We start from the raw sequence: 140,548 nt of genomic DNA, 5'->3' as shown, positions 1-140,548 counted from the left end.
TTTGGGGTGCTGTGTCTGTGCACAAGTCCCCTGGCTCCTTTGAGATTTCAGCCCCAAAAGTTGCATGTCCTGGTTTTCCTCTGGGCTGGGCTGGAGGGTATTCACTTTCAACGCCATTGCTACATTGCTTCCTGGTATAGCCAGTTCCCTACATTAACAAAGGATGTGCTAGCTGTGTGGGGTACATTCTTAGTTTGTGTGGGTGTCTTCATCACATCCTTCCCTACCTATAACTAGGCCCCCATGTTGTATAAGCAGATACCTTTGTGGAGCTGAAGAAGAAGGTAAGACACTCCCTCTATCCCCAAACGCCTGGTACCTTTGATAGAAATCCTTCCTATATTTGTCTAAATAAAACAAGGGAGTCACTGGGGGCAAATGAATTGCATAGATTTCTCATGTGCATGATGAATAAATGGTCGTTTCTTCTCAGTTGCCGTGTTTCTTTATTTTACAGCTCTGGAATAAAACAATCTGAATGCAATGAAAGAGAAAAACTCCACTGTAATCATCAATGAGTTTGTATTTGTAGGGTTAACAAACAATCTCACACTACAGATTGTCCTCTTCCTAGTCTTCCTTGCTATTTATATTGCTACTTTGGTGGGAAATCTAGGACTGTTTGTGTTAATAAGAGCCTGTCCCAAGCTCCACACTCCAATGTACTTCTTTCTCAGCAACCTCTCTCTCCTCGATGCATGCTTCTCCTCTGTGGTTGCCCCTAAGACTTTTCTGAATCTCTTAGCAGATAAAAAGACCATTTCCCTCACTGGGTGTGCATTGCAAATGTACTTTGTGATAGGCCTGGGGAGTACAGAGTGCTTTCTCCTGGCTGCAATGGCATATGATCGCTATGTGGCTATCTGCAAACCCTTGATGTACCCAGTCCTCATGTCTCCTAGAATCTGTACACTTCTGGTGGTGGGGTCCTATGCCCTTGGGCTTCTGCACTCTCTTCTCCACACAGTCTTCACCTTCAGGCTGTCGTTCTGTCGATCTAACGAAATCAACCATGTATATTGTGACATCACTGCACTTTTATCGCTTTCCTGTTCGGATACTTACATCAACGAACGGCTGATTTTCTTTGAGGCTGGGCTTGTAGAAGGAACCACCATCGTGAGTGTCATCGTCTCTTATGTGTACATTCTCATCAACATTGTGAGGATCAGCTCAAGGGCAGGTAGACTCAAGGCGTTCTCCACTTGCACCTCGCACCTCACTGCAGTTACCATCTTCCACGGGGCAATTCTTATCTTGCATTTCCGACCAAACTCTGGCAGAGGATCGTTTCTTCAAGATGTCACGGACAAAACCCTTGCTGTGTTCTACACAATTGTCATCCCCTTACTGAATCCCTTGATATACAGCCTGAGAAACAAGGACGTTAAGGATGCCTTAGGAGGCATTCAGAGGAAGGTATGTAACCAAATGAATAGCTAGCAACAATTTCTGCAAGGTAATGGACTATTGCTAGTCCATTATCTTGCATGTCCGATATTAAAATCACAAAAATGTAGCCTCCCTGCCTATACGATGATCTTAAGGATCAATATAAGTTCAGCAAATAATATAAGCTGAAAGTGCTCATTGTAGCTTAGGGTTGCCATATATTAAGAAGCAACAACCAGGACACCTCAAAAGTTGTTGAGATTTTTTTAGGAAACCCCAAAAATTGCTGAGCCTTTTTTTTAAAATAAAAGAGGGTAAAATGCCCTATTCTTAAATTGCTTATTTATGATTACCTCATACAATAAATATGTAGAAGATATCACAAATCATGTGTGGTTGCAACGAGAGAGGGCTGTGGAGGTGAACATGAGATCTTAAGATTGTGAGGAAACACAAAAGCAGAGTGGTCTCATGGGGAGATCTTGAGCCGATCACTACTACTTAGTATATAGAATATTCTACTTAGAATATAGAATATAGAATATTCTACTACTTAGAATATAGAATATTCTACTACTTAGAATATAAAATATAGAATATATGCTACTATATACCTCATAGAATTGCTGTGAGGATAAAAAGGTAATAAGGAGACCATGTTTACTCTACACACCCAGAGAACCTTAATTACTGGGCAGTAAATAAACACTGCAAATAAATTAATAAGCTACCCTCTGCTTGGAGAAAGGGTCAGGATTATTTTTTTAAGCAGCAACATATAAGCAGTGTGCAAGAGTCCCATGATAGATGTTGAGAAATTCCTCATAATAAGTGCAAGGTGTAAAAAATAGGAAATATACTTTATTTCCTTGACATCTAATGGGAGGGCATTCCACAGGGTAGACGCGACTACTAAGAAGGCCCTTTGAGCTCTCCACAGCCATCAACACAGCTCTCTCAGCTTTTTCATTTCTCTTCACCTGCCTTGTTTCCCTCTAGAGTCTGCCATCCCAGTCTGCACTTGACAATGAGTCCTTCATACACAAACCAAACTACATGCCCTTGGGGTACACTTGACTTTTTCAAATGTGAATATTCCCATAAAGCTGATTGCTCGGAGGAAATGTGTTGCTCTGTAATACCATTTCATAAAAGGTTCCGGTCCATCTCAGCAATAATTCATTGTTTCATCATGAATAAAGGGTTAAATTAGAGGTGGAGAACCTGTGTCCCTTCAGATGCTGCTGGACTCCCAACTTCCATCAGTTCCAGCCAATATGGGCAATGATCAGGGGAGGTGATAGTTCAGGAGCATCTGGAGGGCTGTAGGTTAGCCATTCCTGAGTTAAATTAATCAGCTTCTGGGTATGTGTCAAATACCTACCCTGGAAGGTGACTTTGGGCAAGAAGAGTCAGGTTAATGCAAACCATGCTATCCTCAAAATACTGAGGAAGAACTTGAAGAAAAGAGAGTCCTCCTTGGAATGTAGCTGGCAAAATGAACATTTCAAGACCATGAAAAATGTTAGTACCGGTACTAGAAGTACTGCTTGTTGATTTCCTTGTGAGTTTTATTTTCAATACCAATAGGGTAAAATACAATTAAGACACTTTTCAAAATGAAGTTTGGCATCACCAATAGACCCCAATGCCAAACTGTTTTAGTTATGTGAGGTCTCATTGCTGTTATAGGTAAACCTCTCTAAGGTGCAAGTCGAAAATCCTTCTCCAAATCATGGGGAAATGGCAATTGATCTTCTCATACTGGACAGCTGGCAGGAAGCAAAAGTGGAGAGAGTGAGAACAGGAAGCTGGACCATAGCTGCCAAGTCTCCCATATTCCCTGGGAAATCCCCGTTTTTCCAGCTGCCCCAAGCTGAAAAAATGATTTTTTTTGTTTCCCCCCCGGTTTATTCTGGTGCGGCAGCCATTTTGGAACTGGGTGGAGCATGCTCAGAAGCGACTTTTGATGCTGCTCTGCCCAGTTCCAAAATGGCTGCAGTGCGACTTCTGGCGCGGTGGCCATTTTGGAAATGGGCAAAGCAGCATCAAAAGTCACTTCTGAGCATGCTCCGCCCAGTTCCAAAATGGCGGCAGCGCTACTTCCGGTCTGCTATTTCTGGCCCGGTCCCTTATTTCTCTGACAGCAACTTGGCAGGTATGAGCTGGACTAGATGGGCCTTTGGTATGATGCAGTGGTCTTATGTTCGTTTCTTTTCTCTAGTATTTTTTTAATATTAAAAAATGCCTTGCCAGTTTTTCAAGCTGCATCTTAGATGTTCTCAGCTGCTGCCAAGCCATAGCCCAAGAGGCAGATTGCTTCCCACCAACTGTAGTCCTTTAGGATCCAATCATATTTTGCATATTTATTTTAATATATTCAAGATAACTTGCACCTGTTTTATTTGTGGTATTTTTGCAACTCATCCTGGGACAACTGGGTAAAGAATAGGGTCTAAGTAATAAATAAATAAATAAATATTAGAGTTCACAAAAAATCTCTTTCCTTTATGGTTACAGATGGCACTAACAGAGAATCCAGCAATTCTTTCATTAGGCAGTGCCCCACGGGAGATTGTACTAACAAATCTCTGTATGCTAGAACTGCCACAGGAGTTTTGTTGTTGTTGTTAAAGTACAGTGTGGAGAAAATTACTTTTTTGTCTTGCAAAATCCTGGCACTCCACCAACAAAGAAAGGACAGTATAATAAAGCTACTTTTTGTAACAGTTTGTGGAAGTTTATATTCCCTTCCAATGAGGTCTGTCAAGCGTGAACCACCCATAACCATTTCATCCATAATATCTTTCCACTGCGTATTATTTAGAGATTCCTCCATATCAAACCAAAAACATTTTGGCAAAGTCGCAAGGTAAACAAAGAATTATTAACAGAGCAGCTTGACTTACTACTCCAGAGGTCCATCAGGTGTAAGTATCCCAATGGGTTTACCCAAACCCAGATCTTCAAGATAAAATAACTACATCTTCATTTGGGAAGCTGATGACTAAGAGAAGACATACACTTCAGGTGCAGAATAATAATTAAGACACCAACTTCAAAATTCCCCCTTTCCATTGCTGCTATAATTGTTGTCTGAAACTGTGGTGAGTACAGATCTCTCCCTTTCTCCAATGTGGCATACAAGTTGACGTTGTCCTCAGATTCTCAGAGAATTCACAATGAATTTAAAGCATTTATGGCTAAAAAGGAGATAACTATTCTACCTAAATTTATCAGTGAGAGACATCTACCCTGATGTAAAGAAAATGATTTGCTTCTTTCCCAGATGATTTGTCATCTTATATTTCTTAACCTGGTGCCCATGTCCAAATATAGAGAACATTCCATCTGTGGAATTTTGCTTCCATATGTGGAACTCCTTTATTGGCTTGGCGAGTAACATCAGTATGTTACATTAATGAAAACTTTAAAAGAGCTCTGACCAAAGACCTGTCTTATTCAGCATCCTGACCTAAGCAACCAGATCCTTATGGGGAGCTCATAAACAGGATATGAACAAAACAGTGCTACCATCAATTGTTATTCCCAACACTTGAGGAAATGATATTGAGTTTAAATGAAGTCAACTGGGTGTAGCTTAAGTCCAAATAACTCGTCATTGCTGGAGTTCTTAACCAGGGTCATAAATACATCAGAAGATTAGACTTATTAATGGTTATCTGATTAGTATGTGAACTCTTAGGACCCCATAGGCAAATCCTCCTGGAACTCTTATTGGGAAAAGTGGCCTACAATCTCCTTTTTCTCCCATTTTATTCTTCTTCTTGTTTTTATATATTATTAATAGGTAAATCTATCCTGCTGTTCTAGTGCCTCTGCACTGCCCAGTATCCTTAATTTTCTCACAATATATAAATATATTTAGGGGGGGTCTTTTTAAAAAGGAGAAAGAACAGTAACTGAAACAACACCTGTGTATTTTCAGTTAAATGATCAAAATGGAGATTGCTCAGACAAGTTCCTCCTTTTTTATATATAAAAATGATGATATTTCCTAAGAGATTTTGAATGTTAAATAATCTTGTCTTTATCATAACCAGCAGCCTTTCAAAATCTAATTTACAACCTACGACACTGAAATTTATTATTTTCCTCCTTTCAAATAACAGTGTGTTTGCAAGTGCACATGGATGGGGACAACTGCACTATAGTGAACGAGTTCATTCTTGTGGGACTCACAGATCGAGCTGAACTGCAGATCACCCTCTTCATAGTCTTCTTGCTGATCTACATTATCACAGTATTGGGGAATGCTGGGATCATTGTAATCGTGAGGACTTGCTCTCAGCTTCAGACGCCAATGTATTTCTTCCTTAGCAACTTATCCTTCCTGGACCTGTGCTATTCCTGTGTCGTAACACCCAAGATGCTAGTGAGCCTCATATCACGTAGAAAAACCATCTCCTATTCTAGCTGTTTCACTCAGTTGTATTTTTATATTGCTTTGGCAACAGCAGAATGTTACCTCTTGGCAGCCATGGCATACGATCGCTACGTGGCCATCTGTAACCCACTGCTGTACACAGTCATCATGTCTCAAAGACTATGTGTTTTGCTGGTGTTTGCTTCTTTTGTGGCTGGCTTCCTAAATGCAACAGTACAGGTAGGTTTTTCCTTAACAGTGTCCTTTGGTGATTCTAAGGTCATTAACCATTTCTTTTGCGATGGGCCACCATTGATGAAGTTGGCCTGCTCTGATACCACTCTCAACCAAATCCTTGTTTTTACTGTTGTTGGATTCAATGAAGTTACCACCACGTCCATAGTTCTCATCTCTTATACCTGCATCTTCACTACCATCCTCAGACTACGCTCCAATGACAGCAAGCACAAAGCCTTCTCCACTTGTACTTCTCATCTAACCGCCGTCAGTTTGTTCTATGGGACCCTCCTTTTTATGTACTTGAGACCCAGTTCCAGCTACTCTTTGGAACAGGATAAAATAATTGCTGTGGTCTACACAGTGTTGATCCCATTCGTGAATCCCCTGATCTATAGCCTCAGGAACAAAGATGTGAAGGATGCCTTGGTTAAAGGAATGGAGAGACTCGGGATTTCAAGATAAATGTAGTAGTCGCATACTGGAAAGAATACAGCAAAGGGTATTCTCCCTGGGGAGGGGAGAGAATTTTAAAACAAAAGAAAAAATAGGAATAAAAACTAATGCTCATTATCTATATATATCCAGAGTTATACAGGATGATATTCAATATTAGTTATACCCATTGTGCTAGGCTGGCACAATGAAACCGCTGAACTTTCGTAATGTACATTCATTGATTATAATAGGTCTAAGCTCTGAATATGACAGTTGGATATCATCCATACTGTATATCATTATTTCAAATAGAGAGTTTCACTAGCCTTCATAAAGTAACCAAAAGGAAGAAAAATAATATATTTGTATGTACAGTATCTACAATAAATAAAAACAAGAACATAGTGATAGTGGTAGTTGTAGTACTATGAGTAGATTTCTAGAAGGTTCTTAATGCTTAGAAGGGATAGATATGGAGATTGTATTGATTGCTATTTCCGTGCGAAACCAGACAAATAAACAAGTAGAAGGCACAAATATAGATATGTTGGAATTTAGATTTTCAGATAACACTGGTTGCACATTGGCTTGAAATTGATTGTTCCAGTGATTTATTGATATGGGCCATCTCTCAGTGAGCTTGTCTTCTGTCTTTTGCTTAGCCCTATGTTTCTCTTGGCTTAGAAGTATGTAAATTTTATTAACGTATGCAACTAACTACCATTTCAAAAGTAGCTTTGTGAATATAAGAAAGGGTTTCTTGAAAATGAGAAAGGTGATTCATGATTTGCATATTAATTATTTATGAATAAATAAGAAAAAAAATTATGCTTATTATCCAAAAATTATTATGGAACTTTACAATCTCTCTCCCCCCCCCCCCCCGGCCAATCCAACTTGGTGCTGGTGCTTAGGTGGTTCAGAGATGATTTGGCGTTGGGGTGTACTGTGAGGTGGCCAAGCTTGCTAAACAAACCAGATTATTTGGGATGATGAAAACAAAAAAAGGATTGCAAAGATCTTCAGATATCTATAACTGGCAAATGTAATTCAATGTAAGAGATTAATATGGGGTAAAAATAATAATCCTAATTTCATATATATGCTAACAGGGACTCAACTGGTGGTGATTGATCAGGAAGATAGTTAAATATCTATATCTCTGCATATATTAGTCTGTTACTTAGAGTGAGGAAAAAAATGTTGGATTGTTTAAGTGAGAGAGTGGTTTCTATAGGCACAATCCTATCTATACTCTCAAGCAGTTCTTTCAAAAAGTTAAGGCATTACAAACATTTTAAATATCCCCATTATAGTGAATGGGGAGACTTGAAGCTTCGTTGCTCCAAAACAAGATTCTGATTTGGGTCTGAACAAAGCAAGTAGCCTCCGAAGTGGTCCAGGCCAAAGCACACCACTTTCTGAATCAACTGGTCGAGGTCCAAACCAAATCTTGTGTTCTGTGCACACCTCTAATATCTATGGTCAGTACTAAAAGTTGTGACGTGTTCTACAAAAGACATTTCCTTTTTCTCCTTAAGGGAAATAAGCCTTTCTGGTATTACTCTGTTTATTTATAAGTATTTTTAGGAAGGTTGCAATAGCCTTTTCATAGTTAAGGTGGAATTTAATTATATCATATATGGTATAAAAATGCAGTTTTTAAGCAGCTCCTTTTTTTTGAAGGGGCTACTTGTTAAAGGGGTTTTAAGTTTATTTTTATTAGTTTTCAAATTGCTATAGAACCCCGAGGACAGTGAAGGAACCACCAGAAGGCCTTCGGAGCTGGACCTCAGTGTCTGGGCTGAACAGGGCTGGCCCTACGGCCAGGCTGGGTGGCGCAGGGCACCACGGCGCCGGCCCACCAGGGGGGCGCCACGAGTTGCGCCCGCCCGCTGGCCGGGCAGTCCGCCGGTCTGCTGCGCAGCTACGCCCACAGCACCCGCGCTGTGCCTGCCTGCCCGCCGTGCAGCAGCGCCTGTGGCAGCCGCGCTGCGCCCGCCCGCCTGCCGCGCTGGAAAACGGGGCAGGGGGGCGCCGGAGGGATCCGTCGCACCACGGCGCCAGGGGCGCTTAAGACGGCCCTGGGGCTGAACGATGGGGGTGGAGATGCTCCTTCTGACCTTCATAGGGGGTTAAGAGCAGTAATAGTTGAGCAGTGGGGGAAGAAGCACCAAGTTATCCTCTTCCTGTTGCAGGTGTGAACGGGAACGGAATAGATTGAAACGGATGATCAGTTCCTTGAGGCATGTTTGAGGCAAACTGTGATGCCAGAGTATTTTACGCTTTGTGACGTCATGGCAAAGGGTATGGCTCACTGTTGAGCTTAACCTGTGTCACACATTTTGGGTTTTGCAAGCTTAATGGGCCATGAATCAGGAAGACGAAGAAGTCCCTCCTCACCTTTAAGGGCGTGGCATGACAGGTACATGTCCACCTGCAAACCTATTCCACAGCTATCATAAGCAGAAGTGTATGCAGTTGGGTGATGAGGGTATCATGGCTGGGCGCATATCACATTCAGTGGTACAGACTCTCCTCACTATGCTGTAATGGAGAAAGGTTGTAAGGGAGAAAGGTTGTTTTCTGCTGCTCCAGGGAAGCGGACACGGAGCAATGGATTCAAACTACAAGAAAGAAGATTCCACCTAAACATTAGGAAGAACTTCCTGACAGTAAGAGCTGTTCAGCAGTGGAATTTGCTACCAAGGAGTGTGGCGGAGTCTCCTTCTTTGGAGGTCTTTAAGCAGAGGCTTGACAGACATATGTCAAGAATGCTTTGATGGGGGTTGGACTGGATGGCCCTTGTGGTCTCTTCCAACTCTATGATCCTGCTTGGCAGGGGGTTGGACTGGATGGCCCTTGTGGTCTCTTCCAACTCTATGATTCTATGATTCTATACATCTCTCCTCCTGTGGGTAAAATGAAATTGACCGTTATTCCTGTGGTGTCCACCCTTTATTGAAATTTGCAAAATTAAATTAAGTTACACCCCCTAAAATGGCATGGGGAAAGGGTGTGGCAAGGGGAGTTGGAAATTAAGGCCAGCTTGACTACAGCTTGTAGGCTTACCCAATTAACAGACTTAGGAGCCTGATAGAATTTGAAGATGCTTCTGTACATGGTTGTTATTTATAAAATTGAGTATGTTCTTCTTATATTTAATAAAACCATCCTCATTCTACACCATACTTGGTGTTCTGCCTCATTATTTCTGGTTTCCTAACATAAAAGCACACTTTCTTCTTTTGGGAGTAGGGAATGGTTTTGAACAAAAAATGATTCCCTAGCTCCAATATTGTTTTCTCTACTATCAAGGGAAAAGAACTCAAGCCAACCGATTTTGTGCTCAAGGGACTAAAGCTCTTGACATCAGGCAACCTAGTATAAATGTACCAACACTTTCAGACCATTGTATCTTTCTGAAATGAGAAAAGGGCATTATTTAGAGACATAAATTTAGGGTAAGTATTAACTAGCAAGATGAGAGAGTTGAATTTCACTCTGTTGGAAAGGTTGACAAAAGGGTTGTGACTGAGTAGAAGACTAGGAAACAAAGATGTTTCCCGATGCCATTGCAGCATTTGCTAAAGTTGCAGTTGCAATAATAAAACTTTAATGGGTCTAGCTGTAATCTAAAGCTTTCAGCTGTAATCTGGTGCCCACTGATCCCATTAAATTCAGTGAGATTTACTTTTGAGTATACGTGTACAGGATTGCTTTCTCAGTGAGGCACAGAGCTAAAGAGCTCACTCAATTAATTTGTTTTAACCTGTTTGGGTTGTGGTGCATTACTGTGAAAAAAATCAGTATGAAAGAATCAGTATGAATGATGACTTCTCCTAACAATTGGCCACAGATTTCAATTGAAGAAAAAAACAACCCAGTTAGGTTATATTTGTTTCAATATGATTAAAAAACATGATGTCAAGAGGGTTATTAAAAAGTCAGTCAAATGCTTTAAATTCAGAATGCTGATAAAGCAAATTGTTTAATCAGTTGACAGCTGTAATAATTGGAGAGCTTCTGGTTGTGCTGTGGCCTGCCAAACTACATCTAGTGGTAACCTAGGCTAAGCCAGGCCTTTTTCTGTTGCAGAATCCAGTCTCTGGGATCTCTCTCTGGGAAATAAAGGTTGGTAGCAGCTCTGCTGAGTTTTTGGTGCCTCCAGAACATGCATTTATTAACCCATTTTGTTGGTTACTGACACCAAACTTTGAGACATTATCTGGAAACTGCTGTCTCTAGTGCCTTCACTGCCCAGCATTTTCATTTTCTTACAATAGTTAAGATTCTTTGGAGGGGAATTTTGAAAGATAAGAGGAGGAAGAAAAATAAGGAAGAGGAGAAGGAGCATTACATGAGCCAACCATAACATGACCTTCATTCTCTCATTTGAACTATCATAATGGAGATTGCTGGGGAAAGATCCACATTTTCCCAAAAAACTTATGAGATTTCGGCTTTAAAATTATAATTAAATCATATTTTTCTCATGAACAGTAACTACATACCTTTTAAAATTCAAATCCCTGGGGAAACCCAGCCAGGTGGACAGGGTATAAATAATAAAATTATTAAGAAATATTGTGAATGATGTACACCAGGCACTGAAATATTATTTCCACCCTCTCAAATAACAGAATATATACACATAGCTATACATATAGACAGACAGCTATATCAAGTGCTTGCAAGTGCACATGGATGGGGACAATTGCACTATGGTGGACGAGTTCATTCTTGCAGGATTCACAGATCGATCCAAGCTGCAGATCACCCTCTTCATAGTCTTCTTGCTGATCTACATTATCACTGTGATGGGGAATATTGGGATCATTGTAATCGTGAAGACTTGCTCTCAGCTTCAGACGCCAATGTATTTCTTCCTTAGCAACTTATCCTTCCTGGACCTGTGCTATTCGTCTGTTGTAACACCCAAGATGCTAGTGAGTCTTTTATCTCATAGAAAAGCCATCTCCTACTCTGGCTGTTTCACCCAGTTGTTTTTTTATATTATTGGTGCAACAACAGAATGTTACCTCTTGGCTGCCATGGCATACAATCGCTATGTCGCCATCTGTAACCCACTGCTCTACACAGTCATTATGTCTCAAAGGCTATGCATTTTGTTGGTTTTTGCTTCTTATGTAGCTGGGTTTATAAATGCACTAGTAAATACAGGATTTACCTTGACAGTGTCCTTTGGTGACTCTAATGTCATCAACCATTTCTTCTGTGATTGGCCACCATTGATTCAGTTGGCCTGCTCTGATACCAGTCTCAACCAAATCCTTGTTTTTGCTATTGCTGGATTTAATGAGGTTACCACCACATTGGTAGTTCTCATCTCTTACACCTGCATCTTCTCTACCATCCTCAGAATACGCTCCAATGACAGTAAGCGCAAAGCTTTCTCCACCTGTACATCTCATCTGACCACTGTCAGTCTGTTTTACGGGACCCTCCTCTTTATGTACTTGCGACCCAGCTCCAGCTACTCTATGGGACAGGATAAAATAATTGCTGCAGTCTACACAGTGTTGATCCCTTTGGTGAATCCCCTGATCTATAGTCTCAGGAACAAGGATGTGAAAGAAGCTTTCATGAAAGGAATGGGGAAGCTGAGGATTACTTTAGCAATCATCTGCTAGGTAGAATCCGAAGAATAGGGAGCAGAGAATATTTTTAAAATGCAAGAAAAGTTATGAGTAAAAAATAATCACACTGAATAAGCCCAATGAATTTAAGAGATTTAAATAATGTACATCCTGTGACTTCAATAGTTCTATTCTCTGAGTATGACAGCTGGAGGTCATCCATTTTTCATTATTTCAAAAAAGAGAATCATACAAGCTTTCAGAATGTGATGAAATGAACAATAAAAATGTAAATACAATATATACAGTAAAGAAAAAATATAAGAACATTGCAATAGTAGCAGTACATATTTAGAAAGTTCTTAGTTATTAGAGTGGACCTGGAGATTGTCCATGAGACTAATCCAGACAAAGACACAGATATGAGGAACAAACTCATGAGAATACAGATATTCAAAACAAAGAAAAAAGAAGAAATGGGTGCACATTGGCTTCAAATCTGTGACTCCAATAATTTATTAATAAAGACCAACTCTGTAAACTTGTCATCTTTTGTCTTTCACTTAGTTTGATGTTTCATTTAGCCCTGGAGAATATGTGTGTTTTGTTGACATACAAAACTCCCTTTTCAAATGTACTTTTTTCTGTGATGCTCATTTTAAAGGATAAATTTTGAATAAATAAATAAATTTGAGTCATTAAATACAACAAATTCTGGTTGCTGTTGTTCAATAATAATTTATAATAATAATTTATTATTTATACCCCGCCCATCTGGCTGGGTTTCCCCAACCACTCTGGGTGGCTTCCAACAAAATTTTAAAATACATTGGTCTGTTAAACATTATAAGCTTCCCTAAACAGGGCTGCCTTCAATAATAATAATAATAAAATATTATGTAACACTATTGTTTTTTCACAATGGAAGGATGTGAGGGGGAACACACACACACACACACAGAGAGAGAGAGAGAGAGAGGGAGAGGGAGAGGGAGAGAGAGAGAGAGAGAGAGAGAGAGAGAGAGAGAGAGAGAGAGAGAGAGAGAGAGAGAGAGAGAGAACCCTTTTGAGTAATAAAAAGAAAAGTGAATAAGGAGGTCCATAACAGGGGAATTCATGGTCATCTAATAAAACTACATCTTGGGAGACAAAAAAATGTACTTCCTCACACACTTCATGGAATTCACTAACACAAATATACTGAAAAAATTCCTTCAGTAGCACCTTAAAGACCAACTAAGTTTTTATTTTGGTATGAGCTTTCGTGTGCATGCACACTTCTTCAGATACCACCACAAATATACTGGTGGTCACCAACAAGGACAACTTTCAAAGGGGATTAGAGACATAAAGAAGGATCAGGCAAATTCATGGAGGATAAGTTGCTCAGTGGCTACTAGTTATTGTAGCTATAAGTCACCTCCCGTATCAAAGGCCACATTTTTCTGAAACCATGTTCCTGGGTTCCAGCTCAAAGGTATAGCATAGCCTATGTGCATTCAGCAGGCTCCCCCTCTACAGACATGCCCCCAACATGTGGAGAGCAGAGGATGGGGCCAGCAGAGGATTTGACTGTAGGAGTGGAGCTAGAGTGCATGGCTCTGCTTTCCCCCCACATAATGCAGAAAATAACCCTGGAGGGGAAAACACACAGCAATGTACATAAAGCTGTACACAGTACTTTAATTTCTTTTTATTTTTATTATTTGTATACTAGGGTTGACATATTCCCAAAAGTGAAAATCTGGACAGAGTTGTTGAGCACAAATCCGCCCGGACGCCATTTATCAGAGCGGTTCCCAGACGTATGGCAGCCATATTGTCAGTGCAGCATTTATGTATGAGTTAAAGTAGCCTCTCTTGCCCCCCCCCCAAAAAAAATTAAAGGGGGGAAAACTTGATGTACATTTCAAAAATAAAAGATAAAAAACAAATAAAATAAAACCTACATACAGCAACAGTGTTTTGTGTTGTGTAGGCTCCTATGATGTAAGTAATAGGCCCCACCTGCTAGCCTGCACTGCTTTGCTCATTTCTATATATAGGGTTCTTCTTGGGTTCCATGATGACTGCAGATGGTGACATCAATCACAAAATTAAAAGGCTCCTGCTTCTTGGGAGAAAAGCAATGACAAACCTAGACAGCATCTTAAAAAGCAGAGACATCACCTTGCCGACAAAGGTCCGTATAGTTAAAGCTATGGTTTCCCCAGTAGTGATGTATGGAAGTGAGAGCTGGACCATAAAGAAGGCTGATCACCAAAGAATTGATGCTTTTGAATTATGGTGCTGGAGGAGACTCTTGAGAGTCCCATGGACTGCATGAAGATCAAACCTATCCATTCTTAAGGAAATCAGCCCTGAGTGCTCACTGGAAGGACAGATCGTGAAGCTGAGGCTCCAATACTTTGGCCACCTCATGAGGAGAGAAGACTCCCTGGAAAAGACCCTGATGTTGGGAAAGATTGAGGGCACTAGGAGAAGGGGACAACAGAGGACGAGATGGTTGGGCAGTGTTCTCGAAGCTACGAACATGAGTCTGACCAAACTGTGGGTGGCAGTGGAAGACAGGCGTGCTCTGGTCCATGGGGTCACGAAGAGTCGGACACGACTAAACGACTAAACAACAACAAAGATTCTGTTTAGCAGCTTCAGCTTTTGTAGCTGGAGTCAGTCTGGGATGCACCCTCCCAGGCCAGGTGGGAAGAGGTCTGCAAGGCAGGGAGCATGTTTTCCAGGACTCATGACCAAGAAGGTCTCCAGCAGCCTCAGCAGCCTCAGCTTTTGCAGCTGGAGGCAGTGGAAGACAGAAGTGCCTGGCGTGCTCTGGTCCATGGGATCACGAAGAGCCAGACACGACTAAACAACAACAACAAAAATAGGTTGCCTACCAGTACATTCTGCATGGACTGGCTGCATGGCAACATGTGCAAATGGCTTTAGATACCTCTTAGGTCCATGAATTACCATATAGTATATATTCAAAAACACATACAAAAAAAAAACAGTGACAATTTGTTGTTGACAAAGGACAGCAGGACATATAAAGGGCCCCATTGCTTTCAGTAGCTTAGGGCCTCATCAAACCTAAATCCGGCCCTGCATATTGTATACCACCTTTTACCAAAGGGCAGTCCACAACATACAAAATGAGAAGACAAAATACATAAAAAAACAAGAACAAACCAATAACACACAGACACCCCCACCCCCCAAAAACCCCACACATTTAAAAGGCCAAATGCTGGGTCACAGAGGAAAATTTTCACCTGGCACCTAAAGATATGTAATGAAGGTGCTGGGCAAGCCTTGAAGTGTGTTTGAGAGGATGAAATGTTTTCTAAGGGTGGGTAACAAATGCATAAACTTTTAGTATGAACACACACTGCAACAGCAAGCTCATGGTAGAATGTGAGCAGAGATATGTGTGGAGCCAACCCCCTGGTGTCGGCCTTGCTGTTGCTTTCCTACATGGAGCTAAGGCATTAGCCATGAGGTTGAGGCGACATGGTGACTCACTCTTTTGTTTTGTTTTGTTGCTTTATTCTGGTAACTTTCTTTATTGCCCACTTTAAAATAAAGGAATAATTGGGCTTTTAGCTAATACCCAGTATGCCTTATTAAAAACTGCTTGTTGCATGTATAGGGAAATCACCCCATTTTTCTGTAGAGAGAGAGAACAGGATAACAATATTTATAGTTTGTGTAATGACAGCTAACAGCGCTCGGTGAGCTGGACTTCTGCCCTGCCAGAGACATGCTCGTGAATTTGAATAAAAGCATTTATTTGACCAGCATTTTACACATGGCAAAAATTAATGTGCCCTGGTATGTTTGGGTGGTAGTGGGGACCATTCCATAGATAATTGTGGCTAGACCTGCATAGAAATGGCCACCTGGGTCAGGAAAATAAATGCTGCATAATATGTCCCTGGGAGAATCAACCTAACAAGCTCATTTGAGAGGGAAATAAGATGTGAGTGTCTAACTAAATTCCTTGCTATAGCTGCTTATTTTTCTCCATAGATGTGTGTGTATTTATTTGTCTGCAACAATTAAAACTATAGGCATGCAAGCAATGTCAAGGGAATACTGAATCTTTAGGGATATGATTCTGTCTTTCTATTATTTAGAACCTCATTCAAGGACAATAGAACAATAAAAACCAAGAAATAATAATAATAATAATAATAATAATAATAATAATAATAATAATAATAATAATTTATTATTTATACCCCGCACATCTGGCTGGGTTTCCCCAGCCACTCTGGGCGGCTTACAACAGAAAAATGAAATAAAATAATCTATTAAACATTAAAAAGCTCCCTAAACTGGGCTGCCTTCAGATGTCTTCTAAAGATCTGGTAGCTGTTTTTCTCTTTGACATCAGATGGGAGGGCATTCCACAGGGCGGGCGCCACCACCGAGAAGGCCCTCTGCCTGGTTCCCTGCAACTTGGCTTCTCGCAACGAGGCTTTCTATTGGGAATAATACCAGGGAATTTAAAAGAAGCCGATAAAGTATTGTATTTATATACAATGGTGGCTGCAAGGCTCTTTAGCAAAAAATTGGAAGAGTGCCCTGATAACAAATAAAACGGAATGGTTAGCCAAATTAATAGACTATTACAATCTGGTCCGTGACCCAGGTGGCGCTGTGGTTAAACCACTGAGCCTAGGGCTTGCTGATCAGAAGGTCGGCGGTTCGAATCCCTGTGACGGGGTGAGCTCCCGTTGCTTGGTCCCAGCTCCTGCCAACCTAGCAGTTCGAAAGCACGTCAAAAATGCAAGTAGATAAATAGGTACCGCTACAGTGGGAAGGTAAATGGCGTTTCCGTGCGCTGCTCTGGTTCACCAGAAGTGGCTTTGTCATGCTGGCCACATGACCTGGAAGCTGTACGCCGGCTCCCTTGGCCAATAATGCGAGATGAGCGCGCAACCCCAGAGACGGTCACGACTGGACCTAATGGTCAGGGGTCCCTTTACCTTTTACAATCTGGTCAGGTTAATGAGGAATATTGGAAGGGTCCCAAAAGAAGAAATAGAGAAAGATTGGAGGCTATTTAAGGAATATCTAAAAAATTATTGTCTTTGTCCATGGAGTTTTCTTGGCAGGGATACTGGAGTGGCTTGCCAGTTCCTTCTCCAGGTGGATCACGTTTAGTCAAAACCCTCCACTATGACCTGTCCATCTTGGGTGGCCCTGCATGGCATAGCTCATAGCTTCTCTGAGTTATTCAAGCCCCTTCGCCACGACAAGGCATTGATGTGCAAGACAGGAGTGCCTGGCGTGCTATGGTCCATGGGGTCACGAAGAGTCGGACACGACTAAACAACTAAACAACAACAACAACAACAAAATTATAGTGAAAGGCCAGAACTTAGATTAAGGTAGAAACCGTGGGTAGTATAAAGAGACAATGGAAAAAAATGAAAGAGGATATGTTCATGTTATTAAACTTGTATAATTATTAAAGTAATGAAAAATAATGGGATTAAGAATGTATAGATATAACTATATGCAAAGGAGATTAAAGGTGATGAGAATACGCTACAAGTTATGTGATTGGAAGTCAATCACATGGGTGGTAGGGGAAGGTGGAGGGTGGTGTATGTATTGGGTATATTGTGAGTATTGTATTGTAATGTATTTGTTGAATTTCTAATAATTTTTTAAAAAAGAAGTTGTTACAGTGTCACACTTTTTAACAACAACAAAAAGAGATGCCAGTACTGCATCCCTTTGAGTACCCCCTGAAAAAACCACTGTATCAATTGTATTGTATTAATATCAGTACTTTTTTCTTTAAAAAATGTATAGGAGTACTCTCATTTTCCTACTCATATTGAAATACTGCCCCTCAATGAAGCCAAACTTAGATTCACAAAAGGTTTAGGAGTGTGCGTACCCCTGCATCATAGCTGCCAAGTTTTCCCTTTCCTCGCGAGGAAGCCTATTCAGCATAAGGGAAAATCCCTTTAAAAAAGGGATAACTTGGCAGCTATGCCCTGCATCCCCCCCAGAAAAAAGCACTGATTATTCAGCCTCACAATATAAAGTTGATCATCAAAATCTACCATATTTTTTAATGTGGAACAATGGCTCCTAAATAAATATTGTTCCCATTCTAAGTTTGATTCATATTTCTGGTTTTATTTTGCAATGTTCTCAAATGAATACATACATACATCAATATATCCAGCTGTCCTTGGAAAATATGTTCTAGATCTCAATATTTGTTGCATGCGTGCATCTTTTAGACCCTCTTCCAGAAATGGATTACCCCATTTCTTACAAAGAACACTTTATATGAACATATGACCATAAGGAATAACTTTGTCTACGTTGCAACTGCAGCTGCTCACCAAAACAGCAAACAAGAAGGAATCCTAGAATTTAGCACTTTCCTAGTCTTGGGTCACTAGATGCTGTTCAACTACAACTCCCAGCATCCATGACCCTTGGCCATGCTAGCCACTGTTGTTCAGCAACATCGGGGACCTAAGGTGGCAGGGCTACTCTACCCTCGATCCACATGCTACCTGAGGGACATCAGTCTTTTGAAGGCACCTTTGACTTCCTTGTTCCTCAGGCTGTAAATCAGGGGATTCAGCATGGGGATCACTATTGTGTAGAATACAGAAGCAATTCTGTCTCTTTCAAAGGAATGACTAGCATTTGGCTGGCAATATATGAGGAGAATGGTACCATGAAATATAGTGATGGCTGTGAAGTGAGAGGCACAAGTGGAGAAGGATTGGTATTTTCCTTCATTGGAACGAATCCTGGATACAGATATAATAATGAAAATGTAGGACAGGAGAATGATCACTATGGTGCTAGTCTCCACAAAGGTAGCAAAAATGAAAAGTAACATCTTATTGATGCTGTTGTCAGAACAGGATAGGGCTAACACTGGGGAAATGTCACAATAGAAGTGATGGATGACATTTGGCCCACAGAAAATTAGCCTAAAAGCAGAACAAGTGTGAACTAGGGCACAAACCATACCCCACATGTAAGAAACAGCTACCATTTGGGTGCAGAGCTTTCTAGACATGGCCACTGTGTACAGCAAGGGATTACAAATGGCCACATAGCGATCATATGCCATCACAGCCAAGAGGTAAGACTCAGCCACCACCAAATTGACAAAGAGGTACATCTGTACTGCACAAGCAGAGAAAGAAATTCTGTTGTCCTCAGAGATGATGTCAATGAGCAATTTGGGTGTGATGGATGAAGAATAACAAATGTCAATAAAGGACAGGTGACTGAGGAAGAAGTACATGGGAGTGTGGAGTCGCACTTCAAGCCGGATTATGAGGATGATGCCAAAATTCCCCATCAAGGTGACAACATAGATTGCGAGAAACACCACAAAGAGGAGGATTTGCAGCTCTGGCTGGTCTGTGAAGCCCAGGAGGATGAACTCTGATACCAAAGTGTAATTTCCTCTCTCCATTCCTTTCAGATCATGCTTTATCACTAAGAATTGGGGAATATAGTGGCGGATACAAAATTGTTGACTCAAAGATCAGCTTTGAACAAGATTATCCGTTGACATTATTTTGTGAATGAAGGCTTCATTCTGTGCATGGTCTGGGTAGAGTCTTGTGGCTTGGATAGAGAGATCTGGATAACTTAAATGATCCTGTAATTGGTTTGAAAGAGAACCAGATTAATCAAAGGTTGATCACTATGAAATATTCTATATTCATACTGGATATGTTTTTCTTGTTTTCTCATTTCTTATTTGCTGTCCTGTGTTCCTGTGTGAGGAAGGATGGCATATAAATTTAATTAACAAATAAAATGCAAGAAGCATATTAAATTCAAAGTCCACTCACTACATTTTTTATTTATTTTTACTTCAAAGGATGCTTTTGTTTCTCAGGTTGTTATCATGTGATTTAAAAAACCATTCTAGAAAAAATCTCAGCTGGAAAAAAAACTGTGTGCAAAAAATTTTATGAAACAGGTCAATTTAATATCAGTATTAAAAACTATTAGAATGTTGTCCTAGTGCAAAGGTGCATTTTTCACATATCTTACTAGACAACCAAGGGATGGACCTATTGATGTCTTTACAACATCTATTTGCTGATCAAATTCGAAATGTGTACATGAAACTGCTTGCAGGATACATTGCTAGTGTTATAATCACCACAGAATGTGAAAGGAGAAGGAAAATCTCCCTCCGGTTATCTAAATCTGGGGTAAAGTTTATGAAAAGCTACGTGGCTATTAAAAAATTCCTTCAGTAGCACCTTAAAGACCAACAAAGTTTTTATTTTAGTATGAGCTTTCGTGTGCATGCGCACATCTGACGAAGTGTGCATGCACACGAAAGCTCATACCAAAATAAAAACTTTGTTGGTCTTTAAGGTGCTACTGAAGGAATTTTTTTATGTGGCTATTGTAAGAGTTAATGCTGAAGGGAAGGTCTTTGCCTCTGAAGGATCTTGGGAGGAAAGAGAGGATTCCAGCCCTTCTTACCTGTCTGATCCTTATCATGGGAAGCCGTGAAGGAGGAGAGAAGATGCTCTGCCTTGAATTCAAAAGCAAATGCTACTTGAATGTGCAGGAGCTGTTTTTCATTCACTTTTATGACCTTTGGGGTTTAATCTCTGGAGCAATTTGAGAATTCCCCATCTTGGGGAAAAGAAACATTATGACAAAACTTTAGTTGCAATGCTTTTTTTCTTTAAAAAAAGAAAAGAAAAGGGTGCCGATACTCACCATGAAGTTGTTACAGTAAGTGCCATACTTTTTAACAACAACAAAAAGAGGTGCGACTACTGCATCCCTTTGAGTACCCCCTGGAAAAAGCCTGTATCAGTTGTATTTATCAGTGCTTTTTTTCTTAAAAAAATGTTTAGGGGTACTCTCATTTTCCTACGCATGTTGAAATACTACCCCTTAATGAAGCCAAACTTAGATTGACAAAATGTTTAGGAGTATGCATACCCCCAGAAAAAAGCCCTGATTATTATAATGCACAGTTATCTTTAAAGGATCAAATAACACTGCTACCATTCCTTGCTCCACCAGCCGCAGGCTACACTCTTTACTTCCAAACTTACCCCCTGACTTACAGGACCAGAGCGTTGGGCGATCTATTTTCTAATGAAACCTAGAGATCCTTTGAACATGGGTTCTCAGTACAGTGATACCTCAGAAGTCGAACAGAATCCGTTCCAGAAGTCCGTTCGACTTCCAAAACGTTCGGAAACTGATTGGCTGCATGAAACTCCTGCGGCCAATCAGAAGCTGCAGAAGCCCCATCGGACATTTGGGTTCCAAAGAACGTTCGCAGACTGGAACACTCACTTCCGGGTTTGCAGTGCTCAGGAGCCAAAACGTTCAACTCACAAGGCGTCTGGGATCCAAGGTACGACTGTAAAGTGAAGTACAGCCATACCTAGTTTTGCAGCCCCAGTTTCTAGCTGAAAAGGACGCAGGGCAAAGCACCGTGTCTGCGCATGCACGCGGAACGGTTTGCGCCTTTGTGCATGCGCGAAGAGCGATTTAGCACTTCTGCGCATGCACGAGCAGCAAACCTGGAAGTAATCTGTTCCGGTACTTCTGGGTTTGCCGTGGACATTTGCTGGAATGGACTCTAGACAAGGCGGACATTCGCGGAGGTATTACTGTACAGCATAGGCAAGCTGCAGCTCATGTGAATAAATGTCAGAACTGAATTAAACTTTGGCTGCCTTCAGTGTGAGAGAGTGAAAGCTGGGAAATAACAGGCTGTGACTTGAGCCACGTTGTTGGGCTTGTATAGCTCTATTTAGGCATTCCACTGCACACAGCTGTAATTGTGTGGAAAGCCAGAGTGGTGCTATACCTGGTTATCTGCCCCCAGCCCTACGAAGTGGCATGCAGGGAGGGCAAAATCTCCACTCCTCTCTTAAACCATGCTGCAGCTGCATTTAAATGGAGGGCAAAGTGCTTCACAGAGCACTTTAGCAAACAAATTAGGATGGCTTAAGGACTCCAATTGGTGTGAAGATGGTTTGAGAAACAAGGCATCAAATAGTAGTATTGTATAAGAAAGTACTAGATACATGTGTATTTTGGGTTATGTCGTGTGAACATGTCCAGCACTGGAAATGCAGTTGAGTACACAGTAAATGGGAGTCTGAACACAGCCTAAGTTGCAGTCTTAAGGAGCTCCTCATACCAATGGATGAAAAGTTAAGCTCATAAAAATAATTAATTAAACTTGTTTATGTGGCAGCTCATCCTCAAGGACACCTTATTCTTCCATGTAGGACATAGATAGGAATAATATGTGGCACCACAGCAGTCTTGTGTATGACATGCTACACCAATGACCTAATACCAGGACCTGAGTGCAAAGATGCAGGGCTGTAATATGAACTAATGAATTAAGTTCTGGATAGTTTCAAGGAGATTTTCCCCTAAGACAAAAATCCTCCTGTGCTTCCATCTCCCAATCTACCACAGAAAAACAAAGCCCGAGTGCAGAAACAACTTGAAAAAGAAACAAACAAATTCAGAATCATTGTGCCCTTGGGGTGAGGCCATGGTATAGGCACTCTTGGGGAGAGAAACAAGTCTTTCCAGTGACTCGTAGTTTCATACATGCAATGAAACAACGTTGAGAGCTTGCAGAGGAGCCATTTTGATGCCTCTTAACCATTAAAAGTTAAAATTCTGATCTTATTTCCTTCCTTAGAAATAACTTGTTCCAAATGTTTTATATGTATATGATGATATATTGGTTGATGGTGATATTTGTGCATTTGGATATGAATGGTGAGAAGGCTCAAGTGTAGCAATTAAAAACATGTAGCATAAAATAGCAGTGAAGATATTTAAAGAGATGGAAATAGAATGCAAATCAGAAACATTCTAAATTGATGTGGTTTTTTTCTGCCAAAAGTTTAATGTATATATTAACCAGTAAATATATGTTTTAATACTCAAACTAAGGGGTGTCAAAGACATGGCTAAAGGTTTTGCCAGGAGATGTAGAGAAAAGGTAGGATTTGAAATATTGAAAAGAATGGCAGGATTTGGAAATGGCTTAGATATAGGAGAAGGAAGAAGATGAGTTGGAGATGATTACAAGCTTGGACACAAAGGAGTTGACCAATATCCTTGTAGACTTTTACAGCATTAGCAGCCAACTAAAATAAAATATATTTTTTTCTTTCAGCTCCAATGCCATCAAGTGTCAGAGACAGACAAAGACTGGCATCCGAGAGCAGCATTGAAGGAATGTATGAGGGAAATGGCTCCTCGGGAACAGACTTCATCCTTTTAGGATTTACAGATCAGCATGAGCTCCAGGTTTTGTGCTTTGTGCTCTTCTTTGCCATTTATATTTTCACTGTGGCTGGGAATCTTGGCATGATTGTGTTAATCAGGATGGACCACCGGCTCCACACACCCATGTACTTTTTCCTTAGCCATCTTTCCTTCTTAGATGTGTGCTATTCTACTACAATTGTCCCCAAGACCTTGATGAATTCTTTAGCAGACAGCAAATCCATTTCTTTCTCCGGATGCACCATTCAGCTCTTCTTCTTTGCAGCTTGTGCTACCACTGAGTGCTACCTGCTGGCTGCCATGGCCTATGACCGTTACGTTGCCGTTTGTAACCCTCTGCTATATGCGGTTGTGATGTCTCATAAGCTTTGCACAGGGCTAGTGGCTGGGGCGTACGCTGCTGGAGTGATTAGCTCAGCCACACACACCATTTCCATCTTTCGCCTGCCATTCTGCCGTTCTCGTAAGATCAACCATTTTTTCTGTGATGGGCCTCCACTCCTAACTCTGGCCTGCTCAGACACACATTTCAATGAGATGCTGCTTTTTGCGGTTGTTGGCTTCAACATCATAGTCACCACTCTTATCATTCTAGCATCGTACTTGTCTGTCCTCACCACTATCCTGAGGATCCAGACAACGGGAGGGAGGCACAAAGCCTTCTCCACCTGTGCCTCCCATTTGGCCTCTGTTACTTTGTACTATGGGAGTTCCCTCTTCATGTATTCACGGCCCAGCTCAAGCTATTCCCTAGATCGGGACAAGGTGGTTTCTGTTCTATACTCAGTTACAATCCCCATGTTGAACCCTCTCATCTACAGCATGAGGAACAAGGAGGTGAAAGATGCCCTCAGAAAAGTGAGAGGCAGATTCCTTTCTTGGTGACTAAAACTGCACAGTAAGATAGAGGGGGGACCATAGCTGCCAAGTTATCCCTTTTTTACAGGGATTTTCCCTTATGCTGAATAGGCTTCCTCACGAGAAAAGGGAAAACTTGGCAGCTATGGGGGGGACGTACATTTTTTTCTGATGCAAGAGCCAGGCAGCGTGGCTAACCAAATGTCTGGTAGTCTCAGGGCAGAGGTGGGGAAGCTGTGAGCCTCCAAATGTTGCTGGACTCCAGCTCCCATTGTCTTTGACCATGAACCATATTGGCTAGGGCTAATGGGAGTTGGAGTCCAGCAACATCTATAGAGCCTCAGGTGGTCCACAAGTGGGGAATGCCCACAGGAGATCTGCCATCATGTAATATGCTGGGAATGCTGCTCTCTTTAAGAAATACGTTCCTGCCCTGTTCTTGACTTGGTACAGGAATCTCTGCGATTTTTGTTGGCTTGCATTGTACAGAACCATCTATTCCACTTGCATGATATGCAATACATTGGTGTTTTATACTTTTTGATAAAGTTAGATGTCTCCTCTGTGCAAAGAGGAAGCAGAAGGGGGGAAATCCACATTTGAGTGGACATTTGAACCACATGCCCAACTCTGCTCTGTTTCTTTTGAGAGTCTGCTGCTGATGTCACAAACTGAAAGGACAAATATGAGCTGTGTAAGGCCTTTGGTATGATGGGGAGAGCAGTCTGCTTCTTTTTTCTGATAGTGTGTTTCACATACCGGTAAGTGAGTTTGACCTTTACTGCCTTTTCTACAATTAAGGTTCCCAGAGTAATTGCACTGGAATGCTTTTACTGTAGTCCTGTACAATTTACTTCAACAGATTAAAATGGATTAAATCACACCAGTCAGGCTTCACAGTGCTATGTGAAGCAGGCAATTAATGAGCTGTTGCTCCTTCCCATCTTTAGGCTATTGTGTAGTTAATGATAACCTCTGCCTTTCGGGATGAGCATCAAAGTTGTAAGGAGCCCACCTTCAGTATTAAGTCTCATACTCAGGTTAACCTTAAGGACAAACGCCAGTATAACAAAAGAAAATTGCATATACAGAGCATGTTATATAAATGAAGGACATGTTCAATGCACTTTTTATGTGTTGCTTTGCTGTAATCAGAAGGTTTTTTGCCAATCAGAAGGTTGGGGGTTCAAATTCCCACGACGGGGTGAGCTCCCGTTGTTCGGTCCCAGCTCCTGCCAACCTAGCAGTTCAAAAGCATGCCAAAAGTGCAAGTAGATAAATAGGTACTGCTCTGGCGGGAACGTAAACGGCGTTTCCGTGTGCTGCTCTGGTTTGCCAGAAGCACCTTAGTCATGCTGGCCACATGACCCGGAAGCTGTCTGCGGACAAACGCCAGCTCCCTCGGTCAGTAAAGCGAGATGAACTCTGCAACCCCAGAGTCGTTTGCGACTGGACCTAATGGTCAGGGGTACCTTTACCTTTATACAAAATCCCAGTAAGGTAAATTGGTATTATTAACCCACATTGTGGACTGAGGGAGAGCAGCTTGCATAAGTCTACCTAGTCAGCTGAAAATCAGACCTTCCATGGCTTTGTTTACAGCAGTAAGTCCTGACAGTCACCTAGTTGTCCTGACACTGTGTGATTGACACATGGACACCACCTTCCTGTCAAGCTTGGCCCATGGGGGATGGGGGAGATGAGAATGAAGCCCACTGGGCAGCTCCAGTTCCTCACCCCAGACCTAGTGAGATGATGGTAGAAATGTATTCCTGAAGGGGAGTTCCTGATTTCTAACCCAGTCACTCAGCCACTATGCTATGTCAGCATTCAGTAAGCTAATTTATCAACATGAAGCTCTGGGTAGTACTTTTAGGTAAATAGGTCCACTAGCTGAGGATGAATTCTTTCTTCTGCCTCTCAGTTAGATTGCACCATATATTTCATTCAAGTGCTCAAGCCTTGTTATGTAAAGTACTTAAGCATGTTCTTCATTTAAACATATCAGTAATCTAACAGAAGTATCCATGCTTCCAATCATATTATGTATAATTTTAGAGATCATATGAATTGTTTTTATTTTTGGAGAAGACTCTGGACTGTTCCCCTCAAGACAATGAGCATAATATGGTTCTGAGAAAAAACATTTCATGTAATTGAAGTTCTTCCTGGAATATATGTTCCCCCAAAATGGTGCTGGGGAGCTGTGGCTTTAAACTGTGTCCCTTGACAAGGAAGCACTGAAGGTTTCCATCCCGTCTCTCATCTAATGTGGGGAAGCTGCGGAGCTCAGTTATCTGTATGGAGCCTACTAACCCTGAAAGTGATACCATCCTTGGTCCTGGCACTTATCCTGATATAATGTTGAATGATTGATCCCTGCCTTGGAAATATGGTCTGTGTTGCTTGTAAACCTGATCAATAAAGTTGTGGCTATTGATAAGGAGTTGCCTCATGGTCTATCTTCTAGCTGGTTCAGTAATATGGAAATGACAACTCCTGCATCTCTGGGTCTTTCTTACTCCTCTGAGATCAAGTCCCTCGAATTAGTAAACAGAATATCTTTCCAATTAGTATAACAGTGTTTGTTCCCATATGAATACATGCAAAAGGAATTTAAAGCCAAAAGGAATTTAAGGCACAGTGGAAGAAAGATATAGCTCTTTTGCCAACCTCAGCTGACTGGCCGTCTGTCCTCAGTGAGATCAGCAGCACACTCTATAGTTGCTGTGATAATTTTACTTTCTCGAGGACTTATTTACATTACGATAAAATCAACAAACAGCAGACAGCGAGGCGCTTCCACTGTCAAGGAACTTTCTTCACAGTCATTAAGGTAGGTAGGTAGCACATGGTCACAACAGATCAGATGAGTTGTCTCCTTACTTAGGTTTTGTAATTTTGGATTATGCGGAATGCTTTATCTAAGTGGATGTAGCAACCGAGTAATTTCGTTGTTCCCGCAAGGGGACAATGACAATAAAGATATCTTATCTTACTGCCCTTGGACAGTGCGTATGACTGGGGATAGGAATGGTGGCTGAGTGTATTTGTGGGGGTCTGTGTGTATACCGTGTTTCTCCGAAAATAAGACACTGTCTTATATTTATTTTTCCTCAAAAAACACACTATGGCTTATTTTCAGGGGGTGTCTTATTAAACACAAAGGAAATTCAAATGCAATGGCAAGTTTTTTGGGGAGGGGGGGGTAATTTAGTTCCAATCCCAATAGTTTAACCTACAAGGATAGGATCCCCCTGGAGCCTGGTGAACAGCCTAGCAAGTCCCCTGTCCAAAGTGTTGTGTCAAAGTGGTGAAAGAATATAAAATACAGAAATTAAAAACCGTTTAGCCATGGGGGGGGGGTGAGATACCCACTTCACTACTGGTACTGATAATAGGTGAAGAAACCAGCTGCTGCTGTTGGTCCTGCTGGCTCGGGGCTCCGCATGGCGTGGTGCTGCTGCTGCTTCTGGGTCCCGCTGGCTCGCCGTGGAGCTGCTGGGCACTTTGTTGGCGCTGCAGCAGCAGCCGGTTCCGGGCGCCAAGCCGGCAGGCCTCCTCCTCTTCCTCCTGCTGCAGCCGGCGTTGCTGCTGCACGTATCACTATGTCTTATTTTCGGGGTATGGCTTATTATTCCTTGCATGCTTAAAAATCCTGCTATGGCTTATTTTATGGCTACGTCTAATTTTCGGAGAAACGGGGTATATGTATATGAAAGGATGTGTACATGAGAGAATGGTGTTTGTGTTTAGGGGGAGATGAATACTTGTGAATGGGGTATCAGAAGCATAAAAGGAGCAGACCCTGACCTCTCCCATGGCACCTTCCCCTCAAACTTGCTGGATCTTAACTCAGTGAGACTGGCAGAATTTCATGCCTGCTTAGGACATCCTGGACCAGCGTGAGAATCATAGTATAAAACACTAAAATATATAGCTGTGTAATTCTTAAAACATTGACTTAAATCAGGCATCCCCAAATTGCGGCCCTCCAGATGTTTTGGCCTACAACTCCCATGATCCCTAGCTAACAGGACCAGTGTTCAGGGATGATGGGAATTGTAGTCCAAAACATCTGGAGGGCCGAAGTTTGGGGGTGCCTGACTTAAATCCATACCACAATCTGATGCCTGTTTACCCTGAAGCAACACCCACTGAATGCATTGGGGCTTACTTCAAAGAAATAAGGCATAGGATTGTAGCTTCAAAGCATTTTTAAAAGAGAATAGTTGCATATTAAATGATCTAATATGAAAATGATTTTTAAAAAGATGCATATCCACAAAGCTAGATATTAGTGCAAATGAAGAAAAAATTTCCCCCCTAAAATTTATTTGGAATTTATTTAGCTAATGAACTATGGGAAGTAACATTAGCTGCTTCAGGTCGTGTCGGATGTGCTCCTGGAGACACCTAGCTTGGTTGTCTTAGGGGATTTTAACATCCATGCCGACACGACCTTACAAGGAGCCGCTCGGGACTTCGTGGAAAGCATGGCCACCATGGGGCTGTCCCTGAATAAGTCTGGCCCAACTCATAGCCGCGGACATGCCTTGGACTTGGTGTTTACCTCTATGGATGTTGGTGATCTGACATTAAGTAAAAGCGAAACAAAAGAAGTGCCATGGTCAGATCACTTTCTGGTGCAACTGGACTTCTCCGCAACCCTTCCCCTCTGCAGGGAGGTGGGACCGATTCGGATGGTCCGCCCCCGCTACTTAATGGATCCAATTGGCTTCCAGAGAGTGGTAGGGGATGCTTTATCCCATGTCGATGGCCTTTCAGCTGATTCCCTGGTGGCCCGCTGGAATGCGGAGTTAACCAGCGCTATTGACTGTCTGGCTCCGAAGCGCCCTCTCAGATTGCATGGAGCCCGGACAGCCCCGTGGTTTTCCCCGGCGCTGAGGGTGATGAAACAGTCATTGAGACGGCTAGAGCGCCGGTGGCGGAAAACTCATTTTGAATCAGACCGGACACGGGCTAGAGCTCAACTTCGAGCCTACCAAGTGGCAATGGCGACGGCGAAGAGGACCTTCTTCACCGTCTCCATCGCATCTGCAGAAAACAGCAGCAGGAGACTCTTCCAGGTGGTTCGCAATTTAGCGGAACCACCTGCTCCATCCGGGCCCAGTATGGGCCACATGATCTCCTGCAATGATTTTGCAAAGTTTTTTGCAGATAAAGTCGCTCAGATTCGGGAAGAGGTAGACTCCACCGTGGGAGCAGGGCCGGGGCGGGGGAGTGCTAGAGTCCTGTCTAGTCAAGTTTTGTGGGATCAATTTCAATCTGTTACCTCCGAGGATGTGGACAGGCTGCTTGGACGAGTGAAACCAACCACCTGTCTCCTTGATCCTTGCCCATCCTGGCTTATAAAAGCTAGCCGGGAAGGGCTGGGCGATGGGCTTCGCGGGCTGGTAAATGCTTCTCTCCATGAGGGAGCCTTCCCAGACCTGCTGAAAGAGGCGGTTATTAAACCGCTTCTTAAAAAACCATCTTTAGATCCGGCCAATATGGCCAACTATCGCCCAGTCTCAAATCTTCCATTCTTGGGCAAGGTGATTGAGCGAGTGGTTGCTGAACAACTCCAGGCACGCCTGGAAGAAGCGGACCATTTGGATCCCTTCCAGTCAGGATTCAGGCCTCATCATGGGACTGAAACTGCCTTGGTCGCACTGGTCGATGATCTCCGGCGGGCTAGGGACAAAGGTAAGAGCTGTTTCCTTGTTCTGCTGGATCTCTCAGCGGCCTTTGACACCATCGACCATAACATCCTTCTGGACCGTCTAGAGGGCTTGGGAGCTGGGGGCACTGTCATGCAGTGGTTCCGCTCCTTCCTCCTGGGCTGTGTTCAGAAAGTGGTGGTGGGGGATGAGTGTTCAGACCCCTGGGCTCTCACTTGTGGGGTGCCTCAGGGTTCTGTCCTCTCCCCCATGCTTTTTAACATCTATATGCAGCCGCTGGGAGAGATCATCAGGGGGTTTGGGCTGGGTGTCCATCAGTATGCTGATGATACCCAGCTCTACCTCTCTTTTAAATCAGAACCAGTGAAGGCGGTGAAGGTCCTGTGTGAGTGCTTGGAGGCGGTTGGAGGATGGATGGCGGCTAACAGATTGAGATTGAATCCTGACAAGACAGAAGTACTGTTTGTGGGGGACAGGAGGCGGGCGGGTGTGGAGGACTCCCTGGTCCTGAATGGGGTAACTGTGCCCCTGAAAGACCAGGTGCGCAGCCTGGGAGTCATTTTAGACTCACAGCTGTCCATGGAGGCACAGGTCAACTCGGTGTCCAAGGCAGCTGTTTATCAGCTCCATCTGGTACGCAGGCTGAGTCCCTACCTGCCCACTGACTGTCTCTCCAGAGTGGTGCATGCTCTAGTTATCTCCCGCTTGGACTACTGCAATGCGCTCTACGTGGGGCTACCTTTGAAGGTGACCCGGAAACTACAACTAATCCAGAATGCGGCAGCTAGACTGGTGACTGGGAGCGGCCGCCGAGACCACATAACACCGGTCCTGAAAGACCTACATTGGCTCCCAGTACGTTTCCGAGCACAATTCAAAGTGTTGGTGTTGACCTTTAAAGCCCTAAACGGCCTCGGTCCGGTATACCTGAAGGAGCGTCTCCACCCCCATCGTTCTGCCCGGACACTGAGGTCCAGCTCCGAGGGCCTTCTGGCAGTTCCCTCACTACGAGAAGCCAAGTTACAGGGAACCAGGCAGAGGGCCTTCTCGGTAGTGGCACCCACCCTGTGGAATGCCCTCCCACTAGAGGTCAAAGAGAACAACAACTACCAGACCTTTAGAAGGCATCTCAAGGCAGCCCTATTTAGGGAAGCTTTTAATGTTTGATGGATTTCAGTATTTTAGAATTTCTGTTTTGTTGGAAGCCGCCCAGAGTGGCTGGGGGAACCCGGCCAGATGGGCGGGGTATAAATAATAAATTATTATTATTATTATTATTGTTAAATTATATAACTATTCTTCGTAATATAAACTGCGGGAGGCAGTGGAAGACAGGACTGCCTGGCGTGCTCTGGTCCATGGGGGTCACCAAGAGTCGGACACGACTAAACGACTAAACAACAACATTCTTTGTAATATCCCTAGGCATTATGATAATGTGTTTTTTTATATATATATTTGCAGATTGAGGATAAAGAAGAAATTCATGCTCTACAAACTGCGGCACACAAGCAGTCTGTACGAATTGGTAATCACAGAAATACTCATTACTAAGTACAGTGATACGTGCTGACATTTTGGGTTATGACTTCTGAAGGTATATCTGTGCACTCTATCTCTAACTGCCTCTGTCCCCTTAGTATCTGGCAAGGGGGTGGAGAAGTCAAATGACCTCTTCACAGAACAAGATACCAAAATAGGCAGCACACTACTCTGCAGACTTCACTTCCTTCCCCAACTGAAATCATATGAAGATTGCTGTTCATTCAAAATAAAAATAGCAGGAATAAATCAGCTACAAAAATGTCTACTGAAAATACCAGTGTTGTGTCAGAATTTATCTTTGTGGGATTTGCAGATGTACCAGAACTGAAGATTCCCATCTTCACATTGTTGCTGCTAATCTATGTTATCACTGTGGTGGGCAACCTAGGGATGATTTTGCTGATCAGAATGGACTCTCAGCTTCACACCCCCATGTACTTTTTCCTCAGTAATCTGGCTTTCTTAGATTTTTGCTATTCCTCCAACATCACCCCCAAAGCCTTAAGAACTTTGCTATCAGAGAGGAGAACTATTTCTTTCCTGGGTTGCCTCATCCAACTGTATTTCTTTGTTGCTCTGGTAAGTACAGAAATCATGCTTTTTGGGCTGATGGCTTATGACCGCTACGTGGCCATCTGCAACCCTTTGTTGTACACATCAATCATGTCACACACCCGATGCGTCAAGATGGCTGGCGGAGCCTTCACAGCTGGCTTCTTAAACTCAATCATTCATACCTCTTTGGTAGGTACTTTGTCTTTTTGCGAGTCTAATGAAATCAACCATTTCTTCTGTGAAATCCCCCCACTACTCAAGCTCTCATGTTCTGATACATCCATAGCTGAAGCACTAGTTTTCATTTGTGCTGGAATCAATATGTTAGGCTCCCTCTTGATAATCCTGAGTTCTTACCTGTACATACTTTTCACGGTGCTGCAGATGAAGTCAGCCAAGGGCCGCAAGAAAGCCTTTTCCACCTGCATCTCCCACCTGATTGCTGTGATCATATTCTATGGAACTACTACATATGTTTACTTACAACCTAGTTCCAACTATTCAGAGGATCAGAATAAAGTCGTGTCAATGTTCTATTCCTTTGTCATCCCAATGCTCAACCCCTTAATTTACAGTCTGAGGAACAAGGAGGTGAAGGAGGCATTGAAGAGAGTGATGGAGAAGAATGCATTTTCACATTTACTATGAAATATTATATCTACAGACTGTCAAATTAATTAGATTGCACCCTAGATTTTATTCAAGTGCTCTAGCCTTGTAATGTAAAGTACTTAAGCATGTTCTTCATTTTAGTGTGGTGTAGTGGTTAAGAGCGGCAGACTCGTAATCTGGGGAACCAGGTTTGCGTCTCTGCTCCTCCACATGCAGCTGCTGGGTGACCTTGGGCTACTCACACTTCTCTGAAGTTTCTCAGCTCCACTCACCTCACAGGGTGTCTGTTGTGGGGGAGGAAGGGAAAGGAGATTGTTAGCCACTTTGAGACTCCTTCGGGTAGTGATAAAGCGGGATAGCAAATCCAAACTCTTCTTCAAACTCTTCTTAACATATCTGTAATCCAACAGAACTGTTGAGGTTCTTTGCCATATTTTTGAACATTTTAGAGAACATATGGATCCCCAATGTATTTGGAGTTGAGAGTCAAGTATTCACCCTGATACAATGAGCATTGAGCTAGTAGAAAACACTCCCAAAAAGAGGCCCTCAACATTTGCAAGAAAGGAGCAATGCAAAAATGGTGGTAGAGCTGAATGCATGTGTTCCCAAATTAGCCTAAAATGGGTGGGAAACCTGGGGTCCTCCAGATTCCTTTGGACTCTGATTTCCTTCATCCACACCAGGCATAAATCCTTCTGGACCATAAGGGGAAGGAACAAAGAACATTGTTCTGTGTGGTTCAGCTACTTCCTGAAATACAAGGTGGTGCTGGGTACGGTCTCCCTAAAATGTGACCTTTGACAGGTAGGCACTGAATGGTTGTATCCTGTCGCCCATGCTTTTGACATCCACCTGAAGACGTCACCTGTAGTTTGGTGGTGGAATGTCATCACAATGCTGATGACACCCAGCTCTTACTTATTGCTTCCACACTTCAATCCTGGGGAGGCACTGCAAATTCTAAACTTTTTCTACTTTTGGAATAAAATCAATTGAAATGTAATCAAGGTAGGACAGAAGCGATCTTGGTTGGCCATTTTAATGATCTTGGAGGAAGTACACAGACTTTTCTCAACTGGGTATGCAGAAGTGCTCTTATATTCAGAAAGTTAGAATATACATTTCTAAAAGAATCTGAAGAACTAGGGTGGTTGGTTTCATACCTCACGTGGTAGTACAAGCATTTATCTGCAGGGCTAGAGGGATATGGAAGGAGTTTATACTACTGTATGTGAAGAAGCAGCTGGGCTGAGTTTATCCTTGCCTTGGAAATGTGGTCTGTGTTGCTTGCAAGCTCAATCAATAAAGATTTGTCAGTTAATGGTCTACCTGTTAGCTGGTCCAATAAAATGGAAATGAAAACTTCTGAGTCTCTGGATCTTTCTTATTCCTTGGAGATTAAGTTCCCTGAGAAAAAAAATGTATGCTCCAATTAGTATAAAAGTGTTTGTTCCCATATGAATACTTGCAAAAGGAATTTAAGACATAGTGGCAGAATGATATCGTTCTTTTGCTTACCTCAGCTGATGGGGTAGGCCTGACCCTGAATGAATTCAGTCACACACTCTTTGCTTACTAGGACGATAACTTTATTGAGGACTTAAATGTACATTGTTGCTGAATCAGTGAGTCACAGAAAGAAAACACTTCTGAAGGTTGGGGGGGGCACTTCCACTGTCAAGTGACTTTCTTCGTAGTCATACAGGTAGGTAGTTTCTGATCCCATCAAGTTACAGGTGTTCTCTCATTATAGCCCCTTTACAGTGCTTATGACTGGGGATATGAATGGTGGCTTTGTGTGTATGTGTGTGTATATACTTTCTCTGTGTGTGGCACACACACACATATATATGAAAGAGTGTGTGCATGAGAGAACGGGATGTGTGTTTTTAGGGATGGATGAGTACTGCTTGATGTGTGAATGGAGTATTTGAGTAGTTAGAATGTTAGATGTGGGGGGAGGATAGTGAATAGTGTATATATGTGAAATGGGAGCCCTACAGTGAAGGTATCAGATGGAATCATCCTCCAAAGAATTCTTAATACTCTTCCATGTCACCCCAATCTCCAAGTGGTGGGAGATTTTAGGGAATCCAGCACTTTTTCAGGGTATGTTTTCTTGGAATGAAGCTGAGCGAAGACTGTGTTGCATTTAAGATATCTAGTTTCATTTAGACACACACAGTATATATATATACAACCTGAGCATAGGATGGAGTGGCTCACAGCATAAACACCCCAACAGATCTTGTTTCTCTATTAGTCCCAGCTTTGGATATAGCACAGTTCAAGCATGTCTCTGTTTCTCCAGCTTCCAGCCTGCTTCCAGCTCAGTTCACACCCATCCACCAGGCTATTGTTTTCCTATCTAGCAGCTAGACGTGTGCAAGCGGATGAAAGGCCCACTTATTAGTCTGGAAGGCACCACCACCTATTGGAAGCCTAACTCATTCTTTTTGGATGCCAAAGAGAACATTTAAGGGGTCAGCTAAAGTTATTGAAATGCAAAGAAACTTCTCTGACTAGTTCAGCTATCTCCTCTGTTAGATTCCAACCCTCACTGGGTACAGGACCCCAATAACTGGAAGGGTCTAAGGGCCTTATCCAGGCAGGACCCCCAAAATCCAGAACGTCACTGATAACTGCAGTCCCTCAGCCATCGACATATACTGGTGTCATGCACAGACTCATTATCTTATTCAGACCTGCCCCCTATCTCTCTATTTAATTTACACCACCAGGTGCCATAGAAAAGCACTAGATATATCAAGAGATCCAACGCACCCTGGTCACCATTTCTTTCAGCTCCTGCCATCGGGATGGAGATATAGAACTATGCAGGCAAGAACGAGCCGTCTCAGGAACAGTTTCTTCTCTAGAGCAATTTTGGCCTTAAATGGAAAGCCCGGACTTTGAAGTCATCTTATTTTACTTGTTATTTTGTAGTATATTTACTGTTTTTAATTAGCTTTTTGTAATTTTGGATTATGCGGAATGCTTTATGACCATATCATTCAGAGAGTTAGGGAAATTAATCATCTTATAGTGTAGTAGCACAGCACTCACATTAAAAAATGTTTAACTAATTACATATAATTTGCTGAGGGGTTTTCCCTCAAACCCACAACCAATGCTGAGAATCTCCATTTCTAATCAGCCAATGAACAGGGAATTTCTGCATCTGTGCCCGTGTACAGTGGAGCTCTGTGACATAGGGTTGCCATTTTTCAAACAGTGAAAATCCAGACAGAAAAGGCTTGTTTTATTTTGTATTTGCAGATTGAGAAGAAAAGAAAAATCATGCTCTATAACCTAAGGCACACAAGCAATCTGTAGATATTGACAACTCAAGAAATGCCCATTACATAGTACAGCCAGACTTTTTTGGTTATGACTACTGAAGGTATATTAGCACTCTTCCCAGCTGAATCCATTCTCTCCTCCAACTGAAATCATATGAAGATTGCTGTTCATTCAAAATAAAAATAGCAGGAATAAATCAGCTACAAAAATGTCCACTGAAAATACCAGTGTTGTGTCTGAATTTATCTTTGTGGGATTTGCAGATGTACCAGAACTGAAGATTCCCATCTTCACATTGTTGCTGCTAATCTATGTTATCACTGTGGTGGGCAACCTAGGGATGATTTTGCTCATCAGAATGGACTCTCAGCTTCACACCCCCATGTACTTTTTCCTCAGTAATCTGGCTTTCTTAGATTTTTGCTATTCCTCCAACATCACACCCAAAGCCTTAAGAACTTTGCTATCAGAGAGGAGAACCATTTCTTTCCTGGGTTGCCTCATCCAAGTGTATTTCTTTGTTGCTCTGGTAAGTACCGAATGCATTCTTTTTGGGCTGATGGCTTATGACCGCTACGTGGCCATCTGCAACCCTTTGTTGTACATATCAATCATGTCACACACCCGATGCGTCAAGATGGCTGGCGGAGCCTTCACAGCCGGCTTCTTGAACTCAATCATTCATACCACTTTGGTAGGTACTTTGTCTTTTTGCCAGTCTAATGAAATCAACCATTTCTTCTGTGATATCCCCCCACTATTCAAGCTCTCATGTTCTGATACATCCATAGCTGAAGCACTAGTCTCCATTTGTGCTGGAATCAATATGTTATGCTCTCTCTTGATAATCCTGAGTTCTTACCTGTACATCCTTTTCACGGTGCTCCAGATGAAGTCAGCCAAGGGCCGCAAGAAAGCCCTTTCCACCTGCATCTCCCACCTGATTGCTGTGATCATATTCTATGGAACTACTGCATATGTTTACTTACAACCTAGTTCCAACTATTCAGAGGATCAGAATAAAGTTGTGTCATTGTTCTATTCCTTTGTCATCCCAATGCTCAACCCCTTAATTTACAGTCTGAGGAACAAGGAGGTAAAGGAGGCATTGAAGAGAGTGATGGAGAAGAATGCATTTTCACATTTACTATGAAATATTATATCTACAGACTGTCAAATTAATTAGATTGCACCCTAGATTTTATTCAAGTACTCTAGCCTGGTTATGTAAAGTACTTAAGCATGTTCTTCATTTAAACAGATCTGTAATCCAACAGAACTGTCTAGGTTCTTTGCCATATTTTTGAACATTTTAGAGAACATATGGATCCCCATTGTATTTGGAGTTGAGAGTCAAGTATTCACCCTGATACAATGAGCACTGAGCTATTAGAAAACACTCCCAAAAAGAGGCCCTCAACATTTGCAAGAAAGGAGCAATGCAAAAATGGTGGTAGAGCTGAATGCATGTGTTCCCAAATTAGCCTAAAATGGGTGGGAAACCTGGGGTCCTCCAGATTCCTTTGGACTCTGATTTCCTTCATCCACACCAGGCATAAATCCTTCTGGACCATAAGGGGAAGGAACAAAGAACATTGTTCTGTGTGGTTCAGCTACTTCCTGAAATACAAGGTGGTGCTGGGTACGGTCTCCCTAAAATGTGACCTTTGACAGGTAGGCACTGAATGGTTGTATCCTGTCGCCCATGCTTTTGACATCCACCTGAAGACGTCACCTGTAGTTTGGTGGTGGAATGTCATCACAATGCCCAGCTCTTACTTATTGCTTCCACACTTCAATCCTGGGGAGGCACTGCAAATTCTAAACTTTTTCTACTTTTGGAATAAAATCAATTGAAATGTAATCAAGGTAGGACAGAAGCGATCTTGGTTGGCCATTTTAATGATCTTGGAGGAAGTACACAGACTTTTCTCAACTGGGTATGCAGAAGTGCTCTTATATTCAGAAAGTTAGAATATACATTTCTAAAAGAATCTGAAGAACTAGGGTGGTTGGTTTCATACCTCACGTGGTAGTACAAGCATTTATCTGCAGGGCTAGAGGGATATGGAAGGAGTTTATACTACTGTATGTGAAGAAGCAGCTGGGCTGAGTTTATCCTTGCCTTGGAAATGTGGTCTGTGTTGCTTGCAAGCTCAATCAATAAAGATTTGTCAGTTAATGGTCTACCTGTTAGCTGGTCCAATAAAATGGAAATGAAAACTTCTGAGTCTCTGGATCTTTCTTATTCCTTGGAGATTAAGTTCCCTGATAAAAAAAAAATGTATGCTCCAATTAGTATAAAAGTGTTTGTTCCCATATGAATACTTGCAAAAGGAATTTAAGACATAGTGGCAGAAAGGTATAGTTCTTTTGCTAACCTCAGCAGATGGGGTAGGCCTGACCCTGAATGAATTCAGTCACACACTCTTTGCTTACTAGGACGATAACTTTATTGAGGACTTAAATGTAGATTGTTGCTGAATCAGTGAGTCACAGAAAGAAAACACTTCTGAAGGTTGGTGGGGGGCACTTCCACTGTCAAGTGACTTTCTTCGTAGTCATACAGGTAGGTAGTTTCTGATCCCATCAAGTTACAGGTGTTCTCTCATTATAGCCCCTTTACAGTGCTTATGACTGGGGATATGAATGGTGGCTTTGTGTGTATGTGTGTGTCTATACTTTCTCTGTGTGTGACACACACACATATATATGGAAGAGTGTGTGCATGAGAGAATGGGTTGTGTATTTTTAGGGATGGGTGAGTACTGCTTGATGTGTGAATGTGGTATTTGAGTAGTTAGAATGTGAGATGTGGGGGGAGGGGGAGGAGAGTGAATAGTGTATATATGTGAAATGGGAGCCCTACAGTGAAGGTATCAGATGGAATCATCCTCCAAAGAATTCTTAATACTCTTCCATGTCACCCCAATCTCCAAGTGGTGGGAGATTTTAGGGGTTCCAGCCCTTTTACAGGTTATGTTTTCTTGGAATGAAGCTGAGCGAAGACTGTGTTGCATTTAAGATATCTAGTTTCATTCAGACACACACAGTATATATACAACCTGAGCATAGGATGGAGTGGCTCACAGCATAAACACCCCAACAGATCTTGTTTCTCTATTAGTCCGAGCTTTGGATATAGCACAGTTCAAGCATGTCTCTGTTTCTCCAGCTTCCAGCCTGCTTCCAGCTCAGTTCACACCCATCCACCAGGCTATTGTTTTCCCATCTAGCAGCTAGACGAGTGCAAGTGGATGAAAGGCCCACTTATTAGTCTGGAAGGCACCACCTATTGGAAGCCTAACTCATTCTTTTTGGATGCCAAAGAGAACATTTAAGGGGTCAGCTAAAGTTATTGAAATGCAAAGAAACTTCTCTGACTAGTTCAGCTATCTCCTCTGTTAGATTTCAACCCTCGCTGGGTACAGGACCACAATAACTGGAAGGGTCTAAAGGCCTTATCCAGATAGGACCTCCAAAATCCACAATGTCGCTGATAACTGCAGTCCCTCAGCAATTGACACATACTTGTGTCATGCACAGACTCATTATCTTATTCAGACCTGCCCCCTATCTCTCTATTTAACATTAGGGACGCAGGTAAAGGCCAATGACAAAACCCTCATCCCCCATAGTAACCATTGTTCATCCATGAGTGATGGACGTATTGCCCATCATTCATGGATCTACAACTACTTTCCTCAAGGCCATATCATTCAGAGAGTTAGGGAAATGAATCATCTTATAGTGTAGTAGCACAGCACTCATGTAAAAAATGTTTAACTAATTACATATAATTTGCTGAGGGGTTTTCCCTCAAACCCACAACAAATGCTGAGAATCTCCATTTCTAATCAGCCAATGAACAGGGAATTTCTGCATCTGTGCCCGTGTACAGTGGAGCTCTGTGACATAGGGTTGCCATTTTTCAAACAGTGAAAATCCAGACAGAAAAGGCTTGTTTTATTTTGTATTTGCAGATTGAGAAGAAAAGGAAAATCATGCTCTATAACCTAAGGCACACAAGCAATCTGTAGATATTGACAACTCAAGAAATGCCCATTACTTAGTACAGCCAGACTTTTTTGGTTATGACTACTGAAGGTATATCAGCACTCTTCCCAGCTGAATCCATTCTCTCCTCCAACTGAAATCACATGAAGATCCATGTTCATTCAAAATAAAAATAGCAGGAATAAATCAGCTACAAAAATGTCTACAGAAAATACCAGTGTTGTATCAGAATTTATCTTTGTGGGAATTGTAGATGTACCAGAACTGAAGATTCCCATCTTCACATTGTTGCTGCTGATCTATGTTATCACTGTGGTGGGCAACCTAGGGATGATTTTGCTGATCAGAATGGACTCTCAGCTTCACACCCCCATGTACTTTTTCCTCAGTAATCTGGCTTTCTTAGATTTTTGCTATTCCTCCAACATCACCCCCAAAGCCTTAAGAAATTTCCTGTCAGAGAGGAGAACCATTTCTTTCCTGGGATGCTTCATCCAACTGTATTTCTTTGTTGCTCTGGCAAGTACAGAGTTCATGCTTTTTGGGCTGATGGCTTATGACCGCTATGTGGCCATCTGCAACCCTTTGTTGTACACATCAATCATGTCACACACACGATGCGTCAAGATGGCTGGCGGAGCCTTCACAGCCGGCTTCTTAAACTCAATCATTCATACAACTTTGGTAGGTACTTTGTCTTTTTGCCAGTCTAATGAAATCAACCATTTCTTCTGTGAAATCCCCCCACTACTCAAGCTCTCATGTTCTGATACATCCATAGCTGAAGCACTAGTTTTCATTTGTGCTGGAATCAATATGTTAGGCTCTCTCTTGATAATCCTGAGTTCTTACCTGTACATCCTTTTCACGGTGCTGCAGATGAAGTCAGCCAAGGGCCGCAAGAAAGCCTTTTCCACCTGCATCTCCCACCTGATTGCTGTGATCATATTCTATGGAACTACTATATATGTTTACTTACAACCTAGTTCCAACTATTCAGAGGATCAGAATAAAGTTGTGTCAATGTTCTATTCCTTTGTCATCCCAATGCTCAACCCCTTAATTTACAGTCTGAGGAACAAGGAGGTGAAGGAGGCAATGAAGAGAGTGATGGAGAAGAATGCATTTTCACATTTACTATAAAATATTATATCAACAGACTGTCAAATTAATTAGATTGCACCCTAGATTTTATTCAAGTACTCTTGCCTGGTTATGTAAAGTACTTAAGCATGTTCTTCATTTAAACAGATCTGTAATCCAACAGAACTGTCGAGGTTCTTTGCCATATTTTTTGAACATTTTAGAGAACATATGGATCCCCAATGTATTTGGAGTTGATACTCAAGTATTCACCCTGATACAATGAGCATTGAGCTAGTAGAAAACACTTCCAAAAAGAGGCCCTCAACATTTGCAAGAAAGGAGCAATGCAAAAATGGTGGTAGAGCTTAATGCATGTGTTCCCAAATTAGCCTAAAATGGGTGGGAAACCTGGGGTCCTCCAGATTCCTTTGGACTCTGATTTCCTTCATCCACACCCAGCATAAATCCTTCTGGACCATAAGGGGGAGAAAGAAAAAACATTGTTCTGTGTGGTTCAGCTACTTCCTGAAATACAAGGTGGTGCTGGGTACTGTCTCCCTAAAATGTGACCTTTGACAGGTAGGCACTGAATGGTTGTATCCTGTCACCCATGCTTTTGGCATCCACCTGAAGACGTCACCTGTAGTTTGGTGGTGGAATGTCATCACAATGCTGATGACACCCAGCTCTTACTTATTGCTTCCACACTTCAATCCTGGGGAGGCACTGCAAATTCTAAACTTTTTATACTTTCGGAATAACATCAATTGAAATGTAATCAAGGTAGGACAGAAGCGATCTTGGTTGCCCATTTTAATGATGTTGGAGGAAGTACACAGACTTTTCTCAACTGGGTATGCAGAGGTGCCCTTATATTTAGAAAGATAGAATATACATTTCTGAAAGAATCTGAAGAACTAGGGTGGTTGGTTTCATACCTCACGTGGTAGTACAAGCATTTATCTGCAGGGCTAGAGTGATATGGAAGGAGTTTATACTACTGTATGTGAAGATGCAGCTGAGCTGAGTTTATCCTTGCCTTATAATAATCATAATAATAATTTATTATTTTTACCCCGCCCATCTGGCTGGGTTTCCCCAGCCACTCTGGGCGGCTTACAACAGAAAAATGAAATAAAATAATTAAACATTAAAAGCCTCCCTAAACAGGGCTGCCTTCAGATGTCTTCTAAAAATCTGGTAGCTGTTTTACTCTTTGACATCTGATGGGAGGGCGTTCCACAGGGTAGGCACCGCCACCGAGAAGGCCCTCTGCCTGGTTCCCTGCAACTTGGCTTCTCGCAACGAGGGAACCGGCAGAAGGCCCTCGGTACTGGACTTCAGTGTACGGGCAGAATGATGGGGGTGGAGACGCTCCTTCAGGTATACTGCACCGAGGCCATTTAGGGCTTTAAAGGTCAGCACCAACACTTTGAATTGTGCTTGGAAACGTACTGGGAGCCAATGTAGATCTTTCAAGACCGGTGTTATGTCGTCTCGGCGGCCGCTCCCAGTCACCAGTCTAGCTGCCACATTCTGGATTTGTTGTAGTTTCTCGGTCACCTTCAAAGGTAGTCCCATGTAGAGCGCATTGCAGTAGTCCAAGCGGGAGATAACCAGAGCATGCACCACTCTGGCGAGACAGTCTGCAGGCAGGTAGGGTCTCAGCCTGCGTACCAGATGGAGCTGATAGACAGCTGCCCTGGACACAGAATTGACCTGTGCCTCCATGGACAGCTGTGAGTCCAGAATGACTCCCAGGCTGCACACCCGGTCCTTCAGGGGCACAGTTACCTCATTCAGGACCAAGGAGTCCTCCACACCTGCCCGCCCCTGTCCCCCACCAACAGTACTTCTGTCTTGTCAGGATTCAACCTCAATCTGTTAGCTGCCATCCATCCTCCAACCGCCTCCAGGCACTCACACAGGACCTTCACCGCCTTCACTGGATCTGATTTGAAAGACAGGTAGAGCTGGGTATCATCCGCATACTGATGAACACCCAGCCCAAACCCCCTGATGATCTCTCCCAGCAGCTGCATGTAGATGTTAAAGAGCATGGGGGAGATGACAGAGCCCTGAGGCACCCCACAAGTGAGAGCCCAGGGGTCTGAACACTCATCCCCCACCACCACTTTCTGAACGCGGCCCAGGAAATGCCTTGGAAATGTGGTCTGTGTTGCTTGCAAGCTCAATCAATAAAGTTTTGTCAGTTAATGGTCTACCTGTTAGCTGGTCCAATAAAATGGAAATGAAAACTTCTGAGTCTCTGGATCTTTCTTATTCCTTGGAGATTAAGTTCCCTGATAAAAAAAAAATGTATGTGCCAATTAGTATAAAAGTGTTTGTTCCCATATGAATACTTGCAAAAGGAATTTAAGACATAGTGGCAGAATGATATCGTTCTTTTGCTTACCTCAGCAGATGGGGTAGACCTGACCCTGAATGAATTCAGTCACACACTCTTTGCTTACTAGGACGATAACTTTATTGAGGACTTAAATGTACATTGTTGCTGAATCAGTGAGTCACAGAAAGAAAACACTTCTGAAGGTTGGGGGGGGGGCACTTCCACTGTCAAGTGACTTTCTTCGTAGTCATACAGGTAGGTAGTTTCTCATCCCATCAAGTTACAGGTGTTCTCTCATTATAGCCCCTTTACAGTGCTTCTGACTGGGGATATGAATGGTGGCTTTGTGTGTATGTGTGTGTATATACTTTCTCTGTGTGTGGCACACACACGCATATATATGAAAGAGAGAGAATGGGTTGTGTATTTTTAGGGATGGGTGAGTACTGCTTGATGTGTGAATGGGGTATTTGAGTAGTTAGAATGTGAGATGTGGGGGGAGGGGGAGGAGAGTGAATAGTGTATATATGGGAAATGGGAGCCCTACAGTGAAGGTATCAGATGGAATCATCCTCCAAAGAATTGTTAATACTCTTCCATGTCACCCCAGTCTCCAAGTGGTGGGAGATTTTAGGGGTTCCAGCACTTTTTCAGGGTATGTTTTCTTGGAATGAGGCTGAGCGAAGACTGTGTTGCATTTAAGATATCTAGTTTCATTTAGACACACACAGTATATATATATACAACCTGAGCATAGGATGGAGTGGCTCACAGCATAAACACCCCAACAGATCTTGTTTCTCTATTAGTCCGAGCTTTGGATATAGCACAGTTCAAGCATGTCTCTGTTTCTCCAGCTTCCAGCCTGCTTCCAGCTCAGTTCACACCCATCCACCAGGCTATTGTTTTCCTATCTAGCAGCTAGACGAGTGCAAGTGGATGAAAGGCCCACTTATTAGTCTGGAAGGCACCACCACCTATTGGAACCCTAGCTCATTCTTTTTGGATGCCAAAGAGAACATTTAAGGGGTCAGCTAAAGTTATTGCAATGCAAAGAAACTTCTCTGACTAGTTCAGCTATCTCCTCTGTTAGATTCCAACCCTCACTGGGTACAGGACCCCAATAACTGGAAGGGTCTAAAGGCCTTATCCAGGCAGGACCTCCAAAATCCACAACGTCACTGATAACTGCAGTCCCTCAGCAATTGACACATACTTGTGTCATGCACAGACTCATTATCTTATTAAGACCTGACCCCTATCTCTCTATTTAACATTAGGGATGCAGGTAAAGGCCAATGACAAATCCCTCATCCCCCATAGTTCAACCATGAGTGATGGACGTATTGCTCATCATTCATGGATGGATAACTACTTTCCTCAGGGCCATATCATTCAGAGAGTTAGGGAAATGAATCATCTTATGGTGAAGTACCCCAGCACTCACATAAAAAAAGTGTAACTATTTACATATAATTTGCTGAGGGTTTTTCTTTAAAAAAAAACCAATCCTGAGACTCTCCATTTCTAATCACTGAATGAACAGGGAAGTTGGGAATTTCTGGATCTGTGCCCGTGTGCAGTGGAGCTGCCATTTTTCAAACAGTGAAAATCCAGACAGAAAAGGCTTATTTTATTTTTTTATTTGCAGATTGAGAAGAAAAGAAACATCATGGTCTGCAACCTAAGGCACACAAGCAGTCTGTACATATTGACAACCCAAGAAATGCAGCCAGACTTTTTTGGTTATGACTACTGAAGGTATATCAGCACTCTTCCCAGCTGAATCCATTCTCTCCTCCAACTGAAATCACATGAAGATCCATGTTCATTCAAAATAAAAATAGCAGGAATAAATCAGCTACAAAAATGTCTACTGAAAATACCAGTGTTGTATCAGAATTTATCTTTGTGGGATTTGCAGATGAACCAGAACTGAAGATTCCCATCTTCACATTGTTGCTGCTGATCTATGGTATCACTGTGGTGGGCAACCTAGGGATGATTTTGCTGATCAGAATGGACTCTCGGCTTCACACCCCCATGTACTTTTTCCTCAGTAATCTGGCTTTCTTAGATTTTTGCTATTCCTCCAACATCACCCCCAAAGCCTTAAGAACTTTGCTATCAGAGAGGAGAACTATTTCTTTCCTGGGTTGCCTCATCCAACTGTATTTCTTTGTTGCTCTGGTAAGTACAGAATGCATTCTTTTTGGGCTGATGGCTTATGACCGCTACGTGGCCATCTGCAACCCTTTGTTGTACACATCAATCATGTCACACACCCGATGCATCAAGATGGCTGGTGGAGCCTTCACAGCCGGCTTCTTAAACTCAATCATTCATACCACTTTGGTTGGTACTTTGTCTTTTTGCCAGTCTAATGAAATCAACCACTTCTTCTGTGAAATCCCCCCACTACTCAAGCTCTCATGTTCTGATACATCCATAGCTGAAGCACTAGTCTTCATTTGTGCTGGAATCAGTATATTGGGCTCTCTTCTGATAATACTGAGCTCCTACATGTACATCCTTTTCACAGTGCTCCAGATGAAATCAGTCAAGGGCCGCAAGAATGCCTTTTCCACCTGCTTCTCCCACCTGATTGCTGTGATTATATTCTATGGAACTGGCCTATTTATATATTTACAGCCCAGTTCCAACTATTCTGAGGATCAGAATAAAATGGTCTCTCTATTTTATTCCTTTGTCATCCCAATGCTTAACCCCTTAATCTACAGTCTGAGGAACAAGGAGGTGAAGGAGGCAATGAAGAGAGTAACAGGTAAAAGCGCATCTTCTCACTTACTATAGCTTGCTGCTTTAAAAGGTTTTCAAGCCATATGGATTACCTTTTTTGTATGTAATTTTTATTATATTTTCTGTTTTACAATTTAAAATACTCATTTTTACATACTTAAAATATCAATGACTTTCCTTCTTCTCTTTCCCTGATTCAATACATATCATAAATCCCTGCATATTTTAAAAAATACTATACCATTCAGTATTCCATTATTGCTTCCATCACAACTATTTACACTGTTGAATTTATCTTAATGCTGTCAACGTTTTCAGCTGTACACAATTATTTCCCATATATTCAATAAACGTTTTCCAATTTTCTCTAAACATGTGTTCTTCTTGTTCTCTTATTCTATTTTGGGGCTAACAAAACACGGGCAGCAGTAGTAGCATACATAAATAACCTTTTTTGACACCTGGGTATTTCAATCTGAATTATCCCCAACCGAAAGGACTCTGTTTTTTGGGGGGGCGGGTACTTTTAGACATTTTTCTCAATTCATTATGGATCATTTCCCAATACTATTTTACCCTTTTACAAATCCCTCCATCTCCTTGCATCTCCAGCACTTATCTGATTCAGTCTTATACATTTTAGCAACCCTACTTGGAGTTAGATACTATCTGTAAATCATTTTCAAGTAATTATCCTTCACAGAATAACATGCTGTAAACTTCAAATCACTTTTTCCTAGTTTTTCCCAGAGGTTAAAATCATTTTTGTCCTATATCTATTGCCCAGTGTGTCATAGAGGCTTTAACATGCATGTCTTTTGTTTCCCAGTTTAATAACATATTATATAATTTGTACAAAAGTTTCTCTTTGTTTTGTAGAAGATCTTTTTCAGATTGTGAGCTTTGGTCCGAAAAACATTTTTTTTCTATCTAATTTAAACATTTCATGTAACTGATGGTATTGTAACCAATCCGTAACATGGCTCCTTACATTTTCCACTGATTTCAGTTTGGGTCTCACCCCACCCCACCCAACCCCCTGTAAACTAAAGCAATTCCCTGTAAGTTACCCACCAATATGGATTACCTTTTAGATATTTTCAAGTATTCAAGTGACATGGGGTACTTAAGTACTTAACTTCCATTTAAGTGAATCTGTAATCTTCTAGAAGTATTTGCTATGTCCTCAAGGCTAGATACACACACACACACACACACACACACACACACACAGCATACTTGCTCTTTTAGGGGGAGTGCAACCCTACCAAGGTCAGGCATTCTTAGACTGGGAACTACTCACCCACAGCACCTCCATCTCCCAAGTGGCCAGCATTCATCTCACCACTGTATTCAGGCACCGTTCCAGGGTTTGCCTGGCCTCTGCTTATTAAGAAGTTAAGAAGAAATTGAGCCTGATGTCATCAGCACACTGATCTGACCTTGCCCCAAATCTCCTAATGATGGGTCCCAGTGTCATCATATAGATATCAAATAGCACTGGGTATACAACAGTGCCCCAGCAGCACTCCAAAGCACAATTGCCAGGGTGCTGAAAAGCACTTCCCCAATGTTACTGGACTTGACCATGTAGGTAGAACAAGAACTGCTGGGACACAGTGCCTTCAATTCCCATCCCACAGACCAGCCCAAGGTGGAAGAATCCAAGGTCATAGAAAGACAGAGATGCAGGAGAAAGCTTGAACTTCCCATGTCCCACTCTTGGTAAAGGTCATCCATCAGAGCAACCAAGACTAGCTCCATCTCGTGGCCAGGTCTGGACCCAGATTAGAATGATCTAGATCAGGCATGTCAAACCCGCGGCCCTCCAGATGTTTTGGCCTACAACTCCCATGATCCCTAGCTTGCAGGACCAGTGGTTGGGGAAGATGGGAATTGTAGTCCAAAACATCTGGAGGGCCGCAGGTTTGACATGCCTGATCTAGATAATGCATGACATTCAAAATGTCTGCACTTCCTCTCTTGACCACTTGCCCAAGGAAGGAGGTAGGTTGCCTTCTGTCCCTTTCTTGCTGTCTTCCAGGACTACAAAGGGCTTGAAGAAGCAGGCACAGCAGCAACTTCTGTGTAGGAGAAGTCGCAGGTTACTTGTGTGTGCGTCATCAGATGACGGGAACATAAGTTTGAGAGAGGCATGGCCGTGCTGTTGCTCCAACAGTCCAGCTTGGAGCACAAATCTGAGGAGAGGATGGAAGCTACTTAGGCACCGGAAGCGGGTGTGTTTAGTGCACCTTAGGAGCTACCGTGTGTGCTTTGTCAAGAAAGAATTAAACTACCATCCATTTGTCATCTTGAGGCTGGGTGTGCTCAGGTCACCTGCCACATGGGAGGCATGCTTCTGTGTACTAACCAGTGTTGGGTTGACTTCAAAATAAGAATTGCACCATTTGTGCTCTAGTCTTCATCTGGCTTGTTTCATAGCCTGCAGCTCACCAGAATACCCCGGAGTCACTTGGGTTCCACAATGCTGGAGTGGACATTTAGCAGTGACTCTATCAACCACCCGTCTCATCTTGCCATTCCACAGCGAGACCATGATCGACAACTTTCTCCACTGGAAAGCCTGACAGAGCATTCAGGAATCCAACAGGTTCCATCAGTCTCTGGGGGTGAGCTACCCAATGAGTTCCACCACCCTTGCAGCGAGGAACATCTGCCACCACTCCAATCTAGGCCAGAAGCAAACTTCACTTGGAGAATGCTGGACAGTGGGGCCAAGATGCCTGCGTCACATTCACATATCTGAAGTCCACATTTATTTATTTATTACCCACCCTTCACCCTAAGCTTCCAGGGTGGGTTACCACATTAAAGCACAACATCATTTTTAAAAAATTAGAATCATAAATATAAGGTGGGTCCTGAAAACATACACCTCGAGTTTCAAAGGCCAGGGTAAAGAAGTACGACATCAGCATTCTCCAGAAGTTGTAAAATGAAGGTGCCAGACACACCTCTGTGTGTCTCCCTCTGTGAGGAGGGAGTTCCACAAATTAAGAGGCTGCCACAGAGAATGCCACCACCGCCTGAGCTTCTGAGAGCAGAGGAACTACCAAGAGGGCTTCCTCTGCTGATCTCAGCACTTGAGAGGGTCTTTAGGGAAGGAGACGGTTTTTCAGGTATTTGGCACCTGAGCCATTTAGGGCCGTTTTCCTGTAGTGGAAACAAGGGAGAGCATTTCAAAAGCTTTTCTGAGCACTGGTTAATATGAGCACTGGTGTTTCCATCCTAAAATCTTAGGACACCAACCTTCATTGATTCATATTTTACCCCTGCAGTATCGTGATATACCTGTAACTCTTTGGTTTGGACATGCAACAGTTCCTTTCCCCCTGGGCCCTTCCCCAGCTTCCATCAAGTTCTCCAGGGACTTGGTCTCAACAGCATGATGATTAACGCAAACCTTCAAAAGCAACAGTTCCTGCAATGAGACAATGAATAATCCATTACGTGCTTCACAGGTAAGTTGCCACAAATGAGAACCATTTAAGGAGAATTTGACCTGAATATGGTAATTTTTGCTATCTTAGGAGCTGCAAATTGCTGTCTTCCTTGATACAGACACTATTCTGCATAAAGGCTTCACAAAGGCACCTTACTGTATTTTCTTATACATGGTTTTCTGAGCTCAAATTGCGTTAATTCATCAAATTATTGCTTTCCTTAAAAAATGTCAGGAAAGCACAACCTCCAAAAGTAAGAAAACTTGTTTTATTATAATCTGCATAGGATGAAAAGAAACTATACAATATTATAAGTGATCTGCTCTTTCCAATAATGTTATGAAGGCACTTAGGTGTTCTGTTTGTACTGCTTTTGCATTTTACTGCTTTTGCATATACTACTTCGGGTATTTTTTAAAAAATAAGCCAGTGGTTATTCCATAAATAGACATCTATTGGCAGCAAGTTGTTCTGAGCAGTCAGTAAACACACACAGGGACAACTTATTTCTAAGCATGTTGACTGTTATGCAGTGATATTTTTGGTTTAATTTCAGTTAGGGTTCATGAGGTTGAAACCCTGTAAAATATTTTAATGCCAAGGCTCAACTCTGAGAATAAAGAAGATACGGTAGCTCTGAGCACATGCAAAGTGTCATTTATCATCAAAGAGAGAAGGCAAATTTAGGTGTGGCCCCCAGATCAGCACGTGAGGTTTCTAATTACACTTGAGCCATAGCATTTACAAATTAACCATTAAGGGTACTTTTACACACCCTAGCCATAGTTTACACCACAATCAGAGTTCTGTAGATCCCCTTTGTGAAATGCGCAATAAAGCTGTGGCCCCAGTTACTAAACTAATAGTGGCTCCCCTTTGCACTTGCACAGCATTAACCTCCTCATTGCCTCCCAGGGGTCAGCAAACATTTTCAGCAGGGGGCCGCTCCACTGTCCCTCATATCATGTGGGGGGCCGGACTATATTTTGAAAAAATATATATGAATGAATTCCTATGCCCCACAAATAACCCAGAGATGCATTTTAAATAAAAGGACACATTCTACTCATGTAAAAACATGCTGATTCCCAGACCGTCCACAGGCCGGATTTAGAAGGCGATTGGGCCGCATCCGGCCCCCGAGCCTTAGTTTGGGAACCCCTGCCTGACTCCTAGTAAGCAGCAGCTCTGCTGATAGGAGGCCAGGAGCATGGGCACTGCCCCTCCTCACCAGACACTATTGGTTAGGCAGCCTCAGGAACCATCATGTGAGCCATTTCTGGCTGAGAACCAGATAGCCCTTCAAAGAGAGGGCATCTTAAAAAAAAAAATATTCTCTGCAAAGTTCTCTGCAAAGGGCCCTCCCACACTGCTCCTTTAAGCAACTGCAACCACATCCAAAATGTTCTCACAAGGGTAATATTTATCGTTGTTTGTTGTTTTTGTTTATTTAATTTTGCCATTAATCACACACTTCCCTATAAAATATACAAGGCAGCTTTTGAGAATATTTACTCTCCTTCTTCTAGTATCAAGAGAGAGGCAGAGGAAACCACTGTCTAAAACCATTTCATTTTCATTGTCCCCATAGCTCATTCTTCTTCTTGATTCACCTACCATAGATCTAAATGCAATGAAACAAAAACGGGAGGAAATGGCCAAGGGGAATTTCACTGCAGTGACTGAGTTCATTCTCCTTGGTTTCACAGATCGTCAGGGGATCAAGGCCATCCTCTTTGTGCTCTTCCTGGCCATCTATCTGGTCACCTTGGTGGGGAACTTTGGCATCATCACATTAATCTGGACCAGTCCCTCTCTGCACAGTCCCATGTACTTTTTCCTGAACAACCTGGCTTTCCTGGACCTCAGTTATTCCTCTGCCATTACTCCCAAGATGCTGGCCAACTTCGTAGCAGAGAGGAAGAGCATTTCATTTGCAGGATGCATTGTGCAAATGTATCTGTTTGCTGCCTTTGCCGATGCAGAATGCCTCCTGTTGGCTGCCATGGCGTACGACCGCTACATGGCCATTTGTAACCCGCTGCTTTATCCAGTTCTCATGTCACGCAAGGTTTGTGTCTGGCTGGTAGCTGGCTCCTATCTCGCAGGCAGCATGACCTCACTGGTGCACACTTGTCTTACCTTCCGACTCTCCTTCTGCGGTTCCAACGTCATCAACCATTTCTTCTGCGATATCCCTCCTCTGTTGGCCCTCTCCTGCTCCAACACCCACTTCAATGAAATCCTACTCTTTGCCCTGTGTGGATCCATCCAAATGACCACTTTTGTGCTCATCATCATCTCTTATGCCTGCATCCTTTGCACCATCTTGAGGATCCCCTCAACCGATAGCCGCCACAAAGCCTTTTCCACATGCACCTCCCATTTGACAGCTGTTGCCCTTTTCTATGGCACCCTCTTATTCATGTATCTACGCCCTAGTTCCAGCTATGCCATGGACACAGACAAAATAATCTCAGTGTTTTACACGGTGGTGTTTCCCATGGTGAACCCCTTGATCTACTGCCTGAGGAACAAAGAGGTGAAGGACGCCTTGAAGAGAACGTTGGAGAGACATGCGTGCTGCTGTTAGTGATGAAATGCAGAGAAAAGGGGACACAAGCTCTTCTTAGTCCATTGTGTATAGATATACTTGTAAAGGGGTGGTCCAGAAGAATATATAAACCTGGTCAGAGCCACCTGAGTATGAAGAAGCCACACTTCTACATGGTTTGGTTCTAATATACTATGTTATTTTGATGTGGCTCAGTGGTAGAGTATCTGCATGCAGAAGATCCCAGGCTCCATCTCCAGGTGGGGCTGGGAGAGATCCCCATCTGAAATACTGGAGAGCAGCTGCCAGTCAGAGTAAAAAATACTGTGCTAGATGGACCAGTTGTCTGACTCAGGATATATAGTATCTTTCCATGATTCCTATTCTGAATGGGTGAATGTCATTTTCTCAGTGATGTATTTGTTCATCTGACACTGCAGGGGGAGGGGTTCTGAACAGGGAGAAGGAAGCACCCCCAACCTGAAACCACATTACATAAATGTGGAAACATTTTAAAACATATTCATTGATAATTGGTGTTTTCCTTTACCATTTCCCTGCACATAGGGAAAGATTTACTTGACTCTTCCTCCCATCCTCCATTATTCATTTCATCTTCCTTCTTTCTTGTCTTTTTGGCATGAAATTTGATTTGTGTTTGTTAAAGGGCTGATGTAATGTGACAAAGAAGTGGAATCTGAGGGTCCCCTAATACAGAATACAGTGGTACCTCTGGTTAAGAACTTAATTCGTTCCGGAGGTCCGTTCTTAACCTGAAACTGTTCTTAACCTGAGGTACCACTTTAGCTAATGGGCCCTCCTGCTGTCGCCAAATGATTTCTGTTCTCATCCTGAGGTAAAGTTCTTAACCCGAGGTACTACTTCCAGGTTAGCAGAGTCTATAACCTGAAGCATTTGTAACCCGAGGTACCACTGTAGTACTGACTCAATAAAAAAAGGAGTGTTTCTTCATTGCTTATTGGTGCCATCTTTCACTCTCTCTTCCCAATGAGTAAGTTGAAGCATGAGATAGAAATTGGCAGGAAACCAAGTGGCAGAAATGAGCCAATTCAACCAGTGAGCCTGAACATCAACAACAACAAAAAAAAACCAGCTTTGCTTCACTGGGAGAACAATCCTATACATGTTTCCTCATGGGTCAGCCCCACAGTTTACAACTGAGCTTACACCCATGTGATGATGGGCAAATTTGCCGATTTCAGTTTCTCATTTCTCCACACTTACAAATTGATGTAGAAGGTATAGCTGCCAAGTTTTCCCTTTTCTCGCGAGGAAGCCTATTCAGCATAAGGGAAAATCCCTTTAAAAAAGGGATAACTTGGCAGCTATGGTAGAAGGTTGTGGTTTTTTTTAATGTGAATTAGTTTTTAAAGTCCTCATGAAAATTCATCAGCATTTTAGTGTGGATTTATTCGAATATACACATAGTTGCAAAGCGATTTCCCTTAATATAATGCACATTTGTAAAAGCATTTCACCAATATATGCGATTCATGCATACCTCACCATACACACACACACACACACACACACACACACACAAACAGTGAGAGAGAGAGATTACTTGCCTGGGGAACTGCATTGCAAAATTTGCAGAAGTGTAAATTCTGAAGGATGTCTGTGTTTTGATCCTTGTGTTGTTTCAGAAAGTGCAGGTTAGTTAGATTCCCCTTTAAAGCAGATCCCCTTTAAAGGAGAACTGAATCAAATTTCTCCCCCTTCCCTACTCCTTGTGCACAGGAATACAACATGAAAGGGCCAATTCATGCTTTTAGTTGCAGAACAGATATGCTGGCAAACTCATACAATGTCAAGTAAATGAAGATTAGTGATGACCAGGCTCAGTCACTGAAACACAAATGAAATGAATTGGACTTCTTGTCCTTTTTTGTGAGCTCTCACAACCACCCTTCAAATAATTTATTATCTAAGGCTGGGTTATAACGGGGGTGTATGTGGTTTCCTCCCCTGGCAAAAATCCCACTCACCATTTGTGATTAGGGCCCCTTTTCTCCTGAGGCCATTACAGAGAGAAGTCCCAACAATTTAGGCAGGCTCCACTCATTGAGGAGGCAGTCCTTAGCTCCCTGCTCCCCATTACAGAGGCAACACTATAACTGGTGGCTACTGCTACTGAAAATGGCTGCAGCTTTACTGTGGCTCTTTTCATCAAATTGCCCGTCTCCCACCAGTAACAGTGGCAATGCCACTCTGATCTGGCTATGTGACGATGTCACCAAAAGCAAAGCAAACTAATTCAGACCTTTACTTGCTCTCCATCAGTTGTGCTTGCCCTCAGTGGGCAGCAACATCACCATTGCTAGGATGGCAAAGGGCAATTTTAAAGGGGAACAAAAATAATGGCCAAGTAACACCTGTTGGGGAGGGACACAGGTGGCGCTGTGGGTTAAACCACTGAGCCTAGGGCTTGCCGATCAGAAGGTCGGTGGTTCGAATCCCCGTGACGGGGTGAGCTCCCGTTGCTCGGTCCCGGCTCCTGCAAACCTAGCAGTTCAAAAGCACGTCAAAGTGCAAGTAGATAAATACAGCGGGAAGGTAAACGGTGTTTCCGTGTGCTGCTCTGGTTTTTGTCATGCTGGCCACATGATCTGGAAGCTGTACGCCGGCTCCCTCGGCCAATAACACGGGATGAGCGCCGCAACCCCAGAGTTGGTCACGACTGGACCTAATTGTCAGGGGGACTCCTTACAGGGACCCTCCCCCAGTCATCCTGACCAGCACTTCGCCCAGTGACAGCGCTAGCAGCAGGTCAGGAGAAGGGAATGAGGAATGGAGCGGAGTGGAGAGGGGGCTCCAAGACATGTCAGAGCCTCGGCACCGACCCAGCTGGCCAGAGGAGGAAGGACAGCGCAGCAAGGTGTCGGAGCCTCAGGAACACTCCAGCCAAAGGACGGGAGAAGGAACGCAGCCCCTTCCGGCGCCCGAATTGAGGCGCGCGCCCACACGCAGGGCTAGGGGGCGGCGCTTTGGGGTGCCCAGGCTTTTATGCTGGTCCAAGGCGCGACGGAAGCCATTGCTGGGTTCTGAATCAGACTAGGCAGTCATGTTTTCTGATCTCTCTGCACTGTAAATATTATGCCCAATAAAGCTCTTGAGGACAGAGCAGGCTGGAGCGTCTTTACTCGAGAGTAGCCGCAACAATCCCCTGACACTAATGGTCAGGGGTCCCTTTATCTTTACCTTTAACAGTAAAGTCCAGCTTAAAGAACCACAAGGAGGGAGAGGGTCAGGAAGCCTTGAAACCGCTCATCAACAACACCTGAACCACAACAGATTGAGCAGGCACACAGGTCACATTCCTTCTCACTATGGTGAGACACCTTTCTATTTAAATTATAGCAAACTGTAGTAATTATTTCTGTGTGCATTATTTTTGCCTGCCTCTTTGATGATGCATATGGACCTACCCTAAATATAGTCATAGGGGGATCTCTCAACCCCCTGAAACACCCCCTTTTACACCAAATTGTCCACTGGGAAACATTAGGCCCATTCCTAACTGTGTGTGACATATATTCATGATGCACTCATGGCAATTCAGAAAATGATTAGAAATGTGTCTCCAGGTCCAGAAGGTGATCACTGGCAGTACAAACCACAGGTCCATCTATTCCAGCATTGTGTTTCCAGTAAGATGCTTCTGAGCATGAAGAGAGCAATTTCTGAACAAAGCTTCAGTGAAAATACTATTTTATACTGTCCCAATAAATTGTTTATAGGAACTCTTATCCAGAGCACTTACATTGTTTTCATGATCACTGAGAGAAACTTTATGACCGTGATCCACAAATCATATGACTCACAGTGTATCTATTTGAAAATGTCTTCATCACCTCTTCCAAAAGATGTAATGTTGTCCAACTTTTCCATTAGAGAGCTGCTATGTCCCACTAAACATCTAAATATCACTGGTTAAGCAAATGGTTTTAAATGAAGTAATGATCACCTGCAAGTGAATTGAAGCAATATAATTAGGGTCACCATATTTCAAATGGTGAAAATCCAGCCAGAAAAGCTGCTGCTTCTCCCTTTGCCAAAGTTGTTTAACTTGTTTGAGTTTTGGCCAAATTTGTTGGGCAAACTTTTTGAAGTTATGAGCTATTTTTAAGGGAAATCGCCAAAAACAATATTGCCGACACGGGTTGCCATACGTCTGGATTTTCCCAAATATTTTTGCGATTCCTACCAAGACACTTCTTCCAAATGCAGTATTCCAGGACATGTGGCAACCTTAAATATAATACAACCACAAGTACTGTAAGGGTGTAGCATTCTGTTGTTGTGGATCCATAGATTCAAATCTGTATGGCAAGTGGTGGTGTTTATGCCGCCAATAATAAATGGAAATCTTGCTATCGACCTCTGAGTACCATCACTTTCCTTTGCAATATTTTGCCGAGGGTATCCTTCACCTCTTCATTTCTCAAGCTGTAGATCAATGGGTTCAACATGGGGAAAATCACAGTATAAAACACTGAGATTATTTTGTCTGTGTCCAGAGCATAGCTGGAGCTTGGGCGCAAGTATGTGAAGAGAAGAGTACCATAGTACAAAGTGACAGCCGTCAAGTGGGACGTGCAGGTGGAAAAGGCTTTGTGGCGGCCTTCTGCTGAGTGGATCCCTAGGATGGTGCAAAGGATGTAGGCATAAGAGATAAGGATGAACACAAAAGTGCTTGTTTGGATGAATCCACAAAGGGCAAAGAGCAGGATTTCATTGAAGTGGGTGCTGGAGCAGGAAAGGGCCAACAGAGGAGGGATGTCACAGAAGAAATGATTGATGACATTGGAATTGCAGAAGGAGAGACGGAATGTAAAGTAAGTGTGCAAAAATGAGCTCATGCTGCCTGTGAGATAGGAGCCAGCAACCAGACAGACACAAACCTTGCGTGACATGAGAACTGGATAAAGCAGCGGGTTACAAATGGCCATGTAGCGGTCGTACGCCATGGCAGCCAGCAGGAGGCATTCCGCATCTGCAAAGGAAGCAAACAGATACATTTGCGCAATGCATCCTGCAAGCGAAATAGTTTTCCTTCCTGTTAAGAAACTGGCCAGCATCTTGGGAGTAATGGCAGAGGAATAACTGAGGTCTAGGAAGGCCAGATTGTTGAGGAAAAAGTACATCGGACTGTGCAGAGAGGGACTGATCCAGATTAATGTGATGATGCCGATGTTCCCCACCAGGGTAGCCACATAGATGGCCAGGAAGAGCACAAAGAGGACTACCTGTGTCTCTTGGTGATCTGTGAAACCAAGGAGAATGAACTCAGTCACTGTTGTCTGATTCCCCTTGACCATTGCTTCTGTTTTCATATTCATATATATGGAAGCAGCACTTGCCGATCTGAGTCGGGAGATGGCAGAGAAGTTGCTCTAAGAGCAGGTCTCCCCTCAGATTTCGTCTGTTCCCTGTATCTGAAAGAGAAGGTGAATGTGCTTAACAGCCCATCCATTCTGAAACACTGCTTTGTATAATCACCGTTTATCCAACTGAAAACCTTCACAAGCGTTGTCATAAGGGTAATAAAAATGATTGGCTCTATTTGGCATAATATGAATATATTCAAGTTGTGCCTATAGCAGGCACCCTCAAACTGCAGCCCTCCAGGTGTTTTGGCCCACAACTCCCATGATCACTAGCTAACAGGACCAGTGGTCAGGGAAGATGGGAACTGTAGTCCAAAACATCTAGAGGGCTGAAGTTTGGGGATGCCTGGCATATAGTGTCTGGAGATGTGAATAAATTGAGAATCAGGAGCTTTACAAATCCTGAAAAACCTGCTTGCCGAAGGCCAGGCCCGTCTTAACTACATCCAGCGCCGTGGTGCAAAGATCCCTCTGGCACCCCCTCCCTTCCCAAAACTTAGCCTGGAGCGGAGGGCACCATTAGGGCCGCTGCCGACGCTCTTGCTGCTGCCCAGAGGCCGCGAGGAGCTGGGTTGGCCAGCGAGTCGCTTAGGAGAGGCACGCGACGATGGGCGAGGGAAGTGGCTCCGCGGGGCAAGCGTGGCCCCCTTTGGCCCCGGCCAAGCAAGAGCAACAGCGCCTGCCACAACAGGTCGTCACTGCCTGCTGGCTTTGTGCAGCCGCCGCCGCCTGCAGCAGGAAGGGATGTGGTGCGGTGCAGCGGCTGACGGGGACCCCGCTAGGGGTGGCGAGCCCACCGCTGCCTGCCTGCCGGGCTCCCCGGGCGGGCGTCGGCTGGCGGTGCGGCTGGGGGAGCTCTGTCCACGCAGTAGCGCCAGCAAGGGGCCGGTAGGAGGCGGAGTCCTGCTCGCCTCCCCCGGAGCGAAGGCGCACCATGCTGCGGTTCCTGCGCAGGACCTTCGGCCGGCAGTCGATGCAGCACTACAGGAGAGCAGCCGGCAAAGGAGACGAGCGCGGTGGGGCGCTCCAGTGGCATTGGTGGGAGTTTTGCTGGCCGCGCCCGGCGCCCCGGCGCCTCCACACATCCCCTACCGAGCCATGGCCCCCAGGCCTCTTCCCTGGCACCCTCCAGCGCCCTCCAGTGCCCGGCGCCGTGGTTCCCTGCGCCACTAGCCTCTATGGCTAAGACGGGCCTGCCGAAGGCAAAAGGGAGATGAGTCTCCATGTGCCACATGTAACAGCAAGGTCTGCCATTAATGTCCTATGATACACACATGCACAACATTTCTGGATTACTTGCACTCAATAAATATAACACAACAATACAGTGCTCCATTATGCAATGTGTCAGTTTTAAAACTTGTATTAAATCAGAAAAAAACTTTCAACATTAAGAACACCATTCAGTAGAACAGAGTTGGGAACGTTGTGGCCCTCCACAACTACAACTCCCATCATGTACTACAACTCCCATCATGCCTGACAACTGACCAACTGGGGCTGATGAGCATTGGGAGGCCAGCAACTTATGGGCCCCCAAGTTATCCACTTCTGCATTAAACTTGTTAATTTCAAAAAGGAACTGCGAGATGAGAGGAGCAATAAAGCCAAATGGCGGGAGGGAGGGAAGTTGCAAGCTCGGCAGAGCGAAAGGATTGAGAAGGGTGAATTTAAGATGTAATGTAATTTGTTTTGTTTATTTGGAAAATGTAATGAAAATTGTTTTTTTAAAAAAAAACTATAAACCAGCAGGAAGGTATTTATTTACACAGTCACAGCTTTAAAACAATAAAACAGTAGCTTATACAAATTTTAATCAGTGAAAAACTAATGGGGACAGAGGGTGTGTGTGTGTGTGTGCATTTAAAGTATTTTTTAATACTATGGTTCTTCCCTACTCCTTACTTTGCTCTATCTTTCTCTGAGTATAAAAGCACGATTATGCACATATAATACTTTATTTTTTATATATAAAACTCAGAGCAAAGAGAGCTTTACAGCACAATCTTAACCACGTATATTTAACAGGAAGTCCAAAGTAAGCAGGGTTAGTATTGCAGGTTGAGCTATCTTCTGCTTTCTTAAATAATCCCTCCCTGCCCCCAAAAAGCTGCTAACAAATCAGGATGATAAAACAAATCATGATGATATGTGCAGTACTTACTTTCACGAGATGATGACTATCACTAGAAAAATGGAAGGAGGAGTGACAAATTTGGGGGGTATCTGCAAGAAAGAGAAAGTTTTAGCGTTTTGTGCACATAACAGTCCACATAACAAGTTCACCTTTTTTTAAAAAAAAATCCAGGTTAACCAATCGAAAGAGCTGTTTCTGTTTCTTGATTCCCTGTTCACTTGGTCCACCGTAGCTACAGAGACTGCTTCATAAGGGAGGGCACCCATATCCAGCCACTGTGTAAGAACTTGAAGGTAAATCAGCTTCGCCGTGAGGAGTTTCTGTGAGGAGTTCATTGTGAAGAGTTTCACTAACTTAGCTGAGGGGTACATAGGGAAAATATGTCGTTTTGCTTTGGGGTTGTATTTTGGCACTGTGCTGATTTTAGGTGAGCTGCCTTGTGTACTTCAGTAGAAAGAGGGTATAAAATCTTATTTATTTATTTATTTATTTAAAAACATTTCTGAGCTGCCTATTATTTCAAAATACAATAAAACAGTGAATACATAAAAAACAAAGCTACAGCATAAAACCAGTAAAAGGAAATTATAAAAACCAGGAAATCAGTAATAATGGGCTCCGAACATATGGGTTTGTTTGTTTGTTTGTTTGTTTGTTTAAAAGCCTGAGCAAAATGTTTTAGCACTTCAGCATCTGAAGAAACGGGGATATTGCTTCAAGTATTATCAGAGAAAATAATATGACTCTGGCCTTTTCTATAATAATAATAATAATAATAATAATAATAATAATAATAATAATAATAATAATATATTTTTTATACCCCACCCATCTGGCCGGGTCGCCCCAGCCACTCTGGGCAGCTTCCAACAGAAGAATAAAACACAATAATCTATTAAACATTAAAAGCCTCCCTGAACAGGGCTGCCTTCAGATGTCTTCTAAAAGTCTGGTAGTTGTTTTCCTTTTTGACATCTGTTGGGAGGGCGTTCCACAGGGCAGGCGCCACCACCAAGAAGGCCCTCTGCCTAATTCCCTGCAACTTGGCTTCTTGCAACGAGGGAACCACCAGAAGGCCCTCGTTGCTGGACCTCAGTGTCCAGGCAGAATGTTTCTGCCCTGTGACAGGCTTTTGCTTCCATTGCCATCTGCACTTTGAGGAACATGAATGCTGTAGCAGAAGGAATATATCCTTCAGTGTCTACTAAGAATGCAGATACCATTCTTACTTCACATCGAAGCTTACACATCGAAGCTGCAGGGTCTAGGGATAACTAATCTATGCAATGCTCTCATAAGAATTCACACCAAACTTGTTGGATCGGGTTGGAACTATGGCCTGGAGAACTTGCATCATAGCATCATAGAATTGTAGAGTTGGAAGGGACCATGAGGGTCATCTGGTCCAACCCCTTGCAATGCAGGAATCTTTTGCCCAATGTGCCCTGAGATTAAGAGACTCGTGCTCCATCTTTGGCACTGGAAAACATACTGCCTCTGAAAAGTAGGAGCAGTAATCTAGTCCATAAAGTGCTCATTGTAAGATTATGAAACACTGTGCAATTTAAAAGTGCTATACGGTAAATGATGAGGCACTCTCTGCTTCAGCATTAGGGCATATAATACTATCACAATATATAAATATATAGCAATGGCAGAGCAGGGGGAGAGAGGCATGATAATCGCCTTTTGTCTGCCTTTTATTTAATTTTAAATATAGGTAAGCATAATTTTAATATAGGATTATCAACAAATTTAATATAATTTTAGCTCTTTAACCAATTAGTCAGTTTCATTAAAATAATGTAATGTTACCCATACTTCATTATTCATTATTACTCTTATTTATTAATTGGTGTATTTATATACCACCATCTCATAAAATATCAGGGCAGTATGGTGCAATATAAAAACATAAAAACCATAAAAATGCAGAGCAATCATTAAAATGATTGGCTACTCAATAAAATTCTAAACAACTGCATAGGCCTGTTCACATAAAAAGGTCTTTAAGAGACATCTGAAAAGTCAAAAGGGAGGATGCCTGCCCAATCTCTGTTTGAGAGTGTTTTACAGTAGACATGTCCAACAGGTAGATCGTGGGGTGTTCCTAGTAGATGCTGGTAGATCTTTGGCCCCTCAGTGAGCTCCCCCCCCTCAAAAAAGGGGGAAACTATTTTTGACTTCCTAAAAAAAGCTCAACAACTTTGCCTCTCCCAAAAAAGCTCAACAACAATGGGTAGATCACTGCCAGTTTTTGTATACTGTGAGTAGATTGCAGGGAGTTGTTTTACAGCATAGGACCAATGACATTAAATTCATGGCTTCTGCGTGAGGTCAGTCAAGCCTCTGTAACATTTCGTTTATGCATTGCTTCCCATAAAACATCCCATAGTGATTTTACAAGAAACAAAAGTTCTTTTTCAGATATTCTTTTAAAGTGCAATGTAACTTGAATTTAATGTTAGAAGAAAAGTTTTCCTTAACTTTCATTGATTCCCTTTTATAGAAACTCGTAGCAACTAAATTAGCCCCCCTAATAACCTCTTGGCTCCTCTGACACATTTGGCTCTTGCTAATTCAAGTTACCAACCTTCACTCAATCAACTAACAAACTTTAGTTGATATATCTACCAATCAAGCCTTCAATCCTATTGAAATTATATTTTGCGTTAGTACAAGAGCTTCAAAAGATACTTTAAGAAAGCAACAGTACTGTTTTGAAATATTCCAAAGGAGAATATCTTTCTCATCACGTTCTCAAACTTTGGCACAGGTGCTTAACTCAAAGCTTCTTATTTCTCTGACCAGCCCTTTTTTCCCTTTACATTGGAGAAATGATCATACCTGTTAGATAAGATGGACGACGACCATTCTCTATTCCTGAGGATATGTCAGACAGAGTTGGTGGTTTCCTTCCATCCAACATAATGCCACTTTGAAAGAGAGATAAACTCATATCTCTGTCTTTCAAGACAAGACCTGTTGGGAAAATTAACATGCCCTTTGCATCTCCTGGGGAGTTGCTTAATGATATGCAGAAAAGTGGCCTTGAAAAGTTAAGTAAAGTTCATAGTATTTTGACTAACATTTGGTAGGGGAACTTAGCAAACTGCAAAAAAGCAAAAACAAAAACACAGTACTTTCTTTAAAAGCACAGACGTTTGTTGCCTGACATGAAGATGAGTAAAGAACCCATTTTGATGGAACAACCTGAGCACCTTATTTTGCTAAAAGGGAAATAGTGCCTGTCATTTTGGATGTCAAGCTGGTTGTCAAGAGGGAAAGAGGTCCCTTTGAGTAAGGTCCCTTTGAGTAAGTCATCCATTACAGGCATGTCCAACTTTCAAGAGACTGAGATCTACTCCCACTATTTAAAAAAACTGGCAGTGATCTACCAAAGTTGTTGAGCAGCTTTTTTGGGGGGAAGTCAAAGTTAGTGGGGGAGCAGTCTACCACAATCTACCAAAGACCCCCTGCAACGCGATCTACCAGTAGATGATGATCTACCTGTTGGCCATATGGCATGCTGGGGGGAGGGTCCAGACACGGGCTAGAGCTCAACTTCGAGCCTACCAAGTGGCAATGGCGACGGCGAAGAGGACCTTCTTCACCGTCTCCATCACATCTGCAGAAAACAGCAGCAGGAGACTCTTCCAGGTGGTTCGCAATTTAGCGGAACCACCTGCTCCATCCGGGCCCAGTACGGGCCACATGATCTCCTGCAATGATTTTGCAAAGTTTTTTGCAAATAAAGTCGCTCAGATTCGGGAAGAGGTAGACTCCACCGTGGGAGCAGGGCCGGGGCGGGGGAGTGCTAGAGTCCTGTCTAGTCAAGTTTTGTGGGATCAATTTCAATCTGTTACCTCCGAGGATGTGGACAGGCTGCTTAGACGAATGAAACCAACCACCTGTCTCCTTGATCCTTGCCCATCCTGGCTTATAAAAGCTAGCCAGGAAGGGCTGGGCGATGGGCTTCGCGGGTTGGTAAATGCTTCTCTCCATGAGGGAGCCTTCCCAGACCCGCTGAAAGAGGCGGTTATTAAACCGCTTCTTAAAAAACCATCTTTAGATCCGGCCAATATGGCCAACTATCGCCCAGTCTCAAATCTTCCATTCTTGGGCAAGGTGATTGAGCGAGTGGTTGCGGAACAACCCCAGGCACGCCTGGAAGAAGCGGACCATTTGGATCCCTTCCAGTCAGGATTCAGGCCTCATCATGGGACTGAAACTGCCTTGGTCGCACTGGTCGATGATCTCCGGCGGGCTAGGGACAAAGGTAAGAGCTGTTTCCTTGTTCTGCTGGATCTCTCAGCGGCTTTTGACACCATCGACCATAACATCCTTCTGGACCGTCTAGAGGGCTTGGGAGCTGGGGGCACTGTCATGCAGTGGTTCCACTCCTTCCTCCTGGGCCGTGTTCAGAAAGTGGTGGTGGGGGATGAGTGTTCAGACCCCTGGGCTCTCACTTATGGGGTGCCTCAGGGTTCTGTCCTCTCCCCCATGCTTTTTAACATCTATATGCAGCCGCTGGGAGAGATCATCAGGGGGTTTGGGCTGGGTGTCCATCAGTATGCTGATGATACCCAGCTCTACCTCTCTTTTAAATCAGAACCAGTGAAGGCGGTGAAGGTCCTGTGTGAGTGCTTGGAGGCGGTTGGAGGATGGATGGCGGCTAACAGATTGAGATTGAATCCTGACAAGACAGAAGTACTGTTTGTGGGGGACAGGAGGCGGGCGGGTGTGGAGGACTCTCTGGTCCTGAATGGGGTAACTGTGCCCCTGAAAGACCAGGTGCGCAGCCTGGGAGTCATTTTAGACTCACAGCTGTCCATGGAGGCACAGGTCAACTCCGTGTCCAGGGCAGCTGTTTATCAGCTCCATCTGGTACGCAGGCTGAGTCCCTACCTGCCCACTGACTGTCTCTCCAGAGTGGTGCATGCTCTAGTTATCTCTCGCTTGGACTACTGCAATGCGCTCTATGTGGGGCTACCTTTGAAGGTGACCCGGAAACTACAACTAATCCAGAATGCGGCAGCTAGACTGGTGACTGGGAGCGGCCGCCGAGATCACATAACACCGGTCCTAAAAGACCTACATTGGCTCCCAGTACGTTTCCTAGCACAATTCAAAGTGTTGGTGTTGACCTTTAAAGCCCTAAACGGCCTCGGTCCGGTATACCTGAAGGAGCGTCTCCACCCCCATCGTTCTGCCCGGACACTGAGGTCCAGCTCCGAGGGCCTTCTGGCGGTTCCCTCATTACGAGAAGCCAAGTTACAGGGAACCAGGCAGAGGGCCTTCTCGGTAGTGGCACCCACCCTGTGGAATGCCCTCCCACTAGAGGTCAAAGAGAACAATTACCAGACCTTTAGAAGGCATCTCAAGGCAGCCCTATTTAGGGAAGCTTTTAATGTTTGATGGATTTCTGTATTTTAGAATTTCTGTTTTTTTGGAAGCCGCCCAGAGTGGCTGGGGGAACCCGGCCAGATGGGCGGGGTATAAATAATAAATTATTATTATTATATTATTATCTTATATCCATCACAATGGTCTCTCTAAACTTATTGCCTGACCTGTGTACTCAGAATTCCTGCTCACTTAGAACAGGGATGGGAAATCTTTTTTCAATCTGAAGGCCACATTCCCTCCCTGACAAGCTTCTGGGGGCCATATGCCTGTGGTGGATGGATGGGAACAGAGGCAAAAGTATGCAGCATAGCTGCCAAGTTATCCCTTTTTTTTAAGGGAAATTCCCTTATGCTGAATAGGCTTCCTCGCGAGAAAAGGGAAAACTTGGCAGCTATGGTATGCAGAGCAGTGAATGTGATTCCTCACATGTGTAGTAAACTTCTTCCACCCCTGCAAAAGTCAGGAATTTCTACACACCCAGCTACACACATCTCCATTTTCCTTTCAGGCAAGCAATTGGCTTTATGAAAGTTTGAGGAGTCATCCCAGCCAGGCCAAAGCCCCAACAGTCCTACCAATGACATCCCATCTACTTTGCACTTGATTTAATTATTTGTGGCTATGTTCTTACAGTTGTACTCCATAAAACCCAAGGTGGCATAAATGCATTCAGGTACGACCAGATCTAGACCTGCTCAGCTTTATCAAATGGCTCCACGTGCTTTCCCAATCATAGCCTAGGACCATTGTAAATTGACTCTGCACTTGACTTATTACTATTATTCATTAATTTTTTTATACCACCTTTCATCCGAAGATCACAGGGTGATTTACATGCTCAAAGTATAAAGACTTGTGGGCTAGAGGTTCCCCACCCCTTTCAGAAAGCCCAAGTGTTGTATCCAACATTAGTTGTATTCAGAGTAGAACTATTGAATCAAGTCATCCCAATCTCTGTCGAGCATAGAATCATAGAGTTGGAAGAGACCACAAGGGCCATCCAGTCCAACCCCCTGCCAAGCAGGAAACACCATCAAAGCATTCTTGACATATGGCTGTCAAGCCTCTGCTTAAAGACCTCCAAAGAAGGAGACAGTAGCAAGAGATTCCAGGGTTCTTGACAATTCACCAGGGTTTGTGTTTCTTTGGAGGAAGTGAGGCACAATGGAGGCTAGTGTCTTTATGAAGTATGGTTTTGACACACATATTTACACCTGAGTTTTATGGAGAGTTCACAGCATTTGCATCTCTAGAGGGCCTTGTCCTTCCCAACAGTGCAGCATTGGATTCAGAGGCATGCTAAGCACCAAACCTGTGTCTGTCTGTAACAGCCTGCTCCAGCCAGCCAGCATGGCAACCTCTGTTTCTCTTTTTTTTAAAAAAAAATAATAATAATCAATTTTTATTAAATTTTCAGTTACAAATCAATCATGTCAAACCAATTATTCCAAATTGTACAAATATATATCTATTAAACCAAATATTATGCCAAATTATAAAAATTTTGCTTCCCCATGTTTCAAATTCTGAGGGTTCTGATTATCGATAATTGCTGCCATTCTAATCAAAGTTCCAAGTTCTTTCCAGTCATTTTAATCCAACATAGTCCAGATCTTTTCCAACAGTTCTAATAATATTGTTCTCTTCCTCTTATAGAATCATAGAGTTGGAAGAGACCACAAGGGCCATCCAGTCCAACCCCCTGCCAAGCAGGAAACACCATCAAAGCATTCTTGACATATGGCTGTCAAGCCTCTGCTTAAAGACCTCCAAAGAAGGAGACTCCACCACACTCCTTGGTAGCAAATTCCACTGCTGAACAGTTCTTACTGTCAGGAAGTTCTTCCTAATGTTTAGGTGGAATCTTCTTTCTTGTAGCTTGAATCCATTGCTCCGTGTCCGCTTCTCTGGAGCAGCAGAAAACAACCTTTCACCCTCTTCTATCTGACATCCTTTTATATATTTGAACATGGCTATCATATCACCCCTTAACCTTCTCTTCTCCAGGCTAAACATACCCAGCTCCCTAAGCCGTTTCTCGTAAGGCATCGTTTCCAGGCCTTTGATCATTTTGGTTGCCCTCTTCTGGACACGTTCCAGCTTGTCAGTATCCTTCTTGAACTATGGTGCCCAGAACTGGACACAGTACTCCAGGTGAGGTCTGACTAGAGCAGAATACAGTGGTCCTATTACTTCCCTTGATCTAGATGCTATACTCCTATTGATTATCACAGCCTCTGAAATGTTTTCAAGCAAGATTTACCACAAAGCCTATGTTTCTGTGAGGACTTTTCTGTCCAGCTTCCCCATAAGTCCTTGCATTCTTTTTCCAGACTGGAATGTTTTCCAAGCCCCACCAACCATTTATCACGGACAGACGCCATCTTAAAGATCCAACAAATCATGTCCAAGCTTCTGCTCGTTAATTCCTCCGGTTGCGGATTCACAGTCTTTCCGGGCAGGGTCAACCAAATCCAGATATTAATACACATCTTATGACAAACCCATGGCTCCCCCCGCCCCTTAACTGCTCTCACTCCCCGGCCTCCATTTTTAGCGAGCTCAATTAAAAGTGTGTCACAAGTCGTAAATCTTCTTAAAACCGTCCACAAAGAATTTTAACAAACTCCAGCTGTTGATGTAACCACCTTAGGGAAGCTTTCATCTTACAGGCTTATCTAAGCAAATTCAAATAAATCCTCTATTGTATATATTTAAACATCCATACAGTTTATATTTTTATAACTTCTCACTTGTTCTATCCAGGGAAGGTGTTAAGTGTAATCTTGAAACATAAAAATAAAAGAATTCACTTCCCTTTCTGTTCGGTCCAATGTAGTATTTTCTTTCTTTAATACAGTATTTCCTTGACTCTTTTGTCTCTCAAAGGCTGAATTTCCTGGCAGTATCCTCCTCCTCTTCATTTGAAGCATGTCCATGAATTTAAATCCAATTATTCCTCTTAAATCATGGACTCGTGCACGAAGAGGGTGGCCTCCAAGAGTTCCGGCCCCCACGGGTGCTCGGCCCAGGCCCAGGCCCACCCCCGAAGGGTCAGAGTGGGTTAAGGGGCATCAGCAGGCCAGCGGCCCCTCCCATCCTCCCGGGAGGGTAGGGAGACTGCCTACTCCCCAAGCAGCCGCCAAATTTCCCCGTGGGAGTCGGGAGAGATGTTACGGGTCAGCCATTTCTCCCGACGAGCACGAGCGGAAGCCGGCAACCTCTGTTTCTCAAGTCCACTGCAAAAGGCTTTTGACTTTTTTTTGCTACTGCTTACATCAGAGGTAATCCTATCAACCCCAAAAGCTACTGGGCAGAGATCCTGATGTTCTGCCAATGGCTTGCCATTATCAAACAAAGCAGGCCTTTATCAGCCTTTTGTTTCTTCAATGAACCACCCACAGTGAGCCTCATTTGGAAGCTAGCTAGTATTATTTCCAGCCCTTGCTAAATTCATGAATTTATGAGTTTGCTCATGAATTTCTAACCCTTCACTGAATGTAGATGTTATTGGGGGGGGGAGGATCTCACCTCCCAAAACTCATAACAGTAACTTAAAACCATTTATTTCAATGGGTCTACTTTGAGTATGAAGCATCTGAATATGTCTCCAATTCATAGGTGTCAACTTTTCCCTTATTCCGAATAGGATTCCTCGTGAGAAAAGGGAAAAGTTGACAGCTATGCTCCAATTACTACAAATTTACTTGCTCAGATTGTCTTTCTGTGACTCCAACATCATCAACCATTTCTTCTGTGATATCACTGTTTTGCTGGAACGTTCTTCCACAAACACTTACATCAATGAACTATGTGTTTTCGTGTTGGGTACCTTTGCTGAAATGAGCATCATGGTGTTTAAAACTGGGGGCAGGGACAAGAATATGCCCATGTTTACAATACTGTTTGGTCTAATAAAATAAACAATCTCATCAGTTATATGCCATTATTTCACTGGGAATTGATATTGGGATGTATTTCCACCGAAAAGGGTGGTTTAGGGAGCGATCCTAAGCATGGGGAGCTAGCATAAGTTGCACTGCCTTAAGTTTTTCAGGGATATATATCCAACTCTGTTTCCAGGGGTAAATATTATCAAGGCACTCCTCAGTGGTAGAGCATCTGTTTTGCTTCCAGAAGGTCCCAGGTTTAATCCCCAGCATCTTGAGGAAGGGTGGCAGAGACTCCTGCTTGAAACCCTAGGGAGCTACTGCCAGTAGATGTAGACAATACTGAATTAGAAGAGCAAATGGTTTGAGTACATCACCGTCTTATGTCAATGTGCTTTCTACTTTAAGGCTGTACTTTCGCCACCGTTATGGAGACAGGCATTACAGGAAATTCTGCTATATTAATTTTGTTTCATTGGGGCTAAACGGCATTCCTGCAGGTATGTGAACCTTCTTGAGTGATAAGAAGGGAATTGGGCTCATTTCCACGCCCTCTGTTTAGATTAAGGATTCAGCTCAATGCCTTTATCCACCAGCAAGTTTACCTCACATTTGTTGTGAGGTAAGCAAAACCTCCAAACCAGCCCAATTTGACTGTAGGCAAATTCTGTAAGCTGTTTCCTCCTTGGCCCCAAATATGGTGACCGAGTAACTCCACAGCAAGGCCATTCACATGTATTGCCCGCTTACCTTTGGGCAGGGGCAAAACATGCAAGTTGGGTGGGTGGGACATCCGTTGACAACGGTGCTGCTGAGCATAAGCACATGGTTAGAACTGCAAAGCAGAAGTAAAAAAAAAGTACAAAAATTACTTTGGAGTAAAAGAAGCATTTCGCAAGCAGGGACAATATTCACAAATACCTTTGAGATCAATTACCTTTCTACCATTGGGAGAAACTTTAATTGTGTTGTTTAGGTATCAGAGATATTTTTGAAAACTTCCCGTAATTTGCCTCAAATCTCTCTATGATACACATAAGTAGTTCAGAAAAGCACGCCTTCATTTCAGGAATGATTTCTTAAGCAACTGGATATCTTCCATTTCTTCTACAGGTAATTCTCATAGCATTACAGTAGAACCTCTACTTACAACTGCCTCCACTCGCGGACGTTCCAAGTTGCGACCGCGGCAAACCCAGAAGTAACCGCAGCGATCGCCGTTTGTGATGCTCAGAAGTGGGCAATCGCCGCTCATGCCTGCGCACAACGGCGCCTCTCCCAGCGACCCATTTCGCCATAAGAACAGGCCTCCAGAACGGATTGTGGTCGTGAGTAGAGATTTCACTGTAGGGACTATTCTCTTTTCGGGGTTATCCAGCAAACCACCATCCATGACTGACGGTCCATGGTCAACTTGGTGAGTCACAAGTAATGCAGCTGGGGCATCTCCTACATTGTTCAGAGTCAGGTTTCCCTCATTTGTCATAGTGGAATACTAGTTTGAAGGCGTATTATTGAACTCATGTTTAAATAGCAAAGACAGGGATTTTGAAAGCAATGCAGTAAGAATAGGAATGCTTAAGGAATTTGATTGTTTCAGACTTACATGTCTAGTACTAATGGGAGAATTTAAAGTCAACTATCCACATCCTCAGATATTGTTGTTCAGTGTTAGCACCTCAGTGCTAAACAATATGCACTTTGCAAAAACATACATTTAAGAATACTCATTTAAATGCAAATTTGTGTGCATATTTCTTTTAAAAATGCAAATTAAGACAGAAACAGGAGGGGAGGGACTTGTTGAACATATGTGGAAGTGCCAGTTACCAGAAATAGACTGATTTGTGCCCTCCAAAATATGATCTGTTATATTTCACACAAGATTCATATTTTCTGAATAATAATAAATAAATTTGTTTTGTGATGTCATTAGTACTTTTGTGATGTCATTAGTAGTTTTGTTGAATATAAAAGCCAAGCAATAAAGAAACCTATAGCCATGAATGAACTTTCTGTTTCTCGTGTGGTTAGGAGGGTGGTTCCAAGGGTTAGTGTGGTTAGGAAAGTGGGGAAACACTTGGAGAATGTGTGGTTCTTTAATTCTACTGTTCCAATTTTGAAAACTTAAGAGCATTTTCCTAACTCTCACTGGAGTGATCTGTGCAGAGGGCCAACATTGTTCAAACTAGAAGAAACTTTGGCATATCTACTTATGTAAATGTGAGGAGACATAGAAGTGAGGTTCAATCAGGGAGCGTGATCTGGGTCCATGATGGAGACACTTGTCAAAGAGAAAGAATAATGCTCAAAGGGAAGAGTTAGGTAGAAGATCTTGAGGAATAGAAATGGGATGAAGAGCTATGGGGAAAGAAAGAAAAGCGTCTGGTAGGACAAAATGAGGAGTAGTGGAGCTGATGCCAGTCTGCTGGGGTCCATAGTCAATAGTGGAGAGAACTTCACCTTCCAGAGCAGTGTAAAATTCAGATGCAGGGAGCATTGAACTAGAAGATAAGAGAATGGGTGCCCCAACAGTTAAGGAGGCTCTAACACTCCAGTCCTAGAGGACTATGGAAACTAGGGGTCAGAGACTCAGCTATACAGCTGCAAATAAAACGTTTTAAGTGTGTTGTAATGTGCAATATACAAATGTGACACTAGATAGCGACTGAGCTATGGCAAATTCAATGTATTTTTTTAAAAAGCATTTTCACAGTGTGCTTTTTTCAATGTCCACAAGGCTCACTATTGTAACTTAAAACAATAAATTGTTATGAGCTAGAATGGTGTCAAAGTTGTATCATTTGAGGGTATTTGGAATTTGCATGACATGGAACTTTCCCCAGCAGCCTGCAGAGGACATGGTATCATTCTGACATTTTATGTACTTCTAATGTGGTGAAATCATAGAATCATAGAGTTGGAAGAGACCACAAGGGCCATCCAGTCCAACCCCCTGCCAAGCAGGAAACACCATCAAAGCATTCTTGACATATGCCTGTCAAGCCTCTGCTTAAAGACCTCCAAAGAAGGAGACTCCGCCACACTCCTTGGTAGCAAATTCCACTGTCGAACAGCTCTTACAGTCAGGAAGTTCTTCCTAATGTTTAGGTGGAATCTTCTTTCTTGTAGCTTGAATCCATTGCTCCGTGTCCGCTTCTCTAGAGCAGCAGAAAACAACCTTTCACCCTCCTCTATATGACATCCTTTTATACCGTGTTTCCCCCTTTTTAAGGCGTAGTCATAAAATAAGCCATAGCAGCATTTCTAAGCATTTGAGAAATATAAACCGTACCCCGAAAATAAGCCATAGTGATAGGCGCTGTGCGGAAGAGATCACTGAGCTCCCCGAGTCAGCAGCAGCAACGCCGGCCGCAGCAGTGTTTGCTGAGTCCTTTCTTGCTTTTGGGACTTGGTTACTGTGCTGGCTTGGGATGGTGTGTGTGCAATTGCTGTTGCTGCTTCGTGTTTTTCAGCTGGATTCTCTGGGTTCTAAGCACTTTCCCCCGTTTGTTTGTGAAGCAGCACTCGGCTGCAGCCCCTGCCTCTCCCGACGGCTGCATGAATGCGAGGCTGGATTTGATCGCTATCTCCTTTTCCATTTCTTTTGTCTTTGAGCACCCGGCCCCGCCCCCTCTCCCCTTCGTGGAATGAAGAACGGAGTTTTAGCAGCATTTCCTCATTATAAAAAAAAGGTCAGGAACTTTTACTTTAACCTCAAAAATGGGATATTTCCTCTCTCTAAAAACAACTCTGACCTGAACACCAATATAACGGGGGTAGATCACCTCCAGTTTATAAATCCGCAAGTAGATCGCAGTCTCCTAGAAGTTGGGCTCTATACTTTGGCTGATTGCAAGCCTTTGCATCTTTAAAAAACAAAAACCATGCGCTTCTCAGTCTTAATTTTCCTTTAATTCATCCCCCTATACCCTCCTCCAACCATTGCCTCCTTCCATTCCTTACCCCCCTCCCTCTCTCCCCACTTCCCTCACTCCTGTGCGATCTCATTTAGTCATATACTTGCTTTTTCTGTTGTGTTGTCTATTTTATATTTAATATTATTACCCTTTATGATGTTATTTTTCCCCTTGCGATAATTATTTATTTTTTATCTTTAACTAACTTTCCTTTCCATATTTTTCCATATATAACTCAACACTTTCCCATTCCTTCTTAACTCTTTGGATAGAGTGCCCCCCCATTATTGTTGTTAATTTTACAATTCCTGGATTTTTTATGGAACCGAACAGCTCGGGTGCTTCAGAATGTGCCTTCTGTTGCTACAGGGCTATGGGGCTTCACTATTTGACCCCCCCCCCAGGTTGGGATTTTTAAAGTAGTTCTGTGGGTCCCAGGGCACAGAATCACCCCCGATCCTTTCCTTTGTCTAAACAGACCTATTCCCCCCTGACTTTGGAAGGCTGTGCTTCAAGGGTGATACCAGGGGTTTTTTAAGACCTGCGCCTCTTAAGGATTGTTACAGTCCATAACTTCCATTGCTTTCTACAGGGTTGGGGGTTTAAAGCACTGCCACCCCCACCCCACCCTGCAGGCGCTCGGAACTGGCAGCGCCAACAACGCGCCCAGCAATGTGCAGAAGAGAGCACCGAGCATCCTGAGCCAGTGGGTCCCAGTTGTACCAGCACTTTTTTTTTTAAAAAAAGACACCCCCTGAAAATAAGCCACTGTGTGTTTTTTTGAGGGAAAAAAGTTATAAGACGGTGTCTTAAAAAAGGGGAAACACGGTATATTTGAACATGGCTTATCATATCACCCCTTAACCTTCTCTTCTCCAGGCTAAACATACCCAGCTCCCTAAGCCGTTCCTCATAAGGCATTGTTTCCAGGCCTTTGACCATTTTGGTTGCCCTCCTCTGGACACGTTCCAGCTTGTCAGTATCCTTCTTGAACTGTGGTGCCCAGAACTGGACACAGTACTCCAGGTGAGGTCTGACCAGAGCAGAATACAGTGGTGCTATTACTTCCCTTGATCTAGATGCTATACTCCTATTGATGCAGCCCAGAATTGCATTGGCTTTTTTAGCTGCTGCATCACACTGTTGACTCATGTCAAGTTTGTGGTCTACCAGGACTCCTAGATCCTTTTCATATGTACTGCTCTCAAGCCAGGTGTCTCCCATCCTGTATTTGTGCCTTTCATGTTTTTTTGCCTAAGTGTAGTACTTTACATTTCTCCTTGTTAAAATTCATCTTGTTTGCTTTGGCCCAGTTGTCTAATCTGTTAAGGTCATTCTGAAGTGTGATTCTGTCCTCTGGGGTATTAGCCACCCCTCCCAATTTGGTGTCATCTGCAAACTTGCTCAGGATGCCCTCAAGCCCATCATCCAAGTCATTGATAAAGATGTTGAATAAGACTGGGCCCAAGACAGAACCCTGTGGCACCCCACTAGTCACTACTCTCCAGGATGAAGAGGAGCCATTGATGAGCACCCTTTGGGTTCGGTCAGTCAGCCAGTTACAAATCCACTGAATGGTAGCATTGTCTAGCCCGCATTTTACCAGTTTCTTTACAAGAATATCATGGGGCACCTTGTCAAAGGCCTTGCTGAAATCAAGATAGGCTATATCCACAGCGTTCCCTTCATCTACCAGGCTTGTAATTCTGTCAAAAAAGGAGAGATTAGTCTGACATGACTTAGTTTTTAGAAACCCATGCTGACTTTTAGTGATCACAACGTTCCTTTCTAGGTGCTTTTAATCTCTCTAGCAAGCCTGAGTTCATTCTGTGCTTTAGCTTTTCTGACTTTGTCTCTACACGTGCTGGCTATTTGTTTGAATTCCTCTCTGGTGATTTCCCCCTTTTTCCATTTTTGGTACATATCCCTTTTAAATCTTAACTCAGTTAAAAGTTCTTTAGATAGCCACCCTGGCTTCTTTAGGCACCTTCCATGTTTCCGTCTCATTGGTATTGCCTGAAGTTGTGCTTTTAATATCTCCCTTTTAACAAACTCCCAACCATCATGAACTCCCTTCCCTTTTAGTATTTCTGTCCATGGGATCTCACCCAGCGTTTCCCTAAGTTTTCTGAAGATGGCTTTCTTAAAGTCTGGGATTTGTGTCTTAGTATGCTTTTGGTTGCTCCTTTCCGCTGTATAATAAACTCCAGAAGAGCATGGTCACTCCCACCTAATGATCCTGCCACTTCTACCCCACTAACCAGGTCATCACTATTGGTTAGGACCAGATCTAAAATGGCTGATCCTCTTGTTGCTTCTCCCACTTTCTGGACAATGAAATTGTCTGCAAGGCCAGTGAGGAATCTGTTTGACCTTATGCTCTTGGCTGAGTTTGACATCCAACAACAAATCTGTACAAGGTAACCCAAACTCAGTTCTGAGCAAGCATCTAGACCACTGCTCTTGCCAAATTCCATTTTATTTGAGTTGTGATTCCATCTAGTTGAAGCAGGAATGTGAAGTAGCCAAGAGCTCTAAGGGCATCAATGGCTCACTTTAGCTGCAATAATTGATTTTATGGAATTTACAGTGTGTCCAGGTGATAGATGGGTCAATGGCAAAACCAGATTAAACTGCCCCCCACCATATATCACTTTATAAAAAGTCTCCAGTTAATAAAGGTCAAAGAGGACCATACACTCCCAGCCAAACAATTGTAGCTCACACAGTTCAGCTACTTAGGTTAGAGAAAAGGACACAAAAAAGAGGTTAAAATGCTATGGTGCCCAATATCTAATAATGAAATCTCGCTTTGTTTTTCCTAACAGGAAAGTGTGAATGAATCCAATAGCTAAAGAAAATGACACCATGGCAACCAGCTTCAATCTCTTTGGACTAACAGAAAATCTGGAGCTGTGGCCTCCACTCTTTGTAGTCTTTTTAATAATCTATATTGCCACACTGGTGGGGAATCTTGGGATGATTATATTGATCTGCATAGATCCTCAGCTGCACACCCCAATGTATTTTTTTCTCAGCAGCCTGTCCTTTCTAGATGCCTGCTATTCTACCACCATCACACCTAATATGCTGGTGAATTTTTTAGTAGAAAACAAAAGCATCACTTATGCTGCCTGCATTGCACAATATTGTTTCTTTGCAATCTTTGCCACTACTGAGTTTTTTCTGCTGGCAGCCATGGCGTATGACCGGTATGTGGCTATCTGCAACCCTCTGCTCTATGCTTCTGTGATGACCAATAAACTTTGTGCAGGTCTGATAGCAGGATCCTACCTCTTGGGTATTGTGAACTCCCTGATTCAGACGGGTGGCTTGTTGAGACTGTCCTTCTGTGGTTCCAACGTCATCAATCACTTTTTTTGTGATCTCACGCCCCTTCTGAAACTGGCCTGTAATGATATCTACATAAACGAGATGCTGGTATTCATTTTTGGTAGCCTGTTTGAAATGAGCACCTTGCTGGTCATTATAATCTCTTATGTATTCATTATTATAGCTGTAGTCAGGATCCGCTCTGCTGAGGGGAGGCATAAAGCTTTCTCCACATGTGCCTCCCACCTCACAGCAGTGGCCATATACCATGGGACCATTCTTTTCATGTACTTCAGACCCAGCACCAGCTACTTTCTTGACACAGACAAAATAGCCTCTGTGTTTTACACGGTGATAATACCTGTGTTGAATCCTTTGATCTACAGTCTGAGGAACAAGGATGTAAAATGTGCTCTAAGAAAAGTGATTCAGAGAAAAGTGGTATTTCAATAAATATCTCTTTTAACAGTGACAAAGTATAGGTGGGCTGGGCCACCCATATGCCAATAAAATCTTGAGGCATGGCCTTATATCAACTGAACATACTGGAACGTTTCCAAATGTATTTTGGTGTTCTATACCAGTAGAATAATAAAATCCTTGCAATGGTATCTTTTTCCAGCCCACCACATATACCTTAAACCTTCCTGTCTATGGACATCGAGGGACATGGAACTTCAGGTCCAGCATTACCCTACAAAGAACTAATCAAATGCCAATCATCTTGTCAGGAGATGAGGGAATTGAGAAGGTGTATATTTCAGAATTCCCTGGATGTGTTAAATGCATACATTGTGCTTTCCTTCTCTGTTCAGTCTGTCATAGGCCTCTCAGTTTCATCAGGATCTAGCATGGTTTGGCAGTCCCAAATGGAAGAAGAAGAGTTTGGATTTGATATCCCGCTTTATCACTACCCTAAGGAGTCTCAAAGCGGCTAACAATCTCCTTTCCCTTCCTTCCCCCACAACAAACACTCTGTGAGGTGAGTGAGGCTGAGAGACTTCAGAGAAGTGTGACTAGCCCAAGGTCACCCAGCAGCTGCATGTGGAGGAGCAGAGACGCGAACCCGGTTCACCAGATTACGAGTCCTCCGCTCTTCACTACATCACACTGGGGAGAGGAGCAGAGAGAAGAAGCGGTGGAGGTTGAACCTTGAAGGCTGCCACCCGGGAATGGAAGATGGTGGTTCTCCTCTTGAGACTCTAGATATCAGGGAGAGGGAGAAGCAAATCTGCTGGCTCTCTCCACTGCCCCTCCTGTGAAGCACAGAGTTTCACTGGGGAAGGGGGAGCACTTTGGCCAGCTTATAGGAGGGACTGAGCAGAAAGAGGTGGCAGTGAATCCAGAGTCTGAGGGCAGGACACAGTGAGCCCACACATCAACGTGAATGGATCATACATTTGTGCGCACAGAAATCTTGTAAGGCAAGAAAGTCTTTTGTGTGAGCTTGCCCTGTCTTTAAAATCTTGGTGGGAGGGGTGTGGCAACTGTTGGGACATCTTCATTGTTTCCATTCAAATGTGTACCTTTCGTCTAGCCCTTGTACCTTGGAATCATGATTTGTGGGCCCTGTGATTGCTGCTGAACCTCTTTTGTTATTAGCCTGAATAAAGGTATCTTCCTTACTCTCAGATAAGAACCACCATTACCGTGTTTTGGTATGGGAGCATGACACAGTCCTCCCACGCCAGTGAAATGCACATCATTTGCTATCAACAATGGGATTCTGCCCTTAGTGGTTGGGCAACTTGACATGGTCAAGTTACTTCAGAGCAGAAACTAAACCAAAAGGGGTGACCATGAAAGTAGCAGCTGCATTGCTAAGAACAAAAAAAAAAAGGTAAAAGGTAAAGGAGCCCTGAATGGTTAAGTCCAGTCAAAAGCGACTATGGGGTTACGTCGCTCATCTTGCTTTCAGGCTGAGGGAGCAGGTGTTTGTCCACAAGACAGCTCTCCAGGTCATGTGGCCAGCATGACTAAACCACTTCTCGCACAACGGAACACCGTGACAGAAACCAGAGTGCACGGAAACACTGGCGTCCTTTCAAACTGCTAGGTTGGCAGGAGCTGGGAGAGAGCAACGGGAGCTCACTCCATTGCGGGGATTCAAACTGCCACGCTTCCGATCAGCACATCCAAGAGGCTCAGTGGTTTAGACCACAGCACCACCCGTGTCCTCACTAAGAACAAAAGCAGCATACTTGACTGCCTCAGCTAACACCCTATGGTTGGAAATAGGAGCAGAAAAGTTAAGCTCCCCATTACAGACATGCAGGAATGTGTCAAAAGTTGTAAAGATTAGAAGACAGCAAAAACTAGCGCAACTTCATCAAAAAAATGAAACACCACACACAATTGAAAATGCCATTTAAAGTGAATCCTTTAGATCAGTGGTCCTCAACCTTGGGCCTCCAGATGTTTTGAGACTACAATTCCCATCATCCCTGACCACTGGTCCTACTAGCTAGGGATCATGGGAGTTGTAGGCCAAAAACATCTGGAGGCCCAAGGTTGAGGACCACTGCTTTAGATGTTCAGCAGGTCTTGGTCAAGCAATGTAGTGGGATTAGGGGTCTGCATGCTGATGCACATCAGTGTCTTTAGCAACACCTGTGGGAGGTCATATGTGCACAGAAAACCCTTCCAAGAATGTGTCTCTCTCTTGCAGGATTTGAATGACTGAATGCACTGCAATATCCCTATGTGTGTTGAGAGAATTTCTCTCATAGTGATACATGGGAGATCCTTACACAGACATGGTAGATATGACATGCAAGGAGAGTTTCTTGAATCTATGAAGGAAGAGAAGCCAAAGTCCTATCCAGTCCTAAACTTCATGCTACAGCCCTTTAGACCAATTAAATACAAAACAGTACAGATTGCCCAGTCAAATTGTATTGTGGAGACTGTGTCTGATTCAAGACACTGTAGCACATACACCACCACCATTTGTGTAATTCAGACAGTTGGAAAGGATCCAGCTCTGCCATTGTTGGACTCTGGTTCAAGTGCAATGGAATACAGTGGTACCCCGCAAGACCAATGCCTCGTGCAATGAAAAACTCACAAGGTGAAAGTGTTTTGTGTTGCGCAAGGCGTCTCACAAGACAAAGCTTCCTATGGCCACGCTTCGCAAGACGAATAGGAACACATTGATTAAATGGGTAGACCGGGTAAACCGGATAAATGGTCAACCATGCTTTGCAAGATGAATTTTTTGTTATACAAAGTGACTCACTGAACAAATTAATTTCGTCTTGCAAGGTACTACTGTACATTCCCAATATCAAAGGCAGTTTTAGGGTAGCATGACCAGTTTGGCCACACTGGGCACCACAACAATGCTGTAGAAAACAGCACGAGAGGCAGGGGGTGCTGAATTTTAGCATTGCACAGGACACCACTGGAATTTGAGAGCCCAAAGTCCGCCATTGCCCATATGGCATACATAAAACTGAGAAAATTATTTATATGTCATACTGAAGACTGGGCTAACACAAATATTGATTATGGAGTTCCTTGTACTTTGAAGCATGGACAAAATAAATTATGAGGAAAGGTATGTTCATTATTTATATTCAACTAGAGGGGGGGGGGAAGAACAGCAATTCAGTTTTTAATTAACTTTAAAAAAGCAGAGCTTTTTTAAGAGCTCCCACAAGTGTACTTTTTAATTATTTTCTCTGAGACTAGAGTTGCTTCAGGGATTTCATTAAAAATAATAAAAATCCCTCTCCCATCATAAACCATTGAATCTGGGATCAACTGTCCTGTAAAAAATTGTGCAGTGATGCTGCCATGCACTCATTCCAGCCTCCTGGTAAAGGTAGACTGCCTTCCTCTATTCCTTGCAGATGGTGTCAGCTGTAGCTGGGACTTCCAGATTTCATTTGCATGTTTTAAGGTAGCAGCAAGCAAATTGCATTCAGTGTTTGTTTTCCACTGCAAACTGAATGATAATGAAGATGTATGTGATTCATGCCCAAACCTGACAAATCCAACAAAGGTGCTGGTAAGAACAGAGTTTGTTTGCTTATTTAGTTGGAGTCTATATTTCCTTGGACACATATTTTGAATCTATTCAATTAGTACATTGATTGTTAAAGTCCATTCTGATCGTTTTAATGTTTATGTAAAAAATATGCTAAATTTCTGGTTTCACTATGCTGGCTGTTTAGCCGTAATAATAAACATTCATTCAGTTTGTTCATTTTAAAAAAATACTTTCCTTGAACGGGTATGTAATGTTAGAATTACAAGGGCATGAAAACATAAGTAGACCCATTGGGTCTAGTCGTGACTCATTGGCCGAGGGAGCCGGCGTACAGCTTCAAGGTCATGTGGCTAGCATGACAAAGCCGCTTCTGGCGAACCAGAGCAGTGCATGAAAACACCGTTTACCTTCCCGCTTGGAGCGGTACCTATTTATCTACTTGCACTTTGACGTGCTTTTGAACTGCTAGGTTGGCAGGAGCTGGGATCGAACAATGGGAGCTCACCCCGTCGCGGGGATTCGAACTGCCAACCTTTTGATCGGCAAGCCCTAGGGCTCTGTGGTTTAACCCACAGCGCCACCCGTGTCCCCTGAACATAAGTACCCATCAGCAAATGTGAGTTCCCTAATTTGATGAAATATTGCAAATGGGGGGTTATAGGGGTAAATCAGAAGATAGAGATTCTTAACTATTTCTGTGCCCCACCCCCAATTCTTCCCTTCAAGTTTCCTTTCAATATGTCATTCCCTTGGATTACGGTAATTTCCAGTCATGTAGTCCAGCTGAAGGGAAACCAGGATAAAATGACTGCCCCATATCCAGTTCCTGCTTATTTCCCCCTGTAAATTAGTATTATGAAGAAGACAATAGTTGAATACCTTCTGTTTGCCTCATAATGTGTAGCTCTGACAAACAAAAATTTGGTATGCCTCTAAAAGAAGTCTTATTTTCATTATTTCTCCTAATACACATGTTTCCGGGAGAATTCCTCCTAATTAATACACACACACACACTTTTACAAAGCCATTTCCCTTGCTATTATGCTTTTTTGCATGTTACTTTAACAAATATATGGATTTTTATACACACCACCCTAGTACAGGATTTATTTGTTACAAAATACTTGACTGGATAACTTCATTGCAAGATTCAGAGAAGTGCAAGTGCTGAAGTATGCCTGTGTTTTGGCTTGCTGATTCTTTTGGAAAATGTGAATTAGGTAAGCTCACATTTAAATGTGATGCAACAACATATAACTCTTTAAGTCTTTCTAGTGGGTTGGTTACTGTGCTACCAACAGTGCTACCAATCAGAAGTGATGACCCTCTTCTTTTCATTGTGTTTACCAGGTGCAAGTATCATGTCATCACAAGTAAATGGCTGTAAACAATTACACTATGGCGACTGAATTCATCCTTCTTGGACTAACAGATCGGCCGGAGGTTCAAGTTCCCCTCTTTGCGATATTCCTGTTGATCTATATTCTGACATTGGCTGGGAATATGGGGATGATAGTACTGATCAGGGTTAGCCCCCGGCTTCACACCCCTATGTATTTCTTCCTTAGCAATCTTTCTGTAGTTGATCTCTGCTATTCTTCCATCTTTGCCCCAAGGCTGTTGATGAATTTAGCACAATCTAATATCATTTCTTATGCGGGATGCATCACTCAGCATTGCTTCTTTGTAGTGTTTGTGAGTACTGAAGCCTTCCTCTTAGCTGCAATGGCATATGACCGTTATATTGCCATATGTAACCCCCTGCTCTATACTGCTATTATGTCCAAAAGTGTCTGCATTTACTTAGTAGCAGGGGCATACTTTGGGGGGATATTGAATTCCATCATACATACTTCTGGATTGCTGAGGCTATCATTCTGTGCCCCTAGTATAATCAACCACTTCTTTTGTGATACCCCAGCTATGTTGAAAGTTGCATGCTCTGATATCCATATCAATGAACTTTTGTTGGTAACCTTCTCTGCGACAGTTGCTATTTCTACACTCCTGATCATTGTAATCTCTTACCTCTACATCCTCTCCTCTGTCATAAAGATGCGCACTTCTGAGGGCAGAATCAAAGCCTTCTCCACCTGTGCTTCCCATATGACAGCTGTGACTTTGTTCTATGGACCAGTAAGCTTAAGCCACTTGCAGCCCAGTTTCATGTACTCTGTAGAACAGGAGAAGATCTCAGCTGTGTTCTACACCCTGGTGGTCCCAATGCTGAACCCATTAATCTACAGCTTGAGAAACAAAGAGGTAAAGGATGCTTTGAAGCAAGTGATCAATTGGCAAAAGAAATAATCTGAGTCTCCTTGCCTCAGAATGGTTTGGACTGCAGGGGTGGGCAATCTGTGGACCTCCAGATGTTGGGCCATAGCTCATATCTGTGGCCACTGGGCATGCTGACTGGAGCAGATGGGAGTATCCAACAATATCCAAAGATTCAAAGTCAAAGATTCCCCATCCCATATTCAGTCATTTCTTTTGAATGAGTTGGAGGTCAATTGTGGAGAGGAGATATTGTCTTAATTTGTCTGATGTACAAATATGATGTATAAATTAAATAAAATGGAGGGAAAATAAGCTGGTGTAGAAAATGCCTTTGTTTATTCATTTCATTTCATTTGGTTATCTCCTCCCAAGAATTAAGTGCTTCCCAAGGCAATGCACATGAAATACAAAAGCAAAATTCACATTTTAAAACAAACCAGTGAAACAATCCCATATTTTAAAATCCAGCTGTCCAACATAATATCAGGAAAGCAGCATAATGAAGCCACCAAGGCCAGGCCACACAATCAGATACCCAGCCACAATTTGTTCCTGAAAGGCAAGGCAAAAATATAGTTTTTACAGCCAGTAATGGAACCTACCTAACATCACATGGAATAGTGTGTCTGCGTATCTACTGTATATAATATTACTGTTTACTTGATTTAAAGAACAACAACCCTCTAATCTAAAATATACATTAGAAAAATACAGTCTGTTCCAATCACAGTGATTTAAGGGAGAAATAAACAGAGTCGTTCTTCATGTGGAGCAACCTTCTCCTATGTTTTGGCAGTGAGAGAATAGTGAAAGCAGAAAGCAGAGTGATAGCACTCTTCGGGTGGCTTGTTTCTTTCCCAAGTGCTCTTTTTGCTAACAGATCATTAGAAAGCATGGCCTTCTCATTCTTTCTCATTCAGCTTTGGTGTCAAGGTTTCGGTGAATCCTATCACTCCCTCAGGGGCAGCAAAGAAGCAGAAAGGAAAGAGTTCTTACCAATCAGTTTATTCAATAATCACAGCGAGAGACAAAGGACAGCATCTCTCTCCTAAAAATGGCATTACTCCATGTAAATCCCCCCTCACGCTTCATCTCTCTCATACTACGTCATCCACGTGCCAGTTGGACTAGGATTTCTGTCTCTGAGCTTTCTGTTTAGCTACTCTCGCAGCACTCCTAGTCCCGGGAGAGGCGGGCTCAGGAATGCTCTCCAAAGACACTGAGTCTGCCGGCTGCCTCTCTCCTGGTGCTTCTCTTTCTTCCTGCTGTTCCTCTTCTAGTATTTCCCAGCTTCTGTCCTCTGCAGCCTGTGAACCATGCCCTTCTGCAAACCACTGCTCTAAATCTACACTGTCCTTCTGTTCTCAGGAAACTTCAGAAGAAAGGGGCAGCCCCTACCATTCCTTCTCAGTCCAGCCCCTGACATTGTGTGTGAGTGCTCAGGTTCAAGTGTCTTGGATTCTCATGGTTTCCAGTTGGTGGACTCAGAAAATTTTTCAGAAGGAAACACACCAATCTAGGTGGTGATATTCCGCCCCCCCCCCCATGAAGAAGTAGCCTTCTGTGCTCATATCCCTGGCTACACAAGAACCTCTGAACAGTTGATTTTTTGTTTTTACCATCCCTGATAACTGGGTGTCACCAACAATGGCAAATTTGGCCTTCTCACTGCTTACCTCTGATTTCATTTATGAACAGATTTAAAAGCATCAGTCCCAATACAAATCATTGTGGAACCCCACGCCTTACTTCTCTTCATTGTGAAAACTTCATTTATTTCTACTTCTTTCCTCCAATTCCGTTACCAGTTACTTATCCATAAAAGCACTGGTCATCTTATCCCATGACTTACTCAGAACTCAGTGGCGATGGACTTTACGAAAGGTTTTTTTAAAGTCCTGTGGGTAAAACTCTCACAGCATCTGGTGCTTCCAACAGGAACACAGAAAAGCACAGACAGGCAAAGAAGATGGTGGATCCCTCTGCCTCAGTGCTGCAGATGACCCAAATGCTTAGAGGCCAAGGAAGAGGCTAGAAAAGGAAGCAGTAATACTGTTTATGTTAGACTAAGAGAAGGAAGAGGCGGGAACCTGAGCATAAAAATGTAGGAGAAGCCTATGGGAGGGTCCTGTGATGAACCAGGCTCCTGAGTTGTAGGGACAAAGGGCTCACAAAGTCTACTCTTAAACAAAGACGGTCTGGGATTCTGAGGAACCTCAAAAGGGATGAGTTTGAGGAAAGACTGTAAAGTGTAACAGGATCAAAGAGATTTTAATAGATACTTTAACAATGGATACAGAAAGTTATCTCACCAAATCAGTTTTATATCAAAAGAAGTTTGACTACTCAACAAGTAAAGATCTTTCTGCCGATTGCCCTTTTCACAGCTTCCTTCACTTCCTTGTTCCTCAAACTATAAATCAAAGGGTTTAGCATAGGGATCACCAGTGTATAAAACACTGAGATAATTTTGTCTTGGTCCATTGTGTAGCCCGAGGTAGGCCGCAAATACATAAAAATCAGAGTTCCATAGAAGATAGTGACAGCCATGATATGGGATGCACAGGTAGAGAAGGCTTTGCGCCTCCCCTCAGCAGAGTTGATCTTTAAGATGGTGGTGACGATGGAAATATAAGACACTAGGACAATCAAGATAGTACTCATGACAACTATTGTGGACAAGGTAAAATGAACAATGTCTGTACTGTGGATGTCAGAGCAGGATAACTTCAGGATTGGAGGGATATCACAGAAGAAATGGTTAATTACATTGGAGCCACAGAAAGACAAACTAAATATAAAAATTGTCTGTGTAGTGGAATTCACAAAACCAGTTAAGTAAGACAAAATGACAAGCAAGATACAAAGTCTCTTGGACATTGTGGTGTGATAAAGTAATGGATTGCAAATAGCTACAAAGCGGTCGTAGGCCATCACACCCAAAAGACAACATTCATTTGTTACAAAGATACAGAAAAAATAAAACTGCACAGCACATTCAATGAAGGGAATGGTTCTGTTTTCAGATACAAAGGTCATGAGCATCTTAGGGGCAATGACTGATGAATAACCAACATCTACAAGGGACAGGTTACTGAGGAAGAAATACATTGGAGTCTGAAGTTGGGCATCAATCCAGATTAAAAGAATCATCCCAAAGTTCCCCACCAGGGTGGTGATATAGATACCAAGGAACAGGACAAAAAGAGGAATCTGCAGCTGTGGGTGATCCATGAATCCCACCAAAATGAATTCTGTCACACTGGTATGGTTCTTTCTTTCCATTTATGTTCCTTTGTTCTCCACTGAAAGAGAGAATGAGCCTTTGCAATTAAATGAGCACCAGCATTAATAGTTCTTCAAGACAAGTTCATGCACACTTGCTTGCTCTCTGATTTTTTCAGTAATTCCCACCCCTTCTTTGATGACTGCATTCCAAATGTCTACTGCGTGATGCACCTCAATAGGTTCCACAACACTCATCTGCACAGATCAGTTGAGGAGGGGCTGTGCATGTGTCCTCAATGTCCTGCATCTCTCATGCACACAACAGCAGGTATAAGAGCATGGATGTCCATGCCCATCACTGGCATCCACCCCTCAGAGGATTGGCCAAGGTTGACTGTTACCCTCAGGTCAAAACAAAATAGCCACTCCTCCACTAGAGCCTCAACCATCACACCTAACTCCAGTCTCCAGTACTATCAGTTAGCTGCAATGAGTTTTCTTTCTGAGTAAATATCATTGGGATGGAACTGTAATGGTATTTTACTGATCTGTGGCAAGTTGGAAAGGAGAAGGGAAATTAAGTTTCATTAAAAAGTCTGTGAGAGTCTGTTTTTCTGAATATTGTATGTTGGGGTGAAGAACAGGGGACGTCTACCAGATGCATACCTTGTTTGTGAACTTCCGAGATGCATTTACCTGGTCACTGTTTGAAGCAATATGTTGGAACTGATGGTCCTCTGATCTCAGCCAGCCAGGTCCTTCTTTTGTATTACATTTCCAGTACCTTGAAAAATGTTCAATACATTGGATAATATGTTGTATCCAATGTTTCTCTTTTTCATAACTGTTTTATGTATTGAAAGTTCAATAGATGTTTTATGTGATGTTCTTAATATATAAGAAGGGTGTAGTATAAATGTTCTGCTACAATAAATGAAATAAGATGCTGCTCTTTCACTATAGAAGGGCTTCTGAATAGTGAGACCAGGGACCTAGAAGGTGCAGGACTAGTCCAGTCTCATCAGTGCTGACCTTAAGGCAATTGGAGCAATTTGGCCAAATTGGGCCCCGCGCGCTGCTCCTAAGGGGGGCCCCCACACCAGGGCCATCTAGATGGATTTTATTTATACAGTGGTACCTTGACAACCGAACGATTCGACTTCCGAAGGTTTTGACTTCCGAAGTCGACAACTCCGGAAGTCTTTTCGCTGCGCAAGCGTTCTGCGCCTGCGCAAAGTGGCACCTGTGGCCGGTGCATGCACAGAAATGGCACTTCGACAACCGAATACTTCGACTTACAAAGACGGCTGCGGAACGGATCATCTTCGTAAGTCGAGGTACCACTATATCTATAAGATTTTGCTGACTTTGGCTGTGAACTAGGGTCCTACAAAAAAAAATCAATTGCACCCCACTGCTTCAAATTGGGCCCCACTGGCTAGCCCTGAGTCTCATAGTTGCTGGGCCTGAGTTGCCCTGCCCTTCCAACATTCAGGAATAATCAACTGGAGTGGTAGTGGTGGTGGTGGTGTAGATCAAAGCTGATGCACAGAAGATATTGGACATATGATTTTCATATGTTACCATATGAAACATGTATACATGTCTTATGTCTCAGTAGGGTGTTTCTTTCAGAGTACTATACTTTCATGAGAAATTAATGTGCTTCATTTGACTTGTGCTGCTGTATAATGTCAGAATGATTCTTCCTAGTTTCATCCAGTATGGAACTGGGAATCTATCCATCTCCTTTCTGTTGCTCCATAAACTTTTCAAGGCAAGGCACAGTTTTCTCATTTTTCTTTAGATATAAGGAATGGAAAGGTTTGTATGTACCTCCACGGAGGGCTTCTGAATACCAGTTGCTGGAAATAAAAAGAGAGAGTGCTGTTGCCTTCAAGACCTGCTTCTTGGCTTCCAACAGCCATCTGGTTGACCACTGTGAGAACAGGATGCTGGACTAGATGAGTGACTGGCATGCTCAAGCAGGCTTTTCATATGTCCTTACTTAAAGCTTGCTCTGAATGCCTAGTGTCAGTATTCATGAATACATAATAGCAACAAAAACAAAATCCACTCATGCACTTCCATTTGCAGAAGGCTCTTTGATATAGCAGAAGCCTTGAGTAATAGAAGCAGTTTCCTTCTATTTCTCCCTGCAACCTTCTCTACCACTTGCAGTGCTGATTTGGGGTGTCCCCCAATCTTTTGGAGCAGAGTTTTGGAAGGCAAAGGGGGAGGCATGGAAGATTTCTGAAAATTACTTCCTACCCCTCTTCTGTTCGTGGAAGCCTCTTTTGGAGAGGGGAGACTGCAGCACTGGGGAGTGGGCAGGCTGGCAAGGCCCCCTAGATTTAGAGGCCCAAGTTGCCCTGCCCTCACATGAAGTCTTGGATTTGCAATTTTGGGAGAGGGGAGACTGGGCGGGCTAGCGAGGCCCCCTAGATTTAGAGGCCCTAGGCTTCAGCCTACTTAGCCTACTATACCATAAATCAGGCACTGCCCTCTGGTGCTTCCTCCTCCTCTCCCATGATTTCCCAACTTTCCTCCTAATCTGCCTCTGAGCTGTGACCTCTCTCAAACCCCTTTTGTAAATCTAAACTGTCTTCCTCTTCCTCCTCCCTGGAAGGGTCAAGCTGGGGAGGCGGTCTCCACCATTCCTCCTCTGCCCAGTCTCTGGCACGGTCGCATTCATAGGAAAATGATTCCAAAATGCTCGGCACATTTTACAACTGTAAAATGTAAAACTCAGCCACCCAAACTGTAAAACTCAGCCACCCAAAAGCCCAACTTGAAAACAGAGAGCAATGTTTGAGAGTAACTGGCACAATGGACACACCTGGCTGAAATACTCTGTTTCTAGTGACAGGGTTCTCTGCTACCCTCGTAGAATATATTTCATATATAAATACTGGAAATGAATCCTCTTTGACAGCGATTTTAACACCTGGAAGACTGCTTTGGAGAGCAAAAAAAAGGACTGTAAAAACAATAGCTGCTATAGTATAGCAAACAGTATGGGAAGATCACAAACAGAGGTAAGAAATGGGGAAAGAGATTCACACCCTATTTGATTCACACCCTACTGAGCAGATAGGAATTATTTCACCAATATGGTGGAATGCATGGACCAGCCCTCATATGGCTAGAGAACAAGTGTGAAAATGGAATAAAATACTCTTCTGTATTCACCATTCTGGGGATTTTTTTAGGCTACTGAATGTCGCTCTAAGCAACAATGCATGTGTGTGTTTGTCATAGCTGCCAAGTTTTCCCTTTTCTCGCGAGGAAGCCTATTCAGCATAATGGAAAATCCCTTTAAAAAAGGGTTAACTTGGCAGCTATGGTGTTTGTGTGTGTGTGCGCGCACACACACACACACACACACACACACAGACACAAAGATGTGCAGGTGTGTTGTAGTGGGGCATGGATTACAATACATGTTATGATAGTTTGCTACACACATGCACATTACAGCAAAATTTATGGGGCCCCATAAAGATAAATTTACTGGACATGCCCCTGGAAGGCATTAAATGCACAAAAATCTGTGGTGAAATGTGCATGTACAGGGCACTGTGCAACATTCAGAAATACAAACAATAAAGGACGAATCAGTGGGGGAATTCTCCAGTTCTGAAACTTTAAAACCTGAGGAGAAATTTAGATGAGAAATACAGAGGCACCCCAGTATATTGGTTGCTCCCTAACATCCTTCATTGAGTTAATGTGATGCTGCTTGGCAAATGGCCTTCAAACCAGCAGCCCTCCCCATGCCTTTAACTCTAATTGAGTTCTGCTTAGAATTACAGTGTTACTATAGTTAGTACAGTGTCACTAAAGTTAAACTCTGTTACATTCCATGTTACATTCCATTTTACCTGCCCCCTTGAAATAAGCTGGAGCAATGTTTGAAATACATTCTAGTTTTTTTTTGGGGGGGGGAACCTCCTAATAATAACCATGTTATTTCTAACATTGTATAACTGCAAAATACCAACATGATGTCCATACAAAGATGCAGTACTAATCCAGCATTTCTATTCTTGCTGCTTATTTATTCCTAAAACAAATAATACCGTGTTTCCCCCTTTTTAAGACACCGTCTTATTACTTTTTTTTCTCAAAAAACCACAGGGTGGCTTATTTTTGGTGGGATGTCTTACTGCTATTTTTATTATGAGTCTGAGTGTGCGTCACTGGCCCAGCCCTCTCTCCCCAGCCCTGGGATGTTCGCAAAGGGCTGCTCTCTCTCTCCTCTGATGTGGGGACTCAATAGCAATCTGCTACACTGGAGCTTCTTAAATCTAAACCAGTATAATGGAATCTATCTGTGTGATACAGTCCTAGCAGTAGCCTATACGTAAAAGCAAATAAGGATCTCTACTAGCCAGCTGCCCGAGACTTAGTTCCAACAGTCTGAAGAACACTTTGTAGTGATAGCAAAGAAGCTACCTGCTGAGAACAAAGAAGCCAGCTAAACAGCAATTAAGATTGCTGACTTGGTAAATGGTAGCAATTAAGAAGCAATTGAGCTAGCGAGGTGAGTTAAATTTTTGTGGGTAAAGGAAGCTAGGACCGGCAGTTTAACTTTTGTGCTCGCAAACAGCAAGACGGAAAAAGTCCTTATTTTAAAAAAAAGTCCCCAAGGCAAGGACTGCGATCCAGACTACTTACAAATCCTTAAAGGAGCAGCTCCACAGACAAGCAAGCATAAGGTAGAAAGGAAGGCTGCTTTATGCCTCGGTAAAAGCAAGGAGACAACAATCAGACACAGGAGACTGCCGGCGCATAGAATGGAAGGGAAAGGTGGAGGGAAGCGAGAGGTGGGTTCTCTCTCTCTCTCTCTCTCTCTCTCTCTCTCTCTCTCTCTCACACACACACACACACACACACACAGAGAGAGAGAGAGAGAGAGAGAGAGAGTCACGCACAGGGAGATCTCCCTTAAAGGGAAAACAGCCTTTGCATTCGCGAGGCAGCGGCTTCAAAAGCCCCTCTCCCGTCAAGAGGAAATCAACAGGCAACTCATGGGTGGACGCATAGAATGGAAAGGAAAGGTGGGGGGAAGCGAGAGGTGGGCTGTGTGTGTGTGTGTGAAGGAGAGAGAGAGAGAGAGACACGGGGGGGGGGTGGAGAGACAGAGAGACACGTAGATCTCTTCCTTAAAGGGAAAACAGCCTCTGCATTCACGAGGCAACGGCTTCAATCGCCCCTCTTTTCTTCCTCGTGCCTTCATCTCCTCCCCACCCCACTTTTCTCCTCTTCACCAAGTACAGCTTACACAGCTTGGCTAAAAAAAATATTTTCGAATCCTTTTATTTAAAAAAATGCTCTCAGAAACGGGGAGGGAAAATCACGATGCTTCAGCAGCCAGCAGCTACGGCTCTTCAGTGCATTTTTACAAGCTTTTAAAGGAAATACGTGTCTGTGGAGCAACAGCAAAATGGGGAGATATTTTAAGGGGGCTTGGCTGGCGAGAGGGGGGGTTATTGCTACTGGGTGAAGGGTCTATCAGTATGTCTTATTTTCGGGGTATGGCTTGTATCGCGCAATTGCTTAGAAATCCTGCTATGGCTTATATAATGACTACGTCTTAAAATAGGGGAAAGACGGTATGTGGCACTCCCCTCCTTTGCCATCGACCCCTCTTTGTCCCATTTGCTACTGAAAAGTTTTAAGTATCAATATAAATATCCTTTCTAATCCAGGAGTTTTACACAAATTTTGAGCTGGGATATTTAGAAAAGTAGCACTAAATCAAGTTCAACATAGCACTAAGCAAATTGTTCTAGTAGCAAAAGGATTTCCCCCTGCATATTGGACCATTCTCCCCATTTGCTCCCTCTGTTAGCTCCCTATATCTGTTTTGGATTTCTCCCCCCCCCCCCCCCCGGAGCAGATTTCGGGATGACATGGAGGAAGGAACGTCCCATTGCGCTAGTGCTAATCCTTGGATTCAAATATTTAGTTGACTACCACCAGTAATATTTCCAGTTTAGTGGAATATTGTACTCAGTGCAATTATAAATAACTTCAAGATTGTTCTTTAGGATTGAAATGAGAATAAGTATTTTTGCAATCTATTTGATTGCAGCTTCCCCCTCCTGCTTGCAGCTCCCCCTGCTCCTGCAGCAAAAATATTCATATAGGACATAAAGTAAAAACATCCCTGATTATTGGCCATGCTGGGTCATGTTGAACACAGTTGGAGTCCCACACTATCTGGAGAGCCACAGGTTCCCTGTCTTTGTTTTAGAAGAAAAGATATCCCTGTGTTACAACTAGTCTGGGGAGATAGCCAGCAGTAGGTGAAGGAAGCCTGAGTAAAATTTGTTTGAATGATTTCTACAAGCATCCTCTCCTGGCAATTGACCCAGCCCTCTCACTTTCAACTCCCTTTCCAAAAACCTGCGATAAATTAACTCACCCAGGAAGAGTGTCTGTTCTCAAAACATTCCTGCACAATACAGCATAATGTGTTATTTCCATGAGGCATTTGTATTTGATATAGTTTAATGGTTACTTGAGGATGCGATTCGGAACAATATGAATTTTGGATGAGGCACATGATGCTCTTCAGTTATTGTTCATGCCTTTGGGACCTAATCACATGAATACATGCCGCCTCCAAAGATTATTGCACAACGCCACCTTTAATGAGTTTCAAAGAAAACTCATGAACTGATGAAATAGTTTAACTTATAAAGGTCTCTAATGATTCCTGAGAGTTAGTAATGCCAGCAATGATCCATCTTGTTTTACTCAAGTTTACGTCAATCATCAGCCAGCCAGTTTCTAATGTTTAAATCATACAGTAGATGATTTTAACTCAGATGATTTTGGGGCCCTGATGAGGCTCACCCCAGTGTGTTGGGATCCCTAAGCTCCTTTCAGCTCCTTTCATTCTACTAGAGACTCTCCAGGATATCTCCTTGGGACTCATGAGAAAGATACCCTTACCCCTTAATATCCCAAATTCATCTTTTTTTTTCTCTAGAGAAGAGAGCCATCACGTCAGGAAGTCTGCTCTGTATGATATAGGAATCAGATCTTGACTGTGGCAGCATCTACCCTTTGGAATGCAGACAGGGGCTGTCTCTACTTTTTTTGGTGTTGATTGAAGACCTTCCTTTTCCAGCCACCCTTTATCTCAGTCTCTATCTATATTGGCTGTGTAAATGGTTTTATATATAAAATTCTAAAAAACAAACAAAAAACCCCTTTTTATTGTGAAACTGTTTTGAGATATTTTATGGATAGTAACTCATGAATAGGTTCAAATGCATGAAGAGTTGATGAAGATTTGCACAGGCGTTGCTAGGATTTCATTGCTCTTACTCAGCTAAGTGAAACTAGTGGAAGGCTAGAACTTAAATGAGCAATCCTGCTCACAGATATTGCAGCTGAAATCAACGAGAGCTTACTTTTGCAAAGGTGCATAGAGAATATCATCAATCAGGTGGCCTTGGACCTTCTCTGCTGCCCACAGGTTGCCCTTCTGGACTTGAAAGAAGCATCCTATTTTGACCAATAGGATAAGCTGCATTGTGTGCTTGGTTGTAGTGTGTGTGGCACTCATGGCAATTTTCCTGATTTGCAAATGTGCCCAAGAAAGTTGCCAGCCCCTGGCATATAGGAATTGTAAAGAAAGCAAATCCAACCATTATCTGCTTACTATATGAATGTGGATCCTATATATAGGATATATATAGACCTTATCTGGGCTAAATTGTGACAAAAAACCAGACTAATGTGACAGAATTAATCTTGGGGTGATTGTGTTGATCAGGATGGATTGGCAACTTCATACTCCCATGTACTTCCATACTTCCTCAGCAACCTGTCTCTTTTGGATGTTGCCTGTATAATGACCTTTTCTCCCAAAATGTTGATAACATTATTATTATTATTATTATTATTATTATTATTATTATTATTATTATTAAACTTTATTTGACAGACAACATTAAATTACACAACATCCCACATTACACCATAATATACTACAGAATACAACAATACAGAATACAAAATGTTGATAACTTTTGTGATGGAAAGCAAATCTATTTCGTTCAATGAGTGTGCAATCCAGTTCTCCTTTTTCTGCATTTCTATGTCCAGGGAGTGTGATCTCCTGGCTGCAATGGCACATAATCACTTCACAGGCATCTGGAGCCCATTGCTGTATACAGTTATCATGTCCAGAAGACTCTGCATTTCTTTATTATGGTCGCATATACCTGTGGCATTGTGTATGCAGTTGTTCAGGCAATTTTCATATTCAGTTTGATATTCTGTGGCTCCAATGTCACTAGTCATTTCTTCTGTGATGTGCCCCCATTCTGAAACTGTCGTGTTCTAATGCCTATTTTACCCATCTTGTACATTTCATCTTCTCCACCATTATTTTGTCAAGCACCATCTTAACCATTCTTGTTTCCTACATAGACATCCTGGCAGTCATTCTCTAAATCAATTCTACAGAAGGTCGATGCAAAACCTTCTCCACTATTGCTTCCCACTTGACTGCTGTGACCATTTTTTGGAACTGCCATATTTGCATATGTAAGACCTGATTCGAGGTTTGCAGTTGCCCATGACAAAATCATCTCTGTGTTCTACAATCTAGTAATTCCTATGCTAAACCCCCTGATCTACAACGTAAGGAACAAGGAAGTGAAGGTTGCTTTGAAGAGGACTATACAAAGAAAAAAATTCTTCTCAATAGAAGCTTTGCTTAGGGACTGGTACGTAAAAATAAAACAAACAAACAAACAAATGGTTCCGTAACAGAACACTATCAGCACAGTGATTTTGAACTTGAAGATTTTTTATGTGCCATTCAAGCTTGCAAAGTTAGCAGCTATCAATTCTCAAAATCAGCAATGGGTGTGTGCTTGCATCCACATGCATGTGTCCTTTTACCAAGTCAGTTTCAGGAACTCTACTTCCTTGTCACTCACAATCAATTGATATGATCCAAAGATGTAAATTCTGGTCATACCTAAATTTAAATGGTTGAAAATATGTTCTGAATACTGAAATGAGTGGCATGGGGACAGTATTGTTTCAAACCAATTATGGAAATAAACTCCCAGCTTGCATGTCCTCAGGTGTGACTATGCAAAGAGGTCATACTGGATATTTTAATGATATGGGTTTCTCTCCTGAGAATTTCAGCAATTCTGTTTCTAGCTCAATACCGAACCATATAAAGTGAGAAATTCCATCCACATTTCCTTGTTTTTTAAGCTTTGGGAAGGACATCTTGTGATTCACAGGTAAGAGTTCTTTGACTATTTCTTCTTATTATGGTTGACACGTGAAATATTGGCCAAAAAAAGTTCTCTGGCATTCAGAAGTATAAGCAGCTAAATTGTCTGGAAGCTAAACAAGTTTTTAGTAGCCACCAAAGATGGGTAGGGGTTGAAAGCCCTTTTGTGATGCTGCATTACAAATCTCTTGCAGGTGTCCCAGGGATCTACGCCATAGCTGCCAAGTTTTCCCTTTTCTCACGAGGAAGCCTATTCAGCATAATGGAAAATCCCTTTAAAAAAGGGATAACTTGGCAGCTATGATCTACGCACTCAAAGCTGATCTTCAGATGAGCGAGGTACGGACATCACATAGATCCATCCATTAATTATCATCCATTTATTAATCTAGAAGTTTATTAATCCTTTTGGCATTGCCAAAGTCCAACCCATGCGAAATCACTTTAAAATCAAGGGGATCATAATTGGTGCACTATCTTTTTAATCATCCATTTATAATAGCCCCTTATTTATCTATATAAATTCACTAAGGACTGCTTGGGTGCTGCAGAGCTATTTATTTCTTTATTGCCTACAGCAGCCATGGCAATAAATAAGGAGAGGCTTTTCACAGGTGGGAGAGGAGAAGCAATTCTGGGACTCACAGCCACAATCCTGGCATTCTTAAAAAAAAAAGTGCTGGATGCAACCAGTGCTGAAATAATTTGAAAGGCTAGATTATCCACATTGCCCAGCTGCAATGGTGCAACAGGTTCTTATTGGCATCTTATATTTGCACTGTAAAATTTGGGAGCACGGAACTTAGTGGAATTTGCTACCAAGGAGTGTGGTGGAGTCTCCTTCTTTGGAGGTCTTTAAGCAGAGGCTTGACAGGCATATGTCAAGAATGCTTTGATGGTGTTTCCTGCTCAGCAGGGGGTTGGACTGGATGGCCCTTGTGGTCTTTTCCAACTCTACAATTCTACGATTCTATGACTTACTCTGATGTGAATGTGTTTAAGGATTGCAGTCTTAAATTCACAGAATAAAAATTAAAAAAAATTATTAAATTTTTATTCACTTTTCTCAGTCAGGCCCCCTCCTGCCCCAACAAGAACCCCTTGGTTTTCCTTTATAACCTCAACCAGTTCCACTGTTTTTTTCCATTTTCACCACTTTCCCTTCCAGGGCATTTACTTTTTCATCTAGTTTGTCAAACTTCTGGGATAGAGCCTCCTTAGAGTTCTCTATATCTGACCTAACTTCCAAAAATTGTCTATTCACAGTTTCCTCCAACCCTTTCCTAAATTCTGCAAAATGTAAAGTCATAAATTCTGCAATGTCTGGCTTAGCTGCTTTTTCAATATCCTCTTGTGCTGACGCTCTTCTCTTTTCAACTATTTTCTGTCTTACGGACTCCTGTTTAGGTTTCTCTGCCACGTCTCTTCTCAGAACAATTGCTTCAAAACACTTCTAACTCAAGGTCACTTCACCACCTTATCTCTTTCTCACTGTGGAAATTCCCCTGCAGGCCCAGTTTCAACTCAGTTATATACAAATCTATGTCAACAGTTTAGCCTTAAACCATTCATAAGTAATCCAAAAAAATATAAAAGAACCACATATATATGTACAATCTAAAGAAAGAAAAAAACCTGGAGATTATCACAGTCAGGAAAGAATGTTGTAGTATTTCCTTTAGTGATGGTTGTTGCTTTTAAGAACTCTTGTAGTATATTGTATTCCAAAGTTCTCCAACTGTTGCTTGGGATCCAATATTCTTCAGACGAAAAAATAAAATTGTAATCCAAATGGTATTTATAATCCAAATGTTATTTGTAATCTGAATGGTATTTATAATCCAAAATATAATGCTCTCCTCAGTTGTAATTCCAATATATGACCCTGCACATTTTTAATCTTTTTTCTGTCCCTACTCCCACTCTCCCAGGCACTCGTCCTCCCTGAGATTTCTCCCAGTTATGGAAGAGTGTTCTCCTGTTGAGCTTTGGTAGGTTTTTGCAAGATCCAGGGTCTTTTTAAATTTATTTTATTTTTTTCTCAATCTTTAAAGCACTTTCATTCATAAAAGTAGCTTTGCCATTCATAAAAACTGAGGATACTCCAGTCCATTCATATAAGTTCCATTTAAAAGTTCAGAAAGACAACAGCTCAATTCTTTGTATCCAACAGACAAATGGGTTGCTAAAAGTTAACTAATTGAAGCTAAAAAAGTAACAACAAACTGATGTGTTTCCAAATGCCTTTGATCTCATTCACAAGTCCTTACTGCAGAGTCTGTCTTTCAGAAGACGGAAGTTGACTTCCTTTTTAGTTTCCGTCTTTGCGGAATTAAACTTAAACACAAATTCTTCAATTTTAGAATCAAAAAGTTTGGCAATAAGTACCTTATTTCAGAAAGGCTGCTGCTTCAGGTGGCGATTCGTGATTTTGGCTGTGATAGCACTGTGAGCGAACTCAAGCCGCTTCTCTCGCCACCCACCCCACACACACTGCCAATGCATCCTTATGTGAAAGGATGGAGGCTGCTTTTCCAAGCAATCTAGTCATTATGAGACTGGTCTTCCCCCCAAATAAAGGTTGCTTCAGTGAATTTTCTTATTCATTTCACATCAATGTCTAGTGAACAAGTTCATCAAAGCAGAAACCGTGTTACTGTTTCTGACAAAACAATTAAATAATAATAATAATAATAATAATAATAATAATAATAATAAGAGACTTTTCTCAGTGTCCCACTTAGAATGGGACAAAATAGAAGGTATTCCCAGTGGCTGCACTCAGGTTAGGAAACCCTGAAATCATTTTATTTTTATGATTTTTTTTAAGGTGGCCCTGTCCCTATTATGCAATTGTTTGATGTTGTATTGTGAAATTGAAATGTTTCATTATGTACCAGATCAATCACCTCACACTTCATCTTACTAGAAAGTCCATACCATATGACATAAGAATCAGGCTTTTAGTGTGATGGTACCTACCCTTTTGAACTTCCTCCTATTACACATCAAGCAGGGCTCATCTCTATTGCCTTTTCACAATATACTCCTGACAGATGTAGAAAAGCAAAGATGTTGTTGACCTTGACTGTCACATTATGCTAATAATTATTTTTATTCCATTATAGAGGAATAATAATGAAGCAAAATCGCACTTCTGTAACGGAATTCATCCTTGTAGGATTCATGGATCACCCTGACCTCCAAGTCCCACTCTTCTTCTTGTTCCTGATCATCTATGTAGCCACAATAATAGGCAACCTTGGGATAATCATAATAACCAGTGTGGATGCTCGGCTCCACACCCCAATGTACTTTTTCCTGAGAAACCTCTCCATTATCGATATTGGTTATTCAACTGCCATTGCCCCCAAGTTGCTGACAACCTTCGTGGCAGAGAAGACAACCATTTCCTTCAAGGGATGCACAGTGCAGTTTTTCTTTTTTTGTCTGTTTGTGACCACTGAAGGCTGCCTTCTTGCTGTGATGGCATACGATCGCTTCACAGCCATCTGCAACCCACTGCTCTATTTTTCTGTTATGTCAAATAAGTTGTGTGCCATATTGGTGGTAGCTGCATATAGTTGTGGCTTGGCAAGTTCAACTATCCATACTATTTTCATATTCAATTTGTCCTTCTGCAGTTCAAATGTCATTAATCATTTTTTCTGTGATGTTCCTCCTATACTCCAGTTGTCCTGTTCGGACACCCATGTCACTCGCACTGTGCATTTCGTTTTATCCACTCTCATTGCACTGACGACTTTTCTCATTGTCTTGGTCTCCTACATTGCCATAGTTTTTGCTATCATGCAGATCCACTCTGCCCAGGGTAGATACAAAGCCTTCTCCACCTGTGCTTCCCACTTGACCACAGTCACTATCTTCTTTGGAACCATCATCTTCATGTATATACGGCCTGGCTCCAGTTTTCCAAAGGATCAGGACAAAATAGTTTCTGTGTTCTATACTCTCGTGACATCCTTGCTCAACCCTCTCATCTACAGCCTAAGGAACAAAGATGTGAAAGATGCTGCGTGCAGGATAGTAGGCAAGGTGGCATTTCTGAAGTAGCCACTCTGCAACTGCTTATTTCCACAGTACTGATCCAGACTCATCCTGCCTCCACCATCATTGCCATGAGGGCATGAATTCCCCCTGTCCAGTTACCCCACAGCAAATCCGGTAACCCAAAAGCAAGCCACTTTTCCTGTTACTGTTGATGCTACCTGTAACACGTGTGACTCTTTAGGGCAGGCATCCCCAAACTGCGGCCCTCCAGATGTTTTGGCCTACAACTCCCATGTTCCCTAGCTAACAGGACCAGTGGTCGGGGATGATGGGAATTGTAGTCCAAAACATCTGGATGGCCGAAGTTTGGGGATGCCTGCTTTAGGGACTTGTTTTGAACCAGTGATGTTCAGTTAAATTCTTTGTGTTTGGGCTTCTGTGTGTGAAATATGAAAAGCCAAGGTAGGTTCATCACACACACACGGCTCTTGGGATGAAATACACTGACCTTTTAAAAAAATGAGTTCTTTGTTGGTCATGTTCTCCATTTATTCTGAAAGTCTGGATCCATGCCCTTGGGTGGTATTGGATTTGGGGAGTCCACATGAGATGCACAGGGGGAGGAGAGGGTCAAAATCCATGCACTAATGAGACATGTTAGTTGGATACCACCCATTGTTAAGTTTCCAAATGTGTTGAGAATTTTTGTTTTCTCCCAAAGCTTCCTGAATTAGTCCATTCTAGTTCTGCAGTTTCAAATTCTTGTTGGCTTGTGTATTTAGCATTGCTTTATGATTTGTATTCTGTTTGATATTCTGTTTTTGTACACCACTCATGTATTCTTGGAATGTAAAGGTAAAGGTAAAAGTACCCCTGACCATTAGGTCCAGTTGTGGATGACTCTGGGGTTGCGGTGCTCAACTCACTCTATAGGCTGAGGGAGCCGGCGTTTGTCCGCAAACAGCTTCTGGGTCATGTGGCCAGCATGACTAAGCCGCTTCTGGTGAACCAGACAACACACGGAAACACTGTTTACTTCCTGCCGGAGCAGTACCTGTTTATCTACTTGCACTTTGACGTGCTTTCAAACTGCTAGGTGGGCAGGAGCAGGGACCGAGCAACGGGAGCTCACCCCATCGCAGGGATTCGAACCCGTGACCTTCTGATCGGCAAGCCCTAGGCTCAATGGTTTAGACCACAGCACCACCCACGTCCCTTTCTTGGAATGTAGACTGGTTAAATAAATTTTAAAAACCCAAGAAGTGATGTGAACTGGTGCTCTAGATCTGAGACAACATATTACTTTGTAGTCATCTACTATTCCCTAGTGGAGGTGAAGTGAATGTTGCAATCCCAGTTATATCTTAGTTAGAAAGTCCCATGGGGCTATGTCCCTAGTTTCCAAGGAATCATATATAAACACATCTTGCTAATTCACACAGTAATACGCTTGTACTCATGAAATGGCTTTTCTTTCCACTTGTAAGAGTTACCAGCTTGGCTAATAAAGCTGAAATAGATACCATCATAATTTTTTCTGCATTTTTGTTATGCCGGTAAGAGATATTTCATTCAGTTGGACCAACTCTTTAAAAGCCTTTCATTTTGACATTTGCAGCAAACTGACACAAAATCTTTGGGGGGGGGGGAGAGTCCAAAGCAAGAACCTATGCCCAGTTGTATTTGCTTAAACATAATAGAATATAGAGTATTATGCTCGGAAGTAAATCTCATTGAGTTCAGCCATATATATACTCCCCCTAATAACTGCAGCCTGAATTATTGAAGCTTGTTTTATTGTCCAAGATTCAAGAATAGCAAACTGGGGTGCAGGGGGTATGGATGGAAGCTGCTGCAAAAGATATTGGAAGCAAGTCTTTCCAGGAAGCAGCAATATGGGTATGTAACCATATGAAACATGCACTTGATGATTGCACCAGACTCTTCAGAGTCTTATGCCTGAGCTGGTTGTTTCTGAGTACTATGCTTAAATGAGAAATGAATGGGCTTCAGTCAAGGATTTCTGATTTCGAGGGTGTGTGCCAATCTGATCCTACCCAACTGCCATGTATACTCCAGAAGGCTGTCTACCAGGTAATGTGCGTCTCACTTGGAAAAAATGCTTCTCATACCTGCACCGTCCAGGGGTCCTTTACATCATGTGCTGATTATGACCTGATGACTCATGCCTAAGCTCAACAATGGCTGTCATTTAAAACCATTTGGTGGGATTCAATGAATAACTCCCATGAACAGGAGCCCATTTGAAAAATTCCATCTTCTCAATGGGGGTTTCTCCCTCTCGTCCCCTATAGCCCTGGTAAGGAAAACCCCCAAACTGCACACAGTGGGAAAGGGGATAGAACATCCTTTCTAGCAAGCTGATGTACTTGTCATGACAGAACATTCAGAAGAACCCAGGACTTAATTCCTCCCATTGTGCTTCAAGTCATGGAAGGTGAAATTTTAAAAGATTGTCATGGTTTCTGATCCCTTCTGCAATTTTCATACAAGTCATCACTTGATTGTGCATTAATTAGCCTCAATGCTGGTAAAGATAGTCATAACTAGGGATGGATGAGAATTTGGTTTGGGTTTTAATGAGAAACCACCCAGTTTGCACTTTTCAAACCAATATGATAGTCAAAAACTTTAGACCAAATCCACACTGCTCTGAATTTTGTGATGCAGTTGTTCCACCTAATAATATGTACAAAAATGCATAATTACATTACTGAAAATAACAAAGAGAACTGAATTAGGTAAAATCACTCTCCAATATGTATATATTAATTGAAACTGCATGCAAAAATGTGTTTATTGAAAGAAATTCTCATTAAAATGCTGGCACATTTTCATGAGAATTTTTAAGAATAAATGAATAAAATTACTTGTTTTTTATTTGCTTTTTGCTTTTCCTCCTAGGGAAACTATGGGATAAATGATGGAGTACACAAATAAAACCATGGTTACTGAATTCATCCTTCTGGGCTTCATGGATCATCCCGAGTTGTGGACCATTCTCTTCCTGGCATTTCTCTTGATCTACATTGTCACCGTCTCAGGAAATCTGGGCATCATCATCCTAGCCGCTCTTGATGCAAACCTTCATACCCCAATGTACTTTTTCCTCAGCAACCTGTCCTTGGTTGATGTTGGCTATTCCACTACGATCGCTCCTAGGTTGCTGATGACCTTTCTACAAAAGAATAGCACTATTCCATTCACAGAGTGTGCTATGCAGTTCTTCTTTTTCTGTATGTTTGCCACAGTTGAAACTTGCCTGCTAGCTGTTATGGCTTATGATCGCTTTACTGCCATTTGCAACCCATTACTCTATTGTGTTGCCATGTCTAAAAAGGTCTGTCTGGTGTTAGTAACAGGTGCATATATTTGTGGATTTGTGAATTCAGCTGTTCAGACTTCATTGATATTTAGCCTGTCCTTCTGCAGTTCAAATGTTATTGGTCACTTCTTTTGTGACATCCCTCCCATCCTGAAACTTTCCTGTTCAAGCACAGAAGTTGCTAACACTGTACACTTTATCTTATGTACTGTTATAGTCGTGATCACTTTGTTGATTATCCTCATCTCCTATATCTACATCATTTTTGCCATCCTGCGGATTCGCTCTGCCCAGGGGAGACACAAAGCCTTTTCCACCTGTGCCTCCCATCTCACATCTGTCACAATCTTCTATGGAACCATAATCTTTATGTATATGAGGCCCAATTCCAGTGTCTCAAAGGATGAAGATAAAATTGTTTCAGTGTTCTATACCCTTGTGATCCCGATGCTAAATCCATTGATCTACAGTTTGAGAAATAAAGATGTAAAGGATGCTTTCATAAGGATGAGAGGGAAGATTTCATTAAATTAATACATTCCCATTTCAAGATGAGTTTCAGTTTCCAATAGATATGAACCAAGAAATAAAATGTGTATTTGTTTCATGTGTGTGTGTGTGTGTGTGTGTGTGTGTGTGTGCAATTGTCCTAGTGCAGTGGTGGTGAACCTTCTGGAGATTGAGTGCCCAAACTGCAACCCAAAACCCACATATATAGCGCAAAGTGCCAAAATGGCACTTGTGGGATAAACAAATGAATATACCTTTATTTTTGTGTATAACATGCCCCCAGAGTTTTTGAGCTTTTGGGGGGAGGATTGCTCAGAGTTGTTGAGTTGTTGAAGCTTTTGGGGGGAGGTGGTTTTGCAGAAAAACAGTCACACACAGGAAAGAAGCAGAAGCAGCCGATAGTTTCAATGCTTGACGGAAGGGAGCAATCAACAAAAAACCTTGACTCAGCAACCAACCACATGCACCTTTTCATTTTCCTACACAAACAGTTTCACACCCACAGCAGTGGGAGGGAGGTAGCGCTGAGGCCAGAAACCAGCTGCTTGGTGGGAATGCTACCTCCCCCAACACTGCTGCAGCCTGAAAGTCCTCTAGGGAGCATTTCCACCCCGCCATAGCAATGGCGGGGGGGGGCAGCTGTACACTTTTGCAACAACCTAGAACGGCACTACTGGGGCGATGGCACACGTGCCCACAAAGAGGGCTCCACATGCCCACTCTGGCACGCGTGCCATAGGTTTGCCTCCATTGTCCTAGTGGGTTGCTTTTTTTGCCTATTCCTCTCTGAGTAGTCAGTAGGTGGCATGAGTATTCCACAGCATGGTTGGCTGTCATCTGTCGGCCCTGGGAAACAATGGATGAGTGTGCCTTCATGAGTGAAGTCAAACTGCTGGAGATTCATAGCACCTGCTTTGGCTGTAGAGACTGATCCAGACGAGGCATGTTTTGTTGCATCTGAGGCAGATGAAGGCATCTGGTTTTGCTGCTAAAGATGCACCATGGCGTCCCTTCTTTCTGCACTCCATCCAGCGGTCCTTCCTCCTCTCATCACTGCTGTGAATACACAACCTGACTGTCTCCAGGCACTATGGCCACCTGCAAGGGGTCCCCACACAATAGGGTTAATGTTGCCAGCCTTCACGTCATGTTTACAGACATCTTTCACAACACAGAGTTGGTCTGTCAATTGGCGTAGTGCCAGAAGACAGCTCCCTTTGCAGCATGTCCTTGGGGATCCTGTCATTTTTCATTCGGTAGTCATGATCAAGCCAGCACAGATGTCACTGAGGGATTCTGGGAGGGTGAATGTGCTGGGAATGTGGGTTTGGAAGACCACATCTTTGTTTGAGACTCTGTCCTGCTTTGCCATGCCCCAAATCTTCCTGACGCATTGCATTTGGGAGGTGTGGAAGCCTTGCTCCTGGAGTGTGTAGGTTGCCCTTCCCTCTCATGGCATATAAATATGTTGATTCAGTCATAGAATCAGAGAATCAGAGAATCATAGAGTTGGAAGAGACCACAAGGGCCATCCAGTCCAACCCCCTGCCAAGCAGGAAACACCATCAAAGCATTCTTGACATCTGCCTGTCAAGCCTCTGCTTAAAGACCTCCAAAGAAGGAGACTCCACCACACTCCTTGGTAGCAAATTCCACTGCCAAACAGCTCTTACTGTCAGGAAGTTCTTCCTAATGTTTAGGTGGAATCTTCTTTCTTGTAGTTTGAATCCATTGCTCCGTGTCCACTTCTCTGGAGCAGCAGAAAACAACCTTTCACCCTCTTCTATATGACATCCTTTTATATATTTGAACATGGCTATCATATCACCCCTTAACTTTCTCTTCTCCAGGCCAAACATACCCAGCTCCCTAAGCCGTTCCTCATAAGGCATTGTTTCCAAGGCTTTGACCATTTTGGTTGCCCTCTTCTGGACACGTTCCAGCTTGTCAGTATCCTTCTTGAACTGTGGTGCCCAGAACTGGACACAGTACTCCAGGTGAGGTCTGACCAGAGCAGTCACTTTGGACGGTTAGGTGTAACCTAGATGATCTCCTTGGGCACCTTTTTGGGTGAGGGGATGCCCCTGAAGCTGAATCTTGCGACTCTGGGGCCCTGGAGCTGGATAGGGAACACCTATGAGACCAACTTGCCTCATCTGCTTGGAGCTCTGGGACCCTGGGCTGGAGCAATGCAGGGGAAAACTGCTTATTTGCCTTCAGGGTGTGGCCAGGTAAAATGGGTAGGTGGTACTGCCCCATCTCCCACAGGCAAGGGTTGGGTTCCCTTTTGGGTTTCAGGCTTTGCCTGGTGTTTGTAGTTTATTTCTGCACGGAGAGGGGTTTCGATTGGTTTGGCCATCAGGTCACCCTCACAATACTCACAGATATAAATGGTAGAATGCTTGGGCTGGGAGTGAGTGCTTTATTTCCTGCTCAATGTTACCTTCTTTAAATTATTTTTAATAATAATCTCCTTTTATTTCTTAAAAAAATATACTTCACTTTTTAAATATGAATCAAAGCCATCATGGTTTGCAGAGAATTATAAAACTGTTAAGACAATGAAAACAGTTCACACTACTAAAATCATGGTTAGCACTCAGGTTTAATAATCTCTTAAAACCAACAGAGGGACCATATAAAATTAGTATAAAAACAAAGCAACCCAGACTAAAACACAGTAGAATAAAATGGATTGGCTGCCAATCTGAAGTTTAAAAGGCCCTGTCTTGCATCCCAACCAATCATTCTTCTGGATAGGAGACACATATTGAAAGCCTCTGAAATTGAGCACAGTCAATGCACAGGACTGCGTTTCTTTGCCACGGACCAGCATAGAGCAATATTACAATCTCATCTTGTTAGCATTCTTCTCAGATATTACTGTTGTTGTTGTTGTTGTTGTTGTTGTTGTTGTTGTTTAGTCATGTTCCGACTCTTCGTGACCCCATGGACCAGAGCACGCCAGGCACTCCTGTCTTCCACTGCCTCCCGCAGTTTGGTCAGACTCATGCTGGTAGCTTCGAGAACACTGTACAACCATGTCGTCCTCTGTCATCCCCTTCTCCTTGTGCCCTCCATCTTTCTCAACATCAGGGTCTTTTCCAGTGAGTCTTCTCTTCTCATGAGGTGGCCAAAGTATTGGAGCCTCAGTCAGGATCTGTCCTTCCGGTGAGCACTCAGGGCTGATTTCCTTCAGAATGGATAGGTTTGATCTTCTTGCAGTCCATGGGACTCTCAAGAGTCTCCTCCAGCACCATTATTCAAAAGCATCAATTCTTTGGCGATCAGCCTTCTTATTGGTCCAGCTCTCACTTCCATACATCACTACTGGGAAAACCATAGCTTTAACTATACGGACCTTTGTCGGCGAGGTGATGTCTCTGCTTTTTAAGATGCCAGATATTACTAAGAAGGTTGAAGAGGGATCTTGCAAGGTTCATCCCAGCTGAAACCAGCTCCAAACTTGCATAGACTCCCCGATGAGTCTGCTTTGCTCTCCTCTCCTCTCCCAATTAACTCCCATTTCTGCAAAATATGGCATAGACTCTCCAGGGGGAGTTGCATCTTTCCCTCCCAGTTGACCTCAGTCTCCAGGGTGAGAGCAGGTGAAGGAAAATAACTGGGCTGGTCTCAAGTGGAGGAAGAGGGGTTTTTTTAGTGTTCATACACACCTGGCATGAGATGCAGGGTTGTAAATCAAGCAGAGCGCATTGAAGAACTGGGGTGGTAGGAGTCTAGGACTGCTGCCTTTGCCACCTACAGCATCTCCTGGATGCCCTGTGGAGCCTGGAGTGCTGAGAGACAGGACTGGAGGCTGGAGAGTCTGCAATGGAGGAGGTGTTTATTATTATTTTTATTTCATGTGGAGACCAAAGGGGTCATTTCAAGAAGAAGTGCATGGGGTTTTAAAACTAAAATCAGGATTGAAGATATAGCTACTGTATATTGATTCACAAAGGGAGCTTCAACTAGCCCAGTTGTATATTTTGGCTCCCAACAGCTGTGCTTTTTAAACTCAGTGCTTGGGTAATAAACTGTGTTGTTGTGTAATGTAGACATTTAGAAATGTCTCCTTTTGGTGTGAAAAGAGGTCCTTCCTATTGTTATTTCGGTCAACTACAATTCCCATCTTAAACACAGACTTTGAGGAATAAATGTTGTGTGTGTTTCAGTTTAAAACAGAGGCTGGGTAGGAGTGCTTTAGTCGAAGTGCAGTGCTTGGGAAATTCTGTTTTGATATCCAGTGCAGTCTTCCAATTGTTAAAAACACTGACAGAGAAAGTTCCATTATTTTCCCTTTCAATATATTTAGCAAAAATAGATGTCACTGGAGACAGACTTTTACAACCAGGAATATTCATTGTTCCAATTACCATTAAACATTTCATTCATGGTTTCAGCCAACAGGAGACTGAATCACTGTGACATACTAACATGCAGACACTCTTTGTGTATTCAGGGAGTAAAGAATGTCAGGACTGCGACATTCAGGACTGTGACAGATGTGGTCCTCATGTGACTCTAAGTCCATAGGACATTCCCGAGGTAAGACTGCCTCACTAGACAATGCCTTCCATTAGCCTCCTCAAGTACTTTTGCCTGCCTGGAAGGTGATATTGAATTATCCCACTGAGCTTCAGGTTATGGGAGGTGATAGGAAGAATTGGTCCCTGATTTTTGAGTGGATTTCTGAGGTGCACTTGCGGTGGAGGTTAAATTGAATTTTGTTTACATTAAATGACTTAATTTGTACTTCTTGAACCAACATGCAAACCAAGATTTAGCTATCCTTAGAAAAGGGGGACTTATAATAATAATAAATAATAATAATAATAATAATAATAATAATAATAATAATAATAATAAATGTGCTTATAATAAGAGATTTGCACTAAACTGCTAGGAAATGTTCATGAGGATTAAAAATATACACATGTTTCAGAATTTCATTTTCTTCTTACAGGGAACCTTTGGAGTAAATAATGGAATACACGAACCACAGCATTGTGACTGAATTCATCCTTCTGGGCTTCATGGATCATCCCGAGTTGTGGACCATTCTCTTCCTGGCATTTCTCTTGATCTACATTGTCACAGTCTCAGGAAATCTTGGCATCATCATCCTAGTCGCTCTTGATGCAAACCTTCATACCCCAATGTACTTTTTCCTCAGCAACCTGTCCTTGGTTGATGTTGTCTATTCCACCACTATCGCTCCCAGGTTGCTGATGACCTTTCTACAAAAGAATAGCACTATTCCATTCACAGAGTGTGCTATGCAGTTCTTCTTTTTCTGTATGTTTGGCACAGTTGAAACTTTCCTTCTTGCTGTTATGGCTTATGATCGCTTTGCTGCCATTTGTAACCCATTACTCTATTTTGTTGCTATGTCAAAAAAGCTCTGTCTGGTGTTAGTAAAAGGTGCATATATTTGTGGATTTGTGAATTCAGCTGTTCAGACTTCTTTGATATTTAGCCTGTCTTTCTGCAGCTCAAATGTTATCGGTCATTACTTTTGTGACATTCCTCCCATCCTGAAACTTTCCTGTTCAAGCACAGAAGTGGCTAACACTGTACACTTTATCTTATGTACTGTGTTAGGTATGATCACTTTGTTGATTATCCTCATCTCCTATATCTACATCATTTTTGCCATTCTGCGGATTCGCTCTGCCCAGGGCAGACACAAAGCCTTTTCCACCTGTGCCTCCCATCTCACGTCTGTCACAATCTTCTATGGGACCATCATCTTTATGTATATGAGACCCAATTCCAGTGTCTCAAAGGATGAAGATAAAATTGTTTCCGTCTTCTATACTCTTGTGATCCCCATGCTAAATCCATTGATCTACAGTCTGAGAAATAAAGATGTGAAAGATGCTTTCATAAGGGTGAGAGGGAAGATTTCATTAAGATCTCATTAAATTAAGTCAGTTATTGTTCAAGATCAGTTTGAGTTTCCAATCGATAATAACCAAGAAAGTGTGTATTTGTTCCATTTTTGTGTTTGTGTGTAATTTCCCTGGTGGGTTGCTACCCCCCCCCATTCCACCCTTAATAGTCAGTAGGTGGCATTAATAGTACATACCATGGTTGGCTGGCATCTATGTGTTTTAGGAGACAATGGATGAGTTTGTCCTCAGGGGTGAAGTCAAACCGTTGAAGAGTTACATCAGGCGGTTGGACATTGGGGAGGTCCAGATATTGGGTAGAGGGCAGCTTTGTAGCCTCTGCCTGCCCCTCCTTGGTTAAGGGTATTTTGTTAAAGGGATTGGGGGGGTTGGCCTATAACTGACGCCCAGACGAGGTCTGGGCTCATATCACACCTATAACAGGGACCCCCCAGGGGGACCCCCTATCTGATGTAGGCCATAGGCCCACTCCCCATGGTGGTCTACCATTAGATGCATTCCCAGCAGATGGGCTGGAGTGATTTAAACTGGCTTCACCCAATGTTTATGAAAAATAACTCACATCTGTAACTAATAAAAGTGGTGGCCTATTCATTCCACAAACTGTATATACTGTGCCCTGTCTATTTATTCACCCCTGGGGAGCTGTGGGTCCAGGGGTCTTGGCATGCAATTACAGCACCTGCTGCGGCTGTAGCGACTGATACAAGAGAGAGATGTTTTGTTGCATCTGGGGTGGATGAAGGCATCTAGTTTTGCTGCTCCAGATGCACCATGACATTTCTTCTCTCTGTGGTCTTCCCAGTGGTCTTTCCTCCTTTGGTCACGGCTGTAGATACATGATACGACTTTCTCCAGACACTGCGGTTGTCTGCCAGGAATTCTCACATGGTGGGGTTAATGTTGCCAGCCTTCATGTCACGTTTGCATAATCTTTTTTAATGCAGAGCTGGTCATCCAATTGGCCTGCTTTACCTCTTGCTCAATGTTAACTTCTTTTATTTATTAAAAAAATATACTTCACATTTTAAATATAAATAAAGTCATCATGGTTTGCAGAGAATGGCAAAACTGTTAAAAGACAATGAAAACAGTTCAGACTACTAAAATGATGGTTAGCACTCAGGTTTAATAATCTGTTAAAACCAACAGAGGGACCCATATAAAATTAGCATAAAAACCAGGGAAACCTGACTAAAACACAGTAGAATAAAATGGATTGGCTGCCAATCTGAAGTTTAAAAGGTGGGAATCTGGTGTTTCTCTCTGGAGAGGTTATGCTACAACCTGGGTGCCGCATTAGAAAAGGCCCTGTCTTGTATCACAACCAATCATTCTTCTGGATATGAGACACATATTGAGTGGCTGGGGGAACCTGGCCAGATGGGCGGGGAATAAATATTATTATTATTATTATTATTATTATTATTATTATTATTATTATTATTATTATTGAAAGCCTCTGAAGTAGAGCACAGTCAATGCACAGGATTGTGTTTCTTTGCCACGGACCAGCATAGAACAATATTACAATCTCATCTTGTTACCATTCTGCTCAGAGATTAGAAAGAAAGTTGAGGAGGGAGTTTGCAAGCTTCATCCCAGCTGGAGTCAGCTCCAGAGTTGCATAGACTCTCTGATGAGTCTCTTTTGCTCTCCTCTCCTCTCCCAATTAACTCCCATTTCTGCAAAATATGGCATAGACTCTCCAGGGGGAGTTGCATCTTTCCCTCCCAGTTGACCTCAGTCTCCAGGGTTAGAGCAGATGAAGGAAAAGAACTGGGCTGGTCTCAAGAGGAGGATGAGGGGTTTTTTTAGTGTTCATACACACCTGGCATGAGATGCAGGGCTGTAAATCAAGTAGAGCGCATTGGAGAAGTGGGGTGGTAGGAGCCTAGGACTGCTGCCTTTGCCACCTACAGCATCCCCTGGATGGCCTGGAGTGCTGAGAGACAGGACTGGAGGCTGGAGAGTCTGCAATGGAGGAGGTGTTTATTATTTATTTTTATTTCAAGTGGAGACCAAAGGGGTCATTTCAAGAAGAAGTGCATGGGGTTTTAAAAATAAAATCCGGATTGAATATATAGCTATATTGATTCACAAAGGGAGCTTCAACTTGCCCAGTTGTATTTTTTGGCTCACAACAGCTGTGCTTTTTAAACACAGTGCTTGGGTAATAAATTGTGTTGTTGTGTAATGAAGAAATTTAGAAATGTCTGCTTTGGGTGTGAAAAGAGGTCCTTGCAATATTTAATTTGGTGGACTACAATTCTGATCACATTCCATGCCTTAACACAGACTTTGAGGAATATATGTTGTGTGTGTTTCAGTTTAAAACAGAGGCTGGTTAGGAGTGCTTTAGTTGAAGTGTAGTGCTTGGGAAATCCTGTTTTGATATCCAATGCAGTCTTCGAATTGTTAAAAACACTGACAGAGAAAGTTCCATTATTTTCCCTTTCAATATATTTAGCAAAAATAGATGTCAATGGAGACAGACTATTCCAAGCAGGAATATTCATTGTTCCAATTACCATTAAATATTTCATTCATGGTTTCAGCCACCAGGAGACTGAATCACTGTGACATGATAACATGCAGACACTCTTTGTGTTTACAGGGAGTAAAGAATGTCAGGACTGCGACATTCAGGACTGTGACAGATGTGGTCCTCATGTGACTCTAAGTCCATAGGACATTCCCGAGGTAAGACTGCCTCACTAGACAATGCCTTTCATTAGCCTACCCTCCTCAAGTACTTTTGCCTGCCTGTAAGGTCATATTGAATTCTTCCACTGAGCTTGAGGTCATGGGAGGTGATAGGAAGAATTGGTCCCTGATTTTTGAGGTCCACTAGCGGTGGAAGTTAAATAGAATTTTGTAGTGGAAATGACTTAATTTCTACTTCTTGAACCAATATGCAAACCAAGATTCAGCTATCCTTAGAAATGTGGACTTCCCTGAATTTTATGATGCCACGTTCTAAAAAGAACATTAGGTACAAATATGCATATATTAGTGAAAATAACATTCAAAACTGTATTACATTGGGGGAGAATCACTTCAAAAAAATTGACATATTAGTCAAAAGTGCATAGAAAAATGTGCTTATAATAAGAGATTTGCACTAAACTGCTAGGAAATGTTCATGAGGATTAAAAATATATACATGTTTCAGAATTTCATTTTCTTCCTACAGGGAAACTTTGGAGTAAATAATGGAATACACGAACCACAGCATTGTGACTGAATTCATCCTTCTGGGCTTCATGGATCATCCCGAGTTGTTGACCATTCTCTTCCTGGCATTTCTCTTGATCTACATTGTCACAGTCTCAGGAAATCTTGGCATCATCATCCTAGCCGCTCTTGATGCAAACCTTCATACCCCAATGTACTTTTTCCTCAGCAACCTGTCCTTGGTTGACGTTGGCTATTCCACCACTATCGCTCCTAGGTTGCTGATGACCTTTCTACAAGAGAATAGCATTATTCCATTCACAGAGTGTGCTATGCAGTTCTTCTTTTTCTGTATGTTTGGCACAGTTGAAACTTGCCTTCTAGCTGTCATGGCTTATGATCGTTTCACTGCCATTTGCAACCCATTACTCTATTATGTTGCCATGTCTACAAAGTTCTGTCTGTTGTTAGTAAAAGGTGCATATATTTGTGGATTTGTGAATTCAGCTGTTCAGACTTCATTGATATTTAGCCTGTCTTTCTGCAGCTCAAATGTTATCGGTCATTACTTTTGTGACATTCCTCCCATCCTGAAACTTTCCTGTTCAAGCACAGAAGTGGCTAACACTGTGCATTTCATCTTTGGTAGTGCAATAATCTTGATCACTTTGTTGATTATCCTCATCTCCTATATCTACATCATTTTTGCCATTCTGCGGATTCGCTCTGCCCAGGGCAGACACAAAGCCTTTTCCACCTGTGCCTCCCATCTCACGTCTGTCACAATCTTCTATGGGACCATCATCTTTATGTATATGAGGCCCAATTCCAGTGTCTCAAAGGATGAAGATAAAATTGTTTCCGTGTTCTATACTCTTGTGATCCCCATGCTAAATCCATTGATTTACAGTCTGAGAAATAAAGATGTGAAAGATGCTTTCATAAGGGTGAGAGGGAAGATTTCATTAAGATCTCATTAAATTAAGTCAGTTACTGTTCAAGATGAGTTTGAGTTTCCAATAGATAATAACCAAGAAAGTGTGTATTTGTTCCATTTTTGTGTTTGTGTGTAATTTCCCTGGTGGGTTGCTCCCCCCCCCATTCTACACTTAATAGTCAGTAGGTGGCATTAATAGTACATACCATGGTTGGCTGGCATCTATGTGTTTTAGGAGACAATGGATGAGTTCATCCTCAGGGGTGAAGTCAAACTGTTGGAGAGTTACATCAGGCGGTTGGACATTGGGGAAGCCCTGATTTTGGGTAGAGGGCAGCTTGTAGCCTCTGCCTGCCCCTCCTTGGTTAAGGGTATTTTGTTAAAGGGATTTGGGCGGGTTAGCCTCTAACAGGGACCCCCTATTTGATGTAGGCCATAGGCCCACTCCGCATGGTCGTTAGATGCATACACAGCAGATGGGCTGGAGTGATTTAAACTGGCTTAACCCAATGTTTATGAAAAACTACTCACATCTGTAACTAATAAAAGTGGTGGCCTATTCAATCCACAAACCGTATATACTGTGCCCTGTCTATTTATTCACCCCTAGGGAACTGTGGGACCAGGGTTCTTTTGCGTGCAATTACAGCACCTGCTGCGGCTGTAGCAACTGATACAAGAGAGAGATGTTTTGTTGCATCTGGAGTGGATGAAGGCATCTAGATTTGCTGCTCCATATGCAACATGACATTTCTTCTCTCTGTGGTCCTCCCAGTGGTCACTGCTGTAGATACATGATACGACTTTCTCCAGACACTGCGGTTGTCTGCCAGGAATTCTCACATGGTGGGGTTAATGTTTCCAGCCTTCATGTCACGTTTGCAGTAATCTTTTTTAATGCAGAGCTGGTCATCCAATTGGCCTGCTTTACCTCTTGCTCAATGTTAACTTCTTTTATTTATTTAAAAAAATTAGGGACCCAGGTGGCGCTTTGGTTAAACCACTGAGCCTAGGGCTTGCTGATCAGAAGGTCAGCGGTTCAAATCCCTGTGACGAGGTGAGCTCCCGTTGCTCGGTCCCAGCTCCTGTCAACCTAGCAGTTCAAAAGCACGTCAAAATGCAAGTAGATAAATAGGAACCGCTACAGCGGGAAGGTAAACGGTGTTTCCAGGTGCTGCTCTGGTTTGCCAGAAGCGGCTTGGTCATGCTGGCCACATGACCTGGAAGCTATACGCCGGCTCCCTCGGCCAATAATGCGAGATGAGCGCACAACCCCAGAGTCGGTCACGACTGGACCTAATGGTCAGGGGTCCCTTTACCTTTACCTTTACCTCTTGCTCAATGTTAACTTCTTTTATTTATTTAAAAAAATTATACTTCACATTTTAAATATAAATCAAAGTCATCATGTTTTGCAGAGAATTATAAAACTGTTAAAAGACAATGGATTTGTGAATTCAGTTGTTCAGACTTCATTGATATTTAGCCTGTCCTTCTGCAGTTCAAATGTTATCAATCATTTCTTTTGTGACGTTCCTCCCATGCTGAAACTTTCTTGTTCAAGCACAGAAGTGGCTAACACTGTGCATTTCATCTTTGCTACTGCAATAATCATGACCAGTTTGTTGATTATCGTCATCTCCTATACCTACATCATTGTTGCCATCCTGCGGATTCGCTCTGCCCAGGGCAGACACAAAGCCTTTTCCACTTGTGCCTCTCACTTTTTGGCCGTTACAATCTTCTATGGGACCATCATCTTTATGTATATGAGGCCCAATTCCAGTGTTGCAAAGGATGGAGATAAAACTGTTTCAGTGTTCTATGCCCTTGTGATCCCGATGCTAAATCCATTGATTTACAGTTTGAGAAATAAAGATGTGAAGAATGCTTTCCTAAGGATGAGTGGAAAGATCTCATTAAATTAAGTCAGTTATTGTTCAAGATGAATTTGAGTTTCCAATAGATAATAACCAAGAAAGTTTGTATTTGTTCCATTTGTGTGTGTGTGTGTAATTGTCCTGATGGGTTGCTTTTTTTTTTTTGCCCATTTCGCACTTAATAGTCAGTAGGTCGCATTAATAGTACATAGCATGGTTTTCTGGCATCTGTGTGTCTTGGGAGACAATGGATGAGTTTGTCCTCACGGGTGGAGTCAAACCGTTGGAGAGTTACAGGGGGCGGTTGGACATTGGGGAGGTCTAGATATTGGGTAGAGGGCAGCTCGTAGCCATAGGGAGTGGCCTATGACTGATGCCCAGCCAGGGACCAGGGTCATATCACACCTTTAACAGGGACCCCCCAGGGGGATCCCTTATTTGATGTAGGCCATAGGCCCACTCCCCATGGTGGTCTTCCATTAGATGCATTCACAGCAGATGGGCTGGAGTGATTTAAACTGGCTTCACCCAATGTTTATGGTCTTTCCTCCTTTGGTCACTACTGTGGATACATAATCTGAGTGTCTCCAGGCATTAGTTGGAATCTCCTTTCTTGTAACTTAAATCCATTGGTTTGGGTCCTAGCCCTAAGAGAAGGAGAAAACAACCTTGCTTCCAAGAAAGAAAATGTGTATTTGTTTCGTGTGTGTGTGTGTGTGTGTGTGTGTGTGTAATTGTCCTTGTGTAGTGGTGGTGAACCTTTTAGAGATCGAGTGCCCAAACTGCAGCCCCAAACCCACATATATAGCGCAAAGTGCCAAAATGGCACTTATGGGATAAACAAATGATTCTACCGTATTTTTGTGTGTATAACAAAAAATAGTCACACACAGGAAAGAAGCAGAAGCAACCGATAGTCTCAACGCTCAACGGAAGGGAGCAATCAACAAAAAACCTTGACTCAGCAACCAATCACGTGCATCTTTTTATTTTCCTACACAAACAGTTTCACACCCAAAGCAGTGGGAGGGAGGTAGCGCTGAGGCCGGAAACCAGCTGCTTGGTGGGAATGCTACTTTCCCCCAACACTGCTGCGGTCAGAAAGTGCTCTAGGGAGCATTTCCACCCCGCTATGGCAATGGCGGGGGGGCAGCTGTACACTTTTGCAACAACCTAGAACGGCACTACTGGGGCGATGACATGCGTGCCCACAAAGAGGGCTCCACGTGCCCACTCTGGCATGTGTGCCATAGGTTTGCCTCCATTGTCCAAGTGGGTTGCTTTTTTTGCCTATTCCTCTCTGAGTAGTCAGTAGGTGGCATGAGTATTCCACAGCATGGTTGGCTGTCATCTGTCGGCCCTGGGAAACAATGGATGAGTGTGCCTTCGTGGGTGAAGTCAAACTGCTGGAGATTTACAGCACCTGCTTTGGCTGTAGAGACTGATCCAGACGAGGCTTGTTTTGCTGCATCTGGGGCAGATGAAGGCATCTGGTTTTGCTGCTAAAGATGCACCATGGCATTCCATCTTTCTGCACTCCATCCAGTGGTCCTTCCTCCTCTCTTCACTGCTGTGAATACACAACCTGACTGTCTCCAGGCACTATGGCCACCTGCAAGGCTGCTAATCTGAAGGCCCTGTCTTGCATCCCAACCAATCATTCTTCTAGATATGAGACACATATTGAAAGCCTCTGAGATTGAGCACAATCAATGCACAGAATTGTTTTTCTTTGCCACTGAGAGCATGGATGACATTACAGTCTCATCATGTTACCATCCTGCTCAGATAACATCAGGTATTTTACAAAAAAATTCAAAAGAACCTGTCTTAGCATAGCTCCTTGTGTGACCAACTTCTTGCATCCTGTCATTGTGAGAATAGTCTGTTTATTCCTACTCTAAGCTTCCTCCTCTTCAATCATTTCCTTATTCCTAGAGGAGCTGTCCCCACTCATTCCTATTACTGCTAAGCTTGCTCAGGAGTCTCTGACTAGATAGTGCATGTTTTTGAATGGTTAAAAACTCCTGCACAAGCTGGACTACCAGTGATGTGTATCCTTTGGAGTGTATCACACACAGAACACCACTAGCAGAATGATATGGCAGCTTGAGTGCCAAGCTAAAAATGCAAGCTGCATGTAATAGTTATTCAAAATCCTCTACTGAGACTGGGAAGAAGGGAGGGTGGGAAGAATTTCAGCAAAGGAAATTCTCCAACCACATCAGTAAAAGATTAATATTTGTATCATCATTAAAAAAATTAATATGATGAATTATTGTATTTTAAAGTTTTGCTGGAAGCCGCCCAGAGTGGGTGGGGAAACCGAGCCAGATGGGCGGGGTATAAATAAATAAATAATAATAATAGTTGTTGTTGTTGTTGTTGTTTCAATCTGACCTGAACAGACTGAACCAAAACTTACAAAATGAATTCCAATATAGAGAAATGTTAAGTTCTATACTTAGACAGGAAGAACCAGCTGCACGGATATAAGATGGGTGGCACCTGGCGTACCAGTAGTACATGTTTAAAGGGTCATAATAGACAAGCTGAACATGAATTAATAGTAGGGTTGCCATACGTCTGGGAATCCCCAGACATGCCACTTTTGGGGGTTCTATGGGATCTCCAGAATGTGAGCAGATGAGGGCAACCAAGGTGATAAAAGGTCTGGAAACCAAGCCTTACAAGGAATGGTTAAGGGAGCTGGGTATGTTTAACCTGAAAAAGTTACACTGAGAGGTGATAGGATAGTCATCTTCAAATATCTAAATATCTAAAGAGCTGTCACGTGGAATATGAAGCAAGGTGGTTTCTCCTTCTCTTGGGGCTAGGACCCAAACCAATGGATTTAAGTTACAAGCAAGGAGATTCCAACTAATGCCTGGAGACAATCAGATGATGTATCCACAGTAGTGACGAAAGGAGGAAAGACCATAAACATTGGGTGAAGCCAGTTTAAATCACTCCAGCCCATCTGCTGTGAATGCATCTAATGGAAGACCACCATGGGGAGTGGGCCTATGGCCTACATCAAATAAGGGGTCCCCTTGGGGGTCCCTGATAGAGGTGTGATATGACCCTGGTCCTTGTCTGGGCATCAGTCATAGGCCACTCCCTATGGCTACGAGCTGCCCTCTACCCAATATCTGGGCTTCTCCAATGTCCAACCACATGATGTAACTCTCCAACAGTTAGACTTCACCCCTGAGGACAAACTCATCCAATGTCTCCCAAGACACACAGATGCCAGCAAACCATGCTATGTACTATTAATGCCACCTACTGACTATTAAGTGTGGAATTGGGGGGGGGGAGCAAGTCACCAGGAAAACTGCACACACACACACACACACACACACACACACACACACACACAACAAATACACACTTTCTTGGTTATTATCTACTACTCAAACTCATCTTGAACAATAACTGACTTAATTTAATGAGATCTTTCCATTCATCCTTAGGAAAGCATTCTTCACATCTTTATTTCTCAGACTGTAGATGAAAGGATTTAGCATTGGGATCACAAGAGTATAGAACACGGAAACAATTTTATCTTCATCCTTTGAGACATTGGAATTGGGCCTCAGATACATAAAGGTGATGGTCCCATAGAAGATTGTGACAGACGTGAGATGGGAGGCACAGGTGGAAAAAGCTTTGTGTCTCCCCTGGGCAGAGCGAATCCGCAGAATGGCAAAAATAATGTAGATATAGGAGATGAGGATAATCAACAAAGTGGCTGTGACTATTGCAGTAGAAAATATTAAATGCACAGTGTTAGCCAGTTCTGTGCTTGAACAGGAAAGTTTCAGGATGGGAGGAATGTCACAAAAGAAATGATTGATAACATTTGAGCTGCAGAAGGACAGGCTAAATATCAACGAAGTCTGAGCAGCTGAATTTACAAAGCCACAAATATATGCACCTATTACTAAGACCAGACAGAGCTTTTTAGACATGGCAGCAAAATAGAGTAATGGGTTGCAAATGGCCGTGAAACGATCGTAAGCCATAATAGCTAGAAGACAAGTTTCAACTGTGATAAATAAACACAAAAAGAAAAATTGCATGGTACACTCTGTGAATGCAATAGCATTGCTGTTCGCTACAAAGGTCATCAGCAACCTGGGAGCGATAGTAGTGGAATAGCAAACATCAACCAAGGACAGGTTGCTGAGAAAAAAGTACATGGGAGTGTGCAGGTTTGCATCAAGGGTAGCTAGTATGATGATGCCAATATTTCCTGACACTGTGACAATGTAGATCAAGAGGAACAGCAGGAAGAGAAGGGCCCACAGCTCTGGATATTCCATAAAGCCCAGAAGGATGAATTCAGTCACCATGGTTTGATTTGTGTACTCCATTATTTATCCCATAGTTTCCCTAGGAGGAAAAGCAAAAAGCAAATAAAAAACAAGTAATTTTATTTATTTATTCTTAAAAATTATCATGAAAACATGCCAGCATTTTAGTGTGAAATTCTTTCAATAAACACATTTTTGCATGCAGTTTCAATTAATATATACCGTACATATTAGAGTGATTTCACCTAATTCAGTTCTCTGTGTTATTTCCAGTAATGTATTCATTTTTGTGCACCCTTCCCCCAATATATGCATTTTTGTACATTTTATTAGGTGGAAGAACTGCATCACAAAATTCAGAGAAGTGTAGATTTGGTCAAAGTGTAGATTTGGGTTATCATATTGGTTTGAAAAGTGCAAACTGAGTTTGGATTTGATATCCCACTTTATCACTACCCTAAGGAGTCTCAAAGCGGCTAACATTCTCCTTTCCCTTCCTCCCCCACAACAAACACTCTGTGAGGTGAGTGGGGCTGAGAGACTTCAAAGAAGTGCGACTAGTCCAAGGTCACCCAGCAGCTGCATGTGGAGAAGCAGAGACATGAACTCGGTTCACCAGGTTACGAGAATACCGTTCTTAACCACTACACCACACTGGTGTACACCAGACAAGACAGTACAGGACAGACTTAGGACCTAAGAATGCAGGTTGTGCCAAAAACAGCAGGGTAAGGAGTAATTTCAAATGAAAGGCAGCAGGGGGTGCTGAACCCTATCTCTGCTCTCCACTTTCCCACTGCAAACTGCTCACACACCTGCTTTTCTCCGAGATGCAATTTGAGATTAGCAATTAATGACAGGATTCACCTAACCAGCCTTGTCAGAGGAAGACACAGACTTATACTTTTACACTTTCTACCCTCTTCTTCCTCAACACCCCAGAAATTGGCTCAAGGGGGTTGGGTAATCAGTACACTTACGAAAGAGACGGGGATCATTTCATCTGACAAACTGCAATACTTGCACAGACAGAATATTTAGAAAAGTGTGGCATTAGCCTAATTCATTTTGCCCATTCACAACTAGGATTTTTTTTAAGTGGCTATACGTTTTGACAGGAGTGGATGATATCTGCAAACATAGTAGCCTCTTTCCCCAAGCAGCTTGGAATGATAAATGTAATTTTTTCTTGATTAGGCAAAATACCAACAAAAATTGATATGTATTTCCCTAAAGTTTTTTTTAAAAAAATAAATAAATAACTTTGCAAATGTTGTGGAAACGGGGAAAACAGAATTAGTGACTGGAAAAAATAAGGCAGTAAGAAAAACTGAAATTGACATATTCACCAATGTCTAATTCTGACAAGTGTCACAAGTTTTCCCACATCATCCATATGTTTTGTTCACAAAACGTTGGTCTTTTAGAATATCCTTAATGAGCCCTATTACAGCAAAGGGGGAGCTCCATGTAGTCTTTCTAAATCCATCAAATTTGAGACTTCCATATAATTTCATGTTTCTTTTCCCACATTCTTTTTACTTTTAATGTCATCATCTCTGCCACTTGAGTAAACAGAACTTTAAAGCTGGGGGAAATTGTGCTCTTCTTCCTACTGAAAGTGTGTGTTCGCATACATTTGTTAGCCTGCTGTGGCAAAAGAAAAAAGAAAAAGAACATTCCTGCAATGTTTAAGCTGCAAATAGATGGAACCAGAGAATTTTGAAGTTGGAAGGGACCACAATGATCATCTAGTCCAATCCCCTGCAATATGGCTTGAATCCACAACCCTCAGATTAAGAATCTCCTGTTCTACTGACCGAGCTATCCTTTCCCTTTCACAGAAAGAAAGCAGAGATATTGCATTAACCCACTTCCCTCAATGCCCAACTAATATGACGAGTCCCTTAAATCTGAAACTTAAATGTTTTATCTGAGCTGAGGTTTAAATTTTGGCTGCAAAGCCTCATGAAAACACTGCTTGGCTAATTAGTTTCAGTCCACATTTCTGGAGATCTGATTTATCTTTTGATCTCTTAACAGTCACAGGCAACATGCAGGAGACAACATGTAGCAAAGTGTGCCAGCCATACGACTTATGTGAACAGAAAATGAAAATAAATTCTGTATAACTGAGATTTTATCAGATTAGTCAACATAGCCCAAGTAACTTTACCTTTGAAGGTGATAGATGTCATTTCTAAAGCCTTCCAAAATGAGATGCGTAGATAGAACTGCTCATTTTATACTTGGTTTGATATTGCCTAGAAACCAAATCCCTGAAAGATATGAATGAGAGCTGTATCATTAAAATGTTGTGTACGACCTCTTAGCATAATCACCTGAGGACATGCTGTGTGGGAATTTGTTCTTGTTCCCACTGTTCATCCTTAATTAGTTTGAAACAGGACTACTGGCTGTCCAATTTGGTAACAACCCTCATTCGTTATTTTTTTCTACCTTGTTTTAAAATAAGCTCATTGATAAAGAGTATGGTAGAATAAGAAGATTCTTTATTTGCATCAGCCGCTAGCCATAGCAATGAAATAAAATGGAATATACTGAAGACAGGGGTAAAGACTTGACTATACAAAATACGTTCTGGAGGTATACATCAAAAATCAAATAAAAGATCTTATTCTAATTGCCCCTACTAAAATATTGCAGTTTTTGCTGTCATCTGATTACCTTGTTCTGCTAGAAGAAAGGACACAGTAGCAATGGTTGAGCGACCTGGTATGGATAGTTGTTGTTTAGTCGTTTAGTCATGTCCGACTCTTTGTGACCCCATGGACCAGAGCACGCCAGGCACTCCGGTCTTCCACTTCCTCCCGCAGCTTGGTGAAACTCATGTTTGTAGCTTCAAGAACACTGTCCAGCCATCTCATCCTCTGTCATCCCCTTCTCCTTGTGCCCTCCATCTTTCCCAACATCAGGGTCTTTTCTAGGCAGTCTTCTCTTCTCATGAGGTGGCCAAAGTATTGGAGCCTCAGCTTCACGATCTGTCCTTCCAGTGAGCACTCAGGGCTGATTTATTTCATAATGGATAGGTTTGATCTTCTTGCTGTCCATGGGACTCTCAAGAGTCTCCTCCAGCATCAAAATTCAAAAGCATCAATTCTTCGGTGATCAGCCTTCTTTATGGTCCAGCTCTCACTTCCATACATCACTACTAGGGAAACCATAGCTTTAACTATACGGACCTTTGTCGGCAAGGTGATGTCTCTGCTTTTTAAGATGTTGTCTAGGTTTGTCATTGCTTTTCTCCCAAGAAGCAGGCGTCTTTTAATTTCGTGACTGCTGTCACCATCTGCAGTGATCAAGGAGCCCAGGAAAGTAAAATCTCTCACTTCCTCCATTTCTTCCCCTTCTATTTGCCAGGAGGTGATGGGACCAGTGGCCATGATCTTAGTTTTTTTGATGTTGAGCTTCAGACAATATTTTGCGCTCTCCTCTTTCATCCTCATTAAAAGGTTCTTTAATTCCTCCTCACTTTCTGCCATCAAGGTTGTGTCATCTGCATATCTGAGGTTGTTGATATTTCTTCCAGCAATCTTAATTCCGGTTTGGGATTCATCTAGTCCAGCCTTTTGCATGATGAATTCTTCGTATAAGTTAAATAAGCATGGAGACAATATACAACCTTGTCGTACTCCTTTCCCAATTTTGAACCAGTCAGTTGTTCCATATCCAGTTCTAACTGTAGCTTTTTCCATAATCCAGCTATTTGGTCTCTGGTTCCTCTGCCCCTTTGAAATCCAGCTTGTACTTCTGGGAGATCTCGGTCCACATACTGCTGAAGCCTGCCTTGTAGAATTTTGAGCATAACCTTGCTAGCGTGTGAAATGAGTGCAATTGTGCGGTACTTGGAGCATTCTTTGGGATTGGGATGTAGACTGATCTTCTCCAATCCTCTGGCCATTGCTGAGTTTTCCAAACTTGCTGGCATATTGAATGTAGCACCCCTTCATGGATCACTGCCTTGTCGTGGCAATAACTTAGAGAAGTTATGTTTTGACCAAATGTGATCCACCTGGAGAAGGAACCGACAAGCCACTCCAGTATCCCTGCCAAGAAAACTCCATGGACAAAGACAACAGGCATATAAAAATTATGACACTGGAAGATGAGCCCCTCAGGTCGGAAGGCGTCCAACATGCTACTGAGGAAGAGCAGAGGACAAGTACAAGTAGATTCAGAGCTGATGAAGCAGCTGGGCCAAAGCCGAAAGGACACTCAGTTGCGGATATGCCTGGAAGCGAAAGGAAAGTCCGATGTTGTAAAGAAAAATATTGCATAGGAACCTGGAATGTAAGAACTATGAAGGAAGGTAAGCTGGATGTGGTCAAAAATGAGATGGCAAGAATAAATATTGACATCCTGGGCATCAGTGAACTAAAATGGAAGGGAATGGGTGAATTCAGTTCGGATGATTATCATATCTACTACTGTGGGCAAGAATCCAGTGGAAGAAATGGAGTGGCCCTCATAGTCAACAAAAGAGTGGCAAAAGCTGTAATGGGATGCAATCTCAAAAATGACAGAATGATCTCAATACGAATCCTAGGCAGACCTTTTAACATCACAGTAATCCAAGTTTATGCACCAACTACCGGTGCTGAAGAAACTGAAATTGATCAATTCTATGAAGACTTACAACACCTTCTAGAAATGACACCAAAGAAGGATGTTCTTCTCATTATAGGGGATTGGAATGCTAAAAGTAGGGAATCAAGAGATAAAAGGAACAACTGACAAGTTTGGCATTGGAGTTCAAAATGAAGCAGGGCAAAGGCTAATAGAGTTCTGTCAAGAGAACAAGCTGGTCATCACAAACACTCTTTTCCAACAACACAAGAGACGACTCTACACATGGATATCACCAGATGGGCAGCATAGAAATCAGATTGATTATATTCTCCGCAGCCAAAGATGGAGAAGCTCTATACAGTCAGCAAAAACAAGACCTGGAGCTGACTTTGGCTCAGATCATCAGCTTCTTATAACAAAATTCAAGCTTAAACTGAAGAAAGTAGGAAAAACCACTGGGCCAGTAAGATACAATCTAAATCAAATCCCTTATGAATACACAGTGGAAGTGAGGAACAGGTTTAAGGATTTAGATTTGGTGGACAGAGTGCCTGAAGAACTATGGACGGAGGCTCATAACATTATACAGGAGGCAGCAACGAAAACCATCCCAAGGAAAAGGAAATGCAAGAAAGCAAAATGGCTGTCCAACGAGGCCTTACAAATAGCGGGGGAGAGGAGGCAAGCAAAATGCGAGGGAGATAGTGAAAGATACAGGAAACTAAATGCAGATTTTCAAAAAAATAGCAAGGAGAAACAAGAGGGCCTTCTTAAACGAGCAATGCAAAGAAATAGAGGAAAACAATAGAATGGGGAAAACCAGAGATCTGTTCAAGAAAATTGGAGATATGAAAGGAACATTTTGTACAAAGATTACCATAATAAAGGACAAAAGTGGTAAGGACCTAACAGAAGCAGAAGACATCAAGAAGAGGTGGCAAGAATACATAGAGGAATTATACCAGAAAGATATGGAGGTCTCGTACACCCCAGGTAGTGTGGTTGCTGACCTTGAGCGAGACATCTTGGAGAGTGAAGTCAAATGGGCCTTAGAAAGCACTGCTAATAACAAGGCCAGTGGAAGTGATGATATTCCAGCTGAACTATTTATTATTATTATTATTATTATTATTATTATATTTAAAAAGAGAGAGATGTTTTGTTGCATCTGGGGTGGATGAAGGCATCTAGTTTTGCTGCTCCAGATGCACCATGACATTTCTTCTCTCTGTGGTCTTCCCAGTGGTCTTTCCTCCTTTGGTCATGGCTGTAGATACATGATATGACTGTCTCTAGGCAAGGGGTCAGCAAACTTTTTCAGCAGGGGGCCGGTCCACTGTCCCTCAGACCTTGTGCCGGGCCAGACTATATTTTTTAAAAAACTTTGAATGAATTCCTATGCCCCACAAATAACCCAGAGATGCATTTTAAATGAAAGGACACATTCTACTCATGTAAAAACATGCTGATTCCTGGACCATCCGCGGGCCGGATTTAGAAGGCGATTGGGCCGCATCCGGCCCCCGTGCCTTAGTTTGGGGACCCTGCTCTAGGCACTGTGGTTGTCTGCCAGGAATTCCCACATGGTGGGGTTAATGTTGCCAGCCTTCATGTATCGTTTGCAGAAATCTTTTTAATACAGAGCTGGTCATCCAATTGGCCTGCTTTACTTCCTGCTCAATGTTAATTTTTTTAATTTTTTTAAAAAATATATACTTCACATTTTAAATATAAATCAAAGACATCATGGTTTGCAAAGAATTATAAAATTGTTAAGACAATGAAAAGTAGTTTACACTACTAAAATCATGGTTAGCACTCAATTGTAGTAATCTGGGTGCCACATTAGAAAAGGCCCTGTCTTGCATCCCAACCAATCATTCTTCTGGATATGAGACACATGTTGAAAGCCTCTGAAGTAGAGCACAGTCAATGCACAGGATTGTGTTTCTTTGCCACGGACCAGCATAGAGCAATATTACAATCTCATCTTGTTACCATCCTGCTCAGAGATTACAAAGAAAGTTGAGGAGGGAGCTTGCAAGGTTCATCCCAGCTGGAGTCAGCTCCAAAGTTGCATAGACTCTCTGATGAGTCTGCTTTGATCTCATCTCCTCTCCTCTCCCAATTAACTCCCATTTGTGCACAATATGGCATAGACTCTCCAGGGGGAGTTGCATCTTTCCCTCCCAGTTGTCCTCAGTCTCCAGGGTTAGAGCAGATGAAGGGGAAAAAACTGGGCTGGTCTTGAGGAAGAGGATTTTTGGAGTGTTCATGCACACCTGGCATGAGATGCAGGGCTGTAAATCAAGCAGAGCGCATTGAAGAACTGGGGTGGTAGGAGCCTAGGACTGCTGCCTTTGCCACCTACAGCATCCCCTGGATGGCCTGTGGAGTCTGCAGTGCTGAGAGACAGGACTGGAGGCTGGAGAGTCTGCAATGGAGGAGGTGTTTATTATTTATTTTTATTTCAAGTGGAGACCAAAGGGGTCATTTCAAGAAGAAGTGCATGGGGTAGAGAGGGACGGGGGGGCTACACCAGACGCTGAATAAAAAAATGCTGGAGTGAAAGAAAGGAGGGGTGGAAGGGGGCAGTATGCTTAAGAAAAATGGATGAGTTTTTAAAACTAAAATCAGGATTGGAGATAGAGCTATATTGATTCACAAAAGCCCAGTTGTATTTTTTTTTTTTGCTCCCAACACCTGTGTTTTTAAACTACTGTAAGTGCTTGGGTAATAAATTGTGGCGTTGTGTGTAATGTAGAAATTTAGAAATGTCTGCTTTTGGTGTGAAAAGAGGTCCTTGCCATTGTTATTTTGGTGGACTACAATTCCCATCTTAAACACAGACTTTGTGGAATAAATGTTGTGTGTGTTTCAGTTTAAAATAGAGGCTGTGTAGGAGTGCTTCAGTTGAAGTGCAGTGCTTGGGAAATCCTGTTTTGATATCCAGTGCAGTCTTCCAATTGTTAAAAACACTGACAGAGAAAGATCCATTATTTTCTCTTTCAATATATTTAACAAAAATATATGTCACAGGAGACAGACTATTCCAATCAGGAGTATTCATTGTTCCAATTACGATTAAACATTTCATTCATGGTTTCAGCCAAGAGGAGACTGAATCAACTGAATCACTGGGACATACTAACATGCAGACACCCTTTGTGTATACAGGGCATAAAGAATGTCAGGACTGCGACATTCAGGACTGTGACAGATGTGGTCCTCATGTGACTCTAAGTCCATAGGACATTCCCAAGGTAACCCTTATTCATTAGACAATGTCTTCCATGAGCCTCCTCAAGTACTTTTGCCTGCCTGGAAGGTGATATTGAATTATCCCACTGAGCTTCAGGTTATGGGAGGTGATAGGAAGAATTGGTCCCTGATTTTTGAGTGGATTTCTGAGGTGCACTTGCGGTGGAGGTTAAATTGAATTTTGTTTACATTAAATGACTTAATTTGTACTTCTTGAACCAACATGCAAACCAAGATTCAGCTATCCTTAGAAATGTGAACTTCCCTGAATTTTATAATGCCACCTTCTAAAAAGAACATTAGGTACAAATATGCATATATTCGTGAAAACAACATTCAAAACTGGATTATATTAGGAAAAAAATCACTTCAAAAATTGTCATATTAGTCAAAACTGCATAGAAAAATGTGCTTATTACAATATATTTGCACTAAACTGCTAGGAAACTGCTGGGATTAAAAATATATACTTTTATTTTCTTCCTACAGGGAAACTTTGGAGTAAATAATGGAATACACAAATCACAGCATTGTGACTGAATTCATCCTTCTGGGCTTCATGGATCATCCCGAGTTGTTGACCATTCTCTTCCTGGCATTTCTCTTGATCTACATTGTCACAGTCTCAGGAAATCTTGGCATCATCATCCTAGCCGCTCTTGATGCAAACCTTCATACCCCAATGTACTTTTTCCTCAGCAACCTGTCCTTGGTTGACGTTGGCTATTCCACCACTATCGCTCCTAGGTTGCTGATGACCTTTCTACAAGAGAATAGCATTATTCCATTCACAGAGTGTGCTATGCAGTTCTTCTTTTTCTGTCTGTTTGTCACAGTTGAAACTTGCCTTCTTGCTGTTATGGCTTATGATCGCTTTACTGCCATTTGCAACCCATTACTCTATTTTGTTGCCATGTCTAAAAAGCTCTGTCTGGTGTTAGTAATAGGTGCATATATTTGTGGCTTTGTAAATTCTGCTGCTCAGACTTCGGTGATATTTAGCCTGTCTTTCTGCAGCTCAAATGTTATCAATCATTTCTTTTGTGACGTTCCTCCCATCCTGAAACTTTCCTGTTCAAGCACAGAACTGGCTAACACTGTGCATTTCATCTTTGCTACTTCAATAATCATGACCACTTTGTTGATTATCGTCATCTCCTATACCTACATCATTGTTGCCATCCTGCGGATTCGCTCTGCCCAGGGCAGACACAAAGCCTTTTCCACTTGTGCCTCTCACTTCATGGCAGTTACAATCTTTTATGGGACCATCATCTTTATGTATCTGAGGCCCAATTCTGGGGTCTCAGATGAAGATAAAATTGTTTCAGTGTTCTATACTCTTGTGATCCCGATGCTAAATCCATTGATTTACAGTTTGAGAAATAAAGATGTGAAGGATGCTTTCATAAAAATGAGAGGGAAAATTTCATTAAAATAATACATTGTCTTTTCAAAATGAGTTTGAGTTTTGAATAGATAAAGATGTGGATTTGTTTTTTTGCGAGTTGCCTGGTGAATTGCCTTTTTGTCTACACCTGCTGAGTGGCAGTTGTAGTCCATTGTGTAAATGGGTTGATTCAATCACTTTTGGTGGTTAGGTGCAGGAAGCAGGTTTAGCCTATGTGATCTCCTTAGGAGTTGGCACCAAGGCTGGCTTTTGGGACTCTTTCGCCCAGGGGCTCTCCACAGAGTTTACAATTGTTTTCTGCACTTACAGAAGTTTCTTTCTACAGGTTTTGATTGGTTTGGTTTCAGAATCAATAAAGTGGCTTGAAAGCCAACCTAATATATCTGACTTTTATTCAGCCATCAGGTCACAAGAGCAGTATTCAATGATCTAAATAGTGGAACAACTAGACTGTGAGTCTAGTTGTTCCATTTGTCCTGCTCTATGTTACTCTCTTTTATTTATTTTGAAAATCATACCTCACCTTTATTTATCAGATTAATTCACAGTGGCTCCCATCTTCAAAAGCCAATATAAGTAGCCCAAACTTCTAAAATCAATTTTTGTACTCATTTTTAATAAACAGTTTACACCAACAGAAGGATAAAATAAAGCCACACTAAAACTCAGCCGAGTAAAATGGTTCTAGCTGCTAATCTGAAGTGTAAAGTGGGGAGATCAGATGAATGTTTCTCAGGTGGGTATTCTATAACCTCGGTGCTTTGAAAGAAAAGGCACTGCCTTGCATCCCAATCAGTGATGCTTCTCAACATTGTGAGACACAGAAAAAAACCTCTGAAGTTGATCACAATTGATGAACAGGATTGTGTCAATTGCAATGGGATTTATTTTAAGCCAAAATAGGTTGGGCCCCTATTGCCTGGTGAGGTAGGGACTAGCGGAGCTTCAACTGAGGGGCAGAGTTCTGACCATACATGCTCCTGTGGGGTTTCACAGGAAGAAGCTCTCCCTCTGAATTTTGGAAAAGATGGTTGTTGGTACAGATGCAGAAATTGCATTGGGCGGGATCAACATAGTAAAGGGGGCTCCTCATAAGGGGTTTGAGGAGGGGGATTGGCCATGGCACCCCAAGCTCTGGAGTTGAATTCCTGGTTGGAATCCTCACCCCGGTCAGCCAGCAAAATCTTGCAAGCTTTGCAAATGTTGAAATAGCCTTCTTGACCCTTGGACCCACTATTGGTCTTGCCGAGAGCTAGCTGAATCTCAGAGTCCCTTCCAACTTGACAATTCCATGATTCTGTAATATGGGGAAACAGTAAAATGCTTTACTCATTGGGTTGTTATATAAGCTGAAAATATAGAAGGCCGGAGATTTGGGGCTGTATGATCCCCAAGGGCTGACCTGAAGTCTCCAGTTTTGCCTTGCTTTTTCCAGGTGGCAGTGGGAGACCTTGGATCTACTGGTGGGCAAGAGTGTCTTTAAAAAAAATGTGTGTTTTTTAAAGAAGACTGTAGGTGGAGCTAGTAAGGTTCAGCCCAGCTGGAACCAACTGCAAATTATTGCATACATTCTCTGAGGAGTCTGCCTTCCTTCCCTCTCCCAATTAACTCCCATCTCTGCAAAATATTGCACAGGATCTCCACGGGGCTGCCTCCTCCCCTCCCAATTAACCTCAGTGGGAGGGAGAGCAAATGAAGAAAAAAAACTGAACTGGCCTCAAGAGGAAGATGGGGCTTTGAGTGAACTTCCACACCCGACATGAGATGCAGAGCTGGAAACCAAGAAGAGTAAACTAAAGAGTTGGAGTGGCAGGAGACTAGCACTGCTGCCTCTGCCACTGCAGCATTTCTTTGATGGCCTATGGAGCCTGGAGTGCTGAGAGACAGGACTGGAAACTGGAGAGTGTGGATGAGAGGAGGTGTTTATTATTTATTTTTATTTCTAGAGGAGTGGAGACGAGAGGGGTCATTTCTAGAAGTTGATGGGGTGGGAGGCTACATCAGAGGCTGAATAAAAGAAAATGCTGGATTTGACGGAGCCTGTCTTCACAGGAAGGGGAAGTCCCTATCACACCAAGGGTTTGAGACCATGCCTACCATCATATGGCTTAGCCGACCAGTCGAAGTCATTTTCCAGGATGTGGACCAGGCATCCCCAAACTGCAGCCCTCCAGATGTTTTGGCCTACAGCTGCCATGATCCCTAGGCCCACAGAACCAGTGGTTGGGGAAAATGAGAATTGTAGTCCAAAACATCTGGAGGGCCAAAGTTTGGGGATGCCTGGTGTGGACACTGTCACATGTTGATAGTTTCTAGGAGCCACAGGTGAGTACGGGCTGGGACAAAAGGTGGACAAAATACCCCTGAAGGAGCATGCCGTGTCTCCCACAAGAAGCACTAAGCCTTCCCTAACTATGTAACTCATACCTCTCAAACTAATATGCAAACCCAAATTCTGTTATCCTTAAGTGGGCATTCCGCTGAGTTTTGTGATGTAGTTCGCCGGAAAAGGGTTCAAAAATGAATATATTGGGGAAAGTTTTCACCAAATGCACATATTAGTGCAAATAAACTTTATCACCTTGGGGTAAATCCATTACAAAAATGTGCATATTACTCAAAACTGCGTATAGAAAGGTGTTCATAAGGAGAAATTTGCACTAAAATGCTGATAAATTTCCATGAGGTTTAAAAAAAGTACTTGTTTCAAATGTATTTTCTTCCTCCTAGGGAAACTTTGCCATAAATCATGGAATATATGAATCACAGTATTGTGACTGAATTCATCCTTCTGGGCTTTATTGAACATCCAGAGCTGTGGACCATTCTCTTCCTAGCATTTAGCTTGATCTACATTGTCACAGTCTCAGGAAATCTTGGCATCATCATACTAGCCACCCGTGATGCACACCTTCACACTCCCATGTACTTTTTCCTCAGCAACCTGTCCGTGGTTGATGTTGCGTATTCCACTACTATTGCTCCCAGGTTGCTGATGACCTTTGTAGCGAACAACAATGCTATTCCATTCACAGAGTGCACCATGCAATTCTTCTTTTTCTGTCTGTTTGCCACAGTTGAAGCTTGCCTTCTGGCTATTATGGCTTATGATCGCTTTTCTGCCATTTGCAACCCATTACTCTATTTTGTTGCCATGTCTAACAAGCTCTGTTTGCGCTTAGTAATATGTGCATACATGTGTGGTTTTGTGAATTCAGCTATTCAGGCTTCATTCATATTTAGCCTATCCTTCTGTAGCTCAAATGTTATCAATCATTTCTTTTGTGATGCAACTCCCATCCTGAAACTTTCTTGTTCAAGCACAGAGGTGGCCGACACTGTGCACTTTATCTTTGGTATTTTGGGAATCTTACCCACTTTGATGATTATCATCATCTCCTATACCTACATCATTTATGCCATCCTGCGGATTCGCTCTACCCAGGGCAGACACAAAGCCTTTTCCACTTGTGCCTCTCACTTCATGGCCGTTACAATCTTCTATGGGACCATCTGCTTTATGTATCTGAGGCCAATTCCAGTGTCTCAAAGGATGAAGATAAAATTGTTTCCGTGTTCTATACTCTTGTGATCCCGATGCTAAATCCATTCATTTACACTCTGAGAAATAAAGACATGAAGAATGCTTTCCTAAGGATGACAGGAAATATTTCATTAAATTAAGTCAGTTATTGTTCAAGATGAGTTTGAGTTTCCAATAGAGAATAACCAAGAAGGCGTGTGTGTGTGTGTGTGTGTGTGTGATTGCCCTGATGGGTTGCTTTTTTGCCCATTCTACACTTAATAGTCAGTAGGTGCCATTAACAGTACATAGCATGGTTGGCTGGCATCTGTGTGTCTTGGGAGACAATGGATGAGTTTGTCCTCAGGGATGAAGCTAAATCCACTGATCTACAATCTGAGAAATAAAGATGTGAAAGATGCTTTCATAAGGATGACAGTAAAGATTTCATCAGATTAATACATTTCCTCTTCAAGATGAGTTTGAGTTTCCAATAGATAAAAATGTGGATTTGTTTTTTGTGAGCAGCCTGGTGAGTTGCCTTTTTCCCTACACCTGCTGAGTGGCAGTTGTAGCCCATAGTGTGTAAATACAGTATATTCCTGCGTATAAGACTACTTTTTAACCCAGGAAAATCTTCTCAAAAGTCAGGGGTCGTCTTATACGCCGGGTCGTATTTCTTATACAGTGAGTATATCCCAAACTCTATATTTTAACTGGAAAAGTTGGGGGTCGTCTTATACACCCAGTCATCTTATACGCCAGAATATACGGTAGGTTGATTCAATCATTTTGGTGGTTAGGTGCAGAAAGCAGGTTTAGCCTAAGTGACCTTCTTAGGAGTTGGCCCCAAGGCTGGCTTTTTGGACTTTTTGGCCCAGGGGCTGTCCTCAGAGTTTACAGTTGTCTTCTGCACTTACAGAAGTTTCTTTCTACAGTTTCCTTCTATATGATGGAACAAGTAGACTGTGAGTGAATTTCCTTTGTCCTGCACTATGTTACTCTGTTTTATTTATTTTTAAAATTATACCTCACCTTTATTTATCAGATTAATTCACAGTTGCTCCCATCTTAAAAAGCCAAAATAAGTAGTCTGAACTGCTAAAATCAATTTTTGTATTCATTGTTAATAAACAGTTTACACCAACAGAAGGATAAAATAAAGCCACACTAAAACTTAGCAGAGTAAAATGGTTTTATCTGCTAATCTGAAGTGTAAAGTGGGGGAGATCAGATGAATGTCTCTCAGTAGGATCAGCCCGGGTGCTATGAAAGAAAAGGCTTCTCAACATGGTGGGACACATCAAAGAACCTCTGAGCCTGGTGCACAGGATTGTGTGAATTGCCACTAATAGCAGTGGGATTTATTTTAGGCCGAAAATGACTCCTTTTGCCTGGTGGGGTAAGGACTAGAGGATCCCCTTGTTTGAAATTATCAATTTGTCCCTTGGCACGGGGACAATCCCAGGGGAGCTGAAGGAAGCAATGGTGTGTCCGCTCTTAAAGAAAACTTCATTAGACCCTTTAGATCTATCCAATTACCACCCAGTTTCGAATCTTCCGTATCTGGGTAAGGTAATTGTGTGGCGATGACCCTCCTTCCCATGAAATAAGACACAAGACACACTGTATAGATTTTAATTGGGCGAAAAGGCCAGAACTTTATTGGTTACGGATGTTGAGCAGTATTGGCTTAGGCATTGGAACCTAACCACTAAATCTGACTGCAACCCGTGTGTTGCACTCTGTGAGAAGTTAACCACCAGCAAGGTGCCCAGTGATGTACATCTACCGGAACCGCCTTCTGTGGCTGCCGTTGGGGCATGCATTACGACCCTGACCTCCGCAGGCTCAGGACAAGCTCCGCCCCCAACACCTTTATCAGAATATTTCACTACTCTCTGGGCAGATGATGACGTAATTTATGCTAATTTCCAATGCCTAACCACCACTCGAGCCTCCTGAGGTGGTTTTGAGAGAGTGGTTGCTAAACAGTTTGGTAGGTTTTTGGAGGAAACATGGCTTTAGATCCATTTCAGTCCTGTTTCCGTCCTGGTTTCGGGACCGAGACGGCTCTGGTCGCCTAATGGATGATCTCCATAGACAACTGGATTGAGGCGGGTCGGGACTGCTGATGATCTTAGATTTGTCAGCAGCTTTTGACATGGTTGATCATGATCTTCTGGACCACTGCCTCGCCGATGTGGGGATACAGGGCACAGCCCAACAATGGCTGTGCTCTTTTATCTCTGGTCGCGGACAAAGGGTGGCACTAGGGAGGGAGATGTCATCGCACCATTCCTTGGTGTGTGGAGTACCGCAGGGTGCAATCCTCTCCCCAATGCTTTTTAACTTCTTTGTCCGCCCCCTTGCCCAAATTGTCCAGAGCTTTGGGCTGGTTTGTCACCAATTATGCTGATGACACTCAACTCTATCTGCTGATGGATGGCCACACCGACTCGGCCCCGGACACACTGACCAGATGCTTGGAGGCTGTGGCTGGATGGTTTTGTGGGAGCTGATGGAACTAAATCCTTTGAAGACATAGGTCCTCTGGCTGGATCGGGATGGCATGGGGATGAGGGACCAGCTCTCTTCTCTTGTGCTCGCCCAATTAGTGCCAGCGCCTTCCGTTGAGAATTTGGGTGTAATCCTTGACGCCTCCCTTTCCATGGAGGCACATGTTACAGCAACAGCTAAGGCGACATTTTTCTATCTTCGCCGCATTAAGCAGTTGGTCCCTTACCTCTCCCGCCCCAATCTGGCCACAGTGATCCATGTGACAGTCACATCCAGGCTTGACTGCTGTAATTCGCTCTACGCGGGGCTGCCCCTGAAACTGTCCCAGAAACTCCAGCGGGTGCAGAATGCTGCAGCGAGGCCATGGGAGCATATTCACCCAGTGCACTTTACCAGCTGCACTAGCTCCAGGTGGAGTATAGGGTCAGGTTCAAGGTGCTGGTCCTTTGTGGCTTAGGGTCCTCGTATTTACAGGACCGCCTCTCCTGGTGTGCCCCGCAGAGGACCCTAAGGTCCATGAGTAACCATAGTTTAGAGGTCCCGGGCCCTAAGGAAGTCAGACTATCCTCCACCAGGGCCAGGGCCTTTTCAGTGATGGCTCCGACCTGGTGGAATGCTCTGTCCCATGAGACTAGGGCCCTACAGGATTTAATCTCCTTCTGCCTGACCTTTAATTTGAACTCAAACTGATCTTTTATTTCCCTTCTCTTCCACACACCCCTTTATGAAGATTACCCGCTCTGGGACCCCACAGCTAATTCTCCCCTGGCCTCCTCACTGGCCCAAGTAGGTCTAATTTAGGCAGCTCGCCCTGGTGACTATCTAATGTTTATTGGATGGGTTTCCCCCAAATTGATTCTTGAGCTTGAATTTAATTGTTATTCATATTCACTGTATTTTATGCTGCATTTATGTTGTATTACAATTAAGTGTTTAAAATTTGTTGTTAGCCGCCCTGAGCCCTGGTTTTTGAACTGGGAAGGACGGGGTATAAATAAAAATTTATTACTATTATTATATAACTTAGGGACAGAGTTCTGCCCTCGTCATGCTCCTGTGGGGTTTCACAGGAAGATCTCCCTCTGAATTTTGGAAAAGAAGGTTGTTTGTACAGATGCAGAAATGGCATTGGGCAGGATAAACATAGTAAAGGGGTGTGAGGAAGGGGATTGGCCATGGCACCCCAAGCTCAGGAGTTGAATTACTGGTTGGAATCCTCACCCCGATCAGCCAGCAAGATCTTCCAAGCTTTGCTTGCACCACAAGGTCTAACACTATAGGCACATACCTCCACATGTAGTGGGATTGCTCCAAAATTCAACACTTTTGGACATCAGTCCTACAAGAAATCTGCAAAATAACAAAGCAGGTATTAGAAGCAACCCCAGAACTGATCCTATTAGATATCTTCCAAGACAACCATGCACACTCAGACTACAGAGAGCTCATAAGACACTTGCCACTGACAAGTATTTTGGCACTGCTGGGTTGGCTTGAATGTTCATGAGTTTGGGAATAGACTATGATACCCCTTTTTGAGGAGTGAGGTTATTACCCATCTACTACTATCCATACCAGGTCACTCAACCATTGCTACTGTGTCCTTTCTTCTAGCAGATCAAGATAATCAGGCGACAGCAAAAACTGCAATTATTTTTAGCAGGGGCAATTAGAATAAGATCTTTTATTTGATTTTTGATGTATACCTCCAGAACATATTTTGTATAGTTAGGTTTTTACCCCTGTCTTCAATATATTGTATTTTATTTTATTGCTATGGCTAGTGGCTGAAGCAAATAAACTAATTTCAAACTAATTAAGGATGAACAGTGGGAGCAAGAACAAATTCTCACACAGCATGTCCTCAGGTGATTATGCTGAGAGGTCCTACACAACATTTTAATGATACAGCTCTCATTCATATGTCTCAAGGATTTGGTTTCTAGGCAATACCATACCAAGTATAAAATGGGCAGTTCTATCTACGCATCTTGATTTGTGGGGCTTTAGAAATGACATCTATCATCTTCACAGGTAAAGATACTTGGGCTATGTTGACTAACCTGATGAAATCTCAAAGTGCTTGTGAATTTTAATTTCTAACCTACAGATTAATGAACAGCTCAGTTATCTCAAGGCAAATCAGTTATACAGAATTTATTTTCATTTTCTGTTCACAAAAGTTGTATGGCTGGCAGACTTTGCTACATGTTGTCTCTTGAATGTTGCCTGTGACTGTTAAGAGATCAACAGATAAAGCAGATCTCCATAAATGTAGACTGAAACTAATTAGCCAAGCAGTGTTTTCATGAGACTTTTTTTAATTTTAAACCTCAGCTCAGATAAAACATTTAAGTTTCAAGTTTAAGGCACCCATCATATTAGTAGGGCATTGAGGGAAGTGGGTTAATGCAATATCTCTGCATTCTTTTCGTGAAAGGGAAGAGATAGCTTGGTTGGTAAAGCATGAGATTCTTAATCTGAGGGTTGTGGATTCAAGCCGTATTGGACTAGATAATCATTGTGGTCCCTTCCAACTCCAAAATTCTCTGGTTCAATGTATTTGCAGCTTAAACATTGCAGGCATGTTCCTTTTTTATTCAGCACAGCAGCCTAACAAATGTATGGGAAGACACCCTTTCAGTAGGAAGAACAGCACAATTCTTCCCAGCTTTAAAGGCTAGATGAAGCTCTCCCTTTGCTGTAGTAGCATGGTACAAGGGGTGATTAAGGATGTTCTAAAACATCAACTTTTTGTGAACAAAACATACGGATGATGTGGAAAAACTTGTGACACTAGTCAGAATTAGACATTGGTGAATCTGTCAATTTCAGTTTCTCCTAGTGCCTCATTTTTCCAGTCACTAATTCTGTTTTCCCCATTTCCACAGCAGTTTGCAACATTTTATTTTTTCAAAAAAAAATTCTTTGGGAAAATACATATCAATTTCTGTTGGTATTTTGCCTAATCTAATCAAGAAAAAATATAGAATCCAAACACTTCCATTTATCATTTATCATTCTAAGCTGCTTGGGGAAAGCAGCTACTATGTTTGCAGACAGCATCCACTCCTGTCAAAAAGTATAACCATTTAAAAAAAAAACAACCCCTACTTAGTGAATGGGCAAAATGAATCAGGCTAAGAGAGTGCAATTCAATGTCACACTTTTCTAACCATTCTGTCTGTGCAAACATTACAGCTTGTCAGATGAAATGACCCCCCCCCTCTTTCCTCTGTGTACTGTTCTGCAGGTTACTTTTGAGCCAATCTGGGGGGTGTTGGGGGAAGGTTGCCTGGTTAGGTGAATCCTGCCTTTAATTTCAAATCTCAAATTGCATCTCAGAGAAAAGCAGGTGAGTTTGCGGTGGAAAAGTGGAGAGCAGAGATAGGGTTCAGCACCCCCTCCTGCCTTTCATTTGAAATTGCTCCCTACCCTGCTGTTTTGTGCCAATCCTCGGCACAATCTGCATTCTTAGGTCCTAAGTCTGTCCTGTACTGTCTTGTCTGGTGTACACCAGTGTGGTGTAGTGGTTTAAGTCCGGAATTCTTGTAATCTGGTGAACCGAGTTCATGCCTCCTCTCCTCCACATGCAGCTGATGGGTGACCTTGGACTAGTCACACTTCTTTGAAGTCTCTCAGCCCCACTCACTTCACAGAGTGTTTGTTGTGAGGGAGGAAGGGAAAGGAGAATGTTAGCCGCTTTGAGACTCCTTAGGGTAGTGATAAAGTGGGATATCAAATCCAAACTCCTACTCCTACTCCTCTTCTTCCTCTTCTTCTTCTGGTTGCATAACATTGAAATCTCAGCTCAGAGTTTGCAATATTATGCACATGTATTTGGGCATAAGATTTACTGATGTCAGAGAGTAGCTAATGCCTCAGTAAAACAAGATAACATTGGATTACAAATTTCTGCTGTCCTTTAAAATATGGGAAAACTCTGTCCATGCTATATATTTTATTAATTATGATGAGAGGTCCTAAAATGTGAACAGTTAAAACAAGGAATGAGTGACAAACCTACACTTATGCTAGGTCAAAATATTGTCGTCCACAAAAATATAGCATATGATAAAGTAAAGATGACTATCAGTGCATAACATCTGCAGTAGCCAATATGAATGGCACATTATGAGTGAAATGACCATGGCTTCCATTGGTTTGGTTCAGAAATAAACTAGACACACACTCCCCAAAAAATGGGGGAAAGGAGACTGAACATTTATGTGCCAATCTGTTTTACTCCCAACCCTCATTTGGTAACAAGAACTCTCCTGGTCATTTGCCATTAGCAGACTGTGGAGAAGAATCTGAACATCCACAGAGGACCCTTGGGACAAGAGCAAGTGAAGAATTCCTGGTTGCTCACCTCTTCTTGAGGTAAGAACTTTGAGTTCCTAAAGCTCATTTCTGGGATGAACTGGCCAGGGTTGGAGGGGGTTAAGCAGTTCCTTGTTATTCCTCCGCTTCAATATGTAGCCTCCAAAAACAGCCTTTGATTAAATGAGAGAGGGAGGAAGAAGAGAATATCACTTTACATGTTGCTATGTGTAACACCTAGAGAAAAGGTTATGCAGCTCTATGTCACCCTAGGCAGAAGCATGTGTCCTCATGAAACTACTGCTGTTTGGAAAAAGGTGAAAGATGATTTGCTATTCTGTGTCATATCAAGTATGGAAGTAATTCTCTTTCACCATTGTTTTCGAATTTTTGTTTATAGATGAGAGCACACCTTACTTAAATGGAAGAGGGAAACTTCACAATTACTGAGTTTGTTTTGCTGGGATTCACGCAAAATCGGAGTATGCAGTTTCTTCTCTTCATAGTGTTCTTACTGGTTTACTTGCTCATCTTGGTGGGGAACATTGGCATGGTGACATTAATCAGGATTGACTCCAGGCTCCACACTCCCATGTATTTTTTCCTGAGCAACCTGTCACTCTTGGATATTGGTTACTCCACTGTCATTGCTCCCAGGACACTGATGACACTGGTAGCAAAAAGCAAAACAATTTCCTTCACTGGCTGTGCCCTGCAGTTTTTCTTCTTCTGCATTGCAGTATCCTGTGAATGCTTCCTGCTGGGTGCAATGGCGTATGACCGCTTCATCGCTATCTGCAAGCCACTGTTGTATACTGTCATCATGTCCAAAAAGCTCTGTTATCTGCTCGTGGCTGTTTCGTATCTAACAAGTTGTGTAAATGCAGCGGTCCAGACTTCATTTATATTTAGTTTGTCCTTTTGCAGATCCAACATCATCAACCATTTCTTCTGTGATGTACCCCCTATCCTAAAGCTCTCATGTTCAGATACAGGAGTCATTGATATAATTCATTTTAGCTTCTCCACAGCAATCGCATTAGTAACGATCCTGACCATACTGATCTCTTACATATACATACTTGTTGCCGTCCTTCGGATGAACTCAGCCGAGGGCAGACGTAAAGCCTTCTCTACCTGTGCCTCCCACCTTACAGCTCTCACTATATTCTATGGGACAGCCGTTTTTATGTACTCACGGCCCAGTTCAAAATATTCTGTGGAACAGGACAAAATAATCTCTGTGTTTTATACCCTTGTAATACCAATGCTGAATCCACTCATCTACAGTCTGAGAAATAAGGAGGTCAAAGAGGCTTTCAAAAGGCTGCTTGGGGGAAAGGCTATCACTCAGAGCCATTAAACTTCAAGGTAAGAGGCCTTATTTCATCCTTAACTGCAATGTCCATATTACTAAGTTTTGTCTAGATTTTGGGTTTGGTCCTGGCTGCTTACTTTAAGGTAAGCTGCTTTGAACTCAGAGAGCCTTTTTTTCTGCATAGAGATGTTCTGTACTTTCCCATGTATAACTTTTCCATGTATAACACACACACACACACACAAGTTGTATCAATACCTATCCTAGGTATTCTGGTGTCTTACAGTTACATACTTGTCACCATCCTTCGGATCAGCTCAGCCGAGGGCAGACGTAAAGCCTTCTCCACCTGTGCCTCCCACCTTACAGCCGTCACCGTTTTCTATGGCACAGTTGCTTTCATGTACCTACGGCCCAGTTCAAAATATTCTGTGGAACAGGACAAAATCATCTCCATGTTTTACACCCTTGCAAT

At 42.6% G+C, this 140,548-nt stretch overlaps 21 protein-coding genes and 2 pseudogenes across 22 annotated transcripts in view; 19 read left to right on the top strand and 4 right to left on the bottom strand.

Moving 5' to 3' along the window:
* The first annotated feature begins 474 nt into the window (after positions 1-474).
* On the top strand, positions 475-1,443 carry LOC118090023 (olfactory receptor 5T17-like). Its single transcript, XM_035125304.3, has one exon. The coding sequence runs from the start codon at positions 484-486 to the stop codon at positions 1,441-1,443; it is 960 nt and encodes a 319-aa protein (XP_034981195.3). The 5' UTR covers positions 475-483.
* A 4,093-nt stretch (positions 1,444-5,536) lies between these two features.
* On the top strand, positions 5,537-6,481 carry LOC118090030 (olfactory receptor 5AP2-like). Its single transcript, XM_035125318.3, has one exon. The coding sequence runs from the start codon at positions 5,543-5,545 to the stop codon at positions 6,479-6,481; it is 939 nt and encodes a 312-aa protein (XP_034981209.3). The 5' UTR covers positions 5,537-5,542.
* Positions 6,482-11,151: 4,670 nt separating this feature from the next.
* LOC118097665 (olfactory receptor 5AR1-like) lies at positions 11,152-12,108 on the top strand. The gene has a single exon (XM_035140779.3). It carries the CDS (start codon positions 11,158-11,160, stop codon positions 12,106-12,108), a length of 951 nt encoding a protein of 316 aa, XP_034996670.3. The 5' UTR covers positions 11,152-11,157.
* A 6,487-nt stretch (positions 12,109-18,595) lies between these two features.
* LOC132592509 (olfactory receptor 5D18-like) lies at positions 18,596-19,522 on the bottom strand. The gene has a single exon (XM_060277525.2). The coding sequence runs from the start codon at positions 19,520-19,522 to the stop codon at positions 18,596-18,598; it is 927 nt and encodes a 308-aa protein (XP_060133508.2).
* Positions 19,523-23,310: 3,788 nt separating this feature from the next.
* Positions 23,311-24,246, top strand: LOC118090016 (olfactory receptor 5AP2-like). The gene has a single exon (XM_088663934.1). It carries the CDS (start codon positions 23,311-23,313, stop codon positions 24,244-24,246), a length of 936 nt encoding a protein of 311 aa, XP_088520060.1.
* Positions 24,247-31,706: 7,460 nt separating this feature from the next.
* On the top strand, positions 31,707-32,651 carry LOC148687563 (olfactory receptor 5F1-like). The gene has a single exon (XM_088656621.1). The coding sequence runs from the start codon at positions 31,707-31,709 to the stop codon at positions 32,649-32,651; it is 945 nt and encodes a 314-aa protein (XP_088512747.1).
* Positions 32,652-36,129: 3,478 nt separating this feature from the next.
* On the top strand, positions 36,130-37,074 carry LOC148687562 (olfactory receptor 5F1-like). Its single transcript, XM_060277530.2, has one exon. The coding sequence runs from the start codon at positions 36,130-36,132 to the stop codon at positions 37,072-37,074; it is 945 nt and encodes a 314-aa protein (XP_060133513.2).
* Positions 37,075-40,136: 3,062 nt separating this feature from the next.
* LOC132592522 (olfactory receptor 5F1-like) lies at positions 40,137-41,081 on the top strand. The gene has a single exon (XM_060277528.2). The coding sequence runs from the start codon at positions 40,137-40,139 to the stop codon at positions 41,079-41,081; it is 945 nt and encodes a 314-aa protein (XP_060133511.2).
* Positions 41,082-45,243: 4,162 nt separating this feature from the next.
* On the top strand, positions 45,244-46,188 carry LOC132591715 (olfactory receptor 5F1-like). Its single transcript, XM_060271580.2, has one exon. The coding sequence runs from the start codon at positions 45,244-45,246 to the stop codon at positions 46,186-46,188; it is 945 nt and encodes a 314-aa protein (XP_060127563.2).
* A 5,043-nt stretch (positions 46,189-51,231) lies between these two features.
* Positions 51,232-52,191, top strand: LOC118080880 (olfactory receptor 5AS1-like). The gene has a single exon (XM_035106906.3). It carries the CDS (start codon positions 51,232-51,234, stop codon positions 52,189-52,191), a length of 960 nt encoding a protein of 319 aa, XP_034962797.3.
* Positions 52,192-56,546: 4,355 nt separating this feature from the next.
* Positions 56,547-57,515, bottom strand: LOC118090036 (olfactory receptor 5AS1-like). The gene has a single exon (XM_035125342.3). It carries the CDS (start codon positions 57,513-57,515, stop codon positions 56,547-56,549), a length of 969 nt encoding a protein of 322 aa, XP_034981233.3.
* Positions 57,516-75,757: 18,242 nt separating this feature from the next.
* Positions 75,758-76,705, top strand: LOC118090056 (olfactory receptor-like protein COR4). The gene has a single exon (XM_035125381.1). It carries the CDS (start codon positions 75,758-75,760, stop codon positions 76,703-76,705), a length of 948 nt encoding a protein of 315 aa, XP_034981272.1.
* Positions 76,706-81,624: 4,919 nt separating this feature from the next.
* LOC118090040 (olfactory receptor 5J3-like) lies at positions 81,625-82,554 on the top strand. Its single transcript, XM_035125356.2, has one exon. The coding sequence runs from the start codon at positions 81,625-81,627 to the stop codon at positions 82,552-82,554; it is 930 nt and encodes a 309-aa protein (XP_034981247.2).
* A 2,316-nt stretch (positions 82,555-84,870) lies between these two features.
* LOC118090048 (olfactory receptor 5AR1-like) lies at positions 84,871-94,189 on the bottom strand. The gene is made up of 2 exons (XM_060277544.2): positions 94,178-94,189; positions 84,871-85,824 (listed from the first exon to the last, which is right to left on the bottom strand). Exon 2 carries the CDS (start codon positions 85,807-85,809, stop codon positions 84,871-84,873), a length of 939 nt encoding a protein of 312 aa, XP_060133527.2. The 5' UTR covers positions 85,810-85,824; positions 94,178-94,189.
* LOC132591723 (olfactory receptor 5AP2-like) lies at positions 93,791-94,548 on the top strand (annotated as a pseudogene).
* A 3,619-nt stretch (positions 94,549-98,167) lies between these two features.
* On the top strand, positions 98,168-99,106 carry LOC118090064 (olfactory receptor 5AP2-like). The gene has a single exon (XM_035125394.3). It carries the CDS (start codon positions 98,171-98,173, stop codon positions 99,104-99,106), a length of 936 nt encoding a protein of 311 aa, XP_034981285.3. The 5' UTR covers positions 98,168-98,170.
* A 2,869-nt stretch (positions 99,107-101,975) lies between these two features.
* On the top strand, positions 101,976-102,923 carry LOC118090078 (olfactory receptor 5AR1-like). The gene has a single exon (XM_060277560.2). The coding sequence runs from the start codon at positions 101,985-101,987 to the stop codon at positions 102,921-102,923; it is 939 nt and encodes a 312-aa protein (XP_060133543.2). The 5' UTR covers positions 101,976-101,984.
* Positions 102,924-107,878: 4,955 nt separating this feature from the next.
* Positions 107,879-108,826, top strand: LOC118080942 (olfactory receptor 5AR1-like). The gene has a single exon (XM_088656599.1). It carries the CDS (start codon positions 107,885-107,887, stop codon positions 108,824-108,826), a length of 942 nt encoding a protein of 313 aa, XP_088512725.1. The 5' UTR covers positions 107,879-107,884.
* Positions 108,827-112,023: 3,197 nt separating this feature from the next.
* LOC132591729 (olfactory receptor 5AR1-like) lies at positions 112,024-112,971 on the top strand. Its single transcript, XM_088656594.1, has one exon. It carries the CDS (start codon positions 112,030-112,032, stop codon positions 112,969-112,971), a length of 942 nt encoding a protein of 313 aa, XP_088512720.1. The 5' UTR covers positions 112,024-112,029.
* Positions 112,972-116,677: 3,706 nt separating this feature from the next.
* On the bottom strand, positions 116,678-119,199 carry LOC118090084 (olfactory receptor 5AR1-like). Of its 2 annotated transcripts, XM_088656592.1 has the most exons (2): positions 118,267-119,187; positions 116,678-116,695 (listed from the first exon to the last, which is right to left on the bottom strand). In XM_088656592.1, exons 1-2 carry the CDS (start codon positions 119,185-119,187, stop codon positions 116,678-116,680), a joined length of 939 nt encoding a protein of 312 aa, XP_088512718.1. The 2 variants fall into 2 exon arrangements, with proteins under 2 accessions (XP_088512718.1, XP_088512717.1); XM_088656591.1 differs by lacking the exon at positions 116,678-116,695 and having other exon boundaries at positions 118,252-119,199.
* An 8,281-nt stretch (positions 119,200-127,480) lies between these two features.
* Positions 127,481-128,419, top strand: LOC118090092 (olfactory receptor 5AR1-like). Its single transcript, XM_035125436.3, has one exon. The coding sequence runs from the start codon at positions 127,487-127,489 to the stop codon at positions 128,417-128,419; it is 933 nt and encodes a 310-aa protein (XP_034981327.3). The 5' UTR covers positions 127,481-127,486.
* A 2,713-nt stretch (positions 128,420-131,132) lies between these two features.
* LOC118090774 (olfactory receptor 5AR1-like) lies at positions 131,133-132,073 on the top strand (annotated as a pseudogene).
* Positions 132,074-139,176: 7,103 nt separating this feature from the next.
* The window catches only part of LOC118081018 (olfactory receptor 5AR1-like), a 1,472-nt gene continuing 100 nt past the window's right edge, over positions 139,177-140,548 (top strand). The window contains exons 1-2 of the mRNA XM_088656575.1: positions 139,177-139,787; positions 140,318-140,548. The exon at positions 140,318-140,548 is cut by the window's right edge and continues 100 nt beyond it. Coding sequence (XP_088512701.1) covers positions 139,177-139,787; positions 140,318-140,548 — 842 coding nt within the window. The remainder of the gene's footprint in view (positions 139,788-140,317) is intronic.

This window comes from Zootoca vivipara, chromosome 1, assembly GCF_965207765.1.
Source record: "Zootoca vivipara chromosome 1, rZooViv2.hap1.1, whole genome shotgun sequence".
NCBI lineage: Eukaryota > Metazoa > Chordata > Lepidosauria > Squamata > Lacertidae > Zootoca > Zootoca vivipara.
This window is presented reverse-complemented; position numbering and strand designations above follow the sequence as displayed.

Excerpts from the sequence above, each read along its gene's own strand:
- LOC118090023 (XM_035125304.3), top strand. The coding sequence starts at position 484 with ATGAAAGAGAAAAACTCCACTGTAATCATCAATGAGTTTGTATTTGTA.
- LOC118090030 (XM_035125318.3), top strand. The coding sequence starts at position 5,543 with ATGGATGGGGACAACTGCACTATAGTGAACGAGTTCATTCTTGTGGGA.
- LOC118097665 (XM_035140779.3), top strand. The coding sequence starts at position 11,158 with ATGGATGGGGACAATTGCACTATGGTGGACGAGTTCATTCTTGCAGGA.
- LOC132592509 (XM_060277525.2), bottom strand. The coding sequence starts at position 19,522 with ATGGAGAGAGGAAATTACACTTTGGTATCAGAGTTCATCCTCCTGGGC.
- LOC118090016 (XM_088663934.1), top strand. The coding sequence starts at position 23,311 with ATGTATGAGGGAAATGGCTCCTCGGGAACAGACTTCATCCTTTTAGGA.
- LOC148687563 (XM_088656621.1), top strand. The coding sequence starts at position 31,707 with ATGTCTACTGAAAATACCAGTGTTGTGTCAGAATTTATCTTTGTGGGA.
- LOC148687562 (XM_060277530.2), top strand. The coding sequence starts at position 36,130 with ATGTCCACTGAAAATACCAGTGTTGTGTCTGAATTTATCTTTGTGGGA.
- LOC132592522 (XM_060277528.2), top strand. The coding sequence starts at position 40,137 with ATGTCTACAGAAAATACCAGTGTTGTATCAGAATTTATCTTTGTGGGA.
- LOC132591715 (XM_060271580.2), top strand. The coding sequence starts at position 45,244 with ATGTCTACTGAAAATACCAGTGTTGTATCAGAATTTATCTTTGTGGGA.
- LOC118080880 (XM_035106906.3), top strand. The coding sequence starts at position 51,232 with ATGAAACAAAAACGGGAGGAAATGGCCAAGGGGAATTTCACTGCAGTG.
- LOC118090036 (XM_035125342.3), bottom strand. The coding sequence starts at position 57,515 with ATGAATATGAAAACAGAAGCAATGGTCAAGGGGAATCAGACAACAGTG.
- LOC118090056 (XM_035125381.1), top strand. The coding sequence starts at position 75,758 with ATGAATCCAATAGCTAAAGAAAATGACACCATGGCAACCAGCTTCAAT.
- LOC118090040 (XM_035125356.2), top strand. The coding sequence starts at position 81,625 with ATGGCTGTAAACAATTACACTATGGCGACTGAATTCATCCTTCTTGGA.
- LOC118090048 (XM_060277544.2), bottom strand. The coding sequence starts at position 85,809 with ATGGAAAGAAAGAACCATACCAGTGTGACAGAATTCATTTTGGTGGGA.
- LOC118090064 (XM_035125394.3), top strand. The coding sequence starts at position 98,171 with ATGAAGCAAAATCGCACTTCTGTAACGGAATTCATCCTTGTAGGATTC.
- LOC118090078 (XM_060277560.2), top strand. The coding sequence starts at position 101,985 with ATGATGGAGTACACAAATAAAACCATGGTTACTGAATTCATCCTTCTG.
- LOC118080942 (XM_088656599.1), top strand. The coding sequence starts at position 107,885 with ATGGAATACACGAACCACAGCATTGTGACTGAATTCATCCTTCTGGGC.
- LOC132591729 (XM_088656594.1), top strand. The coding sequence starts at position 112,030 with ATGGAATACACGAACCACAGCATTGTGACTGAATTCATCCTTCTGGGC.
- LOC118090084 (XM_088656592.1), bottom strand. The coding sequence starts at position 119,187 with ATGGAGTACACAAATCAAACCATGGTGACTGAATTCATCCTTCTGGGC.
- LOC118090092 (XM_035125436.3), top strand. The coding sequence starts at position 127,487 with ATGGAATACACAAATCACAGCATTGTGACTGAATTCATCCTTCTGGGC.